This window comes from Chelon labrosus (genome assembly GCF_963514085.1).
Source record: "Chelon labrosus genome assembly, chromosome: 4".
Taxonomy (NCBI): domain Eukaryota; kingdom Metazoa; phylum Chordata; class Actinopteri; order Mugiliformes; family Mugilidae; genus Chelon; species Chelon labrosus.
Window position 1 is genome coordinate 28,121,061 of NC_140340.1, and position 144,179 is coordinate 28,265,239.

Sequence of the window (144,179 nt, forward strand, 5' to 3'; positions counted from 1 at the left end):
ACCCACACAAGGGAGTTAAAAATCCCATTTACTCTGACTGGAGCCAGGAGTTGGCTTGAAAAGGCCGGGGACAAAAAGCGATTTTCCACGGAACAAAACCATTACAATGGTCCCGCTTTGATCTGCCCCCCCCCCTTCCCCAGTCCTACCAGTGCCAATTGAACTTTGTCACCATGCAACTGTCATCTGCGAAGGGAAAGCCCTTCTACTCTGAATGAAGCGGTCCACAGCAATTTACTCCAGACAGCGCTTTGAAGTGTCAGAGGGAAGTCCAGCTCCTAGTCTGCACTTTTTGGACGGCTCTCCTCTCCTTCCCTTGTGTTTTTTTTCTTTCTTTCTCTTGCCAAATTCAAACGGCCAGCAGGACAGCGTGGACAGTCCAGCAGGGCAGTGAGAGAGGAGCGAGAACATTTAATGTCCAGCATCATTGCTTTTTCTCTCTTTCCCTCCCTCCCTCCTGTCTAAGTAACAGAGGCATGCAGCGCTGGCATGTGGATAATCAGCCATGGGGCCCCGCGACATCAAAAGCTTGGAGAGCCCCTAAGAATACAAATGTGAGGCCTAATGGTACACTTCATTAATGTCCTCCCCATCAAAGGCCACTTTACTGACTTGGGAGATTGACTAATTTACACATTGTGGGAAATTGCTCCCAGCCATGCGTAAAACTGCCAAGCATTTATATAGAGAGACTCAGAGAGGGAGGTGGGGGGAGGTAAGTGGAAGGGACAGCCTCTGTTCTCTTCTCGAGTGCTTTCTTTAACTGTTGGAAGTGGCTGAAGGCCAAGCCACATTATCACACATACGAACACTGGGGAGTGCACGCCTTAGTGTCTCATAAGGATTATTACTTTGGGCAATTTCAACGTGCAATATCGCTTTCCTCCTCTTCTTTCTGTCTCATCCTCTGCTCTGCCATCTGTGCTGGAAGCCCTGTTTTTATCTAATCCATCTTCTTTAAAGTGATTTGACATTTTGCAAAATGTGATTCTTTGCTTTCCTAATTTAGATCGATATCAATGCCACGTGTGTTTTAAGGAGGTAGCTGAGGCCAAGACACGGTTAGCTTAGCTTAGCATAAAGATTGGAAGCAGGTCAAAGAACCCGGCTGTGCTCTGTCCAAGTAAAAGTTCTCCATAGACATTTTTAAACAGAACAGAAATGTAAATGTGCCGGAGCGACTTCTTGACAAACAACTGGTTATTTTATGCAGCACCTTTAGCTACGGTGCGGGCGACACAGTTGGTGAACACAAGTTCAAGGTTTGAGATTTTTGTGTCGCGTAAATGTTTGTTGACATTGCAGGCTGCAGTGTATATCCTATGGTGGAGATTGGGACATTTTTATGTTGTGAGCTCAAAAGTAAAAAAGAGAATCAAGCGTAATTTGTCTGCTAAAAGTACAAGCTTTCCATAACCAAACAAAGACACACACACTATGTGAACATACAGTATGTTCATGCAAAAACAAGTACATAAATAAAAATAGATGACAGTTAATCAGTTTCAAAAGTTCCATTTAAACTTTCAAGTTTCCCGATCAGACGAGTTTAACTTGCACACTGGACCACAAATGGCTTCCAGCGAAGCAAGACTGCACATAGATTTTAAAAGAAATGTTCCAGCTCCTGTCTCCTGCTCCTGGACTTTCGTTAACTACTGAACACACATTAGACTGATCTTCTTATCTCACTTTTGAAACAAAGACAGAAAGCACAAATGCATTTCTCAAAATATTGAACTGTTCCTTCTGCTAATCTCAGGCAATTTTTCTCTTAGCGCCAACACGTTTATATACATTTTTGTACAATCACACACATCATCTACACACACGCTCATATTACTGTCATCACCAGTTATTACAGGCTAGAGGCGCACGCAGGCCGGCATGTTTTACAACCACATTAACCATGCTACGGGGACTTAAGTGACAGCTTGAGATATTTTTTTGTAGCTCTCGTACATACATGCTAGTTTGAGCATGTCCTTTATGTGTGTGTGTATTTGGGGGTCTGGAGGGAGTTAACGCCTGCTTTGGGCCCTGACACCTGCGATACAGAGCAAGTCTTTCAGCGGACAAATTAGATGGCTTTAATTTGTCTTCTTCTAACACTGCAGACTGCCGCAGACACTGATGCCAAATGCCGGTCGACTGTAGCATTGAGGAGAATGTTAAAAGTGTGTTGAGTGTCTGTATATGTAAGCATAGCTTTGACATAAGTAAATACACTGGCATGGGTGGAACACCTGTTTATGTTGGAGACTGGAGGAGCTGACAGATATTATAAAGGAGTTTTCAATGTTTTCCATGTAGCCAGAAAGTAGCAATGAAACTTTTTCAAGGAGCCGCGCTGGCAAAAGTGCTGTGCCACTGGACTGGGTTTTGCTGGCAGGAAAGGAAAGCCTAATGTGTCTCATTTGCAATCTGGACAGAGTTTTGTGGTTGGCCCAGCCTGCAGTAGTACACACTTCAGTCACTGGCTGGTCAACAGAGACGATTTGAATATCGTGACTAATTCGACCAATTAAACTGTCACAGGGCTTTTTTTTTTTTTTCAATGGGCCTTTTTCACAAGCTGCTCATCCATAATGCTGTCCTCTGTTACCCTGGGCATTGACTTTAACTCTCTCCATTCACAGTGAAGTGGTGCAATGAGCTAGATCACAGAGTATGTAAAAGCATAGCCAGAGGCACTACTGGGCCAAGCCACAAGCGAGGAGGGATCTTTACAAATTGAACAATGAGGTCAGTATAAACAGTTTGAGACACTTGGTCATTTTCAAATCAGAAGTGGGCAAAAATTTACTGGAAGGATATGGAAGTCGTGAAAAACAATTTACAATGTAGATACAACATGATAGCTATACTTGTACTAGTACCAAGTGTGTTTATATGGGACTTCTTGCTTCTTGATTTTAACAAGATACACACAAAGCACGAATAAACAGTGAGAAAGTGTGTTGCACTGTGGCTGAAGCTGCAAAAAAGCTAAACCTCGCTGAACATTTGCCTCAACATAACAACCCGACATAGCAATCCAGTGCAATGACTAATCAAATGTGCAAGGGCACATTCCGGGCAGATGACTGAGCAATATGAATAAAATAATTTTACTGTTTACCAGCAGATCACTGCAATAGAGGTTATAATGACTGAAGCTGTGGTGTCTTCACAAGAATGCGGTTGTGACCCTGATACCTTCAAGCTCATGGACCCCTTTCTTAATCTAGCTCTAGTTTTTCCTCATTGGGATCTGAAACACTCAGAGCTGCATTTGGCTCCAACGTCCAGTTATAGAAAATTTTGTGTCATTATAGTGTCTCAAGTTTGGTTTTGGCAGCTGATCTTTCAGATGGAAATATCCTTATGAATTCAAAATTAGAGCAACAATTTCCTTCAAAAATTCCTAGACACGATGTTCCAAATTGATAAGATTTTAAATTAAAGAGAACCTGCAGACGACCAGCTGAATCTTTTGTAGTTACGTCTCACTGCAGGCTCGAAAACAAATGACATACAGTATCTTAAACCTTTTAATGGAAATCTGAACATCAGTCCAGTTGCATTTGTTTTAGCTTCGTGTTAGATATACCATGACCTTGATGACTGAGAATCTTCACAGGCAAATAAAAATCCTTGTCTACAACATAATCTCATAATGGCAATAAAATGCTTGGCATTACAATCTTCATGCAGATAGTGTTGCTTAAAACTGCACTGCTTTAAACTGCCAAGACATAATGATTGCTAAACAGATCTCTTGACAAAAATTGTGCAAATACAATTCGCTTGGTTTGTTTCCTCCAAGACCTCATAGATAGTTTCAGCAGCAGCTAAACAGATGAACGGCCGTTCTTTATTGGTCGACTGTGCTGTGATTTCCACAAGTTGCCATTTTAAAAAACAACCAGGGCAGAGTGGGGCATTGTTACGGGGAGCTTGGCCGTTTAAAAATAGTTATGACGTCCCGTGTCACAGCACACGCAACGACTCCCTTTGACCAATCTGTGGTTGGCGGGATTTTCACGTCACCATTTACTTGAGGCTCAACTCGCTTGGAGGTGAAACCAAAAAAAGTTTTCCACAATGGAAAACCTGAAGAGCGAGTGGTTCATGAGGGAAACCATGCAGTGGAAATGAGGCAACAGCACGATGCTCCACCGTATAACCTTGAAAAACTTGTTGTACTGTTGGTTCGAAACCACCCTGCAATTAAAATGCTCTGTCATCCAAAACAAACAAACCGGTGGTTATGACCAAGTTCAAAGTGATAAAGATACAGCAGAATATGGTGGGAAAGCTAGTACATGTTCAGTCGGTTAAAACATTTAATCTGTGTCATTCTATGAATATGATTTGTTCTTATAATTGGGCTACAAGCAGACTGTTCCAAAGGTTGTCTAAGACACAGCAATGGCTGACCAATGGAGACATTTTGGGAGACTGAGGGGAGACTTGACATCAATAGACTAGAGTCAGGTCTCGTGAACCTCAAAGGGAGCGCTTGAATTCACCTTTTGTTCGTCCCTAAACGAGACGCTGGGGAGACCTCACCAATCTAGTCCGCAGATCTCAAAGAGAGGGAGAGCCACACTTGGATTTAAGTAATGCGGTGTTCCTTGTTGAACAAATTCACCATTGTGACTCGTTAGCCTGATACTATCCACATACCTGCTTTTGGGGAATGCATGTGAAAAGGAGGCCTGGAGTCTCTGCCAAGAGGAGGGATGGAGTGGTGAAGAAAGAGGAGGGGCTCTACTTAATGGGTCACAAATTCACATTGAGAGGAGCCACATCTGCATTTTATCAACAGGGCCCAGATAGTGTTACAGGGGACGATTGTCTGCAGATTGGCCATTGGGCCTTTTAAAGTGGTAAATTGTTGAGCAAAAGCAGAACTGCACACAGGGTGACGTAGCATAGCGTCGCCTGCCACTCACGGAAACTATCGGGCTAATGTGCATTGAAAAAGGCCTGATGAGTTCACAGGATGTATTAAATTATTCTGAACATTTATAATTACTCCTTAAGATGTCATTGGAAATGTGTTGGTCCTGTCAGTGACATGCACGTAGGCATTTGAGCAACGCATTAGGCTGTAGCCTATCAACAGTTTCTACTCCTTTTTTTCCCCCCTCTTTTTATTTACTCTCCCCGACATCAAACACATCAGTGGTAATTTGGCAGAAAGCCGTTATCTGCTCAGACATGGTCTCTTCCCATGGCTGACCCAGAACATCCTCTGACACATCTTCTCCACAGGGAGCTGTGGACGTGGGGGCCAGCGTGGTCTGACAGCAAAACAAGTCCCGCGAGGCGTCGGAGTCCCCGCAGGGACCTCTTGTCTCTCTCCTCTGCTTCATTACCATCTTCCCCCTTCTTTCTACCCTTTCATCTGCAGTCTATCGCTGGCTCCAAGCCGCTCGCATCCGGGAATATGGTGAATAGGGGTGGGAGGCTACAGACGGAGCGGGAGCGGATATGGGAAAAGGCAGAATAAACATTACAAAGAAAGGGGATTTTCATTTCAGTTTTAAGGCTCATTTTCTAACGATAAAACGGACACAAAAATAGAAAAAAGGGCAAATGCTGGCTGTGGGATGAAAGACTTCTCCTCTCCGTTACAACTTATGTTTTATGATAAAGTCATTTATTTTCTGCCCATATTTGGTATTCTCTGAGAGTGACAGGGTCAACTGGAAACTGGACTTCAATATACAAAAGAATAGAATTAAACATGACAGGCCAAAAGTTTTTTTTTTAGATAAATAAATGACGTGCACTAATAAAAAAAAAGGATAAAATCATGAAGACGGAATCTATCTCATCAGCCACATGCAATTTAGTGTGAATGCTGCTGGAGTTGATTTTCCATCTGATTATTATTTATTGCTCATTATTACATGTAAACTCACACAAAATGTTATCTCTGCCCCGAAGGAGAATTTGTTAGTTCCCTGTAAGTAAACTAACCCCAGAGACAAAATAAATCATCGAGCCACATTGCACAACTCCACAGAATCAGCCGCACAATGACGACGAGGGAACGTTATTCCATTCGTCTTCAAGGGAGAGGCCAATAAAGACGTTCAGCTGAATCTCCACACTTTATCTTAATTGTCAGAGTAAATGGGAGGGAGAGCCACGCAACGCTATGATCACCTATTTGCCCTCTGATGGTGTTTATGAAAAGGATGGGGATAAACAAATTAGGGCAGATGGACGGGATGAGGCACACAAACACACGCACATGACTTTTCTGCACAGTTCAGCAGTATTGCAGCACTCAACGTCACTGACATTTGAATTTGCTTTTTATGTTATGAAATAAAAACTCTGTGGGGATATATTTGTGGATTATTTACTCTTAGTCTCAACAAACACACTGTACATTATTAGTCATATTGATAGAGGTTTAACGGATCTGGCCACAAACATTCAGAATGTTTGTATTTCACTTGGAAAGTTTTTGGTTTAGTCAGCGCTATCTGTCTCTTTTTTGTTTCTTAAAGTTTTAGAAGGTACAACTTTTTAATTCTATTAGTATATTATATATATTATCATAACACTGTGATAACACAGACTTTTCCATTGATTTTTTTTTTCAAATGCATTTTGCTGACGATTAATAAAGTGGAAATATCCCCTGTTCAATGGCCAGATATATGAAACCAATTCAGCAGTTTCATTCGACAAGCATTAAGCAACCGAAGCTAATTTATAGTGTTCTCATTTATTGGGGGAAGCTTTGAAATACACTTTCCCATGCCTCTCCTCTTTGATTTCTTTGACCTCTGACAGACTGACACCTTCCCTAAACGCATGCATGAATCTACGCCTATCTGCACACACACACGCACACAACAAGGAAACATACACACACATGCTTACCTTTGTTTATGTGCATTTGATCTGCAACTCTCTCTACACACACTCTCCCTGGAAGCGGCCTTATCGCCAGACTCTCATGCGCCCCCAGACTCCACTAATCAAGACAAACTCCAGCCATGCCCCCCACCCCCCAAAACCCACCCTATCATATCCTCCTCTCATTCCTGCCGCCACCCCCCTCTCTTCCTCCATCCTGCCTCACCCCCCCCCCCCCCCCCTCGCACTTAGCCCTCTGTGGCTGTTGGGCCGCACAGGGTCCCGCTGTAATTGGTTTAGACATAATTTACTGCCCACTTGGTAATGTAGCATTTCAGCATCTGATAAAAATCATATCAAGTCACAGCGATGGCCGCTACGGCTTGAAAGGGACTCATTGTAATCATTTAGATACCAGAAAAGGTCCCTGCTCTCTCTCTCTCTCTCTCTCACTCAGCTTCACTCCCCCGGTCTCTGTGGTCCTGTTTCTCTGTAGAACGACTCATATATAAACTGATGTGTTCACATACATGTATGTTTTACACACATGCGGAACTCCCCGCTGGCATTCTCCTCCTTCCTCTTCCACTTTCCGTGTAACTGCAGACCATTTTCAAGGGTCAAGACAAGGCAGTGCAACCATTATTGCTCAAAAAACGTGGCTGCTGTTACTCGCTTGACTACTTGTGATAATATTCTTGCTTCCCCTTATTCTTTTGAAACAGAGTGAGGGGAAGAAGTTGGGAGCCAAAGAGGGAGAAAATTATTACTGTGGAGAAAATATCTCAGATACAAATAAACAGTAGGCAAATCCAAATGCAGTTTTTTTTGTGAAATGTAAAAGTCATAATTATGATCACTTACTTTAGTTTTAGTCTTCATATGGACTTGAAGGAAGGGCAGCTGTCTTTTCTCTCCTTACTTTCAGCGAGCCATGAATTGAGCCCTGAGGCCGATTCTGTTACCACATTTGTTTCCACGCCATCACTGCTGAGCATGATAGTGTCTGACTGCACTGCAACAGATGCCAAAAAGAAATGTGAGGTCGTTGGGGGAAAGAAAACACACATAAAAAAAAAATTATGTGTTATTATATGTGTTCAAAGCTGAACGAGAAAAGAAAATGTCAATAAAAGCGGCAAAACTATTGTATATTTCAAGGAGACGGCAGTATTAGGAGAACAAGCACTTCAGCATCAAATGTCTCAGTCTCCTTTAAAATGAACATTGTGGTGATCAAATAGTCAGTCGAGATTCATTTTATTCATCTTATACATTGTTGTACTTCCTTGTTAATGTGTTTGGATTCAGAGTGACTCATACTCCTCAAGTTTAAAAGCTCTATATAACCGGATATTGAGATCATTTCTGTGATGCATACGGATATGAACTTTGGGTTCAATTACGTGTGAAAGGACTTTTCTTCCAGACCTATGCAAGCGGAAAGGAGGCTTATGAAGCAGCTAATCCAATGATAACACTTATTACCCCTTAGCTTGCAGATTTTGGTCTTAAAGTATGTACGTCTATTAAAGCTTATGTAACATTATTTAAAACACTGATAAGGTGAAGCTACTGTAAATATGTTGTTTACACTTTTAGGAGGATTAATAAAAGTTGAAACAGAGATGAAAGGGTAAAGGAAAAAAAACCATCCACCTCAGTTGACAGAGGTATTTGAGATGGAAATTTAGTGGGCCCCATTCCTATTACCAGGTCTTGAAGTAGATAGCTATGAGCGGACAATTTGCCTCGTGCTTTATGAGCGGCACTAAATCTGGATTTTATCAGTGTTAGGGAAAATCCCGATGTGCTCTTCGGGTTTCATTGACGTTCGGAGAAGTCACCACAGAAGTCCAGCAGCTCATCTGCTCCGTGCTTGACCACACAAAGGAAGAAGCCGCATAGCTAACTAAAGATGCTATCTGGACGCTAAACAGAGGCCCAATGTGTAGAAGAGTCCAGATAAGTGGCTCTGATCAAAGACTTCACTTCCAAGGAGATTCTTTCCTTTAAAACAACATAACTGATAGTGCTAATTATTGACTGCTATCCCCCATTCCACATGATAAGCGCTTGTTACTCTGTGTGTCATGTCTGTGAGGGGAGTTGGACATTCATCAGATGTTCTGCCATTCTGGGTAGATAGTTTAAGACTCTACAAATTGCACTTGCTCCTGTTTCTGTACAAATGTAAATTTAATAACATTAGGGCATTATATATGTTGTATAGCAACATGCAAACTAAGAATAAGGATAAAATATGTGTCTGGCTACATAATACGAGGGGGCCATAGTGTGGAATGATAATTTGGATTTAGTTGTGGCTGTCAGTGGTGCACTTTTGATGGATCAAACTCATGCAGCAGAAAATGAATGGCCTCTAAATCATAGGGAATTTTTCATTAATTTAAAAAGAGATGTACATCATTTCCATCATTTACCATACCAGCCCCACCATTCCACGAGATGCACTTAGAACAGTATTAAATGCTGCCAAAGCAAAGTATGCTATAGTAAATCCAGACCCAGATTTATCATTGAGAAAATCACTGAATATAAATATTTCAGCACCTGAATTGATAAATTCACTCAGATTCCACATTGATAAGCGTGTATTAGTTATAAAAAATGCATCTTGTTGAGGCAGTTTTCATGTCAGTGTTGGACTACAGTGATGAGATTCATTGGCCTGTATCAACTTTAAAACATCTAGCCTCTGTCACTCTGCCATGAGATTTACTACAGGTGATGTCCCTTTTGTTTTATATGACAGTTCTGGGTAATCCTCTCTTGGAAGGAGACATAATACTCACTGGTACCTTTTCATTAACAGTATAAAACCCTTACAGGAAAATGTCATCATGTTACCTGTCAGAATCGCTTCAACACTCATACCTATTTTATTGAATGGCTCTTCCTTCATGTTCCACGAGTTAAGCCTGAATTTGAAAAGAACCTGACTCAAAATGCAGGACCTCTAAAATTAAACTTTTCGGACATTTCAGAGATTTTATTTATAATTCTCTTGTAGCCTATTGGCCCACTTATTAAAGCATTGCAGCTGTAATACTGTGTATTTTCATCATAATGAACTAGGCGTCTGTGGTGACATTTCTGAACAAAATGCTGTATTAAGTTACTGTTAATGTTATCTAATGTTAAAAACAATACTGCTAGTTGTGTGCAACGCTGACAGGTATCGGGACACGACTGCAGAATGTGACTTGGTTAAAAGACTGCTGCTAACACAAACCAAACATTTCCTGGTGCTGCAGTGGCAAATTTAACTGGCAAAACGGGAGCTGGAGTTTATTATGAAGCAGTCACAGGAAACGCAACGCGGTTTGTCAGCAAGCTTCGCAGTTACTAGTACAGTTCATCAAAAAATCATCTACAAAACAAAACAATTTTGAGTAATTGGTGTGATGTAACAAGAAGCATGACTTTTTTGTTGATCATTTCACTTTCTTTTCTCTTTCCTTTTGTACTTGATTTCCTTGGAAAAGATGGTCATGATAGTGTATGAAGACTTAATATATGACACGGCCATCCACGTGACATGAATTGTCTTTGTGCTAACTAGAACAGTCAAAGCATGTCTTCCATTACAGAAACTTCTGCGTTTTCTTAAGGCTCTAATTGGATAGTTTCATGTCTTTACACAACAGGCTTAAGCCAAGATCCATGTTGGAAGTGACCACAAACCACCACGTCTTGGCGACCTACCGTTGGGAAGTTACCGTTAGGCCTGGTTGGGCATTTCAGCGGCCACAGTGGGTATAACCATCAACGGCCGACGTGCACTGAGCCAAATCCAGTGTCATCTGAGGTTAGCTGACTTGTCTGTTTGGTGTTTCCATGCAGGAAAGGAGGCCGTCACAATGCTGGGAATCTCACATGCCACAGGGCTGCCATCCAAGGGAGAACCATTAGTACTCATTGTGAAAAGTGAGTTGTTGAAGTGCTTACTAAATTAAAGGCAGACTTATATCTTCTAAAGTAGGAGGGCTTGGAAGTAAATAGGTGGTTTTCCTGTTCGTTCCAAAGTAAATAAGTTAGAAAACTGTTTCCATCCACTTTGGAGCTCAATCGTCTGGGTCCTATTTACACCACGAGCTATTTAGCCATCTAGAACTGGCACATTCATGACCATGTGTGCAGATGAAAGGTATTGTACACACAGAGAAAAACCTTGAGAGAGGCCAAATCTTGTCTAGTTGAAATAACAGAAAAGGGATTAACAATGCGTGTGGCGATCCGGTTAAATGCACAACCTCTGACTGGATAGTTTTAACAACTTAATAATATGTACAAAAGGGCAAAAGTGAGGGTCCAATTATGGTGGGACTGGAGAAAAATATCTGTTCACAGGGCTGCTACACGACTGGAAACCATTTCGGAAACCAAACAGAAAGTTAAGTGTTTTATATCGCTTTGGTTCATTTAACATAGCTCTTAGAAATCAGATCAGGTGTCGTTGGCAGACAGAGTAATTGCATATTAATCCCATCTAATATGTCTCAAAACTGTGCAATGAAACAATTACTTCACAGCACTGCCTCTCACCTCCCATGCCTGAAGTCCATGGAAACTTGCCAAGCTTTCATAATTCCCTCACAGCAAATGAAAACGCACAAGAAACTGAAACCTTATATGACTCAGCACTGTGGTCCTGACATCATCATTTCGCTTGTGCGCGGACTCTCACAGGGGGCTCTCCTCATACAAGAGTGTGCACTTGATAAGACTTACGGCCACTTAAAAAGCTTTTTAGTGGTTTTCAGACCCTGTCAGGAGTCAAGTGCAGCCCTTCGGATTTGTTACCGCCAGAACCTTGAGCTGCAGCAAAAACGTAGAGCACCCCTCACACACCCGCCAAAGCTCACTCTAGTGTCAAGCCAAGGGGGATTAACTTCAGACCAATAACACGCAATTAGATTTATTTTCCCCCCTTAAGCCTATTAGGCTACAGCTGAACAGTCAGCGGTCTTGCTTTAGCTGAATTTAATTGTGTTTCTCATGCCCAATGAGCTGTGTGCTGCACACGTAGGAGGAGTGGAAGAGGCCCTCGTGTCACAAAAAGCCACGCCTTAAGGGTTCACAAGCGGCTGAGGCGATCTCTCAGCTGAGCTTCCTCGCCCAGAAGGGAGAAATGGGAACTCCTCAAACTGTAAAGTGAAACTGACACTGCCCCTAATCGTGTCACTTTGTGTGCCTTTCATGGGATCACTAATCCTGTTACACAAAAATAAAGACATGACCCCGTCCCCCACTCCAAGCCCTTCCGCTGTTCATTTACAGGCCCTTTCTGCCTTTGTGTGCGTGTAGGTTTATCCGCCATTGTTGGTTGAGTGGCTCCCCTGCTGCATGACGCAAGAGAATAAAGGTGAAGGTATACGCTCACTTCCACAGTGAATGTGATACAGCTTCTTGCAGAAAAAGAGTATCTTTCGTATTGGTAGACTGTTTAATGGTTACACAGTTCAGACCATACGTATCTGGATGGGCTGCAGCACACTGGAAGAAATGTTGCACTGAAATAACCGGGAAGGAGATATACAGTATACCCTTTAACACAGTGTCCAGATCAAGTCAAACACAGTTGTCTTATTTAAGATTTTTTCTGGAAACTTGGTCTTCTTAATATATTTAATGTACTCTTGTGATTTTTTTAAGAATTATGATTTTGTCCAATGAGTTTTGACATATTTGGCAGAATCTGAGCACACACAATGCTCCGTTGTTTGCTTCCTGAGAAGTATTTGCTTTTTCTGAGGCTCATTATTATTTTTGTTCCTATGCACAGGCACTTCTTTACTCCTAATGTTTACTTAATTGCTGTAAACATTAATTACTAAGATTTAATTGACACCTTTGTGCATGAACTAACATTGAGACGATACACAGCTGTCCAGGCGTCTGCAGAAAAGTGATCTCTTACTTTTAAACCTTAAGTGGGCACTATGTATTAAAAGGGCTTTATCTCCATCACGTAGGTTTTAAAATACTTACAGTCTGGACACTGTATTATAATATAACTAATGAATAAAATACAACTGATGAATAAAATACTAAATTAAACCAATGTTGTATGTAGGTGCAGATGCCGTATAAATGAAGGGCTAATGATTTCAGGCAGAGTCGAACCCTAGGTGACAAAGAGACAGATCTAATTCTAGCAACAACCACTGGTACCTATTCTTCTGATCATATTCACATTCAAACCAGGAGCTAAATCACCTTTTAAGAATCCTCCCTGTAGTCAATTTCTCTTTTATTCCCCTGCCGCTTGCTCTCTGTTCAGATGTGTTGTCTAACTCCCACACAATTACAGACTCTGACAAATGAATTATCCATTCTTCCTTGTCAAGGGGATGAACTACCTCTACCAGCAAAACTGACTGAATCCATGAGAAGAGTAGTTAATCACATGCTCATACATGTGAATAGAGCAGCGGAGGCACCTCAGTGGAGACAATCAGAAGAGAGGAGAAGAGAAGAGAGGAAGAAGTTGTCGTCTGCGGCTGCGAACAAAGACACGCTTCAGAAGTTTAGACAAAGGACGTGACATACAGTAGATCACCAAGCCGCCAAGTCAGAGAACCCTTTTACTGCAGTGCATTACTTTGTTCTGAGCTGAGCACGTCTTTGTGGTCCTGTGTACAGTCCACGACACCAGTCATGCTAGACCCAACAAATTGCTGCTATTAAAAGTAGATTGCTACAACCATAATGAGAGTAGTGAGCACTCAGAGACACATCAAGCCTCACGCAATCCAATCAGAACAAAAACAAACATCTGAAGCTGCAAAGTCTCATTACACCATCATCCCTCCAGACCCCCACTTCAGTTTGAAACACTTCTTGATGACTGAACAAACAAATCCCAACATTTTTAGTGTTTGGCATTTGGGGAGCGGGGGGTGTGCAGATTAGTAATCATATCTCTGTCCTGTTATTCTATGTCTAGGCAGGGTGGAGGTGGTGTGGGGTGGGGTTGGGGGGGTTTACAGATGAAGGAGGGTGAAGGGTTGCTGGGCTTTTGCTGAAAACATAATTGGCATGGCCTCCGTGACACTGTCCATCAGATTGTGCTGTGCCTCTCTGCGTGCATTCACAGGGCCCCTGCAATGTTTCATTAAACAAGGAACAGGGGCCTCTGAGGAGATGTTTGTGCAGCCTCTGTGGCTCCACCACACAGCAAGGAGCTCCTCGCCATCATGGCCCGGCACAACTATAATTAGCTACGCAGCCCCAATTCATAGTGAGTGTTTTTGTGTAACCCTGAGTTGTAGTCCTCGAGATATTTAAGAAATAAAAACAAATTTATTGATTACATTTATTGGTATTTTTTCTAAAATAATCATTTAATGCAATTACAGTCAGTAGTGGACACTATATATTCATAGTTAGCCAGTCTGTGTGGTTCACTTAATCACAATCTCACCAGAGCATCACATGTACACCCAATTTTTACATAGCAAAATGGTCTGTCCACGCCCTATGACACAACAATCTGACACCTGGTTACATATAGTGAATCTGACGATGTTATCGTTATAATTAGATTGATTTAGGCACAAAAACAACTGGTTTCTATGTGGAGGTAGGATAAGTTTAGGGAAACATTGAAGTTTGGTTTAAACCTGTACTTCAAATTTGGTTTATAGTCACATCTATGATGAGCCTGCGTGGTAGGTGGTTCTGTCATGCACTGGTGTGTTGATGTTGCTCTGCAATCACCGCAAAACACACGAGTCAGAGTCGGCTGTGTTGAGCTTCTCTGTGTGCTTTAAACATTGATGACTGAAACTGGCAGACTGTAAGGTACAGAGCTACGAAAAAAGAAGGTAATTTTCTTCCATTTTTGACAGGGATTCAATTTAAAAATTTGCTGCCACATTGAACTGTTACATGACTCAGGCCCATTATTGACTGACTAGTTGCTATTTTGATGTTATTTCTGCCATAGCTGCTCAATACTAGAGTATGGAGACTCTGGCATCACCAAATCACCTAAAGGTGCAAAGTGTAGACTGTCCTCTGTGACTCACTGGGAATAAATATTGTCGATAAATGATTTGATTCGCAGGTCAAGCAAAAATTAAAGCAACCCAGACATTTTCTGGGTGACCTCCCTTGTATTTGCTGAACTGATTTCACCTGCTCAGAAGGATTTCAGGCCGAGCAAGCTGAATTGCGTGTCTTTAGAGTAAACGAAGTGTGGTTATATAAAAGTTATTCAATGATGCCGACCACATTTGACTGTCACCGCCTGGGCGGTACAGTCATAGCTCTGAAACCATGCCTTCCTGTAAAACATTTGTACTCGTTGCAGAAAGTACAATAAATTGTAACTAAATATGCATGTCTCCAAACAATCACCCCAGAGTTTGTATTAGTTCACAGGAATAGTGGACAACCATCTGCTGGAAACAAAACCAATTACACTCTCTTACACTATGACACAGAAAACATGAGCCGGGATCCAGTTGTGCATAAAAGGGCAGAGGCTCCTGGTCATGGGCCTCAACTTCAACAAAGATAATCATCAGAGATATTGAATAAGGGGGATGTGAAGATAATATGAAGCATACAAGCCAGAGGAATCCGTGCTGCCTTATAAGGTCTAAAGTGGTGCAGAGAGGACAAAGGGGTTAGTGAGGGCACAAAATGGCGGCAGTACCAGCTCATCAACGGGAAAGGCTTTCATCTAAGAAAGTGGAACTAAGAGAAGTTCAATAAATAATCTCACATCCAGTAGAAATTCCAGTGTGAGTAGATCACTTATGTCACGTTTTCTGGATCTAATGAGTCCAGTTAGAGCCAACTTTTCATTTGAAAAAAGGGTCAATATCCTTTGCTAAATTACCCTTAATTCCATCATTCAAGTGGCTCTTAGTATTTTCCATTAAGCCATCCAGCCCTGTTCCCCTACACTGTGGTTAACAGCTAGATCCATCACAAAATGGCACACTTGTACCTCTCGCTATGCTCATCTGTCCGTCAAGGGAAATTTAATAATCATATTTGTGTAACTCGCCCTCATAATTCCCATCCACTCAACAGAAGCTAAGCGCATATACCACTTCGGCCCGCTCCACATGTCTACTCGTGTCTGCTAGCAATTAGTACATAGGTTTGTGCGAGTCCATTGTTTGGACTGCCGGCCCTCTCATAGAGATAATGAACCATAATCGTTGAGTGACACTATAATTGCCAAGGTGTATGGTGACACGACAGCCGACGCAATTACCCCACTTTTGACATCAGTGCACTCATTAAATGATGTCACTGAAACATGACGCTTTGCTTACACACACACACACACACACACACACCATGCTGGTGCTGCATTTTCATTTTCAAGTGTGCACACATACACAGGAAAATTGCATCTGTATAGGAATCCAGTCAGTTACGTTTCATTTATTTTTTGTGTTCAACAGTTTATTTCTAGGCACACCATCAGCAGTAATATTTAGATTTGTATGTACTGAGTAGGAAAAATGACTCAGTCCACAACCTGTAATTGTTTTCAGATATAATTATACATTTTTTCCCCTAAATTGTAGAAGAAGAAAACCCTGTAACAGGAAAAAGACATTGCTCAGAATTAGCCTATATTCTCTTTCTTTGTATTTACCAAATTTGCACTATTTTGGGACAGAGTGAACTGAACATTTTCTACTAAATCCTTCGGATTTAACAAAATAAATTGTTTCTCCACTCTCTCTACAACGACACACAGATCTGATGTCTCATTCAAAATTAAATCTGACAGTGTTGTTACCGTTTAGTTAGATTTAGGCACAAAAAGTTGTAGGTTACATTAAGGGGAAGGTCATGGTTGGGAAAACTTTAAGGTTTGAGATTAAATTACTAGGCTAGATAGTCTTAAATAATTAAAATAAAATATGTAAATATATTTTGTTCATTGCATTGTGTATATTAATGTGATGGTGGTTTAATAACACTGTACACTGAAAATGGGAAATGAAAGGCATCCATGTTTGAGAACAGTCTCCTTAAATCATATTTAAAGTGTTCAAACAGCTTTTACTGTGAAATGAGGTATCTGGCACACAGAAGAAAGGTTTACCTGTACTTCTTCATTCAGCTCTGTGAACCCTCACCCATACAAAGGGACTGAAATATTCATTTCTGTTTTCACTTAAATGTGGCTTAGAACTGCATTTACAAGGTGCCTGTGCAAAGCGTACAAAGTATTTCTTTATGAAGTGCTACCTGCTACTGCTGTTTTAGCCACCACTTAAACATATGCAGTAAAAATGTGTTAAGCAAATAGCTTGTTACAGTTTTATTGTCACACCTAACATTATTCATCCAAATCACTCTTTCTACTAATAATAATCCAAAGCTATCCAACGGCTGGTCTCAGGTTTACTGACATCAGACAGTTATTAAATATATTTTCTTGCATACACACTAACAGTTTTTTTTTCTTGCACCTCCTTGAAATGCTTTACTTCCTTCTCTCTTACTGACACACACACAAACTGAAGACCATGAAGCGCACTAGCAGAACACAAGCAAAAGGCCGAGGCCATAAATAAACACAAGAATTTGTATGGTTGACTTTTGCAATTAGGACTGCAAGGGAAAATATATCTTAGAGAAACATTTTAATGAGCTTCAGCTAAGTAGCTGCGCTTTCTAAAAAAAGAGCGCCCCAGTAATGGTTCATCACTCAAATACTGGTGTAGAGAGAATTCTTTAGGATGTGAGATATTTCACCCGTGTCCAGTGATGGCTCAGTAAAGAGCCCCGGGCCTCATAAAAACCAGAAGGCAATTAAAAGTGGTCATTTTTCACCCCGGTTTCTAAATTCTGTAGCAATTAATCTGCCCAATTTGATTACGAACGGCACAAATTAAACAATAAAGACCTGTCTAATGAGGGATTAATTATGGGTAGTGGGAGGGGAGGGGGGCCGAGGCAACAGCCATGTGTCAGTGTCTCCAGCAGACAGCGCAGGGCCATAAGGAAGACAAAGAGGCTCCTCGTCCATGTGGTCCCGCGCTGATAGGGCCCCCTCATCACAGATCAGTAGATCCACAGCCCATGGAGCCCATAAACGGCTGGGCCATAATTGAAAGTGCCAAAATCAATAGCGTTGACAGGCCTTAATTAAATTAAATATGTCTCCCATAGGAGAGGGGTGGGGCTGTGGAAGAAGGTGGGTACTAGTGATGCTGTCTGAGTGAGCTCACTGCTTATGAACTGCATCTTTGGTGTGTTTGCATTAGGTATGAGACAACTCCTTCAAGGTATGAGACAACTCCTTTAAATGGCAAAAGATCTTTGACATCATCTGTCCACCATCGCCCACCTTTCTTACTGTAACCCAGGATGCAAACAATTAATTAACTAAAATCTTATAATTTACACTTAAAAATATGTTCGACAAGTCATAGCAGAACATTTGCAACAATGTCTGAACTTGAGGAACGTGTGTGAATGCATTTAGAAGTTTGGCAATGTCATTTATGGAGTTCACTGTGTCTAAGTAATTTGGACATTTACTGGACAAGTTCATCCAACGTTCATGCTTGAAAACATTGAAAACATATCTCAGTAAATAAACGTAACTTGAACACATATAATCTGAAGGGGTATTTAGTGGTGGCTATATAAAACTGACTTGAAAAAGAGTCTCAGTATTGCTGGTCTGTAAGTCTCAGCATTACTTTCTGTGACTGTTTCCTTGCTGACTCATGTGTCTGGTCTTTTCCCCCCTTGATTTCCCTCAACACATAAAGGAGATGTACCCTACAGTAGAGTCCCACAGAGCTGAATTTGACACAAATCCTCCTGCATTCCTGCTGCTCAGCATGGAGTTTTCTGCCCGTTACAACCAGAGGATCTCTTGTGTCTTTAGGCTGCGGACCCTGCTGGCCACAGAGAGGCAAAGGACATCACCTGAATCAAAAAATAGTCCAGCTCCTCATCATTTCAAGCTTTGGCCACATTTAAAGGATTAGGGAGCCCGAGTCAGGAAAGGGTCATTGACAGTGTGTTCCTCTGGGTGGAGGCAGGCGGAAGACAGGGCTGGGATAGATGGGATGGCGATGTGTGTATGTGGGGTGGGGTGGCGGGGGCTCAACCCCCTCTGGATAAACTTGAGTTGCAGACTGTTGAGACTTGTGAGATTAGGATGGAGCCAAGTCTGCTACGCTGTGATCTGAGGGACAGGGTCCACAGCGGCTGGCCATCTACAGTACAACTTACGACTTCCCACGGGAGCAGTCTGATTCCACCCTCCTTTGTTTCTGTCTTTTTTTTTTTTTCTTTTCGGTTTACTTTTCTTGTTCCAAATCTGTAAAGCGGGAAGGAACAGCCCAAAATGATGGGCTTAGGGTTTTTGTGAAGGATGGTTTATGTACATGGTGTCACTGGAAGGGCAAGGCGGAGATTTTGCAGTCACGTTTTAAAATGGCTGAACCACACACCACTGTATAAATCTTCGTGATTGGATTTCAAATCCTATTTGTATCTGATGTCCGTTCAAACAGAATTAATTTCCAGAGCGACTATATTTATACCCACAGCTATTACTCTTGCTTATCTTGATGGAAATGGAAAATGATTACAGTTTTAGGCCAAAGAAGATTGGATTCACTGGAGATAGTTGGTCTGGTCAAAAAGGAAAGCTTATTTTTTTTATGTTGTTTGTTGATGTGTACTGAAATTACCTGTAAATTTGAGTAAGTGGTATAAGATGTTACATTAAACTGAGGCACTTTCTTTATTTAAAATGGTGCAAAAGAATTGTGTGTGGTGCAGTAAGAAAATAATAATAAAAAATAAATCAATACATAATTAATGAAATGAAATTGAACGACAAAATAATAATAATAATAATAATAATAATAATAATAATAATCGATGATATCATATCTTTGCTTGAAGCAGTATTTCTATCCTAAAACAAGACTGCACATGTTTCCATGTTTTTATTATTCCTGCAATTTGTTTTGGGAAATATGGCTGACAGCATTTAGTTGCTCCACATCATTTACTTCATCATCAAGCATCTTTTTTAAATTCCCGTTTAGAGGAAGGATTTGTTGCCGCAACCGCTGCTTGTTATGCGCTTATTAAGCATTTCATTTAGCCCCTAATCAACAAAAGCACTCGGCGATTGAAAAGCCCAAATGACAGACTTATCAGAAATAAATCCCTCGATTTGCCATTAGTTAATCAGTCCATTTAGATATCATATTACCCAGACCAGTGGCTTGCAAATGATTTTAGTATGCTCCCTGTTTAATGGCGTGAGAGAAATAGGGGGGTGGCGATAATTCAATTTCACACCAATACCTCGGGTAATTGAGATGTCTTTGACTGAACGATGAAATGTTGTAAATTGAAAAAGGCGCAGTTTTATCTAAGTTTCGCAGAGCAGTGAACGGCAGGCGCTCTGCCTGATACCGCCGCTCACATGGTGGAGTGATTTTGATTTTAAAGTCATGCAGAGGTCATGGTGTGAGGGATAGCGATGCTATCTGGAGGAAGAAGGCCCGTGCGTGTGTGCGTCTGTGCGCAGCTCAATCACAGAGGGGGGAAAGACAAATAATGGACGAAGAGGCAACTTTTCATAAAGGCCTAAATAAACACAACATAAACAAATAAAAAATAAATCTCTGCACCGACTGAGCATGTGTGTAGGTCTACCTGATTGAGTTCTAAATTAAGTTATTCTATTAATTAATTTAGATCTTTTTTAATATTATTTTAATTAAAAAAAATAAGATAGGATGGTGGCGTTACAATTACAGCAATAATAATAATAATAATAATAATAATAATGCATATATTTAAATTGAAATGCATATTTAAATGACATTTTCAAAGTTAGACTAAAATAATGATGGCAATAAATCACTGCATTGAAAAAAATATGGTCTGTTCCAAACTGTGGGACCCTTTATTTATTCTGTTAGGTCCATTGTTCCTAAACAACCTAACCTCAGTAGTAGTGCAGGTTTTTACTTAGCGCATGAATATTTAAACAGTGGGTGGTGCGGTCGCAGGTGTGTTTGTGGAGCAGGTTGCTGAGGTTTTAACGCGGTTGAGCCAATCAGAGCCGAGCACCGGGATCTCTGTATAATCCACTGATGTGCGAAAAAAAAGAAAGGGAAAACAAAAAAAGGTGAAACACTAACCCAAACATGTTTTATATTACATGTGAGCACGCTGTTGCCAGTGAAGAGATTGGATACACTGTCAATATTTTCTAGCAAGCGATTTTAAACCAACACACATGCCGATTTGGAGACGATGCCACGCAAATAATATGCCCTCCCTCTCTCAGCGACATCCGAGCAAAAAAAATTTATTTTTTTTCCTGAACCACACGAGGGTTTTATCATCGCCGTGGGGACGCATTCATCCTGCCTGTCAGCCGGGGAAAGGTGAAGGAGATGAATGGGGAATAAAGTTCAGTAAGCGGTGCATCTGATTGACTAAGAGAGTTAATAATTCGAAAAACTTCTCCTCCTCCTCCTCCTCCTCCTGTTTCTCCAGGCCGCATGAAGTCGTTTAACGGCCGGAGCTTCTTCTCCATTTATCATCGTCAGCCTGCATGCCTTCACATTTGGACTCTGTTCTCTCCGAGCTGCTGTGCTCCTGCTGTTCTTGGAGGTGACTCAGCTTTAGGCTGAACTCTCCCTGAAACTTCCAAATTCAAGGTTGCATTTATTCAGCCCAAACAGCTGTTTATATTTTCATCTCGACTTTCACTGTGTGTGTGATGAAGTCGTGACAGATTTAGCAAAATTTAAATAATTTAAAAAAATACTAAATTGTTAAAAGCTTATCATAAAATATTTTTTTCTTTCTCTTTTTAATGTTAAAACCAGTTTATTTTTATCATTTTGTCTGATTGATAATTTTTTTTAGATCCCATGTTTGTATTTTAAAACACCACATTTTCTTTGTCTATTTTACACATAGTAATTATTATACATTTTAAATACAGCAAGTTTCATTCTGTACTGGATGAAATTTAAATAGGTTTATCGCCGGATGGGGTGGGATTACAGGAACATATCAAGTGGCCTCAGAAACGAGGAGATGACTTGTGGCCCTTTGCGCACATACACCTGCCAAACGGACTGAGGCACTGCAGTGTGAATAGCATCTTGAAGCTTAAATGTCCGTGAGGCATTGTTACTTAGTGGCAGCAAAGTGCCCCTATCCGCCTGATTGCGCTAATTGCTTTGAAATAGGATATATTATGTATCATTATGGAGACCCTGGGCTGCTGCTTTCATCTCTGTTAAAGAGTCGCTATTAAATTTACTGAAAACCACTAAAATGATCATTTTTTCTTCAGATTCTTACGAATGTCACAAATCTGAATAATGATTTTTATCTCTGCTGACATAGCCTGTGTGTGTTTTAATGTCTCATGCATGCGTAAATTTTGCTATAAATAAAAAAAAATAGGAGTTATACTCACACGTGCGATGCCATTTTCCCCAGACGAAAGTCATTTACTTGCACCAAGTGCAAATATTTTGCCTGAAGGAAAAAAAAAAAGCCTTTTGACATCGACTCTGCCTTTTATGTCTTTACAGTCTAAATTGACAGACCTTGCATGAAAAGGGTTAGGACAACTTTCAGAGAGGAGGCAACAATGGGCCTTTGTCTGGAGTCCCTGCCTCCTGACTGCGAATCAAAGGTAGTTTATAAAGTCAAATAAAGGCCCGATGAGCCTTACAGTTTTTTTGGAGCTCGACTCTGCCCTCATTTGTTGCCTCGGGGTTTAAATAAAACGCTATGGTAATCGTCTTCTCCATGGCATAGCTATGAGCCTTTTTTTAAAGGCCAGTGTTTGGGATGCTAATTGCCACCAACATTGTTTTCCAGCAACGCTGCTGGTCTGTTCACAAGGCAAATAAAGTACAAACAATGACAGCGTGACAATCGGAGGCAATAATCACGTTAAATGTGGGTTTATTAAATCTAGGCTACTTGTGGTCTGGTGATCATCTTTAGAAAATAGTTTGTCATGTTTTAAAAATAGACAACTTACATACCATTATGGTTATGAAATCAAGTCAGTGTAAATGTGGAGGAATAATAATCGGATCACAGACTCATCAGTGAACATCAATATGAGCCTGGGATAGAGCGCGCATCTCCGGATAAATAAGCGGACCGTGCGCAATTGCCGCACCTCACCGCAGCTCACAGGGTAATGCGTCTCATGTGTGCCTATTTGTGTTTACGCAGACTCGTTTAACGAGTTGGTGTTGGAGGACCGGTTAAGTGTTTGAGCCCCAAGCAGAGGGAACTTCAGACGGACGCGGGAGCCCGGGAGACTCCGGTGACTTCAAAGCTCTCTGAGCTATGTCACTTGTTCCAGGTTGGAGGGTTTTAAGTGTTTCCAAACTGCACGGGAAGCATGCTACCTGCACACACACACACACACACACACACACACAGGATGTAGTGATGAGGAAACGATAAATGAAGCCCTGTGTGTTAAGTTTTTATTAACCGAATGTTATCTGCTCTAAAACGCAAGATAACAGGAACACGAGTGGCAGCGATTTAAATATGAAAGTGCCAGCCGGAAATAGCCACAGGCCTTTCTGTTGTTTCTGAAAATATTTTAATGACTCTTATTGATTTTATTCTAATTATTTTGACGTTGTTTGAAAAGCGTTCTGCCTTCAGGGAAGTGATCTCCAACGCACTGCGCGGCCTCTTGTGAAATCGCTGTTATGACAAGCCTCAGCAAATAGCAAATTATTTACCTTATCGGGATATCTTGATCGTTATGCAAACCAGCTCCCTGCAAATCACTGTGTCACCTTGAATCGCACTGTTCATGTGAAGGAAGCAATTTAGTTATTTTAACCACGACCGTCATTAAACGACTTGAAACTTTATGACTGCTTCCAAAAGTCGTAACCTCCTCTGATCTCGGAGAAGCACTTCTCTGCATTCAACGCAGCACAGTCATAACAACACACGTCCAGGTCTGTGGCTCTAATGTGTATCTTGGGGAAACACTTGGAATCCTTTTCAGTTGCTTGGAAGCAACCTGTGGGCGCTGACCCTATTTTTTTTTGTTTTCTTCCGAGGAGCCTACTATTACACGACCATAGCGCTCATTTGAATAGATGGAAATAGCGTGCGATCGGCTGAGAAAAAGCTAATTTTTCAGGCTGAATGGCTCAGTGTCCCAGGGCTAGGGCGGATAGAGGAGGAGGCGGCGCTGCGCTCTCGGTGCGGGTTCAACTTTTTCAATAGTCTCCCTAAAGTGGAGCGCTTTGATGCGGCCGCTGCTGGCGCCTAAAAACAACATAACTTGTCTGCCCATTAGAGAGACTGACAAATCGTGACAGATTGTTTATGCTTGGCAATTAGCGACGCGATCCTGAGAACTGGTCGGTTTAAAAAAAAAAAAAAAAAAGGTAGGGACCTGATAGATCTATTCTTTGCGCGAAGATTTGTGGAGCCAATTTTAAATCGGACGTTTATTGGAGCTGCGTTTTATTTTTTAAGTCAGTCTCGATAGCGTGCGTCCGATAAGGTGTGGGCCAACGTTTACATATATAGCAGATAAAGATTCAGTCTGAAAGAAAAATCTGTTTGCGTGGACTGTCGATAATGAGAAGGTATACACGAGCAGCAGGTAAATCAATGACAGTCCTGGGTTAAGTCTCTCCTTGGCTCCACGCTGCCTCCTCCCCTCTCGCTCCGACTCCACATAATTTTTGACTTTAATGGATGTAGTCAAAGGGGGGGAAAAATCCCAGTGATCCCTCCCCCAAGCCCGATAATTACCCCTGAATGACTGCGAAGGCCTGTGTGTTTCAATCTGATTAGAGCCCCGCAGCCATCAATAAACAGCGCGCTGCAAGAGGCGCATCACGTAAAGAGGGGCCGTAAAGTGTTGTGCAACGTTCAGCTTCACCATGAGCGCATGGCCAAAGTCATACGCGTTATGGGCCTGTCAAAAAGTTGGACACAGAAAAGATAGTTATCAAAAATATATAAACAAAGGTGATAATAGAAGGAGATGCGCACTTATAAAGTGCCAATAACTTCATCTAATTATAATTCTAAGATATATTTTGGACTAAACTATTATTTTGAGGGATTAGTATTGATAGAGCAATTAGGACTTTATGTTTATCCAAAGTTGCTGGTGATCAAAAGTAACTATTGTTCACTTTCCCACTCTGATCCCCCCCCTCCGACAGGTCCAGCCCATCTCGCCTCTGATTGGTCGCCTCTCTCTCCACGTTTGCCTTATTACAGCCCTGCGCTCCAATTTGGCCACATAAACATGAGGATACCGTCACCTTAAGGCGCGTCGCAACCCAACGGCAACTCTTTCAAACGGTACACGCCAGAGTCAGCTATAACTTCACCAGTGCCGGTCGGACCTGTATGGCCCCATCGACCGCCATGTCAGCTTTGACCGCTGCTTTGAAAACTGAAGAACTCTCTCCCCGATTCAGAGGAGAAATGCAGACCAGCCTGAGCCCCGCGGAGGAGACGGGGAAGCCCAAAGTCGCCATCCTGCCCTTCAGCGTCGAGGCGCTGATGGCTGATCGGAAACCCAGCAGAGAACTGCCGTCCCCGGATGCGCCGTCCGCAGCCGGGACGTCCCAGGCGCTGGGGAAAGGGGCACGGTTGGGATCTTTCGGCAGTCTGGATACTTCGGTTCCTGCTTTACCCATGAGCTCTTCGTTTTCAGTGGGCGACATCATGAACATGCCAGACGACGTGCTGATTAAACCCGAGAGCCCTGACAGCAAAGAGAGGACTTCATGGATACAGAGTCCTCGTTTTTCTCCCACGCCTCCAAGTAAGTTGAAGTTGTGGTGTCACAGATTAGAGGAATGAGTCATCTCTTAGTCAACGCTGTACCCTGATTCATTTTAAACGTGTTTCTGTTGAGATGAATCTATTTCAGTGTCAGTGTGTTTTACTCAAACTTTTTACTAAATATATATTCTTGTGTGGGTTTGGCATTGCTATGTGCAATAAGTCATTTGAATTAAAACGTTTTGTTTTCTTCCAGGAAGACTGAGTCCTCCTGCCTGTCCGCTGCGAAAACACAAGACGAACAGAAAGCCCCGGACGCCCTTCACGACGTCCCAGCTGCTCGCCCTGGAGAGAAAGTTCCGTCAGAAGCAGTACCTTTCTATCGCAGAGCGCGCAGAGTTCTCCAGTTCTCTCAACCTGACGGAGACGCAGGTTAAGATCTGGTTTCAGAACAGGAGAGCCAAAGCCAAGCGCCTGCAGGAGGCCGAACTTGAAAAACTGAAAATGGCAGCTAAGCCTATGCTGCCCCCAGCTTTCGGGATTTCCTTTCCTCTCAGCGCGCACGTCCCCGCGTCCTACGCGGGCTCTCACCCGTTCCAGAGGCACTCGCTGCCGGTTTCTCCCGTGGGACTGTACGCCGCTCACGTCGGATACAGTATGTACCACCTGGCTTGACGGGAACGCAGGAGGAGGGGCACGCTCAGTGGGACTCAAGGGGGTTAAGACTACTCTGTGAGGGCCCCAAGAGAGAGGAAGCCCTCTGGACCGGCGAGGTGACACTGTATTAAATAAAGAAGCATCCTGGTGGTGAGGTCAGTGTCGCATCTTGTCAGGGGGCCATGGTCTCTTCACAGACCCCCTTCTGAGGACCTTGAAGTTTGTCCACTCCTCTTGTCTTCGCCAGTAAGTTCACACACTGCAAAATAATCCAGCTTTAACAGTCATTTAATTTTCTTAAATCATTTTTTTGTCGGTGGACATTTAAATAATAAAGAACGCCAACTAAATCTAAAATGTTATTTCAAGATAAAAATTATTAAATGACTTTAAGATGGACATTTGCAGTGGAGAGCTGGAGAAGAGCTTAGTACGTGTAGCCCTGTGATGTAACATGAATGGACGGTCAAGTATGGACAGTAGGCTGTGCGCCACAGCGTGTCCAAGACAGCCCACTCCTTCACGGCTGCTTACGGCCAGGTGAACGGTAAAAGGGCTATTTATCAGAGACTGTTGAGCAGCTTGACCTTTTTTTTCCACCAACGACCTTAGGTTGGGCTTTTATCGCACCCGTGCGCTGCTGCCACACCACAGAATCCATACTTTTTCATTCTTTGCATTCATATCAGTGCGTAACTATAGCGGGTTACTGAATCCAGCGTGAATGAGTGCTCTTTGTGAATTTGGAGAACCACAGCATTTTTATTTTTTATTTTTATTCTTTTTCTTATAACAGCACTGTCTGTTGTCGGATTGATTCCCTTCGGAAGGGATGTGTGTACTGTAAAATACTGTATATTTGAAGAATATCCTCATTTATATTATGAATATATTTGTGACATAACTTAACAATAAATTGTTTATTCTTTTTCATTAAGAAGTTGTACGTTTTGACTGACGCCTGCACTGATCCTGTTGCACTGAAGCTTGGCTATATTTTTTGATCCTTTTTACAATACGAGAAACTTTTTTATTTGTATGGACAAATATGGAAACGGAGGCCCGTTTTGACCGTTGAAACTTATTTTTCTTGTGTGTTTTAGACAACTATTTTAAGGAAATGCAGAAGGGGATAATTAATATCAGGTCTGTAAAGCTAAGCCACACATGTAGAACATATCTGATGAGCTTCAGGATAGCACAGAGTTAGATATTGTGCTTTGTAAAAATCTAATTAAGAAGACTATCATATAAAATAATTCACAATATAAGACCAAACGAGTATTTGCAACAGAACTGGTCACTTCAGCTAACCCTCAGCCCTGCAGAGCTGCTGTGCACCGAGAATTTAAACTTGTCACATGTTATTTGGAATGTATTGGAACAGCTGTCGCCTATTGCTTTGAAACATCTAACCTAGATTTTGTTGGCGCCAGAAGAGTTTAAGGGGGTGGAGATGGTGAGGAAGAAGGGGGGGACAACCAGTTGTGCTGACTTCAAAACGCACCGATAAATATTGGAGATCGCTTCTCTGGGCTGAGATTGCTCGTAAACAATCCACTAGAGTGTCATTACGTGTGTTTAGGGTGTAAAATGAGCCAGGTGACACCCCCATTATGGAGACGACAGGGTGTGAGGAGCCATGTGCCGATTCACATGTAAACATATTACATTCCCAGCGCACATAAAGAAACGGTCTCAACGTAAACCTGAACGCCGGAGTCACTTTCTGCCACCGGGAAGGCTTAAATGACAAAACAGGGATCAGATAGAGGGAAATTACAGGACACTCCACAGCAGTTTTAAAGGCTTTCTCTTGACTTCCTTGCCATTCAGGCAGGGGTTAAACTCGAGTAAAATAATTGCTGTAATGAGCAAAGGCAATCTGCCGCAGACAGAGGCCGGCTCCAGCGAGGCTGTAGCTCCAGGCAAGGCGGAACTTTTATCATTCCTAAAATGTCAACGGGGGACTGGGACGGGCAGCACTTCTCCTCAGTGCGCTGTGATTTCCTCCTCCTCAGACTCGGCACTGAAAGGCTGCTGTCCTAAACAAGAAGCCCGATTTATTCCGAAACACGTGCAAGTTTTACGCACAAGTTTTACAATGCCGCTTTCACGTGTTTTTAATGCAAAGTATTTTTTCATTTATCCGAACATCTTCCTTTGTCCACGAGGCATGAATTTATACATAATCCCTGACAATAAGTCCAAATCACACGGATGAACGCTCTGCCTGAATAGAAGAGAAACGTGACACAAAAGAGCCAAAGGGGATCCGTCCATTCTTTGAAACTCTTTCATTCTTTTGTGCTCTGCTCTCTATCTTGCCAGGAGCCAATCAGAAAACAAAAGTCGCTTGTTTATATCATCCAGAAGATCACAGGAGGCTGTTTGACTCCGAAGTAAAACTCATTGATCCCCGAGACAGGAAAATGGATCATTAGAAACCGTCTATACAGCTTGGACAAACAACTAGTAAAGAAGAGGCCTTTTATACCTGACTGGACGCTTTGAGGTGAATTATTGAAGAAAGTTTCTCCAGCGAAACTGTCCTCAAACGTTTACCAGTTGTATTAATATTCAGAAAATAGTTTAAGAAAAAGTGTCACACATTTTCTGTCTCGCTCACACACACACACACACACACACACACACACACACATCAGCTCTGATGATAAATGTGAATGTGCGTTCAGAGTGGAGGCACCAAAATGAAAAACACTTTTATTAAACTATTTTAGCCATAAATTACAAATATGAGCCGTTAACTTGCTCCCTATACACAACGTATTATTTTATTTAATTGGCATGTTAAACAAAAAAAGATATGTATTTATTAATTTTATTTAACATGTCTGATATTTTTGAAAACGATAGGCCATCCACTGACTATAGACGCGTTTTATCAACCTTATTTGCAAATGAGGAAAATTCTACTTAAACTCTGCAGCAGACACGAAAAAATATCTGAACGTTTGATTTGATTCTATTATTTTATGTTTACAGCCCAGTTATAAATTACGTACGTTATTAAATATATATTTTTATTGGAATATATATAGAATTAAATAGCAGCTTTCTAAAGAAATCAGTGGGCACCTCCATTATTATTAAATGAAAGAGAGGAAAAAAAACAACCCCAACCGTAACCCTACAAAAATTTTATCCATGCACCGAGGCTAAATGAATCTGCAACAAAGTCAGTCATAGATAGATACACAGAAACAGATATGAAAGATATTTAAGTTATATAATAGAAACACATAATGCTGTGTAAATAATATACAATAGTGGCAGCAATGACCACATGGTCAGGCGTTGTGGAGTCTCCTCCTCAACCTGTCCTAATAGCAGCCAGTCTTGTTGTTTTTTTAGGCCGTTTTTAATTTGTAGTAAGTGAATCCATGAATCAACAAACCACGGCAATAAAATCAATGTTTTTAAAATATTTTATGGAGAGAGTTAACAGGCCTCCTGAAACATTTGTGCTTTTTTAAATCTTCATTACAGCTTCTAATGAGCTGATTTATCATTTAACGTTCACTTTGTTGTCATAGAAATGCCTTGTACAGTCACTTGCTACTTCATTAAGTACACTAGCGTAAATGAATGCATTCTTATATAAGGACTTTGCTCTAAATCTTATCTTCATGAAGATTATGGTATTCAGCATTTGTTTCAAATAACTTAAGAGAGCTGTTGATTCAACTGTGTTTTCACTGGTAGGAGGTAGTTTGTGGTACACATGTTTCTATTGCTTTGAGAACCCCATTTTAGTCAGTGGGCTATATAGGTTGAATACCAGAAACACTTTAGTGTTTAATACAGTCCAGTTCAACAGCACCACAAAGTACATCCTCCAAAATGATCATACAGTTGAATTACCACCTTTCTGACGCTGGTTCAATGTAAACTGAACAATGAAGGAGGATTTGGTGCAGAACTGTTATACTGGAATTAAGTTATTTTCACTGGAGTATCTAATGAACTGGCAAGTGAGTGTATGTCATGCACAAAAGGCATATTGAAAGAGAAGTCTGAGGTTAAATCATTTATTTAACATGTTAACTTCAAGTCCCAAATATATAAGGCATGCATGGGAGATATAGGCTTAAATTAAAACTCTTATTTTACTGAGGCAACGCAATTTGAACAGGCAGCCAGGTTTTTGGTCTGTACCTACAAGCCTGTACAAGACAGTGGGAGCCATGTGACATACTAATAGCAATGCAGCATAAACGTTATAAATGAGAACATAAAGATGGCCATCATCACCAATTACTTGTAGAAAAGGATCAAAAAGCGACTGCAGAAAACCAGATGTTGTTATGTAGTGTTATTTAAAGGAACATTACAGCACGTTTTTTCAAAAGATTCAACTCAATAAGTCAGTTTGGAGTCAATCATACAGTAAGAGTCAACATTTAGGAAGGATATAAAGACACTGTTGAGTCGAGTATTAAAAGTTTCATACAGGCACGGATACAGGTACAGGTGTACACTTGCTAAGAGTCAAGAATATGAATATCATTAAAAAAAAAAAAAAAAGAAAGCATCACCTTTATGAAGCAGATCCCCGTCCATGAAACGCGTCTGTCCACTAGAGGGCAGCAGTGTCTCAGCTTACTACTCCTGAAGGGCTGGGGTGACTTCATGACCTGAATCTCACCACTTCACATAGTTTTAAGTAAGAAATTACAATAAAGTCATCACAATGTGAGTTTTTGAATCATTACGGCTGTTAATAACTGCTTTTGTTGAACTGTATCAGAAGTCCTCTGTTGACCTGTCCTAACCATTTCAAGGTGTACATCCATGGAACAACTGCAACTTTATAAGGTACGTTTAATAGTTGACAAGGGGGGAAACATGGGTCCACTAGGCTATGTGTGAGTTTTAAATTGTTGAACACCATAACACAAGCCTCTGTCCACAGATTTACTGAGCACAACCAGTGCACAGAGTGTGCCAGTCAACTATTGGAAATCAAGAGGGGGGAAACATTTTCTTATGCGCACTAATGAGGCAACATTTCTTTTAAGGTGCAATAAAAGCACTAAATGTGATGGAAAATTGCCTGAAAACCCCATAAACAAAGCGGAATCGCAAGCTACATCACCGATGCTTTCATGTAAATAGGTTTGTGATGTGTCCTTTACGAGGAAATTTACTTCAACAAAGCAGAGAATGATTACTGTCACCCCTCGGCTAAGTTGTGTTTTTATTGCGCAGCGTTTAGCATTTTTGGTGCAGTGTCACAGAACATAAAGTTGTTAGATTGCGCGGCAGCCTGCTGTTTAAATGTTCTGTTCTCGTTTCGACTCAAATTCTGCTGGCCCTTGTAATGATGATTAATAAGCACGGCAATTAAGCTTTATAACCGCACTGTGGACTCATTTCTTAACAAGCCACATGCTGCTGACTAACATTTTGCTCCTTTTAGTTAATTAGCTGTGAGGGCTTCAGACCTGATGGTTCACAAGTGTAAGAACTGGAGTCTTGGCGCAGAAAAGGAAAGGCTACTTACTGCTGCCTGGACCAAACTGAAATGAACTTACAGGCTGTAAAATGATTAGAAAACGATTAGACTGTGTTGTAAGATCTAGCACAAAAAACTCTTCTGCTAAGGACGGATGGAGCGGATTTTTGAAAGCATATCAGAGTTTAAAGAATGCTTTAACCCGACTGTGATATTACAAAGACACAGCATTGAGCTGTTTCTTTAAAAATGTTTTACTTTAGTTGAAAAATCCGGAACATATTCCACGGGTCTGTGTGACTCTGTGTCCTTGCTTAGCTTAAATGCAATCAGTTGTATTTCCATCCACTAAACCCTCCGAGGGTGCAATCATTTTGTAGTCATGTAAGGTAATAGAGTCACAATCCTCCATTCTGAGCAAAAAAAAAGCAAAAAACAGACAGCACACTCACAGATGGAAGTGATTGCTACTAAATAATGTCAGTCAAATACAAACAGAGAGAGAGGAAGGCCTTTTAATAGCATCCTGTCTGTGGTATCCTTTTACACAGTCTCTTGTCAGTAGTTGAAAAGATGGAAAACTAATCAACTCCTAATTAGGTATTGTGGAAGAAGGGCCAGCAGCGCCACCTTGTGATCATTTCAAGGTGTAAATCCATGGAACAACAAGCATTTATTCTCCCCTTGCACGTTTGCATATTTGCACCGATAGGTGCCACTATGCAAACGTGCAAGGGGAGAATAAATGCTTGTTTGCATGGACGACCATATCATATCATATCATGTCCCCCACTGGGACAAACTAAAGGATTAAATGATTATCTTATATGTAATCAGGCAGTCAGAAGATGAGTTATTCACTATTAAAACAGAAACATTGAAAGTTTTTTTATTTTATAAAATAGGCTGCTGTTTGGCAGCTGAGTCGTTCTTTCACTGAACCATCAAGGGAAGTTGTTAAACGCGTTCCTGCTGCCAGCAGCGCACTGCTTCACCACATGACAAGCCTCATCAGTCCAAAGAGCTGACTGAATGCTCACTGGCACAGTTCACTCATCACAGCTAAGTGGAAGCGTTGAGAGGTCTTAGTGGCTCGTCTAATGAACCCAAAAACAGATTTATAAAATAGAGACACTATATCAGTGCTGAAGAAGATTGAGCTAACTTTTGCATTTGCCAAACACAAGACTTGTAATACATGTTAGGGGGAAATGGAAATAAAATACTGTTTCTGTGCAGTTCTGTCACAATAATCGTAAAAGATTTTCATGTGCAGTAACACACCTTGAGCAACAGAGGGCAGCAAAGACCACGAGGGGGCAAACTGGTTTCCAAATCATGAAAGTGTTGACAGCTGTTTCGCTGTTTGTCCATACAAATCTAAAAAGAGGTAGAGAAACCAATGAGATCACAATAAAACTTAATAAAAGTCCCACGTTTTCCCTACTTTTGTCTTCTCTGTGTAATGTGGACTGTGGTTTGTATAACAGTCACATTTCTTCTCATACAGTTAATCACAACACAGACATGGCCACCAGATTCATTTAGTTTGGAGAGACATAGAAGACTATGTACTTTAAGACTAAAACAACTCATTATATAAATGCTTTTCATTACAATTCGACCAAAAATATCTGAACTAAATTACATCAGTAATTGTTGATGATTGCTATGCAAAGAGTGTGTTACTTGCAGTGGAAAAAAGCTCACTCCTGTTAAAAATATGAATTTTCAGAGAGATACACCCTGCTGATTCACACCCTGGAAGAGTGCCAGCGTTTTATACTGTTTCCCAAAAGCAGCTGGCGGACATTTTGGGAAAGACTTTAGGGAATAAATCAACTAGGACATACAGCTTATACATAAAGATAAGGTTTATTACATGTAGTACATATAAAAAGGGAACAAAAAAAGTATATACTAGACATCTGGCAGAGACTGCTCTAATATTTTACACTCATTAAGGCCATGAAGGCTTTCATTCAGGACTGAAAACTGTCTACACAAGAACATCCAGAAGGAACAGACTGTACAGCTGTGAGAAAGCAATGATTAGGACATCTATTTGTAACATAACTTTTCAAACCACCATGTTCAACTCTTCAGCTGTTTACAAAATGCTGTATAGTGCTCTTTAAGACTTGCTAGTCAGACCAAAGGTTATGGCAACACGACATATTTCTCTTAATGACATGTGAAGCTTTGATCAGCCCTGGTAAGTAAGCAGCGGTTAAACCTGGCTCACAAGCATCTCTTATTGGTTTATTATTTCAGGGTTTTCGTCGGCATGGTTGGCATTCAGCAAATTTCCTGTGGAAAGTTCTGCTCTCCTTGCTGGAATGTAACCGCACATGTCCACTAACATGAGTGTGTAGCTAACCCACAGTCACTAGGTAGGACACGAAACAGTACTGTGTGTCCTGTTAGAGTCGTTTGATGTGCTTATGTGATACACTGCAGGCTGTGGTGTTTATTGTGCATACTTTACCATTCTACATACTGCTACTTTGGAGTTTTGTGAATGCTTTGTCTATTGCTCATCTCTCCTCCTGCAGTAGCTGAAGCCTGTCCTCCGCATAGTGTGGGCGACTGTGTCCAGTATCAATAGCCTCGCAGTCATCTGTGAAAAACACTAAGTCCTGCCAACGAAAAAAAAACAAAAAAACAAAAAACAACAAAAACATGTGGTTGAGTCGCTCCGACTTTAAAACACAAATCTTTAGATAAAAAACAAAGCTGAGAAGTTCTCACCCGGTAACAGATTCTGGTGATGATTTTGTACAGGTTCTGGACATTACGTTTCAGCAGCACCATCCTGGGTCGCTCTCTACAGTCCTGGCTGGGATGGTTCAACACAACGTAAAGAAAGTCACGGAGCTTGGCGGTGACGCAGCCGTTCTGGAAAGATGAAAACAAAGACCAGCAGTTTCTCAAACTGAATGAATTACTTTCTAGTTCTTGTCAGAGATTTTGGTTTTGCATGCAAGAGCCTAAAAGGTGCAACCATCTGCAGGTCAAGTGAAGGGTGAAGTCATTTGATTTGACTTTTTGTGCGTATCTCACGCAGTTTCACAAATCCCCACTGATGCCCATCAGATAACATATCAAGTTTTGGATCAGTTTGATTAAATCTGCACTTAAAAGGCTTCATGTTCACAGAGAGAGTTAACGTTCCAGCTCTCATCTATACTAGAATCAGTTGGGTTTGTGTTAAATAACTTCCTTTAGCTATTATTGCTTCATAAACTCTGTAATTACTGAAAATTATATAGCGAGACAAGAGTACATGTTTCTCAAGAGATGCTCAAAAATCAGCTTTAGATTCTTCCCCCACATCACAAGGATGTTCAGAGTGGGAGGAAGTACTCAGATCTTTATGAGTAAAAGATATAACACAACTTAAAAAAGCCTTTTAAAAAGCAAAGGAACTACATATATTCCAAACATTACTCAAGTAAAGGTGTGATCAGCAAATTAAAATCTAAAAGTATTCATTTTATACCAAAAAGGGCTTGGTCAGGGTTATTTTTTTTATTTGATGAATATTACTTATGCATTAACATTTAAACAGAGTGCCTGAATGAGACAGAGCTGCTTTTACCCATTTGATAAACTTCAATACCCATTATTTTCAAGTCTAAATACCTACAGAAGTCAGATAAATGTAATGGGGTAAAAAGTACATTTTCTTCTGAATTGGAGCCGAAACAGAAAGTAGCCTAAAAAATGAAATTCTACTTGAGTAAATATACTTAGTTACTTTACAGCATTGCGCATGACCCCATTGTTTCAAACTTACATGCACATCAAGGAAGATCGTAGGTAGAATCTCAGCACACTGTTTCTGCAAAAAAACAAACAAAAAAAACATTAGTGTACATTCAAGCAGCTGCCTGAAATCCAAAAACAGTGCGGTGAAAGCTTTCTTGCTCACCGTTCGAGGGGAGGTGTGTATTTTATCCAGCAGAGTCATGATTTCTTTGCTCAGGCCCAGCGCTCTGGAGTAGCAGGTCGGAGGCGTGCACTCCGACAGCCACACAAAGCTGAAAAAGCACACGACAGTTGCGAGTCTCGGCCGCATTGTCGGATATTTTCAGTCCGCCGGCGCTACTCAGGACTGTTGTATGCTCCAGATGCGTGCTCAGACTTCCAAGTAATCATCAGGGGGACTGGCTGCGTTTTAAAGGATGGAGTGGCTGAAGAAAAAACAAAAAACGGGATGACGTGGAAGCGCAGCGAGGCTCAGGAAAACATGTCGAGTCTTTCTGTTGTTGAGCGTATCAGCGCGATCCAAATACCAGCGATGATTGATCTCACCCTGCTGACCGCGGCCAAGGGCTCTGCAAAGTTTTCCCTCCTGATGTTAGAGCTTGTCAATATATTAAAAAGGGACATTAGTGTCAGATATTAATCATCGACCGGAGGAGACAAGACAAGGAGCATTCAGGACGAGGAGTTTGATATACGGCCATGAGGTCAAAGAGGGGATATCCAAGTGTGCGTGGTCATTTCAGATATTAGTTTTTACATTTTTTTCTTTTGACAGTTTTGCACATGAATTGCACATTTTAATTTGGAAACCTACTCTCTACTTTCAGCATAGGGATGTAGAGAAACCTCATTCCAGAACAAATCACTGACTGGACTACCATCTGTTAAAAAGTGTCATCTGTTTAATGGTTCATGAGTACATGGTTTGTTTTTCTTCAGAGATGCCAGATAAAGACACAGGTCTGACAGAATAATTATCTGTGAATGAACCATTTATCTACGGCCCGATTATTAAGAATATGAAGACAACAGAAGAAGAAGCCACAGGTTGAACAGTTGAAGTCAGCTGCCTTTACTTGTAATGGAAGCCAGATGCTACACATACTTTGAAATTACTGGAAATTTGGTGTTTTTGGATACATAGCAGAGCTATTGGTTTATTTCACAATCGACATATATCATTATAAAAACTTTCAAAAGAAATAGTTTATAAATGTCAAGGTAGGTTTGTTGGAGCCACTGAACCCTTCTTCAGGTTGAGGAAATTCCTTTTCCTTTTTCTTTTAGGGACGTCCACACTGTCACATGATTCAGGTGGATCCCGAAACACAAACAGCCTTTCTCCAGATGCAGGGTTGGCACACATGTACTCCTCTGCTGTGCTGTGTAATGCTTCCTTTACTGTGTCCACCGCTCGTTCTTTTGCACTGTCAATCTGCTGCTGTTTAACAGGTATGTTTGATTTATAAACAGGCAGCTGTGCTTTGGTTAAACAGTCACGTTCTCCTTTCTCTTCAACCAGCAGAAGCGCAGCATCTCTTGGAAGCAGAAGACGAGACCTGGGGAGCAGCTTTTCCATCAGACTTTCCCTCTTTTCCTGGAGTCTGTGAGATTTGGAAGACAAAGAAGCTGCTGTCAGAAGGATTAGTGTGTTCAAGTCGTTACTTCAAGTGTATGCTCAATGCAGCCAAGATGTGAAACTCCTCTGATGAAAGGCATGTTTCACTTTAATCAAGGGCTTGTCTGTGATCCTGGTGACCACTGAACGACAAATTAGCCTTGGTTGATGTGTAACATCAAGTCTTTATGTAGCAGCTTGCAGAAAAACACTCACCTCTCTCTTTCCACAGCCCAGATTGGCATATTTAGCATAGTTCTCTGCACCACCTCTTCCCTCAGTTTGACAGGAAGAACTCTATTCAGCTCTGCAGCACACCTGGTCAAAAAGTCAGCAGCATATTATGAAGCCATTAACTGCAAAACAATCTCTACAGACAAGGATCGGCTTTGATTAAAAATGCTCAGGCATGCCTCGTTATAGACATGCTGTAATAACTCATCAGTTGAGAGTGGGAGCTTTGTGATCTTGTTCGCTGGAGCAGAAGAGATTAAATATGTTATCTCTTTCATAGTAAGGTACATCATATTACACTGGTCACAAGGCTGTTTAGGAAGACTGGTGCTTCTGATTGGCTCCAAAATGGATTACTGTCGTTCTTTCAATACCAAGTAGCCAGACAATCTACCTTCAAATAAACAAAACACAGTTTTAAAAAAGACCAACTACAACACTAGTGGAATGATTACAATGTTCACAAAAGCAAAATGTAAACTGTAAAAACTGATTATCAACAGGGTTTGGAAACACATATACCCAAGAGTATCTGACACTACTGGTGTTTTTGATTAGCTACTTATTGGCCTTGTTAAGATTACAAGCCCACATCTGCTTTTTTGGAATTTCAGATAGATATCCAGAATAGTAAATGGTAAATGGCCTTGCTTTTATATAGCTTTTCTACCTATTGGTACTCAAAGCGCTTTACAGTCACAGACACATCTACCCATTCGGTCACACAAGCACACACACAAGCACACACACATTCACACACCAACTGGGGGTTCAGTGTCTTGCTCAAGGACACTTCAGCATGTGGCACATTCCGGGGATCGAACCGCTAACCCTCTGGTTTGTGGACAATCCGCTCTACCTAGTGAGCCACAGATTTTAGAAAGTCTGGATAGAAAGAAACTAATAATAAAAAAACAAAACTCATGAATTGCTGTTCATGTAAAACTGAGCTGATTTGGATTTTTGCAAATGCATCTCTGTACACACGACGGACAACAATAGTAAATCCAGAGTTACCAAAGCACTGAGAATAATCCATGCTGTTGGTAGTACTGGTAGCAGAGCAAAACTAGCTGATAGCAATACATGGAACGGGCCGCAATCTGGTTTGTCTGTAGTTACAGAGCAGATACTACAGACAGAACACATTTAGCAGGAGATTTTAGACAGTGTACAGTGAATGATCAAAATTGGGAGGTAACATAGAGGACAAACTGAGGTAGACAGTAAGGACAATAAGCAAACGTCAGTACTGGATACAAGGAAACCACAGGAGTAAGAATTTCAAGATATTCTGAGATAACCCAAACTTGAGGTTTGACTTTTATATTATATTTATAGTAAATTCAATTCAATTTTATTTATATAGCGTCAATAACAAATGGTCTCAAGACGCTTTACAAAACCTGGTCTGAAACCCCCCGAGCAAGCACAAAGTTGACGATGGCAAGAAAAAGCAAAACTCCCTTTTAACGTGACGAAACCTTGAGCAGAACATAGCTCATATGGAGGGACCTCTCTCTGGGTAGAGGCAGATAAAGAGAGAGAGAGAAGAGAAGAGACGAGACGAGCAGAGAGCAGCAGGAGGAATGAAATAAACATATATCTGTCATAGACACATATATCTGACTAAAGCGTACATGCAGAATCTGATCGTGATACAAATACAGCATGAGAAATACATAATGTATATAAATAAAGCCATTAGTGACAGCTGTAGTGCTATTACAGGTGAGTTAGCTGCTATAATGATTGAATATAAGAGGTATCATAGGCAGGTTGGAGAATGATTCATTCAGCAGCTCATATTGAAATTAGTAAAGGGGATTAACAAGACAAGGGGAGTTCAGTTGACCCTGTATAAAAAAGACAGCGTATTGAGGTTACTCCAGGAACTGTGGAGCAGTTTAATGTTTGGTTAAAATGTTAAAAAAAAACACCACTTATGCCTAGGTTTTTAACTGAATTCATCAAAAACCCTGCAAAGGTAAATCAGGACATTCACTTTTTTTCAAAAATCCAAGGACATTTTCCCCACCATGGTTGCCACAGAGATGCAGGTAAAAGGTTAAGTGCAGAATGACATTGTGTTTTGACTGACTGCATGATTTTAAATACAGTAAAATCAAGGGTCTCAAAATAATGGCAGCCCCCTCAAATATAACTGACTGGCAGGTTTTGTACAGTTAGTTTCTTTATTTAACTATCAAAACCTGCAATTCACTAACCCTAACCCGGGACAACTTAAAACGAAGAGCAGAAACAAAAGAGCTGAAAAAGAAAGAAAAACAAATGTCTTGCATTATGTTCCAAACTAAGCATTTTCATTCCCTTGTCTTTTAGCCAGGCTCCTCAGATCCAAAACGACCTGATGAATAATGTCTTATGCATGAGGTCGTTTTGGACCTCATGCAATTAAAGTGATTCAAACTCAGCAGGGGCCAGACATGAGAGTTCCAGTATATCAGGAGAAGAAAGGAAATTAAACGATGAGTAAAAACATTTATCTCTCCATCTTGGCCTTGGGAAAATGACCGCTGTGGAGAAGAGTTCAAACTGTTATTTGTTATTTAAATTTTAGACAATGCTTGGTTGTGTTTTCACCAATTGCCGTGGAAACAGTGATTTCATTTAATCAGTGAGCTCATTTAGAAAACTACTTTTTTAAACCACAGAACTTGACTTCTTGAGGCTTTGGCTGTGCACTTAGGGGGAAATAGTTTCCACTATATTCAAGTTGTTCTATTATTTTTATTTCCCATGTTTGAAACAAAATCCTGCTACTATGGTCACATTTAATGGAGTGCAGATTATGGGACTGCGGGCCAGGACTTGGACTGTTGATTAGAGCAAACCTCAAAAGACTCAAATACAAATTTATCATATCTAAGGTTTTTAGTAGTAGATATTCTCTTTCGTCTTTCCAGGAAAATAATCGGGTTATCGCTTTAATGTGCTTGTATCAAGCCAGAAATGTTACTAAGATATCTTATTGTTATACCACAGTCGGGTTATATATATGATTCTGATATTCATGATTCGGTTGCAGGGTGTCAATTAAGAGGAGACCTACCTGTATCTGAAGTAAGTAATCCCAGTAACAGGGGTGCAGTCAAAGCACTGGTTTACAGTTTATGGCAACATGTTACCAAGCTAACATCTAATCCTTTAGTGCCTGATCCTCTGAACATACCAGGATGGTGACTACAACACACAAGACGCAAGAGGTAGGCTACACCGCCCCTCTGAACTTATTGATAGTTTGCATCACATACACGATCATCTCACATCCAAGTGGCTACTCACTAAGAGTTTCTGAGCAGACTAGAAAAAATCTCTCGTAGCCAACTTGGATCTAAGATGTAAAAACTGTTCCAGGTATTAGTCAAACCCTCAGGCATTACCAGAAAAACTACAGATTTTGATCACAAAGTGCATGAATATATATATTTTTTTGTCTTTGGCAAGTGATGCTGGAATAATCAGAATAATGAGGTTGGGCATTATCAGGATTTAACTCAAGTAAAATAAACCCTGAACCTGGTACTCACCCAGAGTGCTCCTGCTCGGCAGACACTGAAACAGGGTGCTGTTTGGGGCAGAGGGCGTCAGTGACTGAAAGGAGCTCACTTTCAGGCAGGGTTGGAAGGAGGAGACGCAGGGCCTCCAGGAGAACCTCAGCAGACACCTCACTCTGCTTCACCAACCGAGATGCAAACTCCAGGTCCTGAGATGAAGAGCAGCACAGAGCAACAGTAAGAACATACTATCTTTCTCAGAAGTGAGAATTTTGTTGTTTTTATTACAAATAAGCACAAAATACTTCTGAATAAAGTCAGACCTGGTCACAGATTGCATAAAGTCTCTTGAGCTCCATTTGTTCTTTTAAATCTTCCATGGCTTGGTTGTTGGCAGTCATTGCTTGAACCCTTAAAACACCACAGAGTTTCAACACTTTAAAATTTAATGGCCCGTGTCAAAAATTCCTCATTAGTACTTAAATAACAATGATGTGAGAGCTCACCTCTGAGCCATCTGTGCGATGACCTGCTCACACTTGTAAAGGGCCTCCTGGAGGATGGAAGTCATCCTACAGTCCGGCTGCAGCTTAAACACATTTTCTTCCTCACCGTCCTCCTCTCCTTCATCAGAGTCCTCCTGGTGTGTTTTACTTGACTCTGCACTGGCCTGAGACACTTGCAAGCTGTCCAACTCCGTCCTCTCCTTCTGAAGCTGTTGCTCTGCCTCCTCGAGACCCTGCGGCAAGAGTTATATCAACCTTCCAATAAAACTCACCTCTAAAATAAATGACAGTGTGTCAAAGGAAATGTGAAAATGAACATTTAAAGTGAAAGTTTTCTCAGAGTGACACTTAAATTTAAAAGCTGTTTTATGCCTCAAAGCATATAACCAACACGCCTTCAACACAGTACCTACCAAGCAGTGGCTCTGTATACTCTGAGCCATGTCGTCTCTCTCCAGACTCTTTCTCTCTCTGAGTTGTTGAATGAGAAGGTTGTGCAGGATGAGCATAGCTCTGGAGGTCTCTAAAACTTTGCTCCGTCTCTCAGCCTTCTGATAATGGATGGTGGCCATCTGCATTGCCAGGCCGTCTGCCTGTGAACACAGGTCATCCTCTCTCTCCCTCTGCATCTCCTCCAACACCTGCCGTATTCAGAACAGACGAGTCTTGTATAAACTCAACATCACCTTGTTTTTAATTATTAAACTTGAAAACAGATTTCCATGGTTTCTAATACTCAACGAGTTTATTGGATGTGTTTGATACATTGTAAAAATATAAAAATCGACCTTGCTCATGATTACACTCTCCATTTCCTTCTCCTTCTCAAACAGTTGAATCCTGTCCTCAAGGCTTTTCTGGAAAAGCAGCAGGTCAGATGTGTCTATTTTCTGTCGGACTTCATGGGTTTTCCTCTTGGATTGGGTACTTGTCTGCAAAAAAACCCACAACATCCACAAGAGGGTTGGAAAAGGACTCCAAGTACACGGATATGATGTAATTAGAAGCAAAACCACTCTGGAGCTGCTTATTATTTCTAAATAATAATACATACTCTTCCAGCAGCCACACAATTGAGAGTTTTAATAAATGGTTTATACTGCAGTTCACCTTTCTGTATTTCTCATGTATTTAAAGGGGAACTACTGTTCTTTACAACCTGGACCTTATTTCTGGCATAAAATACGATCTCTTACTCACCCATATAACTTTTGCGTCATGTGTAATCCTTCGGGAGATATTTAGATCTGCGTATATCCATATAGTGGGAGTGACTGGGGCATCGAAACGCAGCCTCTAAATATCACATTATCTGCCACGAAACTTGTTTACTTCACCAATATTTTGTTATCGTACGTTGGTGCCGTTGAACCATAGCAGTAGAAAATTACAGGTAAATAAGCGTTTCGGTGCCCCAGTCACTCCCACTATATGGATATACGCAGATCTAAATATCTCCCAAACGACTACAGATAATGCAAAAGTTATATGGGTGAGTAAACGATGGTATTTTATGCCAGAAATAAGGTCCAGGTTGCAAAAAACAGTAGTTCCCCTTTAAGAAACTTTAAAAGCACAACTTTCTCCTTCTTTAATCTGCAGTAGGTAGATTCCTTTGTATTTCCTTCAGATCTGTTGCATGAGGATATTCAAAACACAAAACTAAAAAAACTACACTTTTATGAGAAAATCAAGTAAAATGACTAGTTTGTGGTTGTTTGCCTTCACCAATCAGTCATGTTGATATTTATTGTTATTTATTATCTATACTACCTCTACAATAACATGTAAATGTATAATCCCTGTAATTCCTGTTTACATTTACACTTTACTCTTACAGTCATGTTTACATCCTCCATGGACGGTTTGGAAAGTTATGGCATAGTTTTTTGTATATATATTGTGTATTGTTTTATTTTTTGTTCCTTCAAGTTCACAAGAAAGGGCTCGACAGACAACCCAGAAACACAATACTTAAATGCATAAAGGCTATCAACTGGTTCCAATAAACACTCTAAGTATTAATGATAAAACTAAAATGTAGGCATCTGGGGATTTCCACCACCCTTTAAAGTAACTCCATGAAATGACGTGTGGTTTGAACAATGCCTCCCCAAGACATTTAGCTCAGAACACTGAGTTCAACAAATGCTCTACAAAAATCTAGGCTTTTATTTCCTTGTAAAATTAGTACATAAGGCAAGACTATTAGAGTCTACTGTATGAGACAGTGTCTGTTTTTAGTTATTATACTGTGTAATTCTACACATTGACTTGTTAAGAGCATAAAAACTGAATATTGAAATGTATTATTATGTGTTCACCATCTGTTTCTCGCGCTCCTTTCTCCAAGCTGCCATGGCGGTGTGGAGTTTAGATCTGGAGACAGCGTGGGGCAGCACCAGACAGCGGTCAATCACAGACAGACTCTTCTGAAACTCCAGTTTCATCCTCAGCCTGTCATCTTCAGACAGTGTCAGCTGGGACAAACACAAACACCTGAGACAGAAAGAGGAAAAGAAGAATGATAGAAAAAAACTCATCTGGATTCCATCATGAGACTTTACCTGATAAGTGTTGATAAGGAAAGGCTATTGGGCATTCATTAACACAGACATTCTTGCATATGAATCCACTGAAACGAGATGACTGGTGTTGTTCTATTACTGACCTGAAGAACTCTCTGCAGTGCGCCCTGAGCTCCTTCTGCTCCAGAAGCTCTTTCTCCATGGCTTCCTGCAGCGCTTCCCTAGTACAGCTGAGGGTGCGTAAAGCTGCCTTGCCTTCCTGGTGCAGCCGTTCCTGGCCCTGAAGGACAGAGCTTACTCCCTGTCCGGAGGTCTGTCCTGCCTCTGGTTCCACCTGCAGCAGGGAGCGTTGCACCCCTGGGGGCAAGAGTGTCAGCACAGCCTGGGTTGCAGAAGGCTGGATGGCTTTGACGTCTGCTATGGCTCCCTGGATCACACGCATGGTCACCTAAAGAACAGGTAGAGCTGACTAATCAAAAACAGCCACATTTTATTTTGTATTCGTCTGTGTCTTTTCATGTGTTGTGTGAGTCGTTCATGAAGGTGACTGTTGGGAGTGGCACCTTGCGGATGTCTGCGGCAGCCTCCTCATCCAGGTTGTTGATAAGCTCTGCTAACTCCAAGCTGTGAGCTGTCAGTAGGTTCTGCCAACAGTGCAGATGCTGTGCTACTTCTATCCTTTCCTCCAGACCCTTAGACAGGCCCGATAGATCCTTCTGTCTTTGTTTGTGCACCCTCACCTGAAGAAATGGAAACCAGGATTTAATAAGGTAATTATATTAATAAATTGAACACTTTCCGTGTTATCAATCCACTGTGGATATATTCTACACTGTAGGGAGTATGGAGAAAAAAAAAAATATATATGATCTTCTCACCAAATCAGAGATGAGATCCCTCCTTTTCTTTATCAATCCACAGCGCATGGCTCTCCTCTCTTGGTTCAGTGCCTCATCCAGTCTCTGCCTCACCATCACCAACTCCTTCTGAGACTTCTCCTGCAGCTGGTCTATCTGTTCTGAAGGCAAAGAGCTCCCTCTGGTGGAGAAGACGACAGAATACCATTAAAACACAACTCTAGCATGGCATACTTTTTTTATTCATAGCTATAGTCAAGCTATTAATGGCTTGTAATTATTAACAACACTGAGACTTCTGTGCCAGAAATGATTTTCTCTTCTCTTAAAACGAAATACATTTAAAATAATGTGTAAACAAATACATTTTAGGTTTAACAATTATAACACAGTACATACTGTAATTATCTATTTTCTTCCATGTATCTGCCATCTTTTGTCAAAAATAAATCATGTATATTTCACACAAGGGATAGACCCATTTCCATTTTTTAAACATTATTAAGACGAAGAAATAATGCTTTGTTTGAGGAGCTGACACAACTACATTTTTATTAGAATATACAACAATAAGAACCAACCTCCTGATGTGACTAAACCAGTTGTCCAGGTTGTTAGAAGTACTGGAGAATGTGTCAGAAATCAGGCTGTTGAGGCTGTGGAGGCTGTGCACCAGGAATTTCCTCTGTGCACTGCGTTCACCTAGCACATAGCGCTGATTAGCAAGGACTACATCCAGCACCTCCTCTAGCTGATCCTGGATAAGACGATACATAAATGCATTATTAGTCAGTACTTTTATTTTAACATTTCCTTTGTTGATCCGCTTTTTAAGAAAACCAGTACCACAAATACTTAAGTAATTTAAAAGTAACTCTGTTCTTTTCCCTTTAACAAAGCACGATATTTGAATTGTATGTTTTAGTGGTTGATTCACTGCTTTGAAAATCAGCTTTGATTGATCACCTGACAAGCAAAGTAATCATGCTGAAGATTCTTGGCTGTGCTTTTCTCCAACTCGCCCATCCTGGTGGCCTCTTCCAGTTCCTCTGAGAAGATCTTGTGCAGCTCCACCCGCCGCCACTCGATGATCTGCCTCTGGACCTTTGCAGAGGCTTCTTCATGTCGGACCAACAGGATGTGCTGAAGCCAACTCTGGCTCATCTTGTGCAGCTTTTCCAGGAGGACACTACACTGAAGCAGCTCCTGTTAAAATTGTAAAATTAAACATCCTTAGTTGTTTTTATCAAATGAAAATAAAAAATTACAATTATTAAAACACATTAGTTATTATTACCTGTTGGTCTGCATGGTGACACAGCAGCTCAGCCTGGGCCTTCTCAGCAGCCTCTCTGCGGTGCTCTGCTTCCATTTCTTCCCGAGTCTCTAGGTTGCACCGACCTGCCAGGGCAGCCATGCGGGCCCCTCGTTCCTCCTTGAGACGGCCCTCCATGCCCAGCAGCTGTCCATGGAGCACACTGAGCAGCCTCTGCTGGGCCTGAGTGCTGGCCTGGCCCCGGGATCGCAAACTTCCAAGCAGGGAGGACATCACGTCCTTGTAAATTTGAATGCGGGTGGATTCCAAGTTGTTGGTGGCATGCAGCAGTGTAGACATTTCAAGGCTTGAAAGGAATAGAATATAGAGAACGTGAAGTCGGATAATGCAGACCTTGGTTCAGATATACTGTAGCGATCAGAAAAGTGACAACTCCTCTTTAATACAATTACATATTAATTTACTTGTGCATTTTTTTTATTTAGGAGCCAAATTTGAAAACTATTGTTCCTCTTAGGGAAATTTATTCTTACTTGACTAGCTTACTCACTTTTCCAAAGCTTGATACATGTTCTTTGGATCCTCCAGGACCATGATGTCCACCATCTTGTCTTCAAATGCTGCTTCATCTTTGACAGTCTCACTCAGGTTACAGTCTGCATACTCAGGGTCTGAATCATGTCTGTTTCTCTGAAGCAAAGAAATCATAAAAGAATTAATACAATACCCTAAAATGAATACGGAAAAGAATAAGTCTTCTTAAGATTAACAAACTTAAGTCCATTAGTAGAAATGGTGTTAAAACATTATTCATTAAACTGTCTACTATTTATCATTTGAGATACCCTTTGCTGAAGAAGGCTCAGCCTAGTTCTGGGACCTATCAGATTCATGGCCAGAAACCCCAGAGACAGCAGCACCAAAGTGACAAAGAAACCAGCCACAAATCCAGCCAGATGGACACCGTGGTTAGGATATATCTAGAACAGTGGACAGATACGTCAGATTTTTATTATAACTCACAAAATGAAAACACTACAAGAGTAAGGGTGTTTTTAGTCAAGGGACTGTCTGCAACCTACCCTGTCAGTGGAATTCACCCTCACGGTTAGATTAGCTGTTAATGGGCCAAACATACTGACATCATTCTGTGGAGTTAAATAAACAACACTCAACAATATGGAAATGTTCTTATTATACTGCAAATTTTGATATAGTGAAATTCATAGAGTGGTGATTTAGCAACAGCAAGAATACCTGTGAGGCATTAGAAAAGGTGAGAAAGGCTGGAAGGTCAAGTACTTCACTCTTGTGACTCCTTATGTGAGCAGTAAAATTGACAATAACTTGGGATCCAGCTGAAGAAGAAAAATGATATGTAATTATCTAATTTAAAAACAACAAAAAAACATTCTGACTCGCAAACCTACCCAAAAGTGAATCGATGGCAAAAGTCTGGTAGCCCCGTTCCACCACCCTGCCTTCAGTTTTTACAGGTACTATTCCAGAAATGGAGTCCCGGATAGCTACCTGAGACAGATTGGTGCCACCCACAGGTCCCATGTTGTGAATCAGCAGGAAAAATGTCAGTTGAGGAGGATCAGTGTCAAGCTTCACCTGAGGTCCAAATGATTGAGAGGGAAAGGCATGGTCTTCAGCATGGTCATTTACACATTGGGTGGTCTAGCAAAAGAAGCTGGAACTAAACGTGGATTGATAAAATGGGTTGAAATTCTATCAGCAATGCTTACCTGTGCACACTTATGAAATTTTACCCTAAATGCAGAAGGAGGTGCCACGCTCTGAACCTACAGTGATTCAAAACATTGCAAAATCAGTTTCTTCCAACATGATGGTCTTTAAAGTAATGGTTCTTAAAATGACAATTTGACAATGACAGTGAACAGTAAAATAGCAAAAATCCAGAAACACACCTGAGGAAGGGAGTGGCCTGGGACCAATCTGGTGAGTGTGCTTCTTTTGTTCCTGTTCCTGAGGTGCAAGATGTTGGACATGTAGGAAAATGAAGAGTAAAAAGAGTGTCCCCAGGGACCATCAGGAGCTGAAGAAGAGAGTAGGCTTCCTCTAAAGAACACCATGGGCCCACTGTTTTCCATCGCATCTGTCAGGTAAATATAGTGTGTTTGAACATCATATGAAAAACACCGTTTCATAGGCTGAAAGATTGTATTCATACATACACATACAAGTTTATAGAACAACTGTCCACATATTATTTTCAAATTACAGAGATTATAGAATTAATTATACAAGTGTAGATGAACTGCATAACAAGACTGACCTATCTACAAATTATATGCAGAAAATAGTTACTTGTACAGACTTAAGAGAAAAGCACAAACCATCCGTCCTGAGCAACGTCTGCTCTGCTGATTTCCCACCTGGTTCATGTTGCATTAAATGGACAGTGGAAAGGCTCTGACAATGGAAAAGTGACATTGTTTATTATATATGAAATATATAGTTTACTCTAAATGAAAAATGGGTGGACAGCTTACAGGCATGTACACCGATCAGCCACAACATTAAAACTATGTGCCTAATATTGGGTAGGTCTCCCTTGTGCCCCCCAAATAGTTGTGACTCATCAGAGAATGGACATGGTCCTTCTGAGGGTGTCCTGTGGAGTCTGGCAACAGAATGTGAGGCCAGGTCAACACCTTTTTGGAGTTGTTCCTAAAGCGGTTTTGTGTATGTGTGTATGTGTCAGGATGCATCCTGCTGGGGATGGCTGCTGACATCAAGGAGTGTCACTGCTATGGGGTGGGGGTGTCTGGTCTGGTCTAGGTGGGTGGTACTATTATTTACTATTATTTACTTCTCATGTCAGTGGTTTTCATGTTGTGACTGATCAGCAAATATCAAGAGTGTTTATCAAAGCAATTCACGTTTTGTTGATCACAAGTGACAAATAAATGAAAATATCAGCAGCTAATTAAGGTTGAGGGTTACAAATCATTAATCTCAGTGTAAATCTCAGACTGACTACAAGATCTGATGTGTAGCTATAGTAACATAACATTGCATGTAATCTACAGCGTTGACTGGTATCGTTAAAAGAGAAAAAGGAGTTAAAAGTTCAGGTATTAGATATTCATCATTAAGCTACTCACCTTATGTTTCTCTAACAGAGATGGTGTGTACCATGATGTGTCCAGAGAGGTACCGTTATAACAGGACAGATGTCCAGCCCTGTCCTCCAACACACCGGCACTCCGTGTCTCACATCGCGCGACATCGTGACAGCAACCGAAACACGTAGAAGGTGGAAACAAACACGAAACGTGGATATTCAAGAAAAATAACCATGTCGTGACCCTCTCCACGCTAAAGTGTACCCGAAGCATTCGTAGCTAGGTGTGCTACCGCCGAGGGGAGCCGCTAGCTGGCTGCATTGTTTCTGGATGGTACCACTGTGAAAATCGGCGGCGAAAACTTTTCCTTAGCTTCTCCTGAGTAACGTCAGTTTTTCCAGCGTCTCTGGCGAATAAGAGCATATCTTTGAATGATATAAAACACATAAAATGAGTAATTCTGTATTCCTACGTCGTTTTAAAAGACTTATACACGAACACAACATCCATAGTCGCGGTTGATATACAAGTTAGGAAAACATCTCCAAAACTTGGGAAGAACGGGCAACTCCTCAGAGTCAAAATAAACAAAGTGCATTGATTAGCTTCCGGTGGTGCCTTTCAAATTAAAAGAACATGATACGCGAACCCGATACTTAAAACATATATTACACCACAAATACAAATATTGTACTCACAGTCGAAGTTTTTTTTGAGACACTGTCATTTTACCCTGTAATAACCCCAATTAAAAAAATATTAAGTGTGCTTTAATATCGAAGACAAAAAAATGACTTCCGGCCTAGCTGGGTAGCTAGCTTTTTCCTCTTGACGCAGCTCGCCATTTCTCTTAAATCTCATACCACGCAGACAGCAAAATTTGGTTAGTGGGGGAAAAAGTTTTTCCTCCTTATTGCAACCCACATCGTGCCTATTTATCGAAACGTAAACGCCTTTAAAGAAAAAGAAAACAAGTATACTCGAGCCGAAAACTTGGCGAGTCTGGAGGAGATGGGTTTTAGCTAGCGTCAGATGTAACCGTTGGCTGGAGGGGCTATCCTACGAAATGCTAACATTCACAGTTTGTATACAGACTGAAATCGCTGCTGAGAAATGGGGGAAGAGATAGCGGAATGCAGCACCGATGTTTTGGTCAGCTTCGCGGAGTCCCTGCATGTTTACACGGGACTGCTGACAGTGGCCACAGTGTTTGGGGGGCTGTCGGGAATATTAGCCTCTGCTCTTCTATATGTCTTCTGCCTGAAGCCCCTGTTGTTGACGAGACAAGTAAGCCCACAACTGCAATCTGTGCATCCACTAAGTCACTTTCTTAATTCCTTGTCATGAACAGTTTGTTCCCATACGTTTTTCACGTGTCTCTTCAGGGCTACAATGCAAGGAGGCTTCTTGAACCTGACGATGGTGAAGTTGACAACAACCAAAGTGACTGTGTCAGCAACAGCAGGAAGGAAGCTCCAAGTGGCACCACTCATGAAAAGGTATCTACAACACCAAAACACTGTCTGGAAGTTACTGTAGCTTTGTGCAGGAGAGTAAAGAAGTTACATGTTTGCTCTATACTGATATAAAATTAAATAGAAGATCATTGTAAAATACTGGCAAACGTTATGCATTGTTTAGACAGGTTAAACTGAATCTTAACATAGACACACTGATCAAGCCACTTAAAACCACTGACAGGTGAAGTGAGTAACACTGATCATCCCCTTACTGGGAAACCTTTAGTCCTGGCATTAATGTGGATGTTTATTCCACAAATGCCCTCCACCTAAACATTGTTGCTGACCTTGCACCCCCACCTCATAGCAACGACACCTTGACAGTATCAGTCTTCCCTGGCAGGACAATGCGGCCTGCTACACTGCAAAAGCTGCTTTTGAGCACCAATCTGATGGAGTAGCTGCGGGAAGCCCCGGCACAAGCCCGATCCACAGAGGCCCCCCAATACTGACATCCTGGTGCCAGACAACACAGGACACGCTCAATGAGTCTGAACTCTTTTGGAAGCACAAGGGAGACCTACACAATATTAGGCAGATGGTTTTAATGTTGTGGCTAATCAGTGTGTGTGATTGTACTCAGGATAACAAAAAAGGTTGAGGTTTAGTAATTAACTTCCCACTAACCGTTTACTCTGTTTACTGATTGACCAGGAGAAGAAACAGCAACCCATGAACAGTGATGTGGCCGCATTCGCTTCCAGAGCAAAGGTGGTTTACCCCATCAACCAAAAATACAGGGTAAGTCCACCTTTTTTATAGCGCGTGGGTGAAACATGCACCTCACGTGTATGCAGCTTAATGGAGGCTAATTCCAAATATATATTAAGCAGCACAGAAGTTCAACACATGATATCTTGTCAGCCTTTAGCAGACGGCGCATCCAACCCTTCACTACACGAACACTCAAAGCTGCCAGCAATGCCTAATGAGGAGTCATCCTCCTCCACGGACGGAGAGTCTTTGAGCCAAGAGCAGGACAATGATGACAGCAGTCAGTTTATCTCCTCCTCGCTGGTCCCCAAGAGCCTACAGAACCAGAGTTTCAACAGGGTCTCTCACTACCCCCACACTCTGACACGAACAGGGTAGGAGCCTGTGCGCCTCTACAAGCTAAACTTTAACCACACACAAGAACCTTCCAGTAATTGTAGACAGACACATTTTCTGGAAGTGATAATACTGATTTGTTACCTCTGCAGCTTCGAAGGTAGGATCAGTCTTTACTGTTTGGCCCTGCAGGATATACAACATCACTGCTCTCAACTTCAGGAGGAAAAATATCTGGTGAGGTTTTGTCATTTTCATTCTTATCGTTTACAGTGTGTTGTATAGATATATAGTTCATCTCTTAAAGATTGTGAAAGTCCTAAGCGTTTTTGTTTTTTTACTTTTACATTTTTAACAGATATTTCTACAGATAGTGAAAATAATATTCAGCGGCAGATTTCCCAAAGACAAAAAGGATGCAGACTTTGCCAAGAACATTCTTCAGATGCAAGAAAAGGTAGAACCAGCTGTCTATTGCTCATTACTTGGTTTTGTTATATTAAATGCTGCACATACCTGCTGAATACATTTTATCACTTCACTGTAGTTCTTAATTTGCTGTACATAAAAATACTGACTTTAAGATTTTAAACCCTATCATTTAAGGAAGTCAATGAGAGGAGGAAGCAGCTGCCAACAGGCCAAACTATCAATGAGAAGAGTCAGGATGCTCCCTGTACACTGGAAGAGATTGAGCGAGCTCAGAAAGATCTCATTGAACGTGGCCTTCAAACGGTAAAAAGAAAGGCAAATTATATATAACACACACAAATCTGTTAGACCGCTTTCATTTATCTAACTAACGTATGTGTTGTTATAGTCCAGGTGTTTCAGCAAACAGGTAGAGGATTTGTGCCAGCGTCTGCTGCAGAAGACCAGCATTTTCTCTCCAGATGAAGCGCAGAATGTAATCCTCTCTCTCATTCAGACACTTCTGTCAGTAGAAAACCACCTGATGAAGGTACAAGAAGCTGATCTAAAGGTAATGTAGCCCTCATTTGTTGACATACCATTCATTTTGATTCTCATCATCATTTGTGGACTTGGATGGACTACTTATACTACATGTGGTTCTGAATATGTCTTTTCTTAGAGGATACAACAGAAGTTATTGTGGTGGGAAGAGCTGACAGGGCTTCTTCAATCCCAGCCTGCCTTGCTGAGGCGGGAAATGACTCTGAGACAGGGCCTGATTGCCACAACACTGGAGCAGCTGACAAGTGATGACCTCTTGAAATTTAGCCACATGGAAAAGATACTTTCAGAAATTCAGACTACCCTGACTGAAGGCCTTCAACAATGCACTGAGGGTAAGATCAAAATAATTTCAGTTTAATTAAAGGAAACTTAAATTGCTAAAAAGAAAAGGTAATAGTCCTACTATTAATCCAAAGACTGCCATATGTGTGAGGAAGTGTCTGGGCTTATACGTAACACATTCTTAATGGCAAATAGTAAGCCTCCAGCCTACTTTTCAAACTTAATTGACGTACTCTCTGAAAATAGACCATTCTCAGAGAATCCTCTTTAGCTCCTTAAATAAGGTCAGGTTCTTTCAGGACAGCACAGAATATCATATCATGCCTATTAGTGAATCCCAGACTCTCAAGCAACATCCTTCAGCGCTCTACTGGTGCATAATCAAAGTCATGATAACACTGTTAAATTTAAACAGTACAATGTTTCCTTTTTGAGTTTATTTTTCTTTTGCGCTCACATTCAACGAGCTTACAGGAAGAATCTCTGACAGGAGGTTATTTACTATGAGTAGTCATATTAGGGTGTTCTATTGACACTACTCACATTTCTAACATGTTCAGCCTGCTAACTTTCCAAACTGCATCTATTTTTGTAATCCTCAACTAGGCAGTCACCTCTGAACGTTCAGCCTTTTATGTTCCAGATTGCACGAGGAAGACAAATGAGCTGGTGAACGACAAGTGCAGAAAAAAGGAGTCCAAGAGGAAAAAGCTCCAGAGGAGCCAGACCAAAGAGAAGAGCCGCACACTGGAAATGAGAGAGAATCACGGTGACCTACAGGAGCTCACCAAGGTCAGAATATTTTGCCTCCTTTACTTCAGTATGTGGATCAGGGATTACTTTTACATAATAAATAGGCCAAGTCACTGGCTGTAGAGTCACACAGTTAATTTAAAAGTGTGTTGATGGGGCTATGAGACACTTGAGTCTTCATTCTCAGTTTTACTAATAGTGGTTACATATGTAGGAAAAACTGTAGTCAGATGTACATCGACTGGTACCTAAATCTAAGCCAACATTGTCCCCAGGCGTACCAGGAGTTGCTGATGAAACACAGAGAGCAAATTTCTGATTTGGAGCTGCAGCAGGACAACAGGGTGGCTGAAGCCCTGTTTGACCTTTGGAAGGTAAACAATTGGATACTAAATGCTGTATTTGTGTTCAGACGTGTAGTTATATATCTGGTATTCTTCTATAACATTCTATATCTTCAGAAACTTCGTACCTCCTGGTCAAAGAGGCTCGGGGAGCTATCCAGGAATGTTTTTCTCACCTCAGTTCAGGCCCAGACGAAGCTCTCTTCTGAGCGCTGTGAGAAACTGTGGTTGGATCTAGAGCAGGAGCTGGCTGCTCAGCTGCAGCAGGAGGAGTGTAGTACCAAGCAGCAGCTGGAAGACATTAAGACCGAGCTGGATAAAGATGGACAGGTAGACACCATGTGATGGATCAGATACATTAGATCAACTTCTGCATTTGTGCCTGGCAGGTGGACTCTTCCAGTATCTTACTAAATCTGTCTCTACGAGATATTTGAAAGTGTCTAAATATACTAAATGCTTTTTGTAGTCTAATGAACTGAGCCTCTATGTCTGAAGGTATGGAGTGAAGGGATTGCTCTCGTGCAGGCCTGTCTCAAACATCTGAGTGAACAACAGATGAAGATCCTCAGAGACATGGTGGCCAGACAGAGCTACGCACTCGACAGGTGAAAGTGGAAGGACTGTCAAAAAAATATTTATTGCTTTCTGAGGGGATAATTAAAACATTCAAAATAACAGATAACAGATTTCCAATATAGCTCTCATCTGTGTGGCCATATCCGCATATACAATATCTTCATCACTTTCTATGAGTTAATAGAAAATAATGGAACATGATCTCTCCCTCTCTCTCTCTCAGTCAGTTGGGGAGGCTGATAGAGAAGAAACATGAGCACCTGTTGGTGGCGGTGCAGAGGTTCTTTGTGGTCAGGCACTTCTGTCTGCACATGCTGAAGGAGATGAGGCTGTCCAAGCTGAAGGCACTCTCCCAGACAGACTTCAGAGCTCTGCTAATGGAAGATCCCTGTAACAGCCAGGCCTGTGTTACTTCAACAATCAAGGTGAGAGAAATATACACGTATATATAACCTGTGTTTTTAACTTAGCGCTTAGCACTAACTTTTGGACCATTCTGTGTTGTCGTAATGCTTTGGTTGAGTCTACTTTTAAGCATCTCTTTTAGGAATAGATTAGATAGATAAGATTAGCATGCCACATCACATCTCCTAACTACCACAGAGTAGCAGTGCCAGCCTAGCAGAGAGACATCTGGGCCCAGAGAGTCAGCTGTTGGGGAACAGCTTCCAGCAGGAGTTCCTGTCTGAACTAGAAACGGGAACGGAGCTTCTCCAAAGTCATGCACAGCTGCTGCTAGGCAACGCCCTCAGCAACGCCATCCAACAGACGATGGCGACCATGAACTCTGATTTGCAGATCTCTTCTAAACAGGACGATGGCTTGAAGGTAAGGTGGGATTTGGGGTTGTTCTTTGTTTGAGATTATTTTATTAACCCTTGTTTGCCAAGCATAGTGAATATCTTGTTTTTTCCATTAGCATCACCTAACAGAGGCTGCCGCTGAAAGTGTTTATGTGACCAAAGATTCTCTTACTGCACTGGTCCAAAGCTACTATTCCCACCTACAGGACATTACCAAAAAACTGGAGCGGGATCAGTCAGAAATAAACCAGGGTGAGAGGACAACCACCACACACATGCACCTGTCTGTAAAAAAAGTAGATTTTAGTTATATACATGCTTTATATGTATTAGGTGTTAAGCATTGCACAACCCTGAATGACTTTATAATGTATATTTTCAGTATACATTAGGGTCTGCCATGGGTCTGCATATAAAAGTTACTTTTAAGCTTGACCCAGGTTCATGGGTCTGTGTCCGATCTACGCCATCAATATGCTGTAGCTACATACTCTATGCCGTAGCCTGACATGTACCTCCTCAGAGATGTATCTATACGTGACAGTGACGCAGACTGCAACAGCTGTGATTGGTCTGATGTGCATTTCCTCGTCACTCAGTGGGCACACACAAAAAACTGGCCCTCTTATCTCTTTTTTGTGCTGCAGTGATTTCCGTAAACAGAAAGTTGTGTGACATTTGTTAACTTTAGCTCCAGCATGAGCTACTCGGTTCCATTTGCCTCTATTTGAAGTACACAAAAAAACTCAACACAGCTGACAAGCCATTAGCTAGCATTTTAGCAGTGTAATCACAGAATGATGCTGACACACCAGAGCACAAGTCTAAATGCTTTTCACCAGCGTGGCCAGCTACAGGGTAGAGTTAATACCTTTCGGGAGTATACACCAAGCTTTAGTCTGCAGCAATACATCAAAAACACTGACATTTAAAATTGTACATGCTTCCTGAAAAATAAACAAAAAATATGAAGTAGACAGAACACTCCAAGACGTCAGCCGTAAATTCTTCTTCCAGATGTGAATGATCAGCAGCTCAGCAGCAGTCAGCTGAACAGAGTCTTGCTGAGGGAGCTGGTGAACTGGGGCAAGAAACCTGCATCTGCAGAGTTTCAACAGAGGTACAACAACACTGGCAGCACTGTCCATTCAAGTGGTACTATCCATGTTAAAAGAGTATAATTTGTAGTTTGTTGTCTTGTGTATCAGGGTTGAACTCAACAAAAAGAAAGTGCTGGAACAGTATGATTTGGATCAGGAGATGATTTACGAGGAGGTGAGGCGCAAGAAAATTGCACAAGACCAAACCATGGAAAAAATCAGATGGCAGTTACTGGTTAGTATGCTTCATGTCTGTCACATTCAAGAGGGTCTATGAAGGTATTGACAATCCTGCAGTTATTTAGCACTGTGTCCATGTGTCCATTAGGAGGCAGAAGAAAGCTTCATAACTGAGCTGGCGGCTTTAGCCCGAATTTCTGTGCAGAGCCCAGATCCAGAACCCAGTGGAGATGAGGTTACCACTGGTAAAATAAAACTAAGTACAACAGAATAAATATATGTATAAGCCACTCCACTGCTGCCTGTTCTTGAAGATGTGTCATCTTTCAACAGGTGATCAGACTACTGCAATATTGGACCTGCTAGCCCGGAACCCAGCATTAGATCCAGCCCTGAATCCTTCACTGACTCCAACTATTGTAACACCAGCGGTGAAATCAAACCCGAAGAAGAAAAGAGAACGAGAGTCTCATCTCAGCTGACATCTTCACTCCACATTCTTTACATTGTAAAGCAGGTGTATATATAGTTTATATTCACAGCAAGTCCCACCTTTGCATACCTTTGCAATAACTTTTGCATTTCCTTTGACACATCGAGAAAAGTTAACGTAATACAGCATCATATATTGTATACACACCACTGACATTTAGACAAGGAGCTGGCTCATCAGCCCTGTAACTGCTACAGAGACAGTTTCTATGTATCTGTGACTGCAACTTTAGCAGACATGCTATCACTGTGGCTGTAGCCAAGACTGTATTTTGGTTGTTACGATTCCTACTATAACACATGTGTTTTTAATGGCTATAACAACTACACATGTACTGTTTTCCTGTGTGCAGCTATGATTTTGCTGGCTGAGCGGTGTTTTGAAGTAACTGTATTCCTGAACTCCTGCTGTGTGTTGGTAGCACATCTGTCAAAGAAACACTGCAGGTTCTAACAGTTAAGTCTGAACAATAAACATATCCAGCCACAGGTTCACCTATCACAGCCAGGCAGTGCGGCTGCAGCTGGGCTCACGACCAGCAGCTGTGTGCCGTTAGAGATCAGCCTTATATAATGAATAAATGCATCAGATTAAGTGTCACATCATCTCTTTTTCCAGTAGTAGCTGCAGAGTGTTTCCCTTAAATGCCAGTGTATAAAAAAGGACTGAACCAGCACAGCCACTATTCAATCAAAAAGGAATATAAAGCATGTTGTGAGGGAATGCAAATCTTATTGTGAGGTGACATTTTAAAATGTTATGCTTTGACCTTTTCCAAGGCCTCCATAACATATTCATACACTAATGCCCTGTAAAAGGTTTACTGTACTATTTCTTTGTTGATACAATTTCTGTTGTAGGTGAGGAAGGTACAACAGATTCTTATTTTATGTATAAATGTGTTAAATCTGTTTTTAAAATTTTACATTTCTGTTTTGTAGTATGTTACAAATACAAATATCCTAATTTCTTAAATATGTCAACTTGTATTTGTGCTTTTCACCTTGCTATTAGACCTGGCATTCAACAGAGCCTGACAGTACAGTAATGCATTATTGCTAGTACTACACCCAAACTGCTTTTCATAACACTGCTCATTCACTGTATTGATCCCTGAGTACATGGTATGATGGATGCTTTTCTCTGTGAGTTGTTAGATGAATTAGAGATGTCCACTCTGATTGTAGCAGAGTGCTGCTACTCAGCGGTGAAAGCCTGGCCCATCTATTGCCCTAATGGGGGTTTAAGTACAGCACTTTATGGATGATAATGCAGAGTAATGGTAAAAAGTCTGGGAGGGTTGAAGTCTGGCAGGCATTCCTGTGTATGTGTGTGCAGGTAATTTAGCCTAGCCCTGATGGTTTACTGTCAGTTGAGAGTCTTAGTAATGTCAATTAGCAAATGTCAATTGTAAACTACCCTTTATTAGAATGCTCAGCTTGCACACATAACCAATTAGAGCTATGGCGCCCTAAGAAAATAATGCTCCTGGTCCTGACACACTCACACACGTTGGAGTGTCCTGCCAAGAGACCGTCTCTCCTGCAATGTATCAATTAGAAATGCGGGTGTCCTGTTGACTTTGCAAGTGTCTTCGCTGATCTGTGGTGAGGGGAAACCGTTTGGATGTATTTTGAGGTCCCGTAGGGGACTGCAGGGACTTGTGGGAAGATGACCTGATTTCTAATTTTCTCCTCTCCTGCCTTGGCTGTGAGCTACTCGCTGCTACAAACAGAGAAGATCATGAAATGAGTGTGATAGCATGAGTAGAGCTGGACCCATTTGGAATATGGCCTCGCTGTAAATCTGGATTTTGTTGATGGATAAACGTGTGGCTGGAATTCACTTTAAGTAGATTCAGGTAAGTGGAAATACAAATAGGCTCACATTACAGTGAGCACAGTTATTGAGATGAATACAAACCAAACTGCATTTTGGATGAATTGTAATGTGACAGATAATGTCCCGTGTTTGGCACAGAACCCAGAAGAGTAGAGATTAGTACTCATTTTATAATCAGGAAATGGCCTGCCCTTTTCTAATCTTTACATCATTTCTATTGCAACAACTGCTTGGTACAAATATGCCAAATGAATGTCAGTATAGTTGTCTTATTTGCTCAGTTAAGTGGAGGGTTTGCCCTGAAGCTGTTAATAGAAATGAGTGGATTTTAAATCATCCAGTGAGGTAGAGCTGTGCGCAGTGTGACAGCGTCATCACATCAGATGACCGGTTATTTTAAGATCCCAGAATAAGGTCGCTTAACTGTATTGATCTAAACCGCTTCTTAATCGTAAGAAAAAGAATAAAATCTGAAACCCAGCTGGCATTGTAACTAAGAGAAACTTATGATTCAAGGCACTCAAAAATAAAACTAATGATTACAAAGTACTGTTACCTTTTAGTAGAGTGACATATACTTGATAATGTTTAAGATAACAATAAAAACCTCAGTGCATTATTGTAATATAATACGGTCTAACTGCAGCTCTGCTATTTTTATAGATTTTTTATATTTGCTATTTTTATAAATATAACGTTTTTCTCTGCTTTTTCATCAGTAAACACTTCAAGTTTCCAATCCAATCCTACTTTTTGGGGATCTTTGTTTTGCTGTTGAGAAGAAATAATAAAACATGAGTAAAAAGACAAGTTTGGTCAGACAGAACACTTAAATTCCATCTGTTTATTTTCATACCTTGTCCTAACTTTTTCTGTCAAACGTTAAGTATTATCTTTTTATTGATATGTTCTATACAAATATAATTGACTTGCTTTTCCGAGCTAACTGCCTTGTTCTCTCTGTCAGGTGAGCAGCTATGGCTAACCTGCAGCAGGAATACCCTGGGGTCCTTCTGGGGATCCTGGAGGAGCTGGCCAACATGCGGCAGTGGCTAACATTCCAGGACCTTTGCCGTATGGTCAGCACCCGTTTTGACCTAGAGCACCTCATTGAGCTCAGGAGTTTGCTGTTTGCTGCTGCCAGCAGGGACCCCTGTTTCCCTGCCACTCTATTCAGAGACCGCGTTTCCACCAGAGGCCAGGGACTATCACCCATAGGCGTCGCTGCAGACATAGTAACCATTTTCAATCTCATTCAGATGACGGGTGGGGTCTCTGAAGACAGCCAACCAATGAGAGCCCAGACAGTGCTCCCTGTCGACCAGTCCCCAGGCCCCAATCTGCCTGGAATCTATCAGCTGTACATTCCTGGTCGAGAAAGAGCACGGGCCCACTCTGACTCCAGTGGAAGGCCCATCGACCAGCACTTGCTGTTTCCGAGACCAAATTACTCGGCCCGCAAGCGAGCAAGTCTGCCCCCGGATCCCATCTCATTTGTGTCCTCCCCTCCAATCAGGACGAGGGCTGTGTCTTTTGACTTGCCTCACACCACACTTTTGTACCCTAGCAGTCAAATCTCTAACGAGGACATGAAGAATATCTACCTGCCTTTAGAGACGGACAGTGAGTCAAGTGGAGATTCTGCTCCAGTTGAAGTATTCGAAGCTGAACCGGGAGCATCAGTTGACCAGAAGAGAAACATCTTTAGGAAGGACTTTCATAACCAGCCGCCTCTAATACCCCAGGTGACAGTTAGCAGTGAGTCTCCCAGTCCCAGGCAGAAAGGCTTCGACAATCACAGCTTTGACATGATCCCAAATCCTTATCCGTCACCCATAACAGGTCACCATTTGCCAGAGCAGCGGACTAAACATGAAAGCCTTGATGACCTACAGGACTCAACGTATTTTGGACCTGGGTCCATCCAAGATTCATCACCCCTCCACCTTCAACCTCCCAGGGCACAAAGGCCCATTTGGAGCAATAAGAGTCACAGTCTAGAGGACCGGATAGGCCTGGGCAGCATTGGGATGGGGATGGAATCACAAGGGGGACAACTTCCAAGACGATCTACCCCTGCTATCAGTAATTTGTCCTCGGGTGGTGAGAGTGGAGATAGTGGATTCCCAAGTGGAGGTGACGGAATCAAGGCACAGGCAACACAGACAGACCCACCAGACCCACGGCGACTCCGTAGCCTGGTTCATGCTGATCGTCTCTCCTTCATGACTTCTTTAGATGACCCTGAGTTTGGTGAGGATGACATCAGTGCCATCTTTCGTTTCTTAGATGACATAAGTATGTGTGGTTCCACGGGAGTCCTGCACCCCAACGATGGCACCGTTAACCAGGACACTCCTGAGGCCAGACGTGGCCGTCTAGGTCAACTCCAAAGGCTCTTCCACTCTCTGGAAAGCAGTGACGATGGGCTCAAGGCCAGTGTCTGCAAGCTGCTGCTCCGTATGAGCCAGATAGAAAGACAACTGGAGTCACTGAATGATGTGAAGGCTGAGATTTCTCAGGTACTATCGGCTTTGCAACGACTAGATGAAAAGATCCAGCAGCCTATTAGCGGTGTTGGACAAGGCACTGGTGGGAGATGGCTTGAGCCTCTCAGTGGTGTATCTTCTTTTATGAGTCACCCCATAACTCCTTCTGAGTCCTCTGAGCCTCAACCTCTGTCTGCATCTGGGCATCTGTTTCCAGGTACCAGCACAAGTAGTCTGGACTGGAGCAGATGGAACACTCCCGGGGATCAAACTGAAAGCAGTAAAGCTCAAACGGATTCCAAGGGTGCAAAAGAAGGCAAGAAGGACGCAACATCTCGCCGTGCCTCCAAAACCCAGCCTGAAGAGAAAAGTGTCTCTGATTCCAAACAGTTGAATGTTTCTAACTCCGCAAGAGACTGGTCAGTGTCATTTTCAAAAAGTAAAGGTGGCAAAGCTTCACAGAGAAGAAGTGGACAGGTAAAGTAATTCCACGTACTATTAATTTAATCTATACTTTCTACGATACACAAAGAAGAAAAAAGAAGTAAGTTTCTCATCAGATATGCATCCATCCTTAAACAGCTTCAACAAGTACAATATTGTCATGATGTGTATGTCAATGCAATGCAGTATCAAATTGTAGCCTGCTATTAGCTGTATATTCTGCTAGGTAGACTGATGTGATTACGTGGTCCGTTGAAAAATTAATTAGGGCACTTTGTGAAGTATAGGTTCAAACCTTTACAGTGAATAATGTTTGCAAAGAAATATAGATCATCCATTCAAATTCATGTATGTGGTGGGATTTAATTTCTAATATTGTTGCATGAATTTCACATATTTTTAAATATCAGAATGGGTATTGTTGTAATTAAAATAAGTCTGGTCCATTTTTATTTCCAGGCAGATCAATCAGGCAGCACCACTAACCTACTCTCCCAAAAGTCCACCAACCTAGTGGAACAAGTGTTTAACTCTTCCCTGTTTCGCCACAAAGACACCAGTCTGACAGGGGGTCTAACCTCTGGGAAGGTCATAGAGCCCAGACTGGCTGAGGGGAGGGGAAGGCCCATATGGACTGTAGATGACAGAGAGGCACGAATCTCCCCTTTGGACTTACAGGTGAGAATTGTTGAATTTTAAAGGGTTGCAGTAGTTATAAACATTTAATTATGTTCAGTTCCCTGTAAGTCTGTGATTTTTCTCTATATAAAAACAATGCGATAAACTGGACTTTCTAATTTTAAACTAATTTTGTGTTTGGGGATAACTGACAAATAAATGTACAATAAATAAATGTAGATTAAAGTTGGGGCATTATTATACAAGTTTGTTCACAAATAAATGATGAGCAGGAGATGGTATATAATGTTTGTCTAGATTCGATTTTTACGTCTGTTCAATCTATGTGAACTTATATCTGTTTTAACACCAAATGACATTGTGTTCGTTAGACTCAGGAGTCTCTGAACCCCAATAACATGGAGTTTTGGATGGATGACATCTACACTCCAGGCTACGATGCTCTGCTCAGGCGTAAAGAGGCTGACCAACGCCGGGCCAAGGTGTGCAAGCTGCTTGCACTCATTGCCACTGTAGTGGCTATCATTCTCATCATTGTCATCCCGATTTGCACCGTGAGCAGATAAAGGCCACATTGTCATTTTTATTTATATTGTTCATTTCTTTTTACCAGCTATTTGCTTGTACCCAGAACTTGCACATCATTCCCATGGAGATGAGTAGATGAGAGACTGAGACACGAGGACTTGAGAATTAGTGAGTTAACTCTCAGTACCTCCGTACATTTCTCTGCATGCGGCAGCATTATTCATTACTTAAGAAAATACAGGAGGATTTGAACTGTAACTTAGTTTAAGTCAACCACACCAAGTTACAACAAAACTGCAACTAATCTCTCATGCCAGATTTTGTTATTCTCCAATTTGCTATGATTTTTTTTTTGATTTATGTTCTTAATATTAACTATGAAGTTTTAAGCAATTCTAAAATTACAGAATATGTTGAAACTTTTAATACTGAGCCGACGCAAAAGTGTCTTTTCACCTTCTCATTTTGTCTACACTTTCTGCAAAACAACAGTTATAAATACATTGTGAATCAGCTTCAGCACTGAGCACTGCCTGACTTGCTCTTCCTTTGAGGACAAAACAGGGCTTATTCCACTTCTATGTGAGATAATAGTTTCATCAGAACATGAGCATTTTACATCTCCAATTTATAATATATGTAACAGTACTGGATGGTGAAAGAACATTTTTAATTTTCTTTTAGTTTACCTGTTATTCTACTTCATTTAAGCAACAAGATTAGATAGATCAAACAAGCTTAAATCAATAAAAATAATATTTTTATAGAGTTATCTCCCATTTTTCCAACATGACTTGTTTAATCCACTTGTGAATGTGTTTGACTTGTGGGGTTGAGTGTTTACCTGGTGTCTTGTTTCAAGAAAGATTGTTGCTGTTGATGATGCTTTGGCCCTGGAGCCGTGAAGGAAACAAGGAGCCTTTTCCAGTAAACGCTCTCTGAGTGCGAGATTCCTTACTTTTAATTCAATTGATGGGATGGTTGGAGTGCACCTATGTACATTATCTTTTCACAGTACTCATTTGGCCAAAGCATTTCCGCATACCTGCAGACTCACTTAGCATCAGCCTGGCATCCTTTCACTTGTCTGTGGTACGACATTACATTTGTAAAAACATCCTGTTAGCTCGGGATGTTTACTTTTGGGGCCAGACTAAAAAAAACTCCCACACCATTACCCTCACTCGTTCAGTGTTTGCTGTCAGAGTGGTGTTGACTGTATTCAGTGTAAGACAGTAATGCACAAAGTTTCATATAGCGTGGTCAAAGAATGACACCTACTTACAGTACACTGTAATCTAATACTATACCATTAGTATCCAAAGCCTCAAAATTACCAGATAATTTAGTAAAACATTTGACACCATCCTAGGCGCCATAATACTAGTATCTGAAGGGCTATTTGGATCGTTTCTTCACTGTAGAGGGTTAAATCTCATAACATAACTGCAACACCCATTGTTTTACTCTCTCTTGCCCCACATTTCCCGTGTGAATCTCCACTGCCACTATCAGTAAAGGCATGAGGCCAAAAAAATAAACAATAGTTAAGCACTTTACTCCATTAAAGGCGTATATACACCTAAGTGCACATAAACAAAGCATATAAGTGGGGAAAGCATATCAGAAAGCTTGTTTGTTTTGCCATACTTCAAAACTTCACTTTGCTTTGTGTACACAAATATGCACAGGATGTATAGAGGGTGTGTTCTGCTTCAGTGTATACTCCTAATGTACTGTATATCTCCCAAGTGTCCCCCATGGGGCTGTTTGTGGATCCATTACCCCTACAGTGGTGCCACTGAGGAGGTCTAACTCTGCAGTCAGCACAATCTGCAGGTGCTTCCTCTGAAACTTCAGTGCATTAGCACATCCTGATACTTCTTTCACTCTGGAGACGCATGTAGAAATGTGATTTTAAACTTGGACGTTGTTGCTGTAGAGTCCGTGCACCTTTTAGACAACTTAAATCTGTGAACTCATTATTCAGGTAAACACTCTGTCTTAAATACTGATTGTAAATGAAATGAAATATGTGCATACTGTATATTACAGTGCAGTTCTCTGGTGTGCAACGCTTCATATGATTGCAGGGGTGTACGTTGACATATTGCCTGTCTTAATAAACTCTGAAAAGGGGATATGTGTCTTTTAAATGTAATTATTTCCCTTTTTTGTTCTGGTCCAGTGTATGGTTGTACTTACAGATATAATAATTAGTTCACTGTGTTAAAAAGGTCAGACAGTGGTTGGTGTAAAAAGAAAATCCAGGCAGTTAAATAATCCATGACTGGAGGAAATGTATGTATAGAGATGAATAATTGATAAAGACAGTGAAGCCGTATTGACTGACAGATCCTATTATCTCAAATCAAATATAATGGACTTGTAGCTTTCAGATGACATGCACGTACGCACAGACACGAAGAGTTCAGGGACAAGTGCAATGATTAATCAGACTGCCAATATGTAAAAAAAAAAAAAAAAAAAAAAAATCCTATAAGCACAGAGAGACCAACCAATTTACACATATATTGTTCAGCTGGGTTAGTGTATGTGTTATCTTTCCTAAATGTTGCACAGTAGAGCTGCTGCTGCACCCAGATATGCCAACCGTGGCTGATTAATGATGCTGCTTTGTGGGTCCCATGTGCCAGGACCAAGACAACAGGACACAATTACTGACTGTTCCAAAGGATTTTATGATTTTTCATATCATTTAACATCACTGCTGTATATTGCACACATTGCTGGACACGTGGAGAGTAGTCCATACCGCACTGATCACTTTAAATTGATAGTATGAACCAGATATTTGTTTTTAAAATAGCTGTGCTGTAATTCTGTTCTGTAGACAAGAAAATATACTAGATATATTGTCGAATAGACAGAGACAATAGATAATAAAGGCATAACTTGCAAATGCATGTGAACCTTATCAGTGGATAAAATAAAGCGTACAGCACAAAGTTTCTTTAACAGGGGGCTTTGGGTGCTTCCTGTCCTGGACATGGACCTGGATTAAACCAAGGTACTTAATCACAACTGCCCAAAAGGCATGATAGCAGAGGATGGTTTCGATCCATCGACCTCTGGGTTATGGGCCCAGCACGCTTCCGCTGCGCCACTCTGCTACACACCCCAGATGGGACTTGAACCCACAATCCCTGGCTTAGGAGGCCAGTGCCTTATCCATTAGGCCACTGGGGCTGCTCACGGGCCACACTGCGTGTTATCGGTCCAGTAGGGCCACTTGGTAGAGGTATTTCAAACGTATTCGTCTCTTCTGGTCTATAATAATAATATATTTGATAGCATATGATAACTGTTTATTACACAGATAACTCATATGGCTACATTTATGCGGAGGCGTACCTCGGTGGCTCAAATAGGTGCAGTTGCAGTGCAGTTCCACGTCCGACTGTGTGGGGGCGACAGAGCGCTCCCACTTCCGCAATCAGACGACGAGCAAGAAAACCGGCGCTGATTTTGAACTTTGAAGAAGAATGTGAAAACTTTATCGGACAGGTGTGGCTCTTCTGCTGCTGGTGCTGCTGGAATAAACTACCCGACCTCGGCTTTTAACATCGTACGGCGTTATATTAATGCTCATCGCACCACCACACGACCAACGTTGCACAGGTAAATGTTTTTTTTTTTACCAGCGTAACGACGGGTTTCAAAGTCAGGTCGGTACAAACAGGCTAACGTTAAGGTAGCAAAGACGATAGCTTCATCGTGGACGCAGTAACATCACATTTTGATTTAACAAATTACTTACTAAGCCGCTTTCAGTGCTGGTTTGGATACACGGGAGGCAAAGCCAATGCTTTCTCTTAAACATAAGTAACATTAATAACAAGTTGCGTTATTTTCCTGTAGTATAATCTAACGTTATTGTGGTTGCTTCACGTGGTTGAAGATTAACGTGCTGAAATTCAGTATAGTGTTAGTAACGTTACTGATCAATCTACGACTATTCAACGCTAACGTTACTGAAAAACATGTCACTATTCCATTTCGGTCTATTAATGTAATCTAAGTGGAAGTCTTGGTCTAACCCAGCTGCAGGAAGACGCTATGGAGTCGTCTGCGGTGAACCTGTACAACCAGTTTCAGACTCTCATGGGCCAGGTGGACGGTCTGAATGAGAGCATTGAACCACGTGAGTTATTTCCACACTTTGTCTTAGTATTTACCACTAAGGAGTTTACATACTTGTGTGTTGAGCTTGTTAGCCGTGGCACAGTTCTTTAGGTTGTGGTGGTGAGAAGTTGTGTACAATAAATTAAATTAGCCACAGATCCAAAAGCAATGTTAAGTATAGAGCATCTGCTTTAGTAGACTAAAGGCTAGCATTGATTAGTCTTATTATATATCGATTTGTTATCCAGAGTTCCTCCAGATGGCACTGAACTTTGAGGACTGCCGTAAGAAGTGGCTGCAGGTGGGCGAGGAGCTGGTTTCCTGCAAAGAGGTTCTGGCTAAAACGGAGACTGAGAAGGGATCCCTGGAGGTCAAACTGAAGCACGCTCGGAACCAGGTGGACGTGGAGATCCGCCGGCGGCAGAAGGCCGAGGCAGTCTACGAGAAACTAGTTAGTGCCACGCTAAACTGTCTGTAGAGTTGTTATACTACTACAAACAACAAGTCAATATTCAGAAAATTACTTTTTCTAACTGGCAAAGGTTTATTATCTCTAAATAATGCATGTTTTTTCCTCTGTCAACCTGCTTCTTTGTTGCTATAACAAGGAGCGACAGCTACAGCTGATCCGAGAGCTGCTGATTTCAGATACGGGTAGTGGCAGTGTCCTTCTAAGTGAGGAACAACGCTCGGCCCTGGCCTTCCTCAGTGCCCACTCCCAGGCAGCACAGGCTGCTAAAACCAACCTCAACTCCAGCAGAAGGTCAGACATCTCAGATAGTTCTGAAATATGGATGGCATATTCTTACATTTTTTTTTTCTTCTGAAAATGACTAGAATGAAAGCTAAACTTTGATCACAGGCTGTACAGAGTGATTGTAGAAGTTTAGCACACATACGGAACCATGCAGGAAACAGGATGGTATTATAGAAAAAAACTATAATCTACCAAAACATGGACACAGAAAACACTGTGACTAACTGACTTTGATTTGTGTTACAGATTAACTATTATTGATGAATCCACTTCTTTGCTGTCGGACATCAGCTATGACCAGACGGACGAGTCTCTGGTAAATTAGCCAATTTTTTTTAAAAAACTGCACTGTTTGTCTAAGGAGAACTGCTTATCAAATGTCTTTTAAGGGACACCAACAATAAACTGAACTGTTAAACTTGTTCCGTCTTTCCATCTTTTCTGTAGGACTGGGATTCATCTGTCATGAAGAATGTTAGACTGCGCAAACGTCAGAAACGAGTGAGTCACGGCTTTGAATAGATACCTCTTTGCTTGCGTTGACGACAAAATAATTGCTATATTTTATTTCAGGGGAAAGTTAAAGGCAGTTAATCATTTAGATACACCTGTTTGATAACGCAATTTTAATTTACAGCGTTCCTCCAGAAAACCTGAAGTTCCCCCACAGTTAATGAAGAAACCCCGCTCCACTGGATGCACATCAGATAGGGTAACACTGACCTCTGCAGCTGGCTGTGCTTCATAACATTTTAAATCATTGTGTATCTGTAAACTAGGTATAGGTGATGGTGACCATGGGAAATAAAAATCACATGAAATATCTCCTTCCATCTGATTCAGATTAATGAGTCTATCGTGGCCAAAACAACCATCACTGTGCCTGTAAATGGTGGTGCTGTAGAGGCTGTCTCCACCATTGAAACCGTGCCCTATTGGACGCGCAGCAGAAAGAAGAGCGGTGAGAAATAGTTCCTCTTTTATTTATGGGACTTTACAACAAAATGAATCTAATCAAAAAAAAAAAAAAAAAGTGGTTTGGTTGAAATTATTTTGCCTGGTGAGTTTCTTCATGGTTTTAGGATTTGATCAGCGTGTGATTTTGCCCGCAGTTGCTGCAGCGTGGGGTGATACAACCACTACTGATCAATCTGAGACCGTCAGTGAGGCTCCCAGCACGCCAGTCTCACGTTTTCCAGCCCCACTACAAACCCCCAAAGCCAACAGAGGAGGAAAGAAGCACCACTTCATTCCCAAAACAGTATGACTGAACTCTTATTTACTAAATGGATGAAATGTTTAAACCATCTTCCTAAGAACTACCACATGTTTAGCTTAATTGAACTGTATTCCCTCTGTCATTAAGGTGATTAGGTCTGAGTTCTGTGTGCCATGTGGAAAAAGAACAAAGTTTGGAAAGCTGTATCTTCGCTGCCAAGACTGCAGGGTTGTGACTCACCCAGAGTGTCGTGACCACTGTCCCCTGCCCTGTGATCCTGTAGCTGTTGGCACCCCCATCAAGAACACAGAGGTGCAGACATTCATTCAGTATCATTGCTCTACAAAATCTTCTATGTTTTTTAGCATCCTCTATTATTTTCATGTTATCTACATATAAACTGATGCCATTTATGTGTAGGCCACCCTGGCTGACTTTGCTCCGAGCACCTCGCCAATGATCCCAGCTTTGGTCATCTACTGCATTAAGGAGATTGAACACAGAGGCCTGCACGAGGTGAGACAGGCTTTATTAAAGCTCCTATTTATGTGAAACTTTCATGTTAACGCCCTGATCCTTTGCCTCGAGTGATGACAGTGGATCTGTTCTCTCTAATTAGTTATCTCGTTTAGTAGTAATACAGTATCACAGGCAGCTGGACAATGAGAGCTGAGTTCTTTTGTCTTTTCCTTGCTCCAGGTCGGCCTCTACAGAGTCTCGGGCCACGAGCGCATGGTAAAAGAGCTGAAGGAGAAGCTCATTAGAGGAAAGACCCTGCCTCCACTTCACAAAGTAGAAGACATCAATGTCATTACAGGTGTCCTTAAAGACTTCCTCAGAAACCTCCCGGAGCCACTGCTCACCTTCCGCTTCAACAAAGCCTTCATGGAAGCAGCTGGTGAGTTTCTGAGACCTCTGGCTAAATGTTACTTAATACTGTCCAGAACAAGAATTTACATTGAAAATTGATTGGATCACCTCCATGGGACAGAGGGAATAGCCTGGTTATTAATTAAATGTCTGCTTTTCATTTGTCTTTAGAAATCCAGGATGATGACAACAGTCTTGCCATGTTATATCAGACCATCAGTGAGCTGCCTCAACCCAACAGAGACACTCTTGCCTGTCTGATGATACATCTGCAGAAGTAAGCAGTCATTACTTCCCTTTTTAGCATGATGTTTTACTCCCTTCTGCAATAATCAGACATAAATAACTTTTACCAAACTGTGTGAGATTTAGGACTTGTTTGAAACCTACATCTCTGCAGTACAGGCCAGCTGAGTGTGCATATTTCTGCTGTCTTTACTCAGGGTGGCTCAATGTGTGGATACCAAGATGGATGAAAGAAATCTGGCCAGGGTGTTTGGCCCCACTCTCGTGGGTCATGCCAATTCCAACCCAGACCCCATGACCATCCTGCATGACACCAATAGACAACCAAGGGTAAACTGGATGAGAATGAGAAATACTAGCTTTCACTATACATTACATTGTGAACTTTTGTCCACAGTTTATAAATCAAAGTTCACAAGCTAGCACATAGTTCCGGTATACAGCTGTGAGTGCTTTTTACTGTAGGTTCAATGTCCTTCAACATATTTGTGACTTCATGTTCTGTCTTCCCAGGTTATAGAGCGTATGCTTAGTATTCCAGGAAGCTACTGGAGCAAGTTTGCCTATCCAGATTATCAAGGCATGGACAATGCTCACCACACTGACACTCCTAAACACAAAGGTAAATCACTGGATGGTACATTCACATCATAAACAGGCTCCTCTAAAATGAATAGCATAAGATGATGATTTTGAGAAATGTATGGATTGGTGAACATCACATGATGGTTAAGAAATAGAAACCAGCATTTAAATAACTGAATTGGCTTTGATTGGATTGACCTTTTTTTCACTTTTACCTTATCTTGTAGTGAGCATGTTGGGACCAGTGACAACCCCAGAGCACCAGATGATGGCCAAAACACCCTCCTCCAGCTCGCTGTCTCAACGCATGATGCAGACCCTGTCCAGTACCACCATGTAAGCTGACGCACACTTTCTTTAATTCTGTTCCCGCTAAATGGAACTAAAACAGGGCCACTCTGTTCACACATCACGCTGTTCTGTCGAATTAACTTGTCAATTCTTAGCCATCTGGTCTTGTCAAAGCAAATCAAGAACAGAATTTTCTAGTTCAAAGTATACTTCGATATACATAAAATATAAATATAATCATATTTCAAATGTATAAAATTGGCATAATGCCTGAAAGGTCTGTTTAAACTGTTCTGTGCACTGTGCTTCGTCTTGGACTTTAACCACAGCAGTAAATAAGCATGGAGGAATCTACAGCTTAGTTTAAGATGTGTGAAGGCTCATTTTTGTTTTATATAGAAATATAATTGGGTTAAACATTTTAATAGACTTAAACCTGATTTGTTGTTATTTTGCATTCAGTGATGGAAAGTTACCATTCTGTAACATATGACTAACTTAAAATATAGACCTAACATGCTTTTTTGTGGATGTCTTAAAAAAGTTGCAAAATATCCATATACTACTAAAAAAAAAAGTTATTTGTGTGAAGGAAAGACTGGGAATTGAGACAGTAAGATGTCACATTGTATAATGCATAATAAGATTAACGATGGCTGAATTTTATGTAGGTGTTTCAGGAAACTGCCATTGAGCATGCTAGGTCACTGGCAGGGCTTACTGGCACACTGGAATGAGTCATTGTTATTGTTGTCAGAATGAGAAGAGATCTAAATAATCATGGATGAAAACACTAGTGTGGCAGTACCAAGTTGTGTATAAGCTGGGTCATATACTGCAAGATGTAATGCAGGACTTGACACTAAAAGAAAGCTGTTAAGATTCATCATATTCCAAATGCACTAACACAGTTGTCCACATATTCAGATTGTTTCAGACCCTCCCTCCCCTTCCCTCTAAATACTGATTATCAGAGTTATTCTGCAGGCTTGTGTTTGCTAAAATTACTAAGCTTAAAGTTGTGTGTGTGTGTGTGTGTCCCTCCGACTCCCTTCCCCTTTAGATTTGGGAGCAAGAGCAAAGCAACATCCGCCTCTAACCGCAACTTCTTCGATTCTCCACAGCTGAAGTGATGTCATACTTCTGGGTAACTAACTGCAATAACAATCTATATATAAGTATGTAATCATGTTGGAAATTACTGTGCAATTTTACCATGTAACCATTATGTAACAGTGTTTTTTTTAATTCAAGTGTTTTTAGATTTTACCAGACAGATTATTTTCTTTGAAAAGATACGCGAATGTATGGTTTCTTTGACTACTACTTATACTAATATATCGATCAAAACTGCAGTGACATCTGCGTGATTGCAAGAGGTTTCAAGGTTTAAATGGCCAAGCAACCATTAATTCAATGATCAATATTGTGTGTGATGCTCAAGAGCAGAGTATTCTTTGTTGCTTGTCTTTGAACCTGTGGTTGTAACCACAGTGACGAGGATGCAGCAGCACATGTGAAATTAACAGAGTGGAGAAGCTGTTTTATTGGCTAGTGTCTCCTTGGTTACTTTGTTATTGTATTGAAACATCTGTTTTTATGGCATTTTGTTTTATATTTATGTTGATGTGCTGTGATATATACCAACCATGTCATTTTTTATTTTTATTTTTTTAAAAAAACTTCTGATCACTTTAACAATCTATGAAGACGCTCACACTGATTTGCAATAATGCTGCATTTTGCACTCCATAAAAAAACAGAAACTGATTTTCTGACACTAGAGGCTGCTGTTGCACCACTTTTGATATGCAAGCCTTTACCTATAAAAATAAACTACTGTATATTATATACCCCTCGGAATTACTAATACTAATTACATTGCTAAGATAAATACTGTTAAATAATGTTACTCTGCTAACAGAGGACAGTTCAGTCAAGAGATCTGAGACTGAAATCATCTTTAATTTATTAATGTGAAAACTGATTTGCATGCTCACTCACTTAAGTATTTCTAACCACTGTAGCTTTTTTGTATGTTACACTTATAATATGCAAAGAAGTAAATCTTGTCACCTTTGGTAGATTGTAGCGTGATGATGGCGCTTGATTGAGTATTACTTATTTAGGGTGAAAACAGATTCATGATATTTAATCATGATATAAACTTAAATCCAGCTACGTTTGCGGTTGTGAGAACATTCTAATGCGGCATTGTTTTATACATAACGATATATTCTTGTACATTTATCCTTTTATATGCCTCTCTATAATGAAACACTGTGTTACTAATTGTCTAACTCGTACCAAAGATCCATTGGACTGAACATTCATTCCTTTGTCTTAACTCAAATAAGGACATGAAAGCCCATGGCTGAGCTAAGAATAAAACATTTAAAGATGGTTTCTTTTGTCTTGCTGTGCGCTCATTCATGAGGTGGATATGTGGGGTGAGGAACCCTGCTGAAATGAGGGCATATGAAGCTGTGGGGGTTCTTACCTGCTATTCAACTTAAACAAAACCCTCTTACATCTGGACATGGATTAGCGTTACCCTATTAACTGAGTACGCTATTAATGCTATAAAACCTGCATTCATGTTTAAAACTCGTCATTTTTCCTGCTGTAAATTGAATGCGGGCTATTCAAGATCATCTTCAGTGAAAGCAAAAGCACGGTGGCAGTTATACCAAAGACAACGTGGCGCTGAATGATAATGCAATTTGGCTCATTGTTCCAATAGTCATTACAGCTATTTCCATAATCTATTGGGCTGAACGGGCAGGTGATGAGGTCCAACATTATTATGAATTAAAGCAGGGATCATTTATACATCTTATAGTTATTCCATTAACAGTTACAGTGGAGAGTGCTAAGCCAGGCTGAACCCACTGACACACATTTTATATGGCCTCATTTAATGCGGAGCTTCGGCAACACATCAGGCCCTCTGAGATCTAAACCCAGCTGTTTGGTGTGTGCGTGAAAAAAAAAAATGGTGTGCCGAGTTCATTCACATTGGTTTGTTCTCACTTCCTTTCTTTCTCACAGTCTGAAATACACACGAATGACTGCAGAGAAGACCCTCGGAAAATGTTTGAATTTCAAATCAACATTAATAGTTCATTAGCCTGAAATAAGGTCTCCTGTGCGTTGATCTGCCCTCTCATCGGGGGATTGTGTGTTTATTTATGCTGTACGGTGCGGCATGCGCTCTGCGGCTGCAGACATCAAACAGCTGGCTGTGTACAGTGCGTCTCTGCAGCTCCATATTCCAGCATGCCCCAGTGTGCAGTGATAGAGCTCCATTCTGCTGTGGGACCGTTGAGGGCCAAATGAGTAACTAGTCCAATTAAGAGCTCTTAAATAAATTACAATGTAAGCTGGTAAACGCATAACAACAACAACACTATTTAATTCCTCTATTTCTACAGTGAGCTGGAGGCAGTGACGCCAAAGGAAACAACAGTAGCATCATCTATGGAAGGTGAATATAATCAATACATTTCTCAGTTCATAAGGCTTAGTTATTGCTGTTATTGACTCATCGGACATACAGTCTATATGCGTTAAGTTATGTTGCAGGTGTCTGCTGCTTTACCTACTTGAGGTCAGGGCAAATAATGAAAGCACATCAGTGATGTCAGCTCGATAGCTGCCAGTCAAATCCATCCATCTGATCATAAGCCTAATCAATACGTTTGTTAAAGCTAAAAGTCCAGTTAACTACTAGACAATTGGTCTTTGCATGTCATGCGTTTGACTACTTGTGTAGGTGCATTTCTTACATAAAAACATATTTTGCAACTTGCTGGTGGGTAAAACTTGCTGTGTTTCATTGAAGTACTGCTCAATAGTGTGGAAGATTTACACCTTATTTTAAAATTACATTACAATGAGCTGGGGTGTTATGAGGAGCAAAGTGTATGAAGTTAATTTATGAACAGGACCAGTACAGTGGTTCCTTAGCAGGCGAAGCATGTGCTTGAAAAGTGGTCCTCCAGATTTGTTTCTGACACCGTTCACAATGAATTATGTGACAGATTGTGTGATCAATATGCATTCCATTTGGTGAATTAGACACACAACAGCTGAAATCTCAAACTAAGCTGCGTCTTTGAAACCCCCTGAAAACCCGGGGAGAAGACGTCCAATCTACGCCCACCTAAAGCCAGTGCGTCTTCTTAACTGCGAGTAATTGTATGGCTTGTTGGCTTTCAATGCTCTTGCTCTCTTCCTCGGCTTCATCCCTCGTTCCCTCCGTGTTTACCCCCCCCCGTCCCTCTCCGCCCCTCTTTTGAATCGAACGGCCGTCTTAGCTTGCTACCATGCGTGGTCGATACCTTGTTACCACAGAGAAATCAATTATCTCGGCCAAGCAGCAGGGGAAAGAGGCAATAATGAAAGAACGCTCCTCCCTTCCCAGATGATGGCCGCGGTCATTAAATGTGAATTTATCATTGGCCGAGGAGATTTATGAAGCGAGGTGTGAGTCCAGAGTTCAGGCTCTCTTTGCAGCATAAGCTCTGGTTACAAGTGTAAACTAAAAGGGTAACAGGTTGTCAGACCCGTGATGCTACGTGTCCTAAAACTCAACCAGGACTTTGATTATTTCACAACAGAAACTGCTCAGATGACAAGAATGTCTTCCTACATGTTTAGATGACACCTTTCTGCTAAATGACTGGAAGAAGTGCAGGACAATACTCGTTTAGCATGAGATAGGTGTAGGATATACTTAGTGGGAGATGCATGAAATGCCATCACATTTATGGACACAACAGGCTCTTTTCAATTTGATGTCTGAGCGCCACTCATTCAGGTGACAGTGGAGATGGCAGTGATGGCTGACTTGTAGGTGGGCACTGCCGAGCATACCTGCCTGTTTGGGTCTGTAATGAGGCATTTTGACGACTTGTCTGACAGCTACTGCAGGAATTGGGTGGGAAAAAAAAGCCCACACCACTAACATCACCACAGCCGGAGAAAAAGTGCAAATGAGAGAGAAGAGGAGAGAGAGAACAGAGAATGGAGAAGAGAGGGAAAACTGTGTAATTTCAGGCTTGCTCTTAAGGCAGCAATAAATTCCATTTTAATGGGGCACCACAAGCAGTAGCAGGCACTCAGCAGTCTGTTGTGTTTGATGCCAAATTGTGCAGAATAAACAGATTTGCTGTGCAGCTGGTCCAAACACACACTTTCTCTCCCTCTCGTTCTCTGACTTGCTCTGTTCCCATCTTTTCCACCACTCCTCGCACAATTCTCCACCACACACACACACACAAATATCTCCTCATCCTCATTCCCCTGCTACCTTCTCCATCTTTTCTCCTCCTCCTCCTCTCCCCCCATGGACATAGCAGACAAGAATTAGACAAATCATCACAAAAAGATGGCAAGTGCTTTGATTTATTTTCTTCCACTTAACTGAGTACTCATCTCCAGCTGTCACGCACACATTCAAGGGAGGATATTTGTTTTAAGAAGGGGGTAAAAAAAAGTGAGCTGCGTGCCACTAATGAGAAACAACATGCCGCATCTGGCTCATTTCTTTCTCAGTAGATGAATCTTCGGTCATCCTGCACAAATTCACGAAATTCACGGATGAATGCACGCAATATCTGAAGCCTCTATTCCACATCAACGCTGCACACTGACCACATCACAAACCAACTCTTGGAGAAACCTTTTAATGGTCCTGAAAATAATCTGTGGTATGGGGAAATTCTGACTAAATTGCAACAAAATGTTGAAGGTATACACTGATCAGGCATAACATTATGACCACCTTTTTGATATTGTGTAGGTCAACACCTTGTGCTGTTTTTCATGTTTTTTTTTTTTTAGCTGTTCCGTTTTTGTGTGTGTGCCTGTGTCAGGCTGAATCCTGCTGGGGATGGCTGCTGCCATCAAGGAGTGTCATTGCTATGGGGTGGGGGTGCCTGGTCTAGGTGGGTGCTACATGTCTAAGTAACATCCACATGAATGCCGCGTCCATAAGTTTCCCAGCAAGAACATTGGATTGTCACAAGGTGGTCAATTCATCATATAACGAAGGTTATTCTGTGAGTAGTCATAACGTTGTAGCTGATTGGTGTACAGTATACAGCTGAACTAAAGCTCCTTGACATCGCCCATATGATTCCCAAGGAGCCGTATGTTGTGGGTTGGCTGATTGTGGGTGTTACTGGCCGTTGTAATTATGGGAGCGTCTGACTCCACCCAATTTAAAAATGGTTAAATGATGCGTGAGTGGAGCACTCAAAGCAGACATGCCTCCATAAATTTAAACCATGATAGAATTAATCACAAACAGGTGAGTCAAATAAAAATTCACTCCCATAGAGTTGCTGTGAATGGGTAAAGTGGCTATGGAGGTTGTATAGAGGGGCATGTTAAGATCTATGGGAACTGACTTGATTTTGGAGCCACCCTCAAGTGGCCATTCGAGAAACTGCAGCCCCGTAGGTTACTGCTTGGTTTAATCCAGTCATTCCACAGAGCTGTACTGCTGATGTGGATGAAAACATTATTTTTTTTAAAAAGTCTGATGCTCCTCACTGGTAAGTGTCCTGCCAGCCGACAGACACTGCTGCACTGGTGGGTGCATCCAAACAGACATGCACACTAGTGACTGCCGCTGCTGTGTTTGTTTCCGTGATTTATGAATTATTTTTTATAAACCCAGCTCAAGTACACACACACAGATACCTATGCACGTGCAGCTGGATGTTTGTATGTGTCCCCCTGCATGAGTGCATCTGAATTCATGTAATTGAATGTGAACGCGTGTGCAAGGGTGCATGATATAGAATAGTGAGAGAGAGGGGCTGTGTGAGTGAATGTGTTTTCTGGTGGATGTGCGCAGTGACCATGTGAGGAGGAATGTGTGTGTGTGCGCCTCTGATTTTAGGATTGTGTTTCTCTGCATGGATGGATATCTCAGCATGTTTTATAACATCTCATCATGAGCTCGGGTATAACACTACATGACTGACAATTGGTTTAGGGCAGTTTAGTGAAAGTTAGACCTTGGTAACGTTATTAAGTAGTCTCTCGTTAAAGACTGGGCCTTGTCCCATGATGGTTCCTCGTATCAAAAAGGCAAAAGGCACCCTTTAATAAGCCTTATCTAAACATGAAGATCGTTTTACAAATTTATTTTTTGTACTGGGGACAAGCAGAGCACATCTGAAGTACTTCCTGTAATCTCACCTTTGGGCCACTAGAATGCACTGTTGCTTCCCGTTATCCACCTCTATGGCATGAAGCAGTTCTTCTCCAGCCGAACACACCCATTAATTTCACCCATCTCCACGTCTCTATCTCGTATGACTCCCCTGTAGTTATGAGGATATGGGAGCGGTACAGTATTGACAGTATTTGTATCATTTGCACCAGTGAAGCTTTAATTTGTGCTGATAAAGTATATTCCTCTTGACTCCAGCAGTCAGCTCAGGTGACAGATATTAGCATCCCCCTCCCCGTTCCACCTCTAGGGAAATGTTAAATTGGGTGGATCAGAGTTCATACATAAATGTAAGATGAACAGGCACAAGTGTATGTAGGATCCGGATCACATGTGTAATTCAAATGTTCATGGTTTCATCCTAACCCTAAGGTTGGCAGCCGTTTGCACACCCTGCATGTGTTAGTTGATGCCTATCGCTAATTCTCAGGGTTGTTGCATTAGACAGAATGAATGCATGTGTGATAATGACACAGAATAAGAGCAAAAGCACAGGACAAATACACGTTGCTCAGAATTAATCAAATGTTTAGTTGATTTCTAATATGAGGTCATTTAATGCTACAGTACACTGGTCTGAAGAGATAGAGATGACATCAACACATAGGTCAACGCTGGCATAGCAGTGTGGAACAGACTGCCCACTCGCAAAACAGTGATGTCAAACAAAGCTTTAGCAGCAATGGTAATGGCAGTTGAAAGATTGGATTCACCAAAGCGTAATCCAGAAAAATGGTGAGCAAACGCTAACATAGTTTCCAGTTGAAAGATTCAGGTATACACAGGTTAATAAATGATATGAGAAAGTGGTCATATTCTACCTAGTTGTGTGAAGTCTCTGGTCTGACCACAGGATCCTTCAACCAACAGCAGCGGGCTGGTTGTCCACTGCTGGGTGACAGACCAACGCAGGCAATTAGCGCTGGCCAAAAAAGGACCAATCACATAATTTCTGCCTGTGTATTTGATGGTTCGATATGAATCAAGTATGCTCTAACAGAATTTGCCATTTCAAGAAGGTGTGCCAGGGTCAGAGGGAATTCTAAAATTTGATACAGACAAAAGAATTAGTAGAAAGTTGTATCATGTGTGATGAGTGTACACATGTGCAGTAAGTAGCATCATCATCACTTAGTCCCCACCTTGCAGTAACAGAACACATTATTAGTATGACATTAGTAAAAAAAAGTATTTATAATTCCCCTTTATTTCTTTGCTGTTTAGAAGTGTCAAATATGCACGGTGAACTCATTACAATGAAGATTCAGGAAAACCTCGTTCTTCTTTATGACTGTATAGCATTAATTTTATTCTAATAGCTCATACCCAGTGGATGTCCTCCGCCCACCATTCTACAATTACATAATACTTAACTATTATTAAATCACACCCACTCCACATAAGGAAAAAGAAAAATCTAATTTAGGAGCTTGTTTTTTTTCCAATTTCACAAGGTCAGATGAAATAAAAATAATAGAATGAGATTTACATTTAATACACATTTAATAGGCTGTTCATTACATCACATGCTGCTAACTGTATGCAGTATCCTATCCTAACCCGTTATTTGTTAATGCTCCCTAAATCTACTTGGATAATCCACTAACCTGCTTAAATGCACATGTTATGTATATATGAGATGCTCTTACAGTATATACTGTTATTCTTTAGATGCGTTACGCTTCAAAGGTACACTCTATTCTACTGTGCTATTAATATTGATATTTGCTGCCAACTTCAGGGGAACTAATAAAGAATGAAGGTGTTCCAACTCTCTCTATGTCTCTGGGTGGTACACAAACTTGCACAATTTTACTGATTTATTTATTTCCTGTCAAGTTGTGACAATAAGTTATCTTCTGTTTTGTTGGTCAGAAGTCTCTTAAGCCCGGTCAGCAGGAATTTAGCACCAGGTGCTAAAGCACGGTGAACTCCTCTAATGAAGTCAGAACATAAAGTGTCTGAAGTGCCAGATGTGTGCACCGTTGAGCAGTGAGATTGATTTATATTTGGATATATTATATTTTATTCTCCAACACTCAGCTAATCTGTGCACTTTAGCAGCTAACGAGAGGATAACATTACACTGCTGTAGAGTGGTATCGGCTGCGGTTATATCTGAGCACAGTACTAAATCAATACCTAACCGATATTGCTGCATGCAGAGTTTGCATACCTGTAAGTTAATGCACAAACATGCTAAACGTTGTTTGCATGCAAAAACCTGAATATACAAGGAAAGCAAAAACTGCAGGTACAAAGCTAAACACTGTATCGTGCAGTGTTTAAGTTTACAGACACAAATTTAATTGTAAAGCCAGACAAAATAAAGACCGCACGCACAAACCTAAATGTACTGTCTAAGCTCACAAAACTCACATTACACATGCAAAATCCTGATTTAAAGGGCACGTTCAACTGCCAGCTCTCCCTATTGTTTGTTTTTCATCTGTTTTTCTTTTCCAAGCGGCCACGCCTGGTGCAAGTAATAAATTGTGATCGTGACTTGATGTACTGTGTTGTACACATGCAATAAAACTTGAGGTAATATATGAGCACATATTTAATTTTCATGTACAGTCCCTAAATTTATAGTACTAAGATTATTGTTTTTTTCAGAAGAGAAGTAGTTGTTTTTTCCCTTTATTATCAATAATCCTCTTCTCTACATTGTGGATTTTGGTAAAATACAGTGTGTAATGTGACATAAATATACAACTGCATTATTAAGTGTCACCAAGACCGAAACATTTCTGGGTACCATCTTGTGGCCCAGCCTTCACCCATAGACTTCTATGTGTTCACATTCAGACACACTTATGACTTCGTACATATGCACACACACCTGGTGGCTTTCAATTAGCAACCTAGGTTTTTACAAATAATGGAGTCAGTTCAGTGTTTTGGTCTTGTTTTGTACAGAGGAAGTGTGTGATGAGTGACCCAGCTGATGAAGCATGTCAACGGCAGATTCATCATTCCAGATAATACTTTTGCTGCGGCTTCGTCAATCTGACTGTTGCCTGTATGTCACAGATTCCCTGTGGCCAGACAAAAACAGTGGGGAGGATAAAGCCAAAATTTTAATTTCCCTTCTTTTAAACACTGCGTGTCGACATAATGATTACATAAATACACTGATTTAAGTGGAATATGTTGATGCGCTGCAGTATTTACCTTCATCCCCAAATACGGCAGCGGCCAGCCATGTGGGAGTTCGTCCCAAAACAAATACAACTGTCTAAAAACATGGATGTTTGATAAACAGCATACTAACAAATGCATGCTTTTAAAAATGAAATGGGCTATCACAGCAGCACATATACTCTACATAACCATCTCAAGACAAAGCTTCTTGGGGCTTTTCTGACCTTAAATGGATGGGACAATTGCAGCAGTATGTGGACTATTACAGTGGACTTTGTCTGATTCTTGGTTGGTGGTTCATGCGAGTCATGATCTGTGTTTTGAACAAGAACTCCTGGGAACACTGCTTTCAAGCAATTTACTAGTTGCTCATGCACATTTAGACCAAGAAAAAGAAAGAATCTTCTGCAAATAAATAATTCAAGTGCATTTCTAATTCTAATCACAATTGCCACTTGTCACTGAAGTTAATTCGTATTCACCATCTATGTTAATTAATGGCAGAATGGCAAAAGATTGACCAGCCTGGTTCAAGACCTTAAAAAACTGGTGCAAAATAAAACAGTTTGTGGCAATTTTTGAACTTCATTTAGATTTCACAAACTTAAAAGATGGGTTAGATAAACCGCTTGATGGTTTCTTTATCTTTAAATGTGAAAGTCGAACAGACCCAATAATTAGATCATTAAAAACTAGATGGAGAAGATGACGTACTTAGTCTATTCCTGTGTATCTAAACTGAGTCTCAGCGGAGGCTTACTCAGCAACTAACACTAGTCTATCTATGCATTTCCTCAAATCATTTCCTCGTTTTGAAAGAAAACCCACAGAGTGGCGATACATCAAACAGTGCAGAGACTGAATTTAAGCCTAATCGTACTCTCAGTAGGTAGTTCATCATGGTGCAAGACTTGGAGCTTTCTGACTACACTACCGTACACAAGCTTGGACCTAAGAGGACTGAAACGACCAGCAGTGACTCTAAACAGTCAGGTAAGAACAAATAAGAGTGAATGGAGACAAAAAAAAGGAGCTGAAGAATGGATCTTGTTGAAAAATACTGTAAATAATATCTGTCTGTTTTAATACTACACTACTATACTAATATTATTTAATACTAATACTAACTTATGTCACACTGATAAAGCGAACACACAATGATCCCATTTTTCTGTTCAGATCCTGAATTATAGAACGATTGACTGTACTGCGTATATGTGTTCACAGAAAAAAAGCTCTTCAGAATAGGCCTTTTAACTTTAGGGCTGCTGTGTATCCTCCAAGCCGCGCTCAACATCTCCCTGCGTTTAGCCTGTAAGTTGTGTAGAATCTGTTCACACCTGCGCATAATGCAACATTTCACATCGGCAATCAATGTCGTAACACGTTTTTTCAGTTAGATATTTTGCAACTATAACCCACAATTTCTGTTTTCTTCCAGTTCATTCAAAGGAGGACATCGAGCAGTTGCCTTTCAACAGCTCTGTAATCGCCGACTTGTGTAAGCAGAACTCCACTCAGTTCTGTTCCTGCTGTAACAACCTGCTGAAAAGGCTATATCGGACATATCGGGCCATGGAAGCTGAAAGAGACCGCTTACAGAAGATAGTCCGCTTACAGGAGTATGGAGAGTTTGGGTCTGGATCCGGTGACGAGTTATACTAACTAGTACAGACTTCAGAAACAAGAGCCTTGGGCTTCATGTATGCCACAGCAGTTTCCCCTTTGTTGGGTTTCCTGTGTCATTTGGTCTGCTAAAAAGGACATGGTTTGTGTTGTTTTTCAGGTACTCTGAATGTCAGTCTGTAAATGTATGTAAGATAAAAAGTCAAATATTGTATATTAATACTGGAGATACAAATGTGTGTGACATGCTACATGAACAACTCTGGGTTTTTAGTCATATAGTGGCAGACTGTCAACCGTTTTTGACCACAGCACGGCAGGAAGTTGTTTATCAGTGGAAAACCTCAATAAACCTGCACAGTACGCTAATATTCCACCAGCATGTGACAAAATTATTAAGTAGCTGTTGAACACAGTGGTATATTTAGCAACTAAAATAGATATTCATCTCATAAATAGAGCTACAAAAGAAAAAAGGGCAGATAATATTAGACTTGCATCTATCAGGTTGAAAAATGAACTCCAATGAGCTTTAAACTGAGACGTCTTTAATAGCTTAGATAGATAGATGGATGGATGGATGGATGGATGGATGGATAGATGGCTAGATGGACTTAGAAAAACTTTATTCATCCACAAGGGAAATTGCTTGGTTTGCTGCAATGTGAACTGAAGAAAATAACAAATGCGGGTTTACATTTAAAATTTCTGCACAACAGTAAAATTGCCGTCAATCTCAAAATTGCATGTATTTAAATCTAACAAAATAAATGGTTTTCTTTTCTTTCCACATGACTGCGAATAAATAAATCACATTCTCTTTTACTGTGAGGATATTTTCTGTTCTTTTCTTTTCAATCTGGATTGTCTTAATTTCAAATTATAATTCCCGGTTACATGACTTTTGAAAGCCACATTTGCTGCAGCCGGGAGAAGTGAAAGCGAGAAAACACAGCTGAGACATTTCATGCTGTTTTTGCCCAACTCACATCCTCTTAATAATCTCTGATTAGCTGTTCTCTGGGCAGTATAGCTGTGTCGGTCACCCACCGTGTTGCATGGCTCTCCCAAACATAGTGTTATTATCAAAAGGCGCTATGTAAGTAGAAATTCTCATTAAATTCAGCATGAGATTGGCCTTTCTGATCCCCTCTCAGTGAAGTGAGGTAAACTGAATGTGAGGGTGTGACCCATGATGGAATCTATCCCAAAAGAGCTCCTGCATACACAATAGCCAGACTGGTTGTTATTGAGTCAACTTTAATTGCTTAATTTGAATTATAAAATTAGGTTTTTGCTATTCTCTCTGTATATCAAAGGCGACCTGCATCGCTTGGGAAATGGCACTCAGTGACCGGAGTGCAGAGAAGCTTTCATGCTAAAAGAGATTCTGCCGGTGTTATTCACCACGTTCTTTGTCGTTAATGTCCAGCCTTTATACATGCATATAAATAAGTAGGAAAATAAAAATCTGGATTTCAAATTGCAAAATGGGCGGCCTGAAGGTAAACTTAATCCAGCATCACTTTATATAAGAAAGAGGAGAGCACTTTCACGTGTCACTGGATTCTTTTTTGTCGACAAACTCTCCTCAGATCATGGAGTCTTTTTTTGCTGATAAGTCTGTCAAGGGTAAAGTGACAGAAACGAGAGCCGTGGCGCAGTCACTAATCATTTCTCCTTAACACTGCTGGCTTTGTTTTAATTAGCCGCTGTGACTGACACAAGAGTTCCTGTGACACTGTATTCCAGGCTCGTGCTATCCTCCTCCCCAGCTGTTGCCTGTCAGTCATCCCGAAGCTGTCTCCATCTCTCAGAATAGAACCACATGTGTAAAGCTATGTGCTGTTTGCCTTACCTCAGTGGTTGCAAACCTAATACCTAATGCAATCATTTTTTTACGTTCTTTCAGCCTACACTTGGTACACATTTAAATATGGTCCATGATTTCACAACACCACCTTACTGCTTTTTGAGCTTAATGTCTTTGCTACCCAGAAAATGTGATTGTAATTTTGTTATTGCAAGATTGTAAAAGAGCTTTTTAATTACATAGCAAGAAGATCTCCTGTTGGGTAAATATGGTAATATGATTTTTTTTTGTTTTTAAAAAAAGCCCTACAACAATGTTCTATATGCACTTCTTAAAATGATTTATTCATTCTGAGAGTTTCTTTTGGTCTTGAACCATTAGTCACTTCTTCCTAAATTAGGAGCATGAGAACGACAGTGCGGTGGGAGGTTTGGTAGCTGTGTTCACACAGCAAGAAGGTCCAGTAAACATTCACCAGTGTAGCTGGAAGAAAGTTTTTTCATGTGAATTAACATTTAGTTTTACAGTACAGAAGCAGACAGATGTTAGTGGTGCTATTTTTTTACAGAGTAGTAGTATACAATATAGTCTGGTCAAGTGACTTGGTTATCGGCTCAAATAAAATGATTTTAGAGGTTTATGCAAGACCAAATATAGACCCCGCTTGTTGAAGGACAACCACGCAACAGAAAGATTAAAATAGTTGCAAGAAACCTCCACAAGAAAGGAGCAGACCCACACTCATCAGCAGGGTGAGACACAAGCACAGCTCCTAAGTATAAACAGAGACCATGACAGATTTCAGACCGTGTTCCTGTGCAAACACAGCGGGCTGACTGTTAGCCACTGCCATGCTGTTCAAGTCCCTCTGAGGGCGGAGAGAAGGCCTGCAGATGGCCAAGTATTTTGTAGTGACGCAAAGACATCTCTAATTTAAATACTGACAACAGGATCGTGCACAGGCCTGTGTGTTCGACACAAACACAAACACAGAGCATGCATGTGCTGTGTGAACAAGTAAGGTTCTGCTGCATATCTGATGTAGAATGACAGATAAAACACCCAGCGGAGGTCTACGTGGCAAAGGTCAGGTGTAGAACCGGAATAGTTGTCATTATCATTCCAGACTAGTTATGTCCGTTATCTTTACATGATAATGTAATGCATAACTGACTGATGAGAATCTAGCTGACCGTTCAATAAACCCTGACCCTAAAGCGCGACTGTTCCCTGTCAGTCTTTGGATTTGTTCATAAAACAGCTAAAACGCTGAAATAGGATTGATACCACATCTAAACTACGTGTCTTTGTAAGATTTTCATCCATGTGTTACACAACCGGAACCAATACATCCCAACTATCAATACTACGGTAAAGCAGTGCTTTTTTGCTGGTAAGGATGCTGCATTTTGCCTAAGACATACAAGTCTCAGTAATTTTGCATCATACTGTACCCTGAGTATGGATGGAAGAGTGTGTGTATTAGTCCCAAATGGTTCAGTGCATTGAGCATGTTACTTACTTATATCTACATACTTGCACTTACAGAATGAACATTAATATGTCTATAACATGCTAGCAAGGTCAGCTTTAGCATTGCAAACTGGGCAGGCATCGTGCAGTTTTTTTTCAATCTCATATGATGTGTTAATTCAGATGTTTTAATTGCCGTTCCTCCGCAGCCAAAACCTATGACCTTGTCTGCTAACACTGTACGGGCCAATAATCTGAGCACCACGAGGAGCTCACACTGAACACGAGCACCGTGCCCCTGTTCGTTTTGTCCAGTAACAATTTATTTAAACAGCAAGATGAAATAGCAGAAAGTTACCCGTACCCATTAGTTCTGAAACTGACATTGCACACTGTCATTCTGAGATTTTTAACCACCTCAAAAATGATTAGCTTAGGGGTTAAATACCATTTAGCTAAAATCAGCAAGAGACAGTCGTCTATTTAGACAACAGAATGTAGAAATAAGAATTCTGAAGCTGAAAAGCAAGAAAAGAAAGGACTTCAAAAAAAGCTTTCCAAAGGTGAATTTGACACACGCTGGTTAAATTTTTCTTCAACTTCCAGATAGTCCTTATTCTTGTCCTTATTCAGTGGCATTTTACTGACAGCTTCTTTTTACTGTGGTTTTCACTTTCATTTCCATGTTAGCGTTTTGGTGTAGCGAGGAATGGTTTGACGTGAAAGGGGGGAGAAGCAGATCAGATTTTTCTTTCTTTTTTTCTTCCTGATCTTCTGTCCATTCAGAAGTGTTTTCTGTAAGTGCAGCAATGACTTCGACAAATTTACCTGTAAACCCCACAGATTCACAGTAACTTTCCTGCCTACGCCACATGTTTTCAAGTGTAAGGAGGAACACAAAATTAAAGAGAACAGCAAACTGTCTGTGGTTGTTGCATTGTACGGAGGGCATATAAGCCTTCAACTTCCTGTTTTAGTCCCAGTCTTTTTACATGATACTGTATCATGGGTATGGATTGGGGTGTTACTTCTTCTGTTCAGCATGTCCAGTGGGAGGTTTACCTGTGTTTACATGGATTCCACTGAAAATGAAATTTAAATATAAATAAAAATAAAATAAAAAGTAATAGACCCAAAAATGGATCACACCCAAAGCATGTGTGTGTGTCAGTCACACACAGGGTACGCAATTGTGTGAACTTGATTTAACTGTCTTTCTACTTGCCTCTACTGCATGAAAATACAAGTCACGGTCAAAGTAAAATAAAATAAAAACACACAAGCCAAACAAATCAAAGTAATGCAATTTGGCTCAGAATATTCACTGATTAAAGGTATTTATGATGGGGATGTAGTGCTGTTTACGCTCCGTAGTAGATGAAGAGGCAGACAGCTTTGGGTTTTCAGGTTTAATTTAATTGACACATATGCACAATTATATCCCTCCAAATGCTACCGTTAAAAGAAAGCAGGAGCAGGGAACGGGAACAGCTGAATCCTGTCAGGGTTTAATTAGAAACGAGGGCGGGCTGTTTATGTCTTTGGAATAAAAAGTTTAGTAAAGCCTTGACAAACTACTCAAAAATCACGTACTAGAAAATCCCATATTCTGCAAAAACCTGAATAGTACAATCCACAACGTGTCAATATAATAATAATTAAGTGTAGAGCACAGAGGTAAAAAGTTACACGGCTGAACTCACAGCTATACAGTTTCATTTTATCTTCAGCAATATCTTCTACTTAGATGTCAAAATGCTGCAGTCAAATGGGACCAGTTGTGGCCCGGCCTGGCCTCTGATGCTCGTGTAATTGTAAGCTGTAGATGGCAGAGAATGTACCACACCAGGCTTAATGAACAAAATGAGATGTCTCTGTAGAATAAAACTACAGCAGTCAGGGTCAGAGTTCAATTCCAGCCTTTCAGCTGCTAATTGGCTTAGCTTGTGATCTCTCCCAGAAGGTGCCGTCATCAGAGCCTTCAGCTTCCTGCTTCTAGCCCTCTCCTTGTGACAGCTCAGAGCCAACAACTGACCCAGGTCTACTTTACTGCACGGTGGTCATAACCAAGCTTTAAACAGAACACATTTTTATTACGGCCTGACATCAGGAATCCCAATGAAACATAAACTAAGGATGAGGTAAGAAAAAAACTGTTATATACAGTATGAAGACACATAAAGAAGCACTGTATCTTCCCAAGTGAACTTACTTTCTACACTTCACTGTGAAATTACTCTGTAAAAGAGAATACGTAAACCACACACACTCTAAGAAATGAAACATCACATTTACTTAATATAGTTATGGCAACCGGTCCCACGAAACTAGGCTGAATAAATGGGAAGATTACTAGAAAACGAATTATTACTACATGCTTTTAAGCAAATCCCACCAAACCGTCTTAATTAAATACTACTCAACGTGCTTATGTTGACTTTACTCAACGCGCTTATGTTGACTTTACTCAACGCGGTTATGTTATGTTGAATTTACTCAACATGCTTATGTTGAATTTACTCAACATGCTTATGTTGAATTTACTCAACGCGCTTATGTTGAATTTACTCAACGCGCTTATGTTGAGGTACTCAACGCGCGTATGTTGAAGTTACTCAACGCGCTTATGTTGAGGTACTCAACGCGCTTATGTTGAGGTACTCAACGCGCGTATGTTGAAGTTACTCAACGCGCTTATGTTGAATTTACTCAACGCGCTTATGTTGAAAGTACTCAACGCGCTTATGTTGAATTTACTCAACGCGCTTATGTTGAGGTACTCAACGCGCGTATGTTGAAGTTACTCAACGCGCTTATGTTGAATTTACTCAACGCGCTTATGTTGAAGTTACTTGACACAAATGAGTTGTATTTATGTTGTAGTGTTTTGTTGATTGTACTCAGGGCCGTTTCTAGCTTCGTGGGGGCCCTAAGCAAGATGCTGTTTGAGGGCCCCTAGTTTGTCAAACTACGATGAAGAGATTACTAACCCTTAGATGGATTTAAGGAGTTTTATTGTCATTACACACATGTTGGTACATGAGGTGGAATGAAATTAGTTACCCTGGTCCCACTGCAAGCCAAAGCAGAAACAGTAAAATTAAGAGTTTAAAAAATAGAATAAAATTAGCAAACTAAGTATAAAAAATAGGCAAGTAAGTAATATAAATATAGAAAGTGACAATTGTGCATTACTGGAGTCTGTGCAAAACGACTGCATTCAGTGCAAAATGTATCTGTGGTTGGTTGTGGGGGGGCAGCACTCAGGCAAGTTAAACTGATAAAAAACTATAATACAAGGAAAACAACAATCCTCTATATGTCAATAAATAAAACATATTTTGAGTGTTTATAAAAATGTTTACATAAGAGAATACAACAAACCAACATTGATTTTAAAGTGCAACAATGAAAACAAAACAAAACAACACTAAAAATAATGCTTATTTAACATCACAGTCACTTATCAGCAACACCTGATATACTTAATCAAAGTAATAATAACAGTTTATGTGATGTTCCTGGAGCTTCCTGGTCAGGAAGTTCAGAAGATCCCTCTGGCTCAACGTCTGGCGCTCCAAAACATTCTAGAATTGCTCCTGCAAAGAAAAGGCTCCTTAGGTTATCACGTAAAATAGATCATTAGTGCATATTCCTATTTTATAATTGCAGTGATGTTGCTGTAATACAGAAAATTAAAATGAATCTGTTTTTATATTAAACACTGTGACGTACAGTGTGCCCAATAACAAAGTTGTCACTTTTAAGAGTTCTCTGCATTCATTTACACATAGGACTAGTGAAAGAAATAAATAAGATAAATGATCCACAACCACAATAGCATAAAATAAACACAATGCGTCATATGTATAAATCACTTAAAAGACAAACCTTTCAAATATTTCTTTAAATTATAAAACTGTAGCACACTTCTAATTAGAGGCCTTATAATACACACAAACTTGAAAATGACCATGACAGGACAGACTGTCCATTCACATGCGACATATTCCTTGTACATTTGTGAGTTTGTGACGAACAAATCCTAGTCAGCAAGCTAACATTTATCCAGGGCTAGCTAGCTAACATTTATCCAGGGCTAGCTAGCTGGCTAGCAGGACAAATAAACAAACTTGCTAAACGGCGTTTCACCTCCACCTATCCAGTCCACGCCACCAACAAATGCCTTACCTTTATCTTTTGACTGTTTTCTTTTTCTTCCGTTTTCCGCATAACTGAGAAAACTTCTTTTTGATGCCATTATTGTGTTTGTTTTGTTTAATATTCTCGCTAACGGGAAGGATGAGTAGCTGTCAATCATGCCCATCACACCTGTCGGCGGCCCGCTAATTCACTCACATTGCGACACTGCGGTCCAACGAATATGACGCAGTATTGCCACAAAAACACCAGTCACTGCTTATTATTGCAGTTTATTTTATTTATATCCTACGACGTTCATTTTTAAGCATATAAGGGATGTAACAAACACACGAGATAGCTATAGATAAAGACAGAACATTTTAATTCTCAGATGAGGATGAACATGCGCAGCTTTGGGGCCCCCTGGTGGCTTGGGGGCCCTAAGCATTTGCCTCGTTCTGCTGTAACATAAACGACCGAAGGCAGAGTGTATTAGTGACGTAGATCAAAAGGTCCAACGTCAAACAAGCGAAACGAAAGGGGCTAGTGGTACACTGAAAAAAACAACGGTCTTTCGTTAGTGAAGCAAGGGTTCGATTCCCATTGATTGCTTTTTATGTATTTTATTGTAATAAGTATATAATTTATTTATTATCAGCTTTAAACCACATACCCATGTGGTGTAGTCGAACAGGAATGTGCATGGCAAATCAATTCCCATACAAGCATGAAGACACGTCTCGATTGTACTACATTTTATTCTCCACTATGTCCTTGTTGAAGCTTCGAGTAATGAACCTTTTTTTGAATCACGTGTCTGGCCATCACTACGTATACATGCCCATGGGCGTGTCTTCGAAGGCGTCCTCAGCCACACTGCGCATGTGCAAGAAAGTACGGAAACCGCGTTGGGACGGTCTTCATTCATTTTAACGCCTGCAGTGCGTTTTAAATAACTTGATTACGTAGATTCAATTCAGCACAATTTTGTAATCCCAAAACCTTTTTGTATTACATTAATGCGATGAAACTCTCTTGATTTATTTTTCAAAAGTGGAATTATTCAATAGTTTCAACTTACAAAAATGATGTAATGCAAACAACATCCATGTTTCACTTCTTAGAGTGCAGGTTTGACCTTTGCGATAGCCACCACAGTTCTAGCAGAGCACCCCATGAAAACACAGTTAGCACCCCCAGAGTACAAACCTAATCTTGGCTTATGTTAGGATCTTTTCTGTCTTCACCAAAGGAAAAATCAGGAGCTGACAAGAGGTGCAGAGTTAATCTGCCCACAGTCAGGTTTCAGGGACAAGTTACAGATAAGACGGGGCTACCGATAAGGCTAGAGACCCCTGCAGCAGAACCACTAGCAGCGATGGGCAGAGATCCTAGGACCTGATAAAAAAGGAAACGAAGAGGCTCTGGAGCTCTGGGGCCAAGGCTCTCAGAAAATTAATTATACTGATGCCCCCATGCAGCCATCTTCAGCACCTGATGTCATACTGCTCGACTTCATCAAGTGCCCTGGTTGGAGACCACAACAAGCTCTTGTGTGGGTTAGAGCGTCAAAAGGCTGGGTTAAGTGGAAATCTCATGCTAGAGGAAAAAAGTTGTCTAGAACTTGCACAATATGAATGTTCAAGGAAATTGCCGTTTCTCTTTCACACCTCTTCTGGCTAATGACATAGCTTTGTTCCTTCCTTCTACATGAGGTTGATAAATTTCCATCATGAATAATAGTCGTAAGTTAAAAAAAAACAAAAAAACTCAAGTCTATTTTGAAACCCATAATATATTAACTATATTTAATGTTCTCTCACCGACACACAGCGCAGACAATGTGAACCATTTTGTCGCTCCAGAGGAAACTAATAAGTCAGACACTGATGGAGACTGCTTTGTCAAGCTTGCTGGAAATTAACTGACATCTTCAGGAACTCCAACAGCTGAAGGAAGTTTTGTACTAGACCAGCATCTTTACCAGCCCAGCTCTAGTGTAAGGCAACATTTTACGCTGCACCCAAAGCTGAACCATCATTGAAGCTGACAACTTATTGTAGCCCTACTGCGTTTGGCAATAACCTGTCATAGAGCGGAGTGCGATATTAGGTCATTATTCTATAACCATGAATGTTCACACATGCCTTGCTAAGCGCCCCCCCTCCCTTTAAAAGTGCCTCGCGTTCTCACTTTGCAGACGACTTGCATGTACTTGCAGCTGTGTTCATGTCGGTCCCACAGGGGCTTATTAGAGGGAATGGTAGGGCTTCTAACAACCTCAGCACACGCTTGCTGCTTCCCCTCTCACAACAGCCAGCGGAGAAAGGGGAGCGAAGTTCAGAACTGCCAGGCTCACGTCACAGAGACTTCAGACACATTGGCTCTGCAGCATTGAGCAGAAAGGTCACTGGTATGTTTGAAAGCCGGCTTTTGCAAAGATTCCAATCATGAGGTGTAATCTACATCCATGGCCACCATGCACTGACTGAGTAAGGCTATATAAAGACAGCAGTCTGTCAGTGTCTTGTTAGCCAGGAGTCAAACCGATAGCAAAATCTGGGGAAATGAGTTATAGGGCAGATTTCGAGGGAATTTCTGGCAATATCTGATGGATGACAGTAAAGATTGACAGGAAAGGATTGACAGGGTGAGAGTGGGAGTGGGCGACGAAATCCCACTCAAAAAATCCACAAGAATCCATGCAAAAGGTAATGACCAAGTGAAACTTTAGGGAGTTTATACCTCTCAGTACAGACTAGGGGTTGAACGACTTAGATTTTTTAAAGTCAACTATTATGTGGCGAAAGTATAAATAATACGTATTAACGGAGCAGAAAGTAATGCTTTGCAACAATAAAATCTATGTTCTTAACCTGGAAACATAGCGTCTCACACAAAGGAAGCTACAGAGGATTTTCTGCAAGTTTACTGAACCTTGAACATGGATTACTGTGGGCTGTAGACCACGTCAACATCATAAACACTGTCAGTCTGACACTTCTAATATGTCTTGCTCAGCAAACTCTCAACTCTACCACAACTTCTGTCTCTCTCATGGCTGGCCAAAAAAAAAAAGTCGCCACCAAAACAAAAGGTCACACGCTCTAATATTTGGTTGGACTGCCTTTAGCTTTGATTACAGCACGCATTCGCTGTGGCATTGTTTTGATAAGCTTCTGCCGTGTCACCAGATTTATTTCCATCAAGTGTTGCATTCATTTTTCACCAAGATCTTGTATTGATGATGGGAGAGTCTGACCAAAGAGAGTCTGGCTGTGCAAAGCCTTCTCCAGCACATCCCAAATATTCTAAATGGGGTTAACCCCTTGACGCCTGAATTGATTTTTCAATTATATAAAGACATTGATTATTTGTGTTTTTGCTTACCACTCTGACCGGTCCTATGAGAAACTAGTGCTTGCAAAAGGTTCCTAGGTATTTTTTGAATGTGCACAAACCGACATTGGAGGATTACATGCATTATTTCAGCTGCAGTCTGAGCGGAAACAGTGTGTCGCAAATTTGCGACACTCTGTGACAAGGGGTTAAGGTCTGGACTCTGTGGTGGCCAATCCATGTGTGAAAATTATGTCTCATGCTCCCTGAACCACTCTTTCACAATCTGAGCCCCATGAATCCTGGCATTGTCATCTTGGAATATACCCGTGAACATCAGGGAGGAAAAAATCTATTGATGGAATAACCTGGTCATTCAGTATATTCAGGTAGTCAGCTGATCTCATTCTTTGGGCACATAATGTTGCTGAACCAAGACCTGACCAACTGCAGCAACCCCAGATCATAGCACTGCCCCCACAGCCTTGTACAGTAGACACTAGGCATGATGGGTGCATCACTTCATCTGCCTCTCTTCTTACCCTGATGCGCTGGTTCCCCACTATCCTTCCAGTTTTTAATAATGCATTGGACAGTTCTTAACCCAATTTTAGTAGTTTCTGTAATCTCTTTAAATGTTTTCTCTGCTTGATGCATGCCAATGATTTGACCCTTCTTAAACAGACTAACATCTTTCCCACGACCACATGATGTGTCTTTCGACATGGTTGTTTAAGAAATCAGAAGCTACTCATTGCATCAGTTGGTGTTAGCTGGTGTTAGCTTGTTGCAGCTGAAAGATAATCACCCATGCAGTAATTATCCAATAGGAGGCTCGTACCTATTTGCTTAGTTAAATCCAGGTGGTGACTTTGTTTTTGGCCAGGCAGTGTATGTTTAGCCTATATCGACACCATCCATATTGAAAGTTATTAGACCTTTAGCTGCAGTACATGGTGAAGGCTTCAAATAAATAATGCATTCATCTTAATAAGCCTACTCTATCCCATCTTAAAACACGTTGTGGAGTACTATTAAATGCTATTGATGGTGCTGAGTTACAGTCTGTTTTTATATATGCTATACATATCTGCAGAGCACAATATGGAGAGCATGAGCTGTCTGTTCTCAGCATATGTATTCAGTTAAAGAACAAATATTTCATTGTTGCAAAGCATTACTTTCTACTGTTTATATTAGTGACATCGGCGACTCGTCTGTGTCGACTTGATAAAGCCAGAATCCATGGGTTCTTCCGCTACCCTCATCAGAAGTCCTACTGCACATCTCATTCACTGGAGTTCTCTTCACCTCTTCCATGTAAAACTCATGGACAAATACTCATAATACATTACTTTCCTGGGGATATCTTGAATATCTCGAAAGGAGCAGCAAAGCCTAAATTTAGTCAGTGTTGACTTTTTATGTAAATCCATAACAGCCAGCGTTATTTTCCTCTCATTCTCACCACCTTTCCTTATCTCCTCTATAAGCCTGGAAATAGCTGGCATCGTTGGAAATGCAGATCATGGGCATTTTGACAGGAAACTCTGAGGTAGCTGTGAGCATTTCCCTTGTCTAGATAATGGGGTTTAAATGGGATATTCGGTTGTGTGCATTCTGCTTAATTGGACATCAAACACTGCATGTACGTGAGAGATTAGGCTTCTGAGGATGTGTCAGAATAGAGGAGACTACGTATTTGCTCTCTATCAGATACTTTGTTCTAAATCTGTGTTATTGGACAAGAAAAGCCTCTAATTCAATTTCTCACTTTAATTTACTTGGGGGGGATTAAAAGGAACTCCTGAGAGATGCAGCAGGATTATGTTATGGCACTTTCCTGCTGGTAGGTTTTTACTTCAGAAAGGGCCATGTTTGATAGCACTTACAGCAGGAGGAAGACTTGGACAGAATGTTAACATGCAGACAGTGTTTTGTCTGTTTGTATACGGAATAAGAAGTTGACTAGAACCTAAAGTAAGCAAACTTGTTTCTACGTTATATTAAAAGGTTCATTGCTAATTGTTATGTGTATATGTCACAACAGTATTTCCATACTGACCCACATAGTGATAGAGGAGAGCCGACAGAGTGATGAAAAATGACTCCTTTTTCGAAGCCTCTCATACGGTTTATTCTGATTTTTTTTTTGGACAAAAACAATGCCAGGCCAAATCTCTATCTGAATGTAAATTTGAACACCTAAGCCTTTCTATCATGACAAATCGAGTTGCCCAGAGGGAACACAAATTTGTTGTAGTGGAGAGGGTCAGCAGCACCAAGTTCCTGGGGGTGCACATCACAGAAGATGTCGCCTGAACTGATAACACCACAGCACTGACCACAAGGGCTCAGCAACGCCTCTACTTTCTGAGGACCCTAAGGAGAGCAAGCACCCCTCCACCCATCATGACAACCTTCTACAGAGACACCATCGAGAGCATTCAGTCGAGCAGAATCACTGTCTGGTGTGGAAACTGCAGTTTCTGATAGAAAGACCACGCAGAGAATGGTGCGCACAGCAGAAAGGATCATGGGCGTCTCTCCCATCCATTCATTGTATAGGCAGCTCTTAAACTTAGTTATCCTGTGTAGTTGTAAATATCAAAACCTGTGTACAGTTTTTATATACAGTCTATAGTTATATATCAATAGCAGTGTACATTTACTGTATAGTTGAAAGTTCTGATTGTAGAGCTGTATATCTTCTGTTCAGGAAATCCTTTTGTATTCTGTGTGGCAACATGTTGTTGTGTAGTAGAACAGTGCAGCAGTTCTAGTAGTTATTGTGTGTGTCTCTGCAGCATATACGTAGCACGGTGGGACTAGGAGAAACAGTATTTCACACCCCTGTATGTTTTTGTTAACGTATTGTGGAAGTGACAATAAACACGACTTGAATCTTGAATCTTGCCAACTTTGGTGATCCACTACATTTTCTTTTTAATCCATTTTCACTTGTTGAAACAACATACATTTGGATCATATGGAACTATCACACTGATTGCCACGAAATTTGATACAGCAGCTACCCATACAGAGAGACAGTGACACAGAGAGTAGCGTCACCATGAGTTTGTCATGTTTGGCTTTGATGTTAAAAATAAAGTGCCTCGACACTATTGAATTAAATAATGAACAATAAAATGTGTTGAATACTTTGGTTTAAAACTAAATCAGTCTGAGCTGAACATTATGTTTTAGTAAATGTGCTCAGATCCTAAACTAAGGTGAATATGATACATTATCTTGTCAGCCACAAATCATTATGCTAGCACTGTCAATTTTAGCATACAGACATTTGTGTTCAGTTCAAGTCACAGCTAGAGTCTTGTTATATCGCTGTATGTATTGTCAGTACAACAATCAGGGTGAAATACAGTATACAAAGATGTAGCACTATGATACCATCTTAAAAACTGAGTCAACATCTGACAGTGTTTCAACGAATGTTAAATATAACAGCAGACAGCTCACTAAGGCACCTTTTTCTATTAATTATCATGGAGACTTTTAAATTATACAGCATCTCCACTCCCTTACCTCTACAGTGTACTGCTCAGTTTCCCATAAAAAGAAGACACATGCGTTTGTGAGCTGTACACGCACACACTCGCACCTTTCTTTGCTGATCCTTTCTCAAAAAGTGTCTAAACTTCCTCCATTCCCATTTCCACAGGGCCCCCTATCTCACTGAGGGAAGAGAGAGAGAGAGAAATAAGCAGCAGTGTGCTGCCTCTGCCAGCCTGCCGGATTTGAAGTTTATTAAGTATATCAAACCAGGGCCGGCCCCCTCAGGGAACATTTGCAATCCAAAGCTCCGCTTGCAGTTGCTTCCGCCAGAATCAAGCTGTCACAAACACTCCACTTAATTTGCAAAGTAGTGCACAGAGGGGGAAAAAAAATAAGAAAATAGGAAACAAATGTCATTTTCTACCATGTGTGAGTACGCCATTTGCATCTAAATCAATCTGACGAAAGTTGTTAGTTTTTGCTTGTGGGGAGAGATGATGCATTGGGTTGTTAAAAAGGGCTAGGGTTTACAGTTTACTGTGCTGTATAACGTAGCCTCTATGTGAATACTCCACATTTCAGATATACATTTACCTTTAGATTACATTTATGACCAAAATGCACAATTCAGTGTTTACCCATGCTGTGTAGCAATGTCCAATATGTTGCCAATACTCAGTCATAAAAGAAGGCTTATTGTAAAGGTTATGGTGTGTTTCACTCTTCGTGGTGCACTGAGCTTTATTGGTTGATTGGTTTTGAGCCACTCACGGCCAGCCAAGCTAACATCATCTGCAAGTGAATTCACAGCTGACACTTTCACAGCCACCACCAGTGGCGCCACCATCATCCAACACACACGCACACCAGCTGAGAGGCTCTCAACTCTAAAACCCGACAGACCGTCCCTGCTCCACACACACAGCCCAGATATGCAATTTATCAGCTGGAAAACATGCAGGAGGGCTAAAGGTGGGAGAACCTTCTATCTAGTCTCGGTACACCAGCCACTGCTCAGTATGCTCTACCTGGGCTCATTTCACCCTCCAGCGGACAGGAGAGTCTATATGGGCCCTTCTGTAAAAGACCTGAGGCACTCCCACCTAGTCCTTCCACCTCTGCCTCCCCTCCTTGCCTGAGGGGGAGATCAGACTGACAGGGCCAACAGGATGAGGAGTTATGATGCACCTTGCTTGTGTGCCTGTGTGTGTGCATGATTCTGTGACTGTTATCATCACTGTGCATTCATGTGTTAATACAGGATTTGTCCATCACACTGTGCGCTACAATTACAACGTTCAACAAGTATGTCTAACATCTCCTCTCAGAGAGGATGTGTTACAATGAGATATTAGAAACTCGGCAGGAAAAACGGATTACACTCGCTCCAGAATTCAACAATTCATTACCACCATTCTTTTTATAACTATAGACTAATTACATTAGCCATGATGGTTATGTCATAAGTCTGTCGTGCTGCTTGCATAGTGCTAATGAATGGACTTACTCTGGAAGATCTGAGCCCTTTTTAAATTGGTTCTGGGAACCTATAAGGAAATGTATAAGCCCTTTGCACATAAGTTATGCTTTGGCTTGAGGTTACGGCTCAGACACAAGCGATGATCATACGAATGGTCCCACTATGAGGACATTAGTTATGTGAGCAAATGAATGTCTGAAAGCTCATTTCTGGTGTATTTTATCAAATCCTAATTCACACTCAGTCTCTCCCTCTTTTTTAAGCCTGGCCTGGTCCTCCGCTGCTTCAGCCTGCATCTCCATATGATGTGTTCTATCACAAATGATTTCGTTTGTCCAAATTTAATCAGAAATACGCTAGTCTGTCAGTCTGTAAACTAAGCACTGTGATCTGACAACTCAACAGAGATGGGTAGCATTTGTACATTACTAACTGGGGCTAGAAGTCAGTGAAACCAGGTGCATTGATCCAAGTCCTGTAAAGCAAGAACGGATCCTTATTCTCTGGCATTTTCACTAAATTGCCAAATACCTGCAAAACTAATGGCATTACTATTAGCCCTAACTATTTGATGTTATATATACAACATGGTGCACAGGTAAAAGAAGAGGTTACTGTGTGTGTTGGTAGAGCAGGCGCTACATAAACTGGCTATACTGTAGTAACCACTCCATGATTCTACTACTGTAGAATTTATTTCGTGCCCTCTGCTGTCTGTCGTCCATTCTCTCTCACCCCATTACTTACCGTCTCCACCCACTACTACCCATTGAAAAATAAAGACATAAAAGCCCAAAAAAGAAAGAAAAAATTACATCTCTGAAGCCTGTCGGACATGTTGATGACTGTGCTGCCTCTGATTTGAGTGTGTCTTTGAACAAATTTAAAAAAACAAACAAACCCTCCACCTACCACAGATGACTGGGTGTTGTGTTGTGCTGCTCTGCACCATTCACCTGAAGACGCTTCTTTCCATTTACTGATCTGCTGTCATCCATGATTGGTACGGCTGCTTTTGAGTGATCTGACCAGTGATGTGTCTAGCTAAGAGTGGAATTTCTCATCATAACAACCTCAGATTTATATCCCACTTCAGCCAGCCCTGTGGCTCTTTGTGCTGCTGCACATAACAAACCAAAATGTATGCTACATTTGTCTGTGAATCTAAAACCTACAGCTTTGTACTTGTGCAGTTGAAATGAGGCGATTAGTCAAATTTAAATGCAAATGAACAGGTTTTAATCTTTTCAAGCTGGTATTGCAGGCTATTACTAGTATTTTTTTAATGAATGGGTAGTCGCCAATGCTTTCAAATTATACACCAATCAGGCATAACACTTCCTAGTTTTGTGTAGGTCTTCCTTGTGCATCCAAAACAGTTGTGATTCATCAGAGAATGGACATGGGCCTTCTGAGGGTGTCCTGTGGTGTCTGGTAACAAAATGTTGTTAGTGGGGGCCTTTGGGTCCCATGGGTTGAGGGGAGGGGTCTCTGTGGATCATCCCACAGATCTAGTGAATTTGGAGGCCAGGTCAACACCTTGTGCTGTTCTGGGGTGTGGGGGTGTCTGGTCTGGTCTAGGTGGGTGCTACATGTCTAAGTAACATCCACATGAATGCCAGGTCCAAAAGGTTCCCAGCAGAACATTGAATTGTCACAAGATGGTCAATGTTATTTACTTCTCCTGTCAGTGGTTTTAATGTTGTGGCTGATCGTTGTATCTAGTAATGATTGCACCTCGTCGCCTTGATCCTTGTCACACATTTTTTTCTCATTTCAAAGTGTGAACTCATTGTCTGTTTTGTTTAAGTAACCCAGCAAAACTTGTTTAGGCAAGAGTTATACTTGTGAAACAGATGGTGGACAAAAAGAACCCCTTTCTCTCTGTAGAAACCAGCTGATGGTTCCTCTTTCAGTGTTCACACAATTTCTTGCAATGCTTAAAGTAGCCCTCAACAGACCACAGCTTGAGTCCAGCCAGAAAGATATGTAAGAATTCACAGTGACGTGACTCCCTTTGATCATTTACACAAGTGTATTCTCCCTGTCTTACAATGTCAGACCCTTACCCGGGCGCTGCAACTGCAACTGCGCACGCACACACACACACACACACACACACACACACACACACACACACACACACACACACACACACACACACACACACACACACACACACACACACACACACACAAAAGATCTGTCTTCTGAAAAAGTCTCATTGGTGCTATGCATACGAAAGAGAGTGTGTGCCTGAAGCAATTAATCTGAATTAAAAGAGGAAACTTCACTGGGTATTTCTGTGGTTTTATTTGATTTCAAAAATGTTGAATGGAAACGGGCAATGTGGAAAATGTGGCATTATATCAAAGAGAGCGCTGTATGAATGGTTACATGCATTTAAATATGATGGAATGATGGGGATACTCTGCTGCAAACAAGTTGGGTCATCATATAAGATGAAAACAGGTGTACTGGATTGTATTTACTTTCTTAAAGGGTCCACATTCTACGCAAAGCAAATGTCAACAACAGTGACATAAATAATACATTTCTCATATAATGTGATATACATGTTGGCATTTTAAAATTTGCATATTAACAGTGCCGTTCCAGTTGATCCACACAGAAAGATGAGAGGAGCTATTTGCATAAGGGAAAATCTGTGTATCGCTCTCATACATAAGTAAGTGCAAGCTGTGTCTGCTGCTTTTCTTTTAGTTAGCAACCTTAGGCAAGGGTTAGCCCCTGAGCAGGCTTATGCATGCAGATGAATGCTAATGCTTTTGAAGCGAAATTATGCTTTAAAATTTTAACACCTACAACGCTAACAACATACGGTATGCAGCAACATGTGCTGGAGTGTTGACTGCGGAGCTCCTTGGTTCGAGGATAGACTTTACACCGCTGGGGCTGGCAGAGGTTAATTAAGCTCTAGCGAGCAACACACACTTTATGACACATTTATTTTTATATTTCACGCACGGGTTAAAAATAGAAGAGCTACGCATCTGTTTTTGATGGTGTGTTTTGTATTTCATCGACAATAATCACGACTGACAGATAATGCATATACATGGAGTGAACATTCATTCGGTAAACAGTATTCCTCGTGATTAATCTTATTGTTGAACAAATGCAAAGCTCGCAGTCAAATTAAAATGTTACTGAATTCCAGATTCAATAATTTAACAAAGGAAAGGTGAGCTGAAAGGTGTCTTTCTCAGGGAAAAATACAGAATAAAGACTGTGGTGGTGCATGGACTTTATTATCTCAATAGACCTTGTTCACAGCAGATATCTTGATTTAGGAAGAGCACAGGTATATTAGTGATGGCTCAGATCCATCAAGTGTCCAATTAAGCCATGACAGTGAACCAACATGCACAAAGGCACCTCATTAACATATTAACTAAATGGAATGCAGCTGTCATTAATACACCGGTGCTTTCTTTACTATGACAAGTCAAGATGTCATGAGGGCAGCTGACATGACAACATGGCATGCCTGAGGAGGACTGTCTACCCAACACCCTTTAGTTGCTTCTGCTTTATTATTATTATTATTTTAATTTGTAGAAATAAAACTTTTATTTTGTTAACACTTCGTGTTGCAGGCTACAAACCAGGTCATAATCACGTGCACAATTATTGGTTTATGTAGATTTTTTAGGCCACTTAATGATAAGGAAAAATTCCATGATCAACTCATTCATTCTCAGGAAGCAACACAAAATGACAAATACTACCTCTCCTTCCAAACATATTCAGTCACCAGTATAGAAACATAATCAACCTCCTTTTTAATAACTGCTACGAACCTTCCATCTACAATCTACTCTACTCCCCAGGCAGCAGTTGTGGAATAGGGTAACAATGGAGGATAACGTTTTCCTTTGTAACAGCATGTTTAAATTTTCTCACGTCTTGCAGTTTTTTTTTTTTTTCCTAGACTCATTCACACCTCGAGTCTCTGGCCGTTAATGGGTTGTTAGACAAACACAATCGTGAAAAAGAAGCCACTACCCAGGTTAATCGGAATAACAGCCTCTAATTGCAGGTGAGTATCTGGTCATTAACAGACCCCACTCATGTGAGTTTTGGGTGGACACCACCCACAGATGTTTCAAATAAAAACCTACAAGTCATTTAGATCTGAAGAAGCCACACTGACGAGCAGTGAAACATCTTCGAGAAGTTCTGCTTTTGCTATTTTCTATACCATGACCTGGATGACTGAGAATCTTCACAGACCATCTTTCAGTGTCAATTTAAGTTTGGCCCATTCCACCAGAGGTAACGAGGCAGCCTAATAAATATGTACATGTTAATATAAGGAGCTAAATTAAATTAGGGTTATAAATTATCCAACATCTTAAAAAAATAAACTAGCTCACTTACAAATGAATGTATCCATTAAATCAGAGAACAACATTCCGACATTTATCTATTTTTAATTAAAATTCTTATTTCTAATACTAATAATTATTTTCCTTGAGTAACGTCCTCAATGCAGAGGATTTCCTCCAGCACTGTACTATATATAACTGACATAAAGTTATAAAGATTTTTCTGCAGAGGGTGTAGACATGCACAGAAATGACAAAACTTGGAAGAATCGTGTTAGTGGAATTCAATACACAGCAGAGAATATACCCATCACTGCCTCAAAGACACATTTACACCATCCAAAGTGTCCTTTTAGAATAGATTTGCACAAAATGGTTCAAACAAATCAACCATTTCCATTTCTATCACCTCATATCAGCCTCACTGATCCATACTGATGACAGTCCATGCGATTATCAACTCATTGGATGTCAACAAACGCTCCCAAGATAGTATGCACTGCTGGAAAAACCTCTTGACCCACTCCTTAGATAACAAAAAAAAAAATTAAATAAAATAAAAACGCATCAACTCAAGAGATGTCTCTCACCAGCCTGCTGCTTGGAGTGTCAGCCAAGCCAGCTGCTTAGAGCTGAGGCTCGCACTGGTAACACCACCACTTGTATTAATGCACAACCATCACTCTCTCCCTGCATCTAAATGTTTCATTACAGCCAAGGCGCAGACACAATTTCGCGGCCTATATGGCGCCGCTCACCAGCAAGCGTGCTCTGTTAAGGGAAAAGTAAAGCATGACAAATTGAAATAAATGAGAGGGAGAGAGGAGAAGAGACGTGGAGGAGGAGGACGACAAGGCCTTTTCTCTGTATGGCCTCACAGGAAGGATAACGCGTGCATTTTTCTAATATCTCTCTGTTTATGTCCCTTGGCAGTGAAAAGTCTTCCACTACTCTTCTGTCATTTCTCCATCTATATTAGTGGTGACCAGGTTTTTAATTGGCCTTTTATTGATACAGCAATACTTTCGACAAGACCGGAGGCTCCAACCGGAAAAAGGTCAACAAACGGAAATTTCCTCTCATAACATGCTTTCTGCACCACACATGGAACCAGTCCACCAAGGTTATCTCACATCATATGGTACATCCTGTATAGTACATTTCTATCATGGGCGATTTTATCTTTCATACAGTGCACATGTGATGTGGTTGTGCCAGCAAATTGATAATTGCACTTAGTGAAAAGCCTGACAAATATATAATATCCTCAGCTACAACACTCGCTGGATTTACAGTGAGCTAAGTTGCATTATACATCCGTGATCAGTCCTGTGTTATGTATCTGCTAAAGGGCTGTGAGCCTCGGAGCATCAAGGAAATGACAACTCAATTCAAATAATCTGACCAATTATTTAGCAGACAAGACCGTGAGAAGACAATCTGTTCAACCCTCAGGTCAGTGTTTGACGATGGCCTGATAAACTGGACTAAAGTGAGTCATGTTTTATGATGTTTTTCAAAAATATAAATATTACGGCAGTATGGCAGGCGTTTCATTGGCAGACCACAGCAAAGAGACAATCAAAAAAGCAAAAAGGGAAGGGTTAAAAAAAAAAACAAAAGAACGAATTTCAAAATCGGCCATGATGCTTCAGAGTTTGGTTCATATCATCAAGAAAGAAAAGGTACTGGAGCCTCCGGGCCCACTCCATCAGACTGTTGAACAGCTTTGTCCACCAGGCTGTCTGGGTGCTGAACTCTGCCCATCTCCTACCCACCTATCACACAAGGACTTTACCTCACCTGCAATCTTAACACACAAAAAAAGACACAAGGACTCTAGTCTGCACTTTACTGCACGTTCTGCACCTCATTCATTCATTCATTCATTCATCTTCTCTAACCGCTTGTCCTGTGAAGGGTCACAGGGAGGCTGGAGTCTATCCCAGCTGTCATTGGGCGAGAGGCGGGGTACACCCTGGACTGGTCGCCAGTCTATTGCAGGAATAGCTTTTGCACCTTACTGGGTAAAACTCAAGCTGCAACCGTACAGTGCACTGTTGTATGTAGGCTCATTTTATTTATTTACAGTATTTTTTTATATCCAGAATGTCCATTTTGAATCTGTTTTTATCTTCTTTTATTCCTTTCCTTTATTCCATACATTTTGTTCATTTAGATTTTTTACTCTGTATATTCTTAGGTGAGAGAGAGAAATGTTTTTTCGTTTTTTCTGTATGCCGTTAACATTTAGGAAAATTGACAATGAAGAAATCTTGAATCCTGAAAGACAGGCTAACGTGGTACTAACAGAGGCAGTGTTTGCACAGGTGCTTTGCCAGTCAGTATGTGGTAGGTTGTTTGTACACATGTGCAATTACACAATTGCACTGGCAATACACACTCACACATGTATAAGCTTTCCCCTACAACTCAAACCCCTTTGGCCTAAAACCCTGCAGCCCTCATATCAATGAAGCCACACCGATATTTCACCACACCAGGTGCGTTACCATAGCAACAACGGTCTTTCATCTCCTGATTCCTCATTGGGTATGCATATTCTGTTTGGTACCCCACAACCCTAGCCCACCCCCAAGCCAGTCAATCACACTTTCGTCTCATCTCTCTCCTCTGATTGGCTTGTTCATGCCCTCCTTCAAAGTACTGACCTTCATACACGGCTGACTGCTGAATGACAATGAGGAGAAAATCACCTGCGCTGCTCTCAGAGCATGAGAAAGACAGAAATATAAGGGAAGGAGTGGAGGAGAAAGCGGACCTGTTGCATGTCTGAGCTCCAAACCAGTGAGGATCAGGAGAGGCTTGAAGCCGGGCGCTTCTTGAAAATAATGCCTTAGTTGAGAATGAGGATCAGAAACAGAGAAGAGGCTTATGGATTTTACTGTCTGCCTCTCTGTGCATCTTCCATTATCAGTTTCTCAGAAAGAAAAGAATACACAGCTTTCTTAGCACCTGGAAACCATGATGAAAATAGACAAAGAAACAGAGGCAAAATACGGGAAGAGAAAAGAAATGGTCAAGTGATATTCTGTCTGCATATCCCAAAGGATCGAAGTCTGTTGTCTTTATGCTAAGGAGACAGAAGGTATGCAGTTGATGTGTTTGACAAGTATACTTTATAAACTATCGTCCAACTTTGTGTATCCCTCGGTGCAAATTGGTATGTACCTCTGCAGCTTTCTTACTATCCCTGGTTCTGCTTTATTTTTTCCCCAGTTGTGCTTCTTTGGGGGATCTCAGGGCAGTCAGAGATATTGACTCCATCGTCCCTTGCCTCCCCACCTGTGAGTTTACATTGCCTGTACTGCTGAGCTCCTAAGACCGGCCGCAGCAGTATGTGAGGGGAAATGCGGAAAACTAAGTCCTCATTATCCGGTCAGTTAGCTCCTCTTATCTCCTCTTTCGTCTCATCACTGACAGCAAGCTTGGTGTGGGGATAGTCGGCCGGAAGATCTTTTAGCAGCTACTGTTGGAAATTCCTCTGCTGTGTGCTTTGATGGTGGTTTGGGAGCCTGACGATTACCTCACTAATTGGTTGCCTGCTCTGTTGTGTGACAGTGAGTGACACTGCTTACACAGTAGTAGGAAAATGATTGGTCAGAGTTGCAGGACAGTAGCTACTAAATACTTTATTTTCTCCAAAATTTTTATAATGTCCGCAGAAAAACAATTTTTTTCCAAAAATAAAACGCTCATATATGTCTATTGGAGTATTTCCTGATGAATACATTTAGGAAACACTACAACCTGCTCTGCTCTACCCTAAAACTAGTCATTTATAAACCTCAACCACAAACAACAGATGACAACTATGGAACTTGAGTTATTGTTATTGTTACCGCACGCATACAATAGATGCTCAAAACTAGTTATTTCTTTTCTTATTTGTCAAAACAGCATCTTTCATTACTTTAATTTAATTAGATATGTAAGGGTTAATCTAAAAAGCAGCTTTTAGTAAGAATTTATTGTTAACAAAGGATCAAAGACGATATGATTGAGGCCAGAAGGAATTATCATCCGGTCCCCTCTCCTCTCTTAGTTCCAGTTGGATCAGAAATGTGTTTTCCACAGAAGAAAACCCTCTCTACAAGTATACCTGTCCAGTAGCAAATTACATTTACCAACTAAAATTTAGATATTCCCCTGATTGGTGGTGGAGAACAAAACAGAGCTAAAGCTAGACAACAGCACGATGAACAAAAACACAATGCCACATGAATACTTATGTTCCATCACATCTGCTGGATGTGTAAATAAGCTGCTGTTAGCATATCAGTCTTCTGCAGCTTGTTGCCTCGAGGTGCAAAATAATCAGTCGATGCAGGTGTACATTCTATGGTATTTAATGGTTACTGTTGACAACTAGGTAGGCTATTGATTAACAAGCTGGTTGACAACTGCTAATTGCAAGTGAAATCACAGATGTGGATTCATTTATGGTCATGGACGTGTTACTTCTCTAGTGTTAACAGAATAAGAAGCATTATTTTTGAAGTGTTATGATTAAAGGGCATAGAGCAATGGTATTGGGGGCGTTTCCACGGCAACAGGGCTGCCCTTGTGCTGAGCACTTCCTCTTCTGGTCGGTTGCCTGTGTTTCCACACACTTCACAGAGTCCGAGGTGCTTTTCGTAAGTCTTAACCAATTGTACTGAATTATAAAAGGTTCTCCAGGATTCATAGATAGTAGGTACAACACTAACATCTTGTGGCTAAATTCATCTCCCACTAGGCTGACAGTTCTTCAAACAAATTTTTAGACAATCTCTGGCCAGAAAATAGGTCAGCATAGCTCTTTCATGGAATTGATTTAAAAATGCATCATTATATTGTAAAAATATTTAAGTTGTTTTAAGAAATGTATAATACAAGTAAATATGCTTGTAATACACGTAGCTTAGATCCCAAAACAACAGTGTATGATATGCAACAGATAGCGTATACACCTGCTTGTGCACACTGTGAACTGCAAAGACTGATAATGCATTTAATTTATCTATTTTGTCTCTGGGTTGTATTCTTATTACTTTCCAAGCTCACCACATTGCAACAGAATTCAATTAGTGGAAATTAATCTGGAAGCCTGCCTTGCCTGTGATATGGAGTCTGATAAACTTCAACACCGTGAGTCAACATGCTTTCATTATGTTTTGTCCGTTTGAACTTAGCATTTTCTCACATCTGTCTTCATAAAGCCTTAACTACAGTACTGTTATCTCTGTCCACATTCCCTTCATCTTTACCCAACCCATTAACAAAAGAGAAAGGAACCTCAAGCACCTCTGTCTCTGCCCACAGCCCCCCCTCTCACTGATCTGACTACAGATGTATCTGGGTTGGATCACAGGCGGAAAAAACAGGATTTGTTGACACACCGGCTCTGGCATTCTGAGACCACAAGAGACAAAGATGCATCAGAGACAGGAAGAAGTGCTTTGTTCCATCTGTCTCTGGTCCGAATAATCTGATCAAAAGTGCACAACAGAAAAGGAGCCTGTTGGTTCAGTCATAGCTGAGCTAAATGTGATTCACAGCAGGGCATCTGAAAATAAAGAGAAAAATAGAGCTAATTTGTTGAGCTTTGGAGCTTAAGACGGGCCTGTGAAACATCTGCACCAAAAGATACAGACACAAATTAAAAGTGTATTTATAACTCCAAGAGTCACATTTCCTCATAATTTTTCTTGTTTAATTTTAAATAACTTCTCAACACTTTTCTTTCTGTATTTCTCTCTCTCCCTCTCTCTCTCTCTGCACCACTTAGCTTTTTGACGATGTATGTTGATGTACTGGACAATGTGGCCAAACTGTACATGTTAGTCCATGTGATGTGACCTGGCAGCTCTTTAAGATCTCCATTACCAGCCATACATACGTGTTGTGAAACAGTGAAACAGAGCAGGTTTCAGGTGCAAAAGTGGTTGATGAGAATAAAAACAAACATCTTTCTCTCTCCACCATCTCTTTTTCTGTTCTCTTAAACCACATTTTGCCCTCACGTAATAGACTCGTTCTTTAAACTGCGTCACACATTTTCAGACCATATTATTCACATATTTTCAAGGATTTTCTATTTGGTGCTGCATGTAAATCCGAGTGTCCAGAGGCAGAGTGAAATTGGTTATGTTGTCATTTCCCTGATTTGCTAGGACAGTTGTGGAATTATTTCTTGTCCCCTGGCGGAGACTCAGTTCATGTGGCCTGAATAAACACCAGCTAAATGCACAGCAGAATGTTTCCCTGCTTTTACGCAGTGCTGAGGCTCAGTTCACACCAACTATTCAAACTTCTCTCATTAAATCAATGTTTTCCACAACTTATTGTGATTTCATTTGCTAAATTCACCTTTTCAGATCGGTGTGCTGGTGGCCATGTTGGAAATACATAATTCCATATTTAAGCACATGGCTGGCTTGACTGACAGGCCTGGTCTGAGTGATTGACAGGGATTTGAGTGAGGCTGGCGACGAGAGACATTCAGCAGTGAACTCCAGTCACCTTCATATTGTTTTGATTCAGTTGGCGAGTTAATGAAGCCATAGATAGTCCCACAGAATTTTACTGTTCATTAAATAGTTTTAATCAGTTTTCAGTTCACCGTAATTATGGCTTGTTCTCCGGTTAATTGGACTAAAAGACCCTCAAGGGCTTCCAATATCCATTCTTTTTCTTTAGGTAAATGTTTATTTTCTTAATGGTTTAAGCATCTGGAATCCTTCTGTTGTGCTTCTGGGTAATATGTATCATGAGTCACCATCCAGACAAGAAATCTGACACAGTTTCAAACTTCAGTTCATACTAAACAGCCCTGAAAAATGAAGAAAATAATTGGTGGTGTAGTTATAGATTATACTAGGGAAGAAAAACAGCAACGGCGAAAAGTGCAACCAGAGATTTCATTCTTTGGAACGACGACGTGGTGGAACTGTTCCTAAAAATAACAGTAAGTAACTGAATGTATAATGACACCTTGGAGAGAGAACACAAAAATATTTAGGGATGTCGCAAAGCTGTACCAAGAGCATTATCAATTGCCAGAGGATGCCATGGCAAAGGTAAGGATTACCCACACAAAAAAGTTTCAAACATTTGTGGTTGCCAAGAGTAAAACCAAACCACAGAGTTTTTAAAGTATGCACAAGGAGTGTTTCCCAGTGTTTCTGTTTCAGGGGTCCTAAGGTAGCAGGGTATAGGGCGTACAAGCAAAAGTTATGCAATTAAAAAGAAAATGGAAATTAGGAAAACACTGAACTAGCATGAGAGTAGTTCTGAAATAACAATTTTTTCAGAATTTTGAGAAACAGTCATTCAATTTCTTGCAAAGAGTGAGTTGAGAAGATCCACACCATCTACATGACTGTGTGTTTAGTGCTGAACAATTGAAAGCAACAGCTAGCTTTATCCAAAGATGAATAATAAAAAAGAAAATACACTGAACAGCGTCTCAAAAGCAGAATGATTCACATGGTTATATTTCATTTGTATACCGCATATAAAACAGAGGAATCTACCTTGATAAGTGAAAATATATAAAGTTGATTTCTGGAAGGTTGAACGAAGTAAATGTTCCCAATCCATATTCTCCATGCATTAGCCAAGTTACTACAGAGGACCCTTTCCATTTTAGCTGACTTTGTGTTGTAGATCGTTTTTCATTGATAAAATTTCTCCACCAATTCACTAAATAACCTATTATGACAAAATGGTAAACTTTATTTTTTAAAGTACACTTTCAAAAAAACTATAAATATATAAAAACAAAAATTGTTTTCTGAATCCACTCTCTCAAAATGGCAACTTATTATGTTGTACATTTCTGCTTGTGGTTAACAAATGAGCTACAAAATATTAATTAGAGAGCGTTAGAAGAGCTGGAGAGAACTAGGCTAGCTGTTTGCTGCTTTCTGTAATCATTATACAAAACTAGGCTAATCACTCGAGTCTAAATAATTGTGCAATACTGTGATAGTAGCGTACAATGTTCATCTTTATTTAAATCTCTAAATGTCTACTTCTGATGTGTGTGAGTTCAGGTTGTAGTCCATCTTTAAAACTAACCAGGGGAACTGCACAGGTAAATGTTTTAAATTAATAAATATAGTACTCCCCTTTTAAATTAAATCTCAAGCTTCTACACAGCTATCTCTAATTCCATTTTTATGCTTCTGTGCAGAAAAAGGTTGGCTCTCCACCATCTATTACTGACACCTTTTCTCTTCTTCTCTTGTTGCAATTATTAAGAAGTCATAAAAAGCCTCAGAGATAGAAAAAAAAAGAAGAAGAGAAGAGATGATTTGAAACATTTACTCATGCTGGGTACCATGGTAACAATTTGTTTATAATTTAAAGCCTCTTTGTTGTTTAGCTCCAGACTAGAAAGAGGAACTCGCAGCTGAAAGGCTGTTAACTGCGCTGCTGGATGAATTCTAATAATCTGTCGTCTCTTTTTTTATGTTCTTTATCCTGTATCCTCAAAGCCCCATGCGCTCTCCTCTCCCTTGTTCACGCAGCTTTGTAGAAAGGGTCAAAGAGCAGCCTCATCAAAGGGTCATTTGTGAGCCTCAATGGGGAAGTAGGCTTGCTCCTTTCCTTAATGGGGCTCAGTTCAACAGAAGCATTTTGGAGGGACTATGGGAAGGGTATCATTCCTAAATGAAGCTTTGTGAAAGGGAACTATGGAATCAAGCAGCTTTGTTTCCCATTGGTGGTTGGCTCCTGCAGAACTGATTATATGGCATACGTCACCACAAGAGAGTGCTAAGAGGCACTTCAGACTAGAGAAAAGAGATGTACGCAAACAAAAGAAAAACAACAGGAAGGGTCGATGCTACATGTATGTACTGTGATTATTTGCTACAACTGAGCATACAAATGAAACAACACATGCCTACCCCGATTACTAAAAGACACTGTAAGTTTTCTGCTTTTACACTTACATACGGACACATGATTATAGCAATCAACCCATTGATAAAGTTTCTTTCTTTATATTATTACCACAAAGTCATTTACTTATTTGCAAAAATACACACGCACACGAAGGCACATCCCCACATGCCAACAGCACCTCAGGCAACAATAATCAATTAGAATATCCTGGCAAAGGCTGGCTGCACCATGTAAATGATTTGATACAAATGAGCTTTTCCTAATTAAACGGTCTAATTTGCTAAAAGGGGTGTGAGAGGGAGGCTTGCGCTGGAGCCAGCTGAAATGCACAACAACCACAAAACGCCTCAGGTGCTGTTAAAGATGATAAATGGGAGTAAAGCTGTGTGTTTTTGAAATTAGCTTTTACAGTGAACATGACATGCACATTTGTGTTTTATAGGAATGATTTATTTTCTGCAAACTCTATTATAAGACTGAAAGACATGCTTTAATAATACACACAAAAACAGACAGTTCAAACATTGTTTGTGTCTGAGGTCAGCAGTGTTGGGAACGTTACTTTTAAAAAGTAATTAGTTATAGTTACTCACTACTTGTTCCAAAAAGTAACTGAGTTAGTAACTGAATTACTCTATAATAAAAGTAACTCGTTACCAGGGAAAGTAACTATTTGCGTTACTGTTAAAAAAAAAGTTGCTATATGTCAAATAATTTGGATTTTTTTTAGCAGTTTTCACAAGTCAGTTGAAATGAGTAGAACAGACAGTTGTTTGTACATAACTTTCGATATTTATATATTTATATATATATATATATATATAATATTTATATTTCGATAGGGTTTAGACGGCGAGCTATCATCTGTGGTGGAGGTATTGGTGTTTTTGGCCACTAGCTTTGTAGATGCGTGTCGTTGTGAGATGCTTCATTAAATTAGAGTTGCTTACGACGGATGTCGACAAAGTCTTCGCTCCTGGACATAATGTACACATTACATGCACGTTCCTCCCTTTGACCACAATGAATTTTAAGTAGTGCTTATATCTCCACCTTGAAAATGCCAACTTTTCATCGGATTGCTCCTGACTCGCCATCTCTGCTGCTTCATCGAATCTCTGTTTAGCTGTTGTGTGTGTGTGTGCGTGTGTGTGTGTGTGTGTGTGTGTGTGTGTGTGTGTGTGTGTGGCGCGTGTGCAAAAACACTGGCTCTGATTGGCTACCATGAAACATGACTCTGCCTTAGCCAATCATAATCGCTTACCTCGTTATTAACCCACCTCCTCACTAGCGGTGAGCCAGGGGTGCGTTCGGATTACACCGTTTATTCAATCAATGCATAGTAACGCACCGCATTTAACGTCCAGTAACGTTAACGGCGTTGTAACGACGGGAAAAGTAATTAGTTAGATTACCCCGTTACTGAAAAAATAACGGCGTTACCTAACGCCGTTATTTTAAACGGCGTTATTCCAAACACTGGAGGTCAGTAAGATTTGTGTGTGCTCAGCACGGGCACTAAGACCGCACAGCTGGAGTTGGAGTGCAATGCCCCTGACTGTCACTAGGTGCTGACTCCCTAAAATATCGGGTTCCAATAGATTCCCATTCAAACTTCTCTCATTAAATAAATGTTTTCCAAAACTTATTGTGATTTCATTTGCTAAATTCACTTTATCTGATCAGTGATTATTTAATAAACCCATATTTAAGTACATGGCTGGCTTGACTGACATGCCTGGTCTGAGTGATTGACAGGGACTTGAGTGAGGCTGACGAGGAGACACATTCAGCAGTGAACTCGAGTCACATTCATATTGTTTTGATTCAGTGGTGAGTTAATGAAGCCATAGATGGTCCACAGAATTTTACTGTTCATTAGATAGTTTTAATCAGTTTTCAGTTCACCGTAATTATGGCTTGTTCTCCAGTTAATTGTACTAAAAGACCCTCAAGGGCTTCCAATATCTATTCTTTTTCTTCAGGTAAATGTTTATTTTCTTAATGGTTTTCAATTTTGAAGTTAATATATACAATGGGGCGGCACAGTGGTGTGGTGGTTAGCATTGATGCCTCACAGCAAGAAGGTTCTGGGGCCTTTCTGTGTGGAGTCTGCGTGTTCTCCCTGTGTCTGCGTGGGTGTGTGCGAATGGTGAAAATGAATGAATGAATGAATGACCGTATACAGTGGACAGTGTGTACAGTTATTTGCAGTATTTGGAAGATCCCACAACCGAAAAAGACGGCATTAACCATTAAGTCCTTCTTTAGGCTTCAATACAGCTGAAGTGTAAACCACCATTGCCTGCTACAACCAGTCTATGGTTTCAACTGACATACCAGTAAAATATGCAACTGCAATTTCCATATTTAAGTGTTAAATATTTAAGTCCCTTGCAGAAAAAGACACCAGTTTTCCTTGCCAGCTAGCTAAATGTTGCCCTCTTCTTTCAGGCTAAGCTATGCTGTCCCTGACCTACACACACAAATCACACATTGGTTCAGTTTTCACACACAATGAACTCTCTCTTTGCAAAATGTGAATAACTGTAAAATAAAAACATATTTTTTTTTTAGATTCATTAAAAGGAAACGGTATGTACATTTTAATCCTAGCAATTCACCTGTTGAGTCTTTTGCAGAACATAACATTTAATCTTTAGGCTGAATTTAATTCTAATGACTCTTTGAACACATCAGTTAATTTCTCATTTTTAATATTTCACTCTAGTTCTGCAAATCTGTGTTTCACTAAATCTCCGTCGTAGCTTACAATGCTTACTGATGGTTTACCTGTGTGCCTGTTGGACTGGGGCTGTGGTCATCACTGCAGTGGCACTAGTTCAATTCCAGCCTGAGTCCTTTGTTGCGTGTCGTCCACTTCCTCTCCCCCCATTTCTTCTCACCCACCTTCACCTGTCAAAACAGAAGCACAGAAAACAAAATAGTGTCTTATAATCTGTGACAACAACAGATTTTTAACCACCATTAGACAAAGACAAATCAGGGAATTAGCCGTTACAGGGACGTAGTATCATGTCAGGATGTTAGTGATGTTGTAATCAGTGTTTTGGTTGAAACGGGTCGATCACATTTAATGCCAGCTGCATCAGATCTAAACAACACCGACACCAGACCACAAGCCACAAGGAGGTGTAAAGTGGGTACTGTAGTCTCTTGAAGGTAATTAATGTTGTTCTTTCAGCAGCAGTATGTTTTAGGAAATCAATCTGCAGGAGATATAAAGACACAATGAGTAAAAGCTATAAACACTATGTCCAGTTTTCCTAGAGAGAATGGGAAAGAGAGAGAGAGAGAGAGAGAGAGAGCAAGAAGAAGTGAGTGGTATATTAGTCCAACTAATGAGGACTAGTGGAGGCATCAGTGATGTGGGGGTGCAGGCTGCCAGGTGATGTGATGGAGAAGAGCCTAGAGGGCAGCGCAAGACATATTAATAATAAAGAGATCCACACTGAAAATGGTATGTGTGCCTGTGAATGTAGATCCTGCATAATATTCTCTATAAGGTGGTGTTAATACAGAGGTCTCCATCTTAAAACCAGACTTGATCAGTCTTCCCTTTATATGCTGACCCCTCTTTCCTCCCCTTCATCTGTCCAGAGGATGACCAGAATTAAGAGAGAGAAGTTGGGAACATAGCGCATTTGCGTGTGTTTTGTTCTCCTTTGAGCTGAAATGATGCAGCGTCAGCATGTGGTGAAAATTTTCTCCTCAACAGAAACTTAACATAATTACATAATCTGCGTGTGATTTGGTGTCATTTTCATTCCTCAGTGTCTTATTATGCAGTCTTTGCATAACATAACCACATCCTCCTTTCTTAAAGTGGCAAAGGTTTTTATTTGTTGTATATTTCTCTGCACTTACAGTATAGGGAACTGGATGTGACTGGATGTCAGTCAAACAAATTACCAACTAAGGGAATTTTAAAGGCAAATAATCCTTTCTTGAAAACTGGTCAATGATAGCCTATACTCTATAAAAGGATGGCAGATTTAAATCGGAATATTTGTGTATTGTCTATTTGGTGAGACACCACATGAAAACACATTATTGTGTAATATAGGGATTTTTGTTGGGTATGGCAACTGTACAGACTGGTGAGTTTAAAAAATGAAAAAAACTCATTCACACTGAATAACCTGTGCTACTGCAGAGAAACACTGAAAACACATACTGGAAGTTGCTTTCTATTATGAATGGAAATCTCCTTTATACACAATGCTTAATCTCTCTCAGTAGGTGAAATGTTATTTTCTCTTCTCTATCCACCTGTTTACTAGTGTGAGCACTTCCTACCAAATTCCAAAATTTAAAGTGAAACAAAGCAACTTTTTAAGTTAAAAAAAAAGTTATAAAAAAGCTATAACATGCATTGTAGCTGAATTACAAAACTGTGCTGCTATAGCATTATGATCTAGTATGATGGTGATGATTATGGCTAATGTTAACTATTTAGCTGTCATTGATGGCTTGACATGCTTGTTATCCTGTTTTATTTTACTTCAACAACGAAAGTTTATTTGAAAGTCATCTTTAAAGATGTTTGCAGTTATAGGTCCACACTTTCTTCTGAAAGTCTCATGGTACTCTGGATCATCTCTCTATACAACTTTAAATGTCAACTTTTTACTGCACATTCATTCAATTGCAGTCCATATCACACCAACCGCTTACTTGTCTGTGATTCTCTGTCTGACATGCTCTAAAAGCCTGTCAGCAGCTCTACACAATAAGGTCAGTCGTCAGAAGTCAGAATTGCAGGATGAGGCCCTGAGAGGTACACGCACCTTCTTTAGCAACATTCATCCACCCCCATCATCCCTCTCCTGCTCCTTTCAACCTGGAAGGCGCACTGGATGTTGGGTAATATTGTGTATTTATGACAGATCTGGGTTGACTTGTCCTACTCACCTCCTCCAGAGCCCCCGTGTCTCTCTGCCACAGAGGAGCAACAAGCACAGAGAAATGTACCTTTCTGTCTCCTCACTATAAGACACAGAGTTAAACATGCAGCCAAAAAACCTAGCTGTTTTATAGGATATCTCTCCTTATGTCTTCCACACACAGATACATCTGACTTTCACGTCCCTCTCCTTCTCGCTATATATCCTCTACGTCACACTATCCCCTCAGCTTCCCTCAGTATCAATAAACCATTCTCGGGCAACTTCAGCACACTAAATCAGCCACTATGTAAACATGGCTGCTAATCCATCGGCAGCCAGCCTAACTCCCACTCCCTTACATCCTCCTCTTCACTTTATCTAGCAGCACTCACCAGGGACTTTGTGATCAGTCGAGCTGTGAGGAAAGCAATCTCTGTGTTTTCGCTGTCTGCGGGTCTTCAGTAACCTTCTACGCACACAGATACATGTGAGACGCACAGGCACAGAGAAGACAGACACAAGATAAGTGTCTGCCTCCAACAGTTATTTTACACATGTGAATGACCCTGTTTTCACTTGGTTTTAGTGAACACAATTGGGCAGCTGTCACCTGTGTCCATCATGTGTCTCCAACGTCATTTTGTTACGGCCCCCGTCACTTCCGCCAGAGGGTCAATTGACCACGGACACGGTTATTACGTCAGAGCCTCGCCAGACAACCGCCAAATATGTTCCCCATTGAATAGCTAAGACAACTAAAATTTCAAGAGCTAATATCAATGACACTCCTACTCGAATACAGATCTATACTCTTCTCCACATTTTGCACCCTCTATACTTACCATGTCCTGCCTTTAAAAAATTGTTTAAATCCTAGCTTACATCCTAGACATGCATCAAGATGCATTACTCTTTACACTACAACATATATGCGTTCAAAAGCTGATGTATTTAGTAGTGGTGGGATCAAAAAATGGTTCTGACTTAGAAAAGGTTCCAATTTTTACGTTTCATTTAAATTGTATCCCTCTGGCATTACAGATTCCTCTACATCTCAGGTGTCAAACATAAGGCCTGCAATTTTTCAAGTAAAAGTCACTGCTACACCTAGGTTTCACACAGTTTTAGTAAAAGTTGTTTTAAACCTAGAACAACACAGAAATTGCAGTTGTTTTTCTTAGGAAATGTCCGGTTGTTCATTACAAGTATTGTAATAGTGCAGTTCATTAAACGTAAATACTTTCATAATGTACTTCTTTGCACTAAAACAAAGAGAAACATTATTATGTCATTTACGTTATTTATACGTTAATACGCTATTGTTTTACTGGTCTGGCCCCCTTCAGATTAAATTGGCCTGTGTGTGGCCCCTGAACTAAAATGAGTTTAACATCCCTGCTCTACATGATGCTCCCACTTCTACATCTCAACTAACTTCTACACCATAGTTGTGTTTTGATGAAAATGAAACTGGAATCTAATGAAGGGGAAACTTATCTTTAGGGATTTCTAAATGCAGAACTTGGAACTGCTGTGTAACAGTAGCAGCCTTAAAACCACAGCTTCAGCCAGCCAGGCTTTGATAGAAAAGAAACCTAAGAAACATGCTGGGATGGACGTAGTTATGACTACATTACTTCCTCTAGAGACTTCCTGTGGTGCTCAAAGCAATTCAGACATGTACGTTAACATTAACACGAATGTCTGAATTACTCCAGCTTACCATTGTGTCGCATAGAGTAATTGTACAGTCTTTGAGCAGAGTCAAAGGTGAGCAAGTATGCTTGAGCTGCAGGCTAGCAATGGAGGGGGTGTGAAAGGAGCAGCAGGGACTTAATGGCACACTCATAGAGTTGAGTAAATGAGGTCATATCTAAGCTACTTTATTTAAGGTATGACAAGATTATTTTCATGGGGAAAAAGTTATACTATATGTTATAATCGATTTCTAAGGTGAGGCGTACACAGTTATCCACAAACAAGTGAAACAGCAATATACAATCGGTCAAAATGGTAGTGCTACAGAATGCATGCATTGACTGATAATATCTATACCATCTTTGGGCTGTCATTCTGTATTGAACTACTTAAATTAACAGAGTGACACATACTCTGTGCACACAGATTCTATCAAATGACTCAGAGTTTCCAATTTTTCACTCTTTCTATCCCAAGACTGCAGCATTTTCCCTGCAGGGTTTCCGAGGGCAGGTATTGATTTTCCACAGGCTACAGCTTAACCAGGACCACTGGACAGTACGAAGAGGCCAACAGGACACAAAGTTCAAAATGGATGATCCCACAGAAAGTGAGCTAACAAGACACTGTGGATTTCTCTTAGCTATACAAATCGCATCATACCCATGAACACATACACCGAGCAGACTGAGCCCATAATGTCACGGTGAATCAAACCTATTAAACTACATTAGTTGCAGCATGGAAAGGAAAGAGGAAAGAGGGTCAAAGGACACCTATTTCATTCTTTTGCCTTTATTCTTCCTCTGTATTAAGAGGGAGGCATGGATAAATTAAAAGTAGAGGAACAATACGCTGTAGGTGCCCGAGCAGAAGAGAAGCAATTAAAACACAATTGCTTCATTTTCAGGGGACTCATCTTCAGCTGCCGCCTCCTTTGAAAACATGTTTTTGTCTAAAGAAACGGTAACAATTGTGTATCTGATTTCACAGTGGGATCAGCAGTGAGAGATAAAGTGAAAGGAGAGAAATGAGAGGGGAGATACATGCTGGGAAACAAAACGGAGCTTTATTCACTTGACAACCTCTTCAGAGAGACGGAGAGCACTGCCAGTGTAAGAAATTCACTGTAATATTCTCTTTTCTAGTTGTTGCAATGTTTCTTCCAAATTGCTTTGAGATATTGTGAGAACACACATTTTGTAGTAGATGTTGTATTATTCAGTCGCATTCCACTCACAACTTGTTTTTCCATTTGACAAGTAATAGTTATTTACTAATGAGAGGATCAGTTGCATTACCCAGTAATGTATTTTGTGACCCAAATCAGTTTGGGTTGGAATACTTTCAGCCAACTTTTGAAACATAATCAAAGAAAGACTTGTCCAGAAGTACAGACTAACTTCAGTGTGTATACTTCTGGACACGGAGACATTTTTTTGTTATTTTAGCTGTTTTCCAAAATATGTCTAGTTATACAATAAATGTGGGCTTGAAGTGCAGAATCAGCTTTAATTTGAGTGTATCCACATCCAAATTGGGATAAATGAGTAATTTAACCAGTTATGCACGAACCCCTGTAAACAGGGGGCTGTGCATGAGAAATTGTGTTAATTTGGTTGTAATTTCCACACCTTTCCTCCACTTTGGAGGAATATCCTCAAATTAAAGCTGGGAGTCTACGCTTTAAAACCATATTCATTAGCACGACTTGACTATTTTTTTGGTCAACACCAACAAAAATAACTGAAACTGTGTAGAGTCATTTAAACCAGATCTATTGGTGCCCTGAAGAAATTCTGCAACCCACTGACCTCTCAACTGTAATACTTAATGAAAAATCCAATGCATGAATTAAATGAGTGTTATTAGATATCACTTACATATACATCTCTATTTAAGGAAGATGTTAGCTATGATTTTCTGTCAAAGAGTTCATAGATGCAGGATGTGTCTGTTAGCTGGCTAGGAATTAATTTGTCAGCTTAAACATAAATATGTAGTCCACCTGATGGGCGCTGAGCAAAATATAAAGCTTAATTACATCTTGAACGCATATAAATAACATGGTGGGGCAGGGGGTACTTTATTTTAAGTGACAGGTTACGATTACATTAGGTTACATGGAGACGTTTTCTCAGGTTTTACATATTGACAGTATTTTAAACTCCAAGTTGTACTGAATGGAGCTTGTCTGGATGTAGAGACAGCTCCTTGGAAGCCATCCTACCCTTGATGATGTTACACTCAAAGGTGTCCCAACAGCTTTACTGACATGGTTGTCCGCAAATATGCCAAAAGAAGGAAAAAAAATAAAAGCAAAGCAGCAGAATGTCACTGACAGAATGTCGGCATTAATTGACACCATCACTGAAGCAATTTATTACACAGATGAGATGAGTTATTAACTGAGGTGTAAATGGCCCTTTAAAATTGAACATTAAATTAGACCACAGTTTATTTACAGAATAAAAGAAGCTTAACTTAAAATAAAAATGAGTCATGCGCTCAAAACAGGAGCCTTGTTTATAGCGAATAGGTTGTGTGTGTATCTGTGAAGAAGAAAAGGTGTGTGCCTGTGTTACAAAGTTCAAACGAGAGGGCAGAGGAATAGGTCCCCTATTCATTAGTCGACTGTTTTTGAACTCTCATATCCTCTGGCTTTGAGCCAGTCCAGACTCTCCTTCTGTCTCCAACTCTAAATAGCCAAATGCATTATTCAACAATGCCCTGCGCTTTCACTTCTCTTAAATATTAAACTTTGAAAATTGATTTATCTTTCAAAATTCATCCCAATCACAAAAGTCATTCCTGTGCAAACATTTGATTACTCACACAGATGAATGGGCCTCGGAGGAGGTGGGAGGGTGGCTGAATGTAAGAGGTACTTGAGGGCAGATGTAGGGCATTTCGAACGGCTGACATCATAACAGGAAGGCTGCAGTGGTGGCTAGGCATGGAAGCAGATAGAGGCCGGAAATATATATTTACTTCGATGATTGGCGAATAACTTCAAATGTTTGAGAGTCCAGAGAGGATGTACATCCAGACTGCGCACAATCAGTGCACAAGCTGGGATTGCACAAGCTCCCCTGCATCAGTTAAACCTTTCTGCAGATCCTTTCTGCCCAGCTGACACGAAGGTTTGTAAGACTTTTGTGAGGAATGTTGTCCTGAGCCATTTGGCAATGACATTTCTGACAGTGGAAACTGTAAGCTGAAAGTGTCCTGATATTTTTTTATAGCTGTTCCCTGCTAGTTTCATTTTGAGATTCTTACTCAGTTACTTGGAGAAGATGAGTTTGCTGACTCATGTTCTGAATTATTTCTTGACAAGTACATTACAAATCAATTTAGGGCTAATAAATGAATGAAACCCCCTAGCCTTGGGGTTGGGAACTGATCATGCCCCGGCAAAGATCTGCTGGCCCAATCATACTATTTTGGCCAGGTTTTATGCACTGATGGGCAGAAGAATAACAGGAATAAAGTCATACCCGTCATCTGGGCACCATGAAAACACACCCCACAATGAAATCCAGTTACTAGTCTCAAATTTTGAAACATGTCACAAGTCTGGCACTTCAAAATCAATAAACTGTTAATTTGCCCAGGGTTCCAAAACTTTTTCATATAACTGTACAAGAGCAACACTTATTTTAATTCCAAGCATGATTAAGTAGCAAAAGTGTGAACTTGAATACATGAATGTGCCACCTATTTTGACACTTGAAGGGAAAAAGTTGCTTAAGTCTAATGTGCTAACCCTTAAATGTTGGAGGATGTAGTTTTACATTTTGGAGCTCTGCCAACCTGTCAGCAATAATTAATAACGTAACCAGGTTGCACGCTGTCTCCGTAACCTAACGCACACTTTGAGTTGAACTGCTGACACCAGAATAAAACTGGAAGAAGTCTAAATTTAGATGAGAGAAATTAGCCTTTAATTATTAAATGAATTAGTGTCTACATATCCAGGATAGGCTCAATAGCTTTCCCTGCTTCATTTCCAGCAGATCACCTATTTTCCTCCCTGCAGGCATGCAAAATGATTCTGAAGCACAAATCATTTATTTATATGCCAGTTAGTTATTAAAACAAATCCCTTTCATTTTTGTTAAATATTTAACATTATTAGCAACATGTGTTCATTTATCTATTGTATTACTTATTAGACAGACTAAATTTTTCAAGCCGCCTGCACAAGCCACATCGAAAACCAAATGTCAGAGGGGGCGGATGTCGGGTGTGTGAGGAATTGTTAATATAATTAGAAACAAGCTTTCTAATATCTAGTCAAATGTTTTTTTATAAACGCTTTGTACGATAAATCTCGTAAGACCATGCAAGGGATTAGTCCAGATCAGAAATAAATTGATTCAGGAAATTAGTAGCGATACACAGACCTACTTTTACATTTTTCATGTAGATTTTCTAAAGGCTGTAACAGTGTTTGATAAAACTGCCTCTATTAAAACTGAAACGAATCATTTATAGACAACTACATAATACACGGCAACAACTACAATTATGGTGACAACTTAAACTGTCATAGCCTGTCGTACCCCGTGTAGACTTCACACAAACAGAGACACAACAGAAAGAAGCTACAGACATGACTAAAACATGATTTTTTTTTTACACATCACTTCTACTGAGCATCTTGTATCGAAGCTTCCCTACTTCATAACAGACCAGATGACTGAGAGGAGACAATGGACATCACTGCTTTCTCAAAACAAGCTTTCATGTGAACAAAGTAAGGCCTGTTAATCAAACTGTGTAATATCAGCTTGCTGAGTTATGGTGTGTTCGCACTACCAGTGCAAAAGCAGCCAGTTTAATTTTTCAATGGAAGCCGGCGACATGAAGATACAAACTGATGCTCAACACTTGTTGCTGGTCGTTTTGTAAAATTGTCGCTCGTAGTGTGAATATAGAAATCAATTGATTTCTCAATAAAACAGACCGGTGTGTGTCTGAAAGACAGTACCAGAGCCAATTTGATTTTGAATGATTCTGTCATCTTCTATCAGATTTGCAATCATTGTCTTTACAAATACTTCGATTCTAACTCAACTGTTTCTTCTGACTTGTCAAGAATACTCATAATGGTGCTTTCCCGTGAAACAGATATGTTGGGAAAAAAACTCATCTGGAGTCAGACTTTTGTAGTTAGTTGAAATAAACTGTACTAAATGGTGGGAAACCAGCTGGAGCTGAGAAAGGAGAGTGTTAAAGTCAAAACAGTATGACACTATAATGCTACTTCAGGGAAATGATTCACCTCCATCACAGATTCTCTGCTGGCTGAATCACATTTTTGGCCCATCTTCAAACAAATTATGCTGATGTTATCTTGGAGAGAATTAGCCAGTTCTCATTTGAACATTTACTAAGGTTTTACTGCGCTGATTTCATTAGCTTCACCAAACAAACCACTGTCTTTGGGGTGTATTGAATCTGACATGACACAGCATGAAAAGAAAAGGTTGTATTATCCACGGCCGCTCTAGCATGGCAGCATTCATCTGTTTCTTTCTGTGGAGCTGGTGTAAATAATGGCCAAAATACCCACGCTCTTCTTTCTTCATTTCCTCTGTCTCGTTCTGCCTCTCTTGCTTACTTTCTCTATCTGATTTAATGCACTGATGATGATAGTGAGATTAGCTTTTCCTATTGTCTGCTTCCTCACTCAGACAAATGCACTCATCAGCGTAGACCTTGAGGTCAGGCTCTGTAAGCTGCTATTTATTAAGAACATTGATTCCAGAGCAGTTGGTATTAAGAATACTTGGTCAAACTGAAAGATTCACAGCCATGTTTCTCATAAAATACTTAGTATGAGCTCACCAGTCTGTGTCTGCAAGGGTAAATATTGTATCCCTTAGTGCCCTTAAGTCAAACTCCAGTCTATACTATTCCCCCGGGTATACTTTTAATAAAGGTGCTATCATTTGAGCTAGGATGATGGACAAGTGACTTTGTTGTCTTCTGGTAGCTCCTTTGAGAAATTTGAAAATTGTGGTTGCAAGGAAATTCAGAAATGCAGGTGAGTTGAGTATTTATTCTAGACCTGAAACCAGTGTGGTAAACATGTAAGTAAGTAAGGCATATGTTGTCGTATTCAAGCATGGGTCTTGTGTCCACATAGCCTGCATCAAGACATCTTCTCCACACTCTTCTAGTTTGATGCATGAAGGCAAATTTGTTGCATAAATACTGTGTACCCAAAGCTACATTAATCAGTGTTTTCATGACAGTTGTTAAAATGACAGACCCTCAGAGAATGATTTTCCACTTTGCCGCCTGACGTTCCCCTCAGCTCTATGGAGTTTTTCAGCAGTTTGGTTTTACTGTTTTGTTTCACTCTCTCTACTATCATCATGGTTGTTTCCAGTACAACATTCAGTTCTTTTCGATGAAAGAAAGATGCATCCACTACACAGCACCAAGCAGCAAACAGTTTAACTTAGCAACTAGCTAATATGAATACTTCAGCCTGATGTTTCTATCAGCACAATTCACATTGACCTATCACCTTTGACTGAATACAAGTCGGTGTGGAGAGCAAAAGGGGCAGCACCCTGTCGACATGAAAGCCAACACGTTAAATAAATAGTGATTTTAAAGGGTCAGCCCATTGTAAACTTGTCGCTCATGGAGATATATCGAATGTCAGTGATTCATGAGCACTCAATGTCATGATACGGCCAACATGTTAGCCATATCAACTATATCAGATATCAATGTTGCATTTGTGCCGTCATCAAGTTGCAGAAAAACAATTATTGTGGCTTTAAAGACAAAACCTGGTTCTATCTGTGTCTACTTTGACTATTTTGTGCCGTAAAAAAATAGTAAATGCTTCAAAACAATTTGGAAAATAAAACCTCTTTTAGACATTTCACTTATTTTACAAAATTTCTGCAAATGATAAATGAAATGAGGACTTCTCTGGATTTATACATGTGGCAGTGTTTCCCATTAATTAACGAGACTGTGGCGGCCCGCCACAGTCTCGTTTGGGCCCGCCACAGTCTCATTTGACCATAAAAAAAAAAAAAATCATAAAAAAAATAAAATAAATAAATAATGATGATGATGATGATGATGGCTGCACCTGGCGCTATCCAGTCATACATCTGAGGACAGCAGGACGGTGTTTGAAGAGAATTTGAGAATTTTTTGAGAAGAGAAACGACGAGATGATCTATGCAGGGCTGCTCATTACGTCGATCGCGATCGACCGGTAGATCGCGAAGGTAGTGCGGGTAGATCGCGTGCCGCCGAATTTTTTTTTTTTAGATGTTAGTCTAAAACATTTATCTGTTGCAACTCCAAAACAAACAGCAAGACAAACGTTCATCTTTATTTTTACTTTAGCCTATATTTGCAACATGCCCACAGTTCAGCGGCACACATCCACAGCCACGCACAACTTAAACAACTCAAGACTACCGTCTTTCTTAAAGAGACAGCGCTATTTTTCTAAAGGTGCAGTGCACCAACTTTTCTTGATAAAAATAAAAACAAAGATGGATAGAGCTTTTAACACTGTAGCAACAATTAATATGACAATTAATATGACTAATATGACTATATATATATATATATATGTATGTATTATGAATTAACCCCCCCCCGGACCCTGCCACCACAGTCTCCTAAAATCCTGTGGGAAACACTGTGCGGACTTATACTTTTTAATGTGAACTGAGTTCAATGTGCATGTAAGACTTACATAACTTCACTTCTTTTTTCTTGTAAAAATGGGTTTCTCGATATGTGACTATTTGCAAAACAAATGGAAGATAATCTGCTGCACTCTGCTGCAGCCCTTATTTCTGTTCATGCCAAATTACATTTAGATTAGGGATGCACCGAATATTTGCCCACCACAAATTTAAAGACTTTTATCACAGAAACAACACGTCCGAAAAAGGATGTTGTAATGACGCGGGCCGGCACGGGCTTGCCTGGAAGGGCCAACATGTCTGCGGTGTGGACGTATTTCAGTATATCTGAAAAAGACCCACGTATAGCGATTTGCAAAATGTGTAATGCTGACATTTCAAGAGGGGTGCATCTGCAAAGAATTTCTCCACGTTATCACCTGGAATCCAAACATTCCGATCATTATGCTGAATATAAGAGGGATGCGGCAGCGGCACGGAAAAGGAAAATCCCCACTCCATCTGTGGTGGACGTTTTTGAAAAGGCAAGGAAGTTTCCCAGTGATGGTGCCAAGGCAAAGGGCATTACACAAAAGATTATGGAATTCATTTCCTTAGATCAGCGGTTCCCAAACTTTTTTGGCTGCGCACTCCCTTTTCTATTTTCAGCCGCGTTAAACAAAAATTGCAGCAACTTAAAATGACCGTGGCGCTAATACAACCCCGTCATCATAACACAGCGGTTATGGAAATAAAATTAGGACGCCAGTCATTTCAGTTAAATTGTAATAAAGTTACACACGATCCACAACATAAATAACAAAGAGCATAGGCTCAGGAACAGATAAAAAAAAAAAAAAGATCCATCTGAGGATTTTCAAGAGCAACGCAGGTGGCTCAGCAAGTTGCGCATATACGGTACGTAGAAGAAGATAACTTCTTCTACGCCATTACATTTTTCATCTCGCGTGCCCCCTAGAGGCAGCTCGTGCACCCCCATGACAATTTGGGAATCCCTGCCTTAGATTATCAGCTGTTCTCTGTCATAGAAGATGTGGGATTACGTCAGTTTTCGGACTTGGGTGCCTCATTTTCGGTTTTGGCCAAGAATTTTCATTTCGGTGCATCCCTAATTTAGATACCTTGCTCATCTCATTTTCCTTTTTTTTTTACCCTCTCAGACAGGAAATACTCCATTGGAGTCTTAATTAAAAGTCAAACCACCCAATTCATTGTCCTAGATTGATGTTCCAAAGAAAATCAATAAATTACCACTGATTTTTCTTGTAGCGAGTGACACATAAGGGCACTGATGAGGACATCTATGTCGGGCCATCACAGAAACCCCGGCTCAGTTAAGTGCTGCTGAAATACCCATTAACCTATCTATCACTCCGTCACACTCAGAGACCAAAACTCCCTAACTCTGACACTCTGTGGATGTTTGAAAAATTGTGCTTACATAACACACACTTGCTACACTTTTTGGTCTGTCTCTTGCTCTCTCCTTCCAGAGCACCGGTGTATTTTCTCTTTGATAAAAGAACCAGAATGATGAATTATACAGCATTCCAGCTTCTTGCAGTGTCACTCCAACTGACAGAACATCAGGCATCTCGTCCTGCTCCATTCTGTCACTGCACATCTTTTGATTAGTACACACAGCAAGACACCTGAGTGCTTAAAGGAATTCTGCTTTTCCCATAAATTACACATCAGGAGTTTTGACACCAGATTTGTGTGTCACCCAATAATAGCACCCCTGGATTTACACTAAGGAAGGAGTCCTGTTTGAAATGACACTGCTATGCTTTCCATTAGGAAAAGTGTCAAAGGCATGGATTCTATGGAGTGAGTGTGATGGTTATCACAAAACTCATTATTACATTTTTAATATTCTTCTAACACTCAGCAGGAGTTGACACATTTTTTATTAGAAAATGTTTTCATTGTGTACTTCTTTAAGTTAGAGAGGAAAGTTATACACCCACAAGAACTGACTTTTCACTTTGTACTACTTTTTCTTCACATTGGCATGAAGTCAGGGTGACATCTAAACAGCTAGACATGCGATAACTGTCTAGCACATAAGAAATGAAGCAATTTTCTGAGCAGGCAATTTGAACTTCACTGCCAAGGTTGTTGAAATGTTTTCTCACTTATGATATATTCTTGTGACACTGGAACTTCAATAAGTCTTGCTCAAACAACATAAAGCAAACAGTAAGGTCAGATCGTCAAGTCATTTGAGATTTCTATGACAACAAGAAATGACCCCAGAAATCTAAAGTATTGTTACTTTACTAGTTGTAGTCTGGAAAGGATGAAAAGCCAATCAGTTTTTCAATTTGCATACCTTAGGAGCCAAGTCAATCACCCTCTGACAATCCAATTGGTACCCGACTATTATCTTGCAGAGAAAAATAATGACAAAGAGACACACAAAGAGATGATGCAGCCATAATTTTGATCTAACCAACAGATACTATACAGTTCACAAGGCATGCAGCCACTAATAGAAGAAAAAAGTACTGCAATGTCAACTTTAAAAAACATAAATAAAAAAATTAGTTTCAGCCGTAAGTAATTTTTTAAAAAATCAATAGGTCAAGTGATTATGTATATGTGAGATGTGTCGCTCTGCGCATTTAAGTGTCGCTTAGTTCACCGTTATGTTTTTACAGCTTGCAACTTTACAGATTTTGATTAACCATGCTCTCATCAGTGGCTTCCAGATGCAGCAAGCAGCTGTTTTCAGCTTTAAAAAGCTCTAAAAATCCACCGTAAACTGGTCAGTGTTTGCGGCTAGTTGATTCCGCATTGAGATGCTAAAGAGACTGGTATTTACCTCAGGAGTTAATAAACAGCTAAACAGAAACCAAAAGTGTATACCAGATTTATATTCACTACGGAGACACGAACATCTGGCAAAAAAATATTAGTTATGCACATTTGAAGCAATTTTGATACATTATTTCATGGTATCCCTATCTTATTGATCCTCTTATTGTATATTGTGGCAGTAGAGCAATTCCCAGCCAAGGGCAAGGTTTGTGTCCCCAGTTGCACCAGCCATCCCCATTTAACTGGCATTGAGTCTAACTTTGTCCCTAAAAGTAGAATAAGTCAGACTAATATGCACATCCTCATACACACACACACACCACTGACCATGATGTTGAGCCTTGGAGTGCAGGTTTGCTCATCTATATTTTATCCAATTATGCAGTCCATATTATGTTCTGCTGAACTGAACAGGTGGTATCCTCCACCATTAACACGGAAATAAATAACAGCATAAACATAAATGAATATTAATAGACATCTATTAGCATCAGCTTTGTTGATGAAGTCCCAGGGGGCTGCCCTATTAGCTTAAGCCACACACTGGGCTCGTGAACCAAGGCTCCTCCCCAGAGCATCAGTAGGCACAGGTGACAAACCCATTTCCCTCTGAGAAAACGCTCTTTTCTGTCTGAATTGTGTGAACAGCTTGCTAGTCTTGGCAGAACAGCTTGTGCGTGGCTGTGTTCGACACTTCGTATATGTGTTTTTTTTTTGTGTGTATGTTGCCACCTTTCCTAAAGATGCCTGATGAAAACAAGCTATGAACAAAACTTACTGAAAACTTATATTGTGTTTCTTTATGATTCTGCAGAATGAACTGCAGTCAAAGCAGCAAGTTATCAATGAGCCACAGCAATAACAAACTTTGACCGGTTATGTTCCAGCGCAGTTGTTGTGCAGCAGTTTTCAACAGATGAGAGGATAAGGAGCAATCAGGCAGAAGAGATAGATTTATTGCTTGTTAACTAATCTTGCTACATTGTTTTGTTCCTTTGATTATACCAGCCAAACTACTCCTCATAGCATCACCCGAACTGTTCTTCATTGCACTCAATCAATTGTGGTAAGTTTCCTAAATGCCTTGTGATTAATTCAAATCATCACGAGTGTACTTTATGTACACGATTTGATTGAAACATGCATTGCATTTGCATAATTACAGCACTGTGGAGTAGGGCTTATTGTTTCGATCCAATCTAAAGCACTCAGACTTGGAGCTTTGTGTATTCAAGGGGACTAATATGAAATCACACAAATGTATTGTGTACAGTGTTCTCAATTATACACAATTACAGACTGGCCTTTCAGAGACACAAAAGCCTATTCCAGGCTTACATTGTTCAGCATAAATGGTTTGTGGTTGTTTTAAAGAGCTAAATGGGAGAATAATGATGAGGATACACTGAATGATGAGGGAGAAAAGATAAACAAGGGCAGAAAACTATCTTTCTACAAGAAAACTTCTCACCAAAAGTTTGGTGGACACCTTTTTTCAGCAGTCTTAAATATCTGAGGACAATTTATGTCCCTGCTAGCGTGCAAGATATTAGTAGTATGTGACGTATTACAAATGCTTTTTAACAAGTATTATTTTTCATACTTACACTGTCTACTTAACTACTGTGTATTTTTGATTTAGATTTTTAATGTGCAATCATACTGAGTTAACGCCAAAGAATAATAATGAGATAAAAATGTATGATTTATGATTCAAAGCCAGTCTTTGGGCCAGCCTAACATGCAGATGCGAACTGTTCCTGAGTTTAAACTGGCTGCAGCTACAAGCAGGAATTTTTAATGTGAAAGCATAAAAATGCACAAATCCTTTGGGATTCTAGCCCAAACTGGCACCATCACCTTTGTGTTTTCAAATTCTCTCATTGAAGCCTGCCAGATGCAGGATGTGCTGATAACAAGTGTTTGATGTCCTTATCTAGTTTCCACACCATCAAAGTGGTGTCTAGCTGTATGTGAGCTGCAGCTCAGGTGAGCCCCGGGTTGCTACCAGCCAGCCTGTGAACACATTTCCCATCCTGAACTGTGGAGGAGAGCCTACCATTGTGCTTAGGTAAAAAGACAGGATGTCCAACTCACCATGAGGCATCATCAATCCTACTAGTGTACCATGATTTTACATTAATCTGTGCCTGTATCTGAGTATCTGAGAAGCAGCAGGAGTCACCATTTAACAGGTAGAGAGAGAATGGAGTTGTTGATGATTCAAAACAGAAGCTCTAACAGTGGCGGGAATGCCAAACCTTTCTTGTGTCTTAGCTACTACCAAAAAATAAAAAATAAAAAAACAAGATTAGGGCAGTGGTTCAGCAAACACAAGGACAATGCTGCCCCCGAGGTGGAAATGCAAAGGTTTATCTAGAGGCAGCTCATTAAAAACAACCTTTTAATCATCCAGATCAGCAACAGAGGAGGATATCACCTTAACTTATCTTTAATTTAAGACAGGATATCAGTTGAAGCTGATATGGTGCCTTTTCTCATCATACACTGTGTCTCCAGGTCTCTCTTCCTGTCAAATATATCCTGAGTTGAGGTCAGAGATAACTCAAACTCTCAAAAGACACATGAAGATTGATAACAGGGGAATTTTGTTTTGTGGTAAATCGAGTTAGACGCACATGTGGAGCTGATGCTGCTTCTTTTTAATTCCTACCAGACCTTCCTGACTCGGATATCCATAATCTTTGTAATTTGTGGCTGATACTGCTCCTCCTTTTAATGTGTTTTGCTCAGTCTTTCTTTTTTCTTATTCTATTTATTATTCTGACTTCTGATCTATACTGATCTCACTTGCAGCGCTCGCTCTTTCATTTGTCTCTCCTTTTTCCAGCCTATTTTCAGACTACACAGACATATTCCTTCATTACTCTGAAAACAGTCTCCAGCATCCAACGTCACGTGTGAGCACACCCTATTCTGTTCCTCCCGTTTCTCTCTTTCTGTTACTACTCATCAGTGTTCTCTCCTCTTTCTCTCTAATGCTGTTGAATAATGGAGAGACTGCATGCAGTAGTCATGCTGTCACTCAGCTACTGAGAAGCAGGGGGCCTGCAGTGAATACATATGTGCATGTGTGTGCGCCTGGTGTGTGTTTGTCGTTCTAGCCGTCTGCCTGCTGAAGATTAGCCTTAAGGGCATGCTGCCCCAACCCTAAAGCCACATGTGCACGCATGCATCTGCAATGCATACATTATGTAACTCAGCTAAAACAACACTGCCTTATCAGTGTTAGTTTTCAAAATGTTGCAGTTAGACTGCTCTATGATGCAATAAATTCACCCTGATAGACACCAACCTCATTTAACTGTAACATAGCTATTGAATATGACTTCACTACATAATGTATGAGTGTCTCCCTATAGCAAGCACACAAAGATCACAAATCAGGTCAAAAAAAGAGGATAAGAAAGCGAGCTACAAGCTGCAAACAGGATGATGAAATCCGTGGCACCGCAGGGCAGACACGCAATTATTTTGCATCCGATACTCTGCCATCCTAGTAGCATGTCTAGGGGGGCCCCTGCTGCTAAAAACAGCTGGTAGGTGGACTTGAGACATCCAATCCCTATCTTTAAATTGACGGACTGGCAGAAATACATGCTGCAATAACCAGTAAAGGCCTCTCCACATGGTCCTCCTATTTAGTAGGCCAGATTGCCTGGTTGTTGATAGTCTCTCGACATCACTTTAAGCTCAGAGAGAGCAACTGGGTAAATGCAACATCTGGGGTTCCCTACCAGTTGAGGCAATAAAAAAAGTTGTGCATAGGGAATAAAGAGAATGCCAAAAAGGGGAAGAATACAAAATGCTATCGATCCAATGGGGGGATCATGTAAATTGACGCCGGGAAAATTAATCATTTCTCACCATTTCTGTCTTGCTCTCTTCTTCCTTTCTCAATCCTTCTCTTTTCCCAGTCCAGTGCCTGTCACAGCTGGGAAGGGGCTTTTGCTTGCCTTTGGCCCAATTAGCTAGGGCTTAAAGCGCAAAGCATGTTGAGGAGGAGGAGGTCCAAGCTTGGTTTAGTCTAGTTCAGCATGGCTTGGCTTGGGGTTGGCTCGAGTCCCTGCTCTGAGCTGCTATGCAATTATAATTAAGGTTGTCCTCTGACACACACAAAGAGGAATTATTCTCCCCTCAAACATGCATCTCACATTTTAGCATAGACTTTCTGCCTTGCTAGTTTTCCACAGACACACACACACACACACACACACACACACACACACACACACACACACACATATAGTCGCCCCCATGGCACACTGTTTGGGCTCAGCGATCTGGCATATCTTCACAAAGACACAAAAACTCCCAGAAGGAAAAGGGGAACAATACCATGTTATCCTTCCCTTGAATGGCCCCATCCTTTTTGCTCCCCTAAACCTCCTCGACTTGCTCCCTCCCTCTATCGCTCCATTTTATATCCGTCTCTTATTGTGGCCGTTTCTCTCTACTCTAATCTCAATCACTTTGTTCTGTGAATTCATTAAGCTCTATTCTATAACACCAGTGTCAAAGATCAATGGTTGCCATCGGAAAAGCTCCCAGCATGCACTGCCAGGCATGGCCATTTTTAATGAGGCCTGGTTCCATCTGTCCTGCATAAAGAAAAAGTAAACTCCATTTTCATTACCAAAGTCTTGGAGCAGCCCTTTAACTGGCTACAATTGTGACACATTTAATGCCAATAACAACCCCTTATTATCAGTTAATGTTTGCTTTGATTTGCCTTGTATTTGATACCTCTGTTTGCACATTTATTCGTTTATAAAAAAAAAAAATATGTGAAACCAAACTGCTCAAAGCGCATCTAATCTGTTTTTCATGACAAGAAGGCCAAACAAGAGACTTGCCTGGATTATGGGGAAACACTAGAGGGGTCCTTATGCATCAGGACCTAACCAAGCTTACTAAAAAATATCATCCCAAATAACATTATGCTACCACTAAACAATACATATTCAGCACATCAGTCTGAGTTACTTTCAGACTGGTCTAAAAATAGAAATAGTCAGCCAGAGGTGAGAGTATGACACCTGAACTGACAACCTTTTATAAACACAATTTTCATAGTCAGCTCATCACGGGTGACCCAGTAGAGCTGGAGAAACCATGGGTCAGTCTGTCAGTGCAATCTATTGTCACCACTGCACGGTGAGGTCGGCGTTCAAATAGGCCTCTAATGGCTCAGCTAATTTTTTCGCACACAGGCACAAAAAGACACATGCGGAGACAACTTCAAGCACATGCGCAAACAACAGTTAATTGGGCAGGAACTTATTCATCTACATCAATAATTCTGTGCCAGCTGAATTCAAGCCCAGTCCTCCAATGAGCCTCCGAATTGTGAAAAATGTATGAAAGAAAACTGGGGAAAAAAGCCACAATGACAAATCACCAATGCTCGGTCCAGGGAGAGAGAAAGATTTGTTGGAGAAGCAACGTGATGCATAATGAAAATAGATGCCTGTGCCGAGGCATTCTGGGCACGCTGTTGGTCTCCATTTAAAATCAATCCTGTCAATGCATCATAAGTTATTTTGACAGGGAGCAAGAGGCACTTCAGGAAACACCAGTTTAATGATGTCTTTAACCTGCCGGTAATTGACCTCCGAATTGAATGGGAGAAACAGTATTAAAAGCCTGGGGCAGGCGATTATAGTTCTCTGCTAGTTGTGCCTGCTATACATCATTTCTGATCAGACCTGGGTCAGCATAAACCAAAGCGTTTTTCTTCCCTTTGTAGAAAAAAAAAACAAAACAAAAAAAATAAAAAAACAGAAGTGTGTGTACAGTACTGAATGGCTCCACTGCTGCGTGGAGCAATGGAGTCTGTGCTAGATTGGATTTATGTACTGTGTATGTACTGCTGTCTTGTATTTTCACACCCGGCTGTACATCAAAAGGCCACAGTCGGTGCCAGGTTGGGTAGTTTCTACCTTGGATATAAAAAAATAAAGAATAGGATAAGAAGGCAGAATATTTCGTGAACTCAGAGATAGAATTTTTGTAGATCTATTAAAATTCTTGCAGTGTGCTCCCCAAGCTACATGAAGAAGCACAGTACGCTGTAGAGATTGTTAATGTGAAACTGTACTTGTCACTTTCTCTCTTTCAGTCAAGACGACACACACGCACGCACACACACACACACAGAGACTTACATTACACACGCACAGTAAAACAAGCTTGTAACCACCATCAGATGGCAAGCAGTAACTTAAATACATACCATCTGGCTGCATTAGGAATCCAAATGATATCTGATTTATGCCTGAGCTTAGGGAGTGAGGCATTAGCCTGCTATCAATTTACTATCAATTTGTCAAGTTGTTCGAATGTTCACCATAAATCTAATCATATTCATTCACATTTGCATTGTGGATAACTGCCAGAGCGCCACATTCATACAGTATAGTATTTCAAGCTGCCAGTTATATCAACATCCTGCAGCCCTGCACAGCCAGCACCCTACAGACATCAGCTGCTCATGTACACCAACCATAGCCAGCGGCAGCTTGCTGCAACATCAGTGGTAGCTAATGTCCACAGATTATAGAACCTGCTCCAATTTAATTAATACTGGGACAACCCATGCAGCCACCCTGAGCCACCAACCTCTCTTTTTGGCATATCCAGCTGCCTTACACCTCACATCCCTGCTCCATCCTGGCGGTCTGTTAAATGGAGGCAGAATCAGGCATCGGTGAATGTGAGCATTTCACAGTCTTTAATATGCTGCACGAGGAGATCAATCTAGCAGAGCCAGACAATGAATGAAGATGCCAGTGTGTGGGGACTTCAGCGCTCAGGCTAGGGTGGCGTGCGGCAAAGGGGGAAAGGCAGTGGGTTTGATTGTAATTACAGTCATGCTTTAAGCCTTCCTCAAGAGTCAGAGGGTTGAGGTAGGAGTGGTGAGGGGGTTTGATTGAGGATGGTGTAGAATGAGGGATGATAGGAGAGGCGGCGTGTAAGCTGCGTCCATATGCTGCTGGGACGTTAGGGATCTCCAAAAGGAATTTTCACCTGGGCCAAGTCTCCCCAATGTTGTCCAAGGATGAGCCAAGACACAAAGGCCAACATACAGACACAGAGGAATAGAATGGTTTATGTCTGCCAGAAAACAAATCAGATATGAAGCAGCATTTACAAGAATATGACATCCTAATCAACCACCCAATGACACATTCTGTTGGGTGGTGATTGTGTATCTTTGTAAATTTCTCCCCTGTGCCCTCTTCTTCGCAAAAAATGCTTTAAATATTTGGCACCACTCAATGCAACTAAAGTTATGAACAATTATAACATCAGTCTAATGGAATTATTTAGAGATATAAGCATTCAACTAACATTCAAATTCAAGTTGGGTTGTAATTTTCAAACCACTTAACTAGGGCTGAACGATATATCGTTATCGTGTCTATATCTAGATATGAACATTCAAGATAGTAATATCGAAAAAGCAACGATATAAACGATATAGACCAATGACAAATATATGAGGGCGGGAGTGAGGGAGACGGAGACTGAGACGCACACACACTACATACACAGCGGGGAAATTAAAAAGAAAGAAAGTAAAGTGAGCGTGGAAGATAATGCGGCCGGTGGCGGTGCAGAATAGAGGGTGACAATTTTTCGGGACTCCCGCGGGTCACTGTATTCCCGCGGGAGTCTCGCAGTACGGGAGTCAGTTTCACTGTTGGTAACGTGATAGGGACGGGATAGAGCAAATAATCAACGGGAACGGGACGGAGCCGGAGATTAAATTAAAAAGTGACGCTGCAATGCGGTGAGTGCGCCCAACTTTAGACAACAACATAGGGAGCTGGACAGGATTTGGGAGTCTTTCTCTCGTGATTTTGCGGGACAGGATTTTTGTTGGGGGGCAGTCACGTGATCGGGGCCCACAAAAATACTCCCGTCATATCGATATGACGGGAGTATTTTTGTGGGCTTGGGATGGGAGCGACAATTGATTCCCGTGTTTTGGCACCAAAATCTGATTTGGTGCCAAAACATAAATCATCTTCCATTATTTCGAGGTATTTTGGATTTAAAAATGATGATGTAAACCCGAGCGAGGTGTTGTGCTGGTCCCTTGGCGAAAACTGCGACGAAGCAATTGCTTCGTCGCAATTTAGCACAAGATACATAGCACAAGATAGCACAAGAAACATGTTTCACCACATGAAACAACACCATCACATGCTGCACGAAGAGTGTATTGCGAGAAACACCGGGGACTTCTCAGTCATCCCAAAAGAAGCCCAATCAAAGTTTGATTGCTGATGCGTTCAGTAGCGTTACATCGTATGAGTCGACGTCCACCAGACATAAACAAACGTATAACATACCACATTGCAAAAGACATGGTACCCGTGTCCACAGTCTCGAAAGAGGGCTTTTAAAAAAATGGTATCGATATCGAGATATCTGGCATAATTATCGAGATATGAAATTTTGTCCATATCGTTCAGCCCTACACTTAACTAATAAAAACATTCCAAATTACTACTATCACTCTATTATCTACAGCCACAAGCAGAGATATTGTCAGGCAGTGAAACCCTTTGAGGAATTCCAGAACATTACTTTCCTTTGTTGAAGGCCCTTTGCAAGGTAACTAGAGGGGTAATTAGAGTTTTCCCATCAAGTCTTCAACAGTTTCACAGACTTTGATGGCTTATGACCGTGTCCATTGGGGACTGTTATTATGAAAAATGGGGTATCAAGCAGATTTATGAACATCTAATCCTTCGATAAAAAAAGGACTCTCAAATCTCAGTCAGGTTGGTCTCTTGTCAGTAATTTTGTGTGTAATTTTTAAGGAAAGGATCTCAAGGCTTAGCCAGTAAAAAAAAAAAAAGGGATGTCCAGTTTTGGAAAGGCAGATTTTCCTCTCTGTTCTTTGCAAATGATGCTTTTCCGTTGTCAGCCATGTCAGCCTTCATACACTGACTTTCAGAGTTTTTAGACGTTCATGAGTTTAGTTTAGGGATGCACCGATCCGCTTTCTTCCACTTCCGATACTGATACGAATATCTGAGGTTTAGTAACGGCCAACACAGATCCGATACCAATACAGAAAAACAGCGCTGGTTCAGTCAGTGCAATTAGGTATGTAAAATGTAAAATGGTATGAGTTCTGAGGCCACCGTTAGAGACAGGGTAAGTCATCCAAAGGAATTTTTGAGTACGGTTGCTGCTGCTGAATCATGTTAAAAGAAGACAGTTGAGGTGGTTTCGGCATCTGATTCGGATGAGTTCTGGCCACCTTCAGTCTGACTTTTTCCACACAACTGGTAGGAGACCCCCAGATATACTCAAAGCACCCGAGACAGATTCTATTTCTCATGTGGCCTGGAATCCCCCATGATGCACTTGAAAACACAGTTGGGGAGAGTGACGTTATACCTAGTTTGTTTAGCCAGCTCTCACCAGAACTTAATAAATATCATTTACAAATGAATGTAGTACAGAGACAAGTAAGAGATGTAGAAATTGCAGTGAAATAAATGTTGCTTGGAAGCTCTACATAAATAGATCAAGCTCTTCTGCAAAAAAACTGATATTAACAGATAAAGTAAATACAGACATTGTTCTGCCAACGGCTGTCCAATCTGTTATTAATACCTAATGCCCAGTGAAAGGCATTCTAGCCAGCACCAACCCAGCTGGCTTGATACTGTACAAACACAGTCGTCCTAGCAGCAATGCTGAGAGCAACAGAAGGGACAACACAGGACAGGTGGTGGCTACATGTGATTCATTGTTCCTGTAAGAAAGCACAAGTCCCTCTGGTCTCCAATCACTCCTCCCTCTCTTCTCTCTCTCTCTCCTTCACTCACTTCCTCTCTCTCCCTCCATCTTCTTCTGCTCTCATCTGTCTCTCATCCTTATCTTTCTCAGATTAGGTGTGAAGAATAATTAGCGGGTACTAAAGAGTTCCGGATGGACTGGATTCCCATGGGAGCCTGGTCACTTTTTCCACCACCAAATGTCCCTGGCAACACAGCTGACCGTGGGCCGCGCTGCATCAGTAATTAGAGTGCTGTATCATATATGTGTGTCTCTCTGTCGATCAAGTATTTGTGTTGATCACCTGTGAAACAGGTTGTTGGCCCACTTCAGTCAGATCTCTTTTATTCCTGCAAAAGTTTATAAAACTATAAAGCTCTTTTAGCTACAGGATTGACACAAAGATGCTAGCAGATGCTGTCGCAGTGTCCTCAAAGGGAAACAGGTTTAAAAGGAGGAGTCAATTAGTGGTATGAAAAAAGAAAAAAACAAAACAAAAACAGCCACTTCATAATGTGGGCAATTAGTTTCTCATCTCCCTTAAGCTTCCTTTAACTTTCTGCTGTTTAATATAATTACTTATGATGTGGCTGTCAAAACAATTTGATGACACACCCATCAGAAGGTTTTGGCATTAACTAGCTACCGTATGTCTCATAATTTCAAGTTAACTGGATCAGCTGAAAAGAAAAAGTACAAACTTTGATTCTCTGCGTTAGACATGGATTCTGGGGCAACTAAACAAACCATTGTCGTTTTCCAACATTGCTTGGGAAAACATTGATCTGATTTTTTTTGCTGGTGGTCTATGAACAGCAAAGCTGAGTGAAATGAGTTGGAGGTTTGCAAATTGTCACCTGCAGCTCTTCATTGAACAACTCACTGTGGCTTCTCCTTCCTGTTCCATTACTCAAAGAAATATTTCAGAGTATCGCTCTCTGTGCCATGAATATTTATACCTAAAGGAATCCATCCAATTTTGAATGACTACTGAAAACTGGCAACCTCACAGTGCTGTTATTAGCTACGTCAGGGGGTCACCAAAATCTTGGAGATTCTTCCCTTTGGAAACCATGAATTTCTGCACAAATTTTCATAGCAATATACATGACAGTGGCCATTTCGGCCTGGACTGGAAAGACTGACAGAATGACAGACTTATTCAGCCCTAGAGCAACACTGCTCAAAAATCTGACATGCTACTCTTTCCACTGGGACAGATAAAGATGTCCACCCCATACAAAATGTCATTTTCTTTCCAAACCTACCTCTGATGTCCTTACACAAGGTGCCAAGTCATTATCAGTCTGACAGCATTAGGTATGGTTTTAAATTTATCTTGTGAGCCCAAAAGGCCAATCCTGATTTCAGTAAACCTAATTTGTGCCCAACATCATGTCAGCCAACCAGGTGTCAGCTACAGCTGAACAAAAATCCAACAAACATTGGTTAACCAGGCTAAAAAATATGAGAGCAATAACTGTCTAATTTTATATCATGCTGTGGAGGAAGCACTTGGACCTGTCTCCAGATGGCAGGTGGAAGCAGAAGAGATGGAGCTTTGCAGTTGCATCCATACAGATGAGTGGAAAGCTGTGAGTCTGTATAATGTTAGTAGGGGGTGTTCCTGACACCCTGGCATGTCCCATAATCGGCTTTCCTCAGTGACAGCACGGAGTCCATAGGAGAGTTCAGTCTGTCTCTCTCTCTCTCCCACACACACACTCAGGTAGAGACACAAATACATGTGCACAGGCACACCTGGTTGGATGTGCAGGGGGTCTTAGACTGCCAGCTGTAGAGCAGGATGCACACTGAGCTCAAGAGCAACACACACAAACACATGCGCATGCAGAATTTAAACACATGAAGCAGCATCACACACGCGTGAGAAACGGCAGTATTTACAGCAGCCGTGCAGTTTCACATGCACAAACACAACGACACAGAAAGGCCTAAAACAAGAAACATCATATGCACATGTTTGAGAGCTGAACCACCGCAAAACAGAAACATATATCACCAGTCTCACACTGTGAGTCTCATTATGCCACCTGCACACAGACACCAGCAAGCACCACTCAATGTTATGAAGGAGACACACAAACACAAATTTATATTCACCTCACACACGGTCATACACAAAGCAATATGGGCATCACAGAGAGGTGTTGGCGGTTGCAGCAGACAACCGGGGCCTGTCATTCATACAGCGATGGGGAGTGTGACTGGGCAGAGACCCGGAGCCATGCAGGGAAAAGCTATTGAACAGAACAGCAAGGAGGGAAAGCTCTCAGACGCCGCCGTAGCCCCTGACCTTTCTCTCCAGCTTACATCACCAGAGGCTCCCCAACCTGTAATTGCAGGATTAGTCCTACAATGTCAGAATAATGTAATACAAGAGAAACATAAACTGTTACTTAGAGATAATATAAAGATATATTTACACTATGCCTCTTGGAAAATGTCAATTTTTTTGACAAGCATTATGATGTTATTGCTTCACGCCCACATGAATCCACCTGCTCATGGAAGACCTTTTTATTTCTTGTGGCTCTTTGCGGAAGTCACTAGTCACCATGTCATGACAGGCCCATGAATAACTGAGGACCACTATCTGTCCCGACTCACCCGGGGACACAGCAGGAAGGAAACAAATGTGCGGGCGAGCATAGATCAATAAAAAACAAAAAAATGTGAATGTGACTTTAGGCGGCAGAGGTGAAAAACTTTGGCCTTTTGACACTTTTACTGGTACTGAAGGAGAAAAAGCTATTATTTTTAATGTCATGTTGTAAGAACGTATTGAAAAATAATGAAATTTGAGCATTAAACGCTATTTGTTAACACTGGCTTGCCTTTCTTTTTTGCTTGGATCTTACATACCCCAAAGCTATATGAGTAAAAATTACTATAAAAATCATGAAACATCTGAAATATTTTCCCTTAAAAAAACACAGAAAGCAAATAGCACCAGAGGGATTGGCTGTGTTTGGCTAATGTGTGCCAGATATCATATTGTTTTGCATTGCCTGTCAGGAATCATTCTGTTTGTCTCATGCTCCATTCACCTTCCACCAAGGATTTTCTTTTCTTTATTTAATGTGTTTTTAATTTAAATTTTTTTATGCCTTGATCTTTCCATCTGGTAACATCAGGCCTTTGGGAAAAACACCCATGAAATTTCACACACATTCATATTTTGACGCGTCTGTCTGTCAAACTTTCAATACACTGCACTTAATTTGACAATTTTCACGTTCTGTCAATCGTACAATAGCCTCTGACACAAATGGCAACATTAACTCTTTTAACTGCACATGCAAACTGCCAGCCATTTGCAGCTAAACCACCGCCTTAACAAGCAGCCTCAGCGCACAGAATCAAAGCACTTGTTTTTCATTAGAGAATCTCACTTGACAGGAAAATATAAAAAGTTCAATAGTAATGGCGCGTGTATGTCCATTTGTGTGTGTACATGTGTGCTGACGTTAAGCTCATCCATCCTGGGCGAGTTTACTCTGTCAGGTCTGTATTCTTAATGAACCGTAGGGGGACCACATCGCAGGCGCTCACTCGCACTCCAGTCACTGCTGTGCAAACGTCCTCTAGCTGCTGCTGCCAATGACTCGAGGTGGAAGCAAACACACACTGACTCATACCTGCTCTGCTTGATGTGTATGTGTTTGTGCATCTGCTTGATGATTGGCCAACAGAGCAGTAGGTAGATACACATGTATACTCCGTCACGCGCACTAGAGGTAATTGCCTGCCAGGTGGTGACACTGGTATCCCTCAATCCTGGTAGAGATCAATCTTAAAGAAATAGGTAAACAAACTGTGACCCTGTTCTTTAAATCAGTCCATCTGACCTTGTTAAGAAGAACTGCTCCCTTTTAAGGGACAAATGAGGTAAAACAGAGGATCCAGCTGACATTCAAATGGATTCCTATTGTCCAAAAACAGAACACTTCTTTTGTTTGACTGTGTAGCGACCATCCACACCTTATTAATGCATGATACATCAAACCTATCATGTGTGAATGGAGATTGCTAGTTACAGATATGATGAAGAGTTGCAGCATAGCCACATTAATAAGGGCCCCATTAGTGGCAAACACTGCAGATTGAATCAGTGAGGTGCCTTTTGCACAGGGCTGCCTGAGCGCTTGTGTGTCTATTCTCGTTTATGCACGAGTTCTGAATATAGATTTGCGCGTGCACAAGTGTTATGATCCAAGTGTGTGCGTGAGCGATGCGTGGAGGGGTAGACACACCGAGAATAAAGCCATGACTTTGGTTAACAGTAAACACACCACTGAGAGCTCATTAGAGTAGCTCTCCCCTCTCCTCGCTGCACTGCTCCAGTGACGGGGCTTTAGCTCCAGCCATATCTGGCATCCAGCAACAAGCTAATTAGTGGCTAGCACTCATTACAGTCAGGATAGTGAGCATAGCCTCTCTCCAAAACATCATCTGTAGCCTGTCAGAAACACAGCATGCATGTAACAGTTCCAAACTGACTCAGATTGGAAGAGGCTAAGTAAACTGCTTTGCTAAATAGACGGTGTTCACCCCCATTTATCCCAGGCTCATCAAGATGGCATCCATGAGTTATAATGATTTATGCTGCATCACTTTAGATGTCTGACATAATCAGAGGGTTGGAAGTTATTATATTGGGTTAGGATCAGTTTCATTACTTGAAAACCCTTTGAATGCATGTTTGCACAATTGTTGTATTAACTGGTAAGGGAGAACGACAGTCCCTTCATTCATTCATTCATTCATTCATCTTCTGTAACCGCT

The 144,179-nt window shown here is 40.8% G+C and overlaps 7 protein-coding genes across 12 annotated transcripts; 5 read left to right on the forward strand and 2 right to left on the reverse strand.

The window, feature by feature from the left end:
• The first annotated feature begins 25,211 nt into the window (after positions 1–25,211).
• msx1a (muscle segment homeobox 1a) lies at positions 25,212–27,274 on the forward strand. Its single transcript, XM_084543628.1, has 2 exons — positions 25,212–25,726; positions 25,943–27,274. The coding sequence occupies exons 1-2, from the start codon at positions 25,306–25,308 to the stop codon at positions 26,359–26,361; spliced, it is 840 nt and encodes a 279-aa protein (XP_084399754.1). The 5' UTR covers positions 25,212–25,305; the 3' UTR covers positions 26,362–27,274.
• A 4,836-nt stretch (positions 27,275–32,110) lies between these two features.
• On the reverse strand, positions 32,111–35,962 carry LOC311487635 (cytokine-like protein 1). 2 transcript variants are annotated; one of them, XM_084543987.1, is made up of 5 exons: positions 35,757–35,962; positions 35,622–35,666; positions 34,574–34,720; positions 34,311–34,461; positions 32,111–33,202 (listed from the first exon to the last, which is right to left on the reverse strand). In XM_084543987.1, the coding sequence occupies exons 1-4, from the start codon at positions 35,901–35,903 to the stop codon at positions 34,360–34,362; spliced, it is 441 nt and encodes a 146-aa protein (XP_084400113.1). In that variant the 5' UTR covers positions 35,904–35,962; the 3' UTR covers positions 32,111–33,202; positions 34,311–34,359. The 2 variants fall into 2 exon arrangements, with proteins under 2 accessions (XP_084400113.1, XP_084400112.1); XM_084543986.1 differs by having other exon boundaries at positions 32,111–34,461.
• Positions 35,963–36,303: 341 nt separating this feature from the next.
• On the reverse strand, positions 36,304–49,943 carry LOC311486834 (limbin-like). 2 transcript variants are annotated; one of them, XM_084542852.1, is made up of 23 exons: positions 49,265–49,943; positions 48,533–48,569; positions 48,065–48,252; positions 47,882–47,938; positions 47,561–47,747; positions 47,388–47,488; positions 47,213–47,278; positions 46,976–47,110; positions 46,681–46,820; positions 46,152–46,476; positions 45,821–46,060; positions 45,436–45,611; positions 44,876–45,035; positions 44,561–44,737; positions 44,141–44,445; positions 43,794–43,968; positions 42,258–42,401; positions 41,883–42,110; positions 41,470–41,702; positions 41,287–41,374; positions 40,997–41,172; positions 37,428–37,529; positions 36,304–37,197 (listed from the first exon to the last, which is right to left on the reverse strand). In XM_084542852.1, the coding sequence occupies exons 1-23, from the start codon at positions 49,496–49,498 to the stop codon at positions 36,810–36,812; spliced, it is 4,062 nt and encodes a 1,353-aa protein (XP_084398978.1). In that variant the 5' UTR covers positions 49,499–49,943; the 3' UTR covers positions 36,304–36,809. The 2 variants fall into 2 exon arrangements, with proteins under 2 accessions (XP_084398978.1, XP_084398977.1); XM_084542851.1 differs by having other exon boundaries at positions 48,494–48,569; positions 49,265–49,941.
• A 117-nt stretch (positions 49,944–50,060) lies between these two features.
• On the forward strand, positions 50,061–58,961 carry evc (EvC ciliary complex subunit 1). Of its 2 annotated transcripts, none has more exons than XM_084542854.1 (20): positions 50,061–50,512; positions 50,611–50,724; positions 51,400–51,486; positions 51,610–51,833; positions 51,948–52,032; positions 52,154–52,252; positions 52,402–52,530; positions 52,616–52,777; positions 52,889–53,105; positions 53,699–53,847; positions 54,084–54,182; positions 54,270–54,482; positions 54,681–54,760; positions 54,955–55,156; positions 55,335–55,559; positions 55,651–55,786; positions 56,552–56,654; positions 56,743–56,869; positions 56,963–57,059; positions 57,148–58,961. In XM_084542854.1, exons 1-20 carry the CDS (start codon positions 50,339–50,341, stop codon positions 57,294–57,296), a joined length of 2,871 nt encoding a protein of 956 aa, XP_084398980.1. In that variant the 5' UTR covers positions 50,061–50,338; the 3' UTR covers positions 57,297–58,961. The 2 variants fall into 2 exon arrangements, with proteins under 2 accessions (XP_084398980.1, XP_084398979.1); XM_084542853.1 differs by having other exon boundaries at positions 50,062–50,512; positions 54,651–54,760.
• Positions 58,962–60,126: 1,165 nt separating this feature from the next.
• LOC311486350 (major intrinsically disordered Notch2-binding receptor 1-like) lies at positions 60,127–63,437 on the forward strand (the record flags this gene model as incomplete). Of its 2 annotated transcripts, XM_084542161.1 has the most annotated exons (3): positions 60,127–62,115; positions 62,542–62,760; positions 63,093–63,437. In XM_084542161.1, 3 exons carry the CDS (start codon positions 60,127–60,129, stop codon positions 63,285–63,287), a joined length of 2,403 nt encoding a protein of 800 aa, XP_084398287.1. In that variant the 3' UTR covers positions 63,288–63,437. The 2 variants fall into 2 exon arrangements, with proteins under 2 accessions (XP_084398287.1, XP_084398288.1); XM_084542162.1 differs by lacking the exon at positions 63,093–63,437 and having other exon boundaries at positions 60,127–62,057; positions 62,542–62,788.
• Positions 63,438–66,582: 3,145 nt separating this feature from the next.
• On the forward strand, positions 66,583–74,332 carry LOC311487342 (rac GTPase-activating protein 1-like). Of its 2 annotated transcripts, XM_084543592.1 has the most exons (17): positions 66,583–66,891; positions 67,315–67,414; positions 67,644–67,846; positions 68,004–68,158; positions 68,399–68,468; positions 68,600–68,653; positions 68,790–68,864; positions 68,996–69,113; positions 69,265–69,413; positions 69,519–69,683; positions 69,792–69,887; positions 70,071–70,269; positions 70,413–70,518; positions 70,685–70,817; positions 71,001–71,109; positions 71,300–71,408; positions 72,427–74,332. In XM_084543592.1, exons 2-17 carry the CDS (start codon positions 67,330–67,332, stop codon positions 72,494–72,496), a joined length of 1,896 nt encoding a protein of 631 aa, XP_084399718.1. In that variant the 5' UTR covers positions 66,583–66,891; positions 67,315–67,329; the 3' UTR covers positions 72,497–74,332. The 2 variants fall into 2 exon arrangements, with proteins under 2 accessions (XP_084399718.1, XP_084399719.1); XM_084543593.1 differs by having other exon boundaries at positions 66,583–67,414.
• An 8,289-nt stretch (positions 74,333–82,621) lies between these two features.
• Positions 82,622–84,210, forward strand: LOC311486666 (uncharacterized protein). The gene is made up of 3 exons (XM_084542611.1): positions 82,622–82,752; positions 82,987–83,073; positions 83,201–84,210. The coding sequence occupies exons 1-3, from the start codon at positions 82,659–82,661 to the stop codon at positions 83,422–83,424; spliced, it is 405 nt and encodes a 134-aa protein (XP_084398737.1). The 5' UTR covers positions 82,622–82,658; the 3' UTR covers positions 83,425–84,210.
• Positions 84,211–144,179: the final 59,969 nt, after the last annotated feature.

What these genes read in the sequence shown, in the direction of transcription:
- msx1a (XM_084543628.1), top strand. Translation starts at nt 25,306, where the DNA reads ATGGCCCCATCGACCGCCATGTCAGCTTTGACCGCTGCTTTGAAAACT. An exon ending in TTTTTCTCCCACGCCTCCAA is followed by an intron (nt 25,727 to 25,942) that starts GTAAGTTGAAGT and finishes GTTTTCTTCCAG; the next exon opens with GAAGACTGAGTCCTCCTGCC.
- LOC311487635 (XM_084543987.1), bottom strand. Translation starts at nt 35,903, where the DNA reads ATGCGGCCGAGACTCGCAACTGTCGTGTGCTTTTTCAGCTTTGTGTGG. An exon ending in TACACACCTCCCCTCGAACG is followed by an intron (nt 35,667 to 35,756) that starts GTGAGCAAGAAA and finishes GTTTTTTTGCAG; the next exon opens with AAACAGTGTGCTGAGATTCT. An exon ending in TCACCAGAATCTGTTACCGG is followed by an intron (nt 34,462 to 34,573) that starts GTGAGAACTTCT and finishes TTTCGTTGGCAG; the next exon opens with GACTTAGTGTTTTTCACAGA.
- LOC311486834 (XM_084542851.1), bottom strand. Translation starts at nt 49,498, where the DNA reads ATGCTTCGGGTACACTTTAGCGTGGAGAGGGTCACGACATGGTTATTT. An exon ending in CTGCCGCAGACATCCGCAAG is followed by an intron (nt 44,446 to 44,560) that starts GTGCCACTCCCA and finishes CCTGTTCTTTAG; the next exon opens with GTGACCATGCGTGTGATCCA. An exon ending in AGGAGCGCGAGAAACAGATG is followed by an intron (nt 42,402 to 43,793) that starts GTGAACACATAA and finishes GTTTTTTTGCAG; the next exon opens with ACAAGTACCCAATCCAAGAG.
- evc (XM_084542853.1), top strand. Translation starts at nt 50,339, where the DNA reads ATGGGGGAAGAGATAGCGGAATGCAGCACCGATGTTTTGGTCAGCTTC. An exon ending in TCAGTCAGAAATAAACCAGG is followed by an intron (nt 55,787 to 56,551) that starts GTGAGAGGACAA and finishes TTCTTCTTCCAG; the next exon opens with ATGTGAATGATCAGCAGCTC. An exon ending in TGGAGATGAGGTTACCACTG is followed by an intron (nt 57,060 to 57,147) that starts GTAAAATAAAAC and finishes ATCTTTCAACAG; the next exon opens with GTGATCAGACTACTGCAATA.
- LOC311487342 (XM_084543593.1), top strand. Translation starts at nt 67,330, where the DNA reads ATGGAGTCGTCTGCGGTGAACCTGTACAACCAGTTTCAGACTCTCATG. An exon ending in GAATGAGAGCATTGAACCAC is followed by an intron (nt 67,415 to 67,643) that starts GTGAGTTATTTC and finishes TTTGTTATCCAG; the next exon opens with AGTTCCTCCAGATGGCACTG. An exon ending in ACCAGACGGACGAGTCTCTG is followed by an intron (nt 68,469 to 68,599) that starts GTAAATTAGCCA and finishes TCTTTTCTGTAG; the next exon opens with GACTGGGATTCATCTGTCAT.
- LOC311486666 (XM_084542611.1), top strand. Translation starts at nt 82,659, where the DNA reads ATGGTGCAAGACTTGGAGCTTTCTGACTACACTACCGTACACAAGCTT. An exon ending in CAGTGACTCTAAACAGTCAG is followed by an intron (nt 82,753 to 82,986) that starts GTAAGAACAAAT and finishes ATGTGTTCACAG; the next exon opens with AAAAAAAGCTCTTCAGAATA. An exon ending in CATCTCCCTGCGTTTAGCCT is followed by an intron (nt 83,074 to 83,200) that starts GTAAGTTGTGTA and finishes GTTTTCTTCCAG; the next exon opens with TTCATTCAAAGGAGGACATC.